This window comes from Microcaecilia unicolor, chromosome 3 (genome assembly GCF_901765095.1).
Source record: "Microcaecilia unicolor chromosome 3, aMicUni1.1, whole genome shotgun sequence".
In the NCBI taxonomy this organism is placed as follows: domain Eukaryota; kingdom Metazoa; phylum Chordata; class Amphibia; order Gymnophiona; family Siphonopidae; genus Microcaecilia; species Microcaecilia unicolor.
Window position 1 is genome coordinate 448,676,129 of NC_044033.1, and position 137,725 is coordinate 448,813,853.

At 43.9% G+C, this 137,725-nt stretch overlaps 1 protein-coding gene across 3 annotated transcripts; it reads left to right on the forward strand.

The window, feature by feature from the left end:
- Nucleotides 1-14,611: 14,611 nt before the first annotated feature.
- On the forward strand, nt 14,612-121,597 carry FBXO25 (F-box protein 25). Of its 3 annotated transcripts, none has more exons than XM_030198933.1 (11): nt 14,612-14,823; nt 27,929-28,075; nt 40,718-40,812; nt 41,489-41,538; nt 50,888-50,980; nt 59,986-60,079; nt 64,410-64,594; nt 73,442-73,624; nt 89,400-89,543; nt 106,989-107,015; nt 119,951-121,597. In XM_030198933.1, exons 2-11 carry the CDS (start codon nt 27,939-27,941, stop codon nt 120,038-120,040), a joined length of 1,098 nt encoding a protein of 365 aa, XP_030054793.1. In that variant the 5' UTR covers nt 14,612-14,823; nt 27,929-27,938; the 3' UTR covers nt 120,041-121,597. The 3 variants fall into 3 exon arrangements, with proteins under 3 accessions (XP_030054793.1, XP_030054794.1, XP_030054795.1); XM_030198934.1 differs by having other exon boundaries at nt 27,932-28,075; XM_030198935.1 differs by lacking the exon at nt 106,989-107,015.
- The last annotated feature ends 16,128 nt before the right edge of the window (nt 121,598-137,725 follow it).

The window sequence follows — 137,725 nt, forward strand, 5'->3', positions numbered from 1 at the left end:
ATCAGGATGACTTTTATTCTCTGCAATAATTGTGCTGTTTTAGTTTCAAGGCAAATCATCTGGAAACTTAAAGCTTGTCCTATCTGTCTTCAGCTATCTACTTTAAAACAAGAGCTCTATAAAGTAATGCAAGAATTAGATACAATTAAACCAACTTATAGGACTGTGCAGAATCATAACTTCTCACCACTGCCTCAGAGAATAAAACCACAAAGGAACAGATGGCTCACAGTAGGCTCAGGCAGAATTCGTCATGTGACACAGAAGCATCCACCCGCACAAGTGTTGCCACTACAAAATTCTTTTGCTCCACTACAGCACTGTGATGTTCCTGAAACTAAAATTGAAGCAGAAAAAAAAGAAAAAGCAAGGAAGAGGCAACAAAAAGAGGAGAAGGTACCCAAAGAGAAAAGACACTCACAAATCACTAAACCCAAAACATATACTAGGAAATGTAGTTGGAAAGCAATGACCACTAATGCTCACAGTCTAAGCAATAAAATTCATGACCTTCAAGCCCTGATGTTGGAGACTGACTTGGACATAGTTGCAGTCACAGAGACATGGCTCCATGGTTCCCATGAATGGGATGTAAACATACCAGGCTATAACCTTTTTAGGAAGGATAGGGAGGGACGTAAAGGTGGAGGAGTAGCTCTGTATGTGAGAGATGATATCGCAGCGACTGAAATGACAGGGAAATGGGGAAAGGAAGAAGCGATATGGATCACCTTAAAAAGAGAGGATAGAACCTTGGTCCACGTGGGTGTTGTCTATAGACCCCCGACACAATTGGAAGAACTAGATAAAGATCTGATCGCTGATATTCAAAAGTTGGGGAAGAAAAGAGAGGTGCTGTTGTTGGGAGATTTTAATCTGCCGGATGTAGATTGGAAGGTTCCGTCTGCAAAATCGGAAAGAAGTAGAGAGATTGTGGATGCTTTCCAAAGTGCTCTGCTCAGACAAATGGTGAACGAACCCACGAGGGAGGGAGCCACGTTGGATCTGGTGCTCACAAATGGGGATAGTGTGTCAAATGTCCGAGTGGCTGCGCACCTGGGAAACAGTGACCATCAAACGGTTTGTTTTGATGTAACGGCTCATGTGGATGGCGGCCACTCTAAACTCAAAGTCCTGGATTTCAAGCGAGCTGACTAACAAAATGGAAGAATACCTAAGGAAGGAGCTGATGGGCTGGGAGGACATACGAGAAGTGGAAGGACAGTGGTCCAGGCTAAAAAAAGTAATAAACAGGGCCACAGACCTTTATGTAAGGAGGGTAAATAAAAGCAAGAGAAAAAGGAAACCGATATGGTTTTCAAAGCAAGTGGCTGAGAAAATAAAGGCTAAAGAGTTAGCGTTCCAGAAATACAAAAAATCTCAAGTAGAGGAACACGGGGAGGAATACCGGATGAAACTGAAAGAAGCCAAGAGAGAGGTACGTCTGGCGAAGGCGCAAGCGGAAGAACAAATGGCTAGAAATGTACGGAGGGGAGACAAAAACTTCTTCAGGTATATTAGTGAAAGGAGAAAGACTAAAAAGGGGATTGTGAGACTAAAAGATACAGCAAAACGCTATGTAGAAAATGATGAAGAAAAAGCCGATTTGCTAAATAGATACTTTTGTTCTGTTTTTACTGAAGAAAATCCTGGGGAAGGACCGAGAGGGACTGGCAAAAGTACACCTGAAAACGAACTGGATAGAGCACCGTTCACGGAAGAGAGTGTCTATGAACAACTTGGAAAGCTAAAGGTGGATAAAGCCATGGGGCCGGACGGGATCCACCCCAGAATACTGAGGGAACTCAGAGAGGTTCTGGCGGGTCCTCTTAAAGGTTTGTTTAATAAATCCTTGGAGACGGGAGAGGTTCCGAGGGATTGGAGAACGGCGGAGGTGGTCCCTCTTCACAAAAGTGGTGATAGGGAAGAAGCTGGAAACTACAGGCCGGTAAGCCTCACTTCGGTTATTGGAAAAGTAATGGAAGCCATGCTGAAGGAAAGGATAGTGAATTTCCTGGAAGCCAATAAGTTGCAAGATCCGAGACAACATGGTTTCACCAAAGGGAAGTCGTGCCAAACGAATCTCATTGAATTCTTTGACTGGGTGACGGGAGAATTAAATCAATGGACGTCATCTACTTAGATTTCAGCAAGGCTTTTGACACGGTTCCCCACAGGAGGCTCTTGAATAAACTAGAAGGGCTGAAGATAGGACCCGAAGTGGTGAACTGGATTAGGAACTGGTTGACGGGCAGACGCCAGAGGGTGGTAGTGAATGGAGTTCACTCGGAGGAGGGAAAGGTGAGTAGTGGAGTGCCTCAGGGATCGGTGCTGGGGCCCATTCTGTTCAATATATTTGTGAGTGACATTGCAGAAGAGTTACAAGGTAAAGTTTGCCTTTTTGCGGATGACACCAAGATTTGCAACAGAGTGGACACCCCGGAGGGAGTGGAAAGCATGAAAAAAGATCTGAAGAAGCTGGAAGAATGGTCTAACGTTTGGCAATTAAAATTCAATGCGAAGAAATGCAAAGTGATGCACTTAGGGAGTAGAAATCCAAGGGAGGCGTATGTGTTAGGTGGGGAGAGCCTGATAGGCACGAACGGGGAGAGGGATCTTGGGGTGATAGTATCTGAGGACCTGAAGGCGATGAAACAGTGCGACAAGGCGGTGGCCGTAGCGAGAAGGTTGCTAGGCTGTATAGAGAGAGGTGTGACCAGCAGAAAAAGGAGGTTTTAATGCCCCTGTATAAGACGTTGGTGAGGCCCCACCTGGAGTATTGTGTTCAGTTTTGGAGGCCGTACCTTGCGAAGGATGTTAAAAAAATGGAAGCGGTACAAAGAAAAGCTACAAGGATGGTATGGGAGTTGCGTTCCAAGACATATGAAGAGAGACTTGCTGACCTGAACATGTATACTCTGGAGGAAAGGAGGAACAGGGGTGATATGATACAGACGTTCAAATATTTGAAAGGTATTAATCCGCAAACGAATCTTTTCCGGAGATGGGAAGGCGGTAGAACGAGAGGACATGAAATGAGATTGAAGGGGGGCAGACTCAGGAAAGATGTCAGGAAGTATTTCTTCACGGAGGGGGTGGTGAACGCTTGGAATGCCCTCCCGCGGGAGGTGGTGGAGATGAAAACGGTAACGGAATTCAAGCATGCGTGGGACAGGCATAAAGGAATCCTGTGCAGAAGGAATGGATCCACAGAAGCTTAGCTGAAATTGGGTGGCAGGGGGAAGAGGGGTTGGTGGTTGAGAGGCTAGGATAGGGGAGGGCAGATTTTTATACGGGGTCTGTGCCGGAGCCGGTGATGGGAGGCGGGACTGGTGGTTGGGAGGCGGGAAATACTGCTGCACAGATTTATACGGTCTGTGCCTGAAAAAGACAGGTACAAATCAAGGTAAGGTATACACATATGAGTTTATCGTGGGCAGACTAGATGGACCGTGCAGGTCTTTTTCTGCCGTCATCTACTATGTTACTATGTTACTATGTAACTCATTTCCTATCTCTCTACATTGTAGTACCTAGCAAGTCCCTTCTCCTGGTGTCCTTGACAGGTCTCTTTTCTGTGTACGTTAGGAGAACATCCCCTGGTCCACTTTTATGGAATCAATTGCTTGTACACCTTAGGATGACCAGAGACACAGCTGGGTTTAGAAAATTGTTGAAGGATATATTATTTTCTAAAGAATTTGTGAATATAGCATCATGGATCACATACTGTTAAATCCTACTTTTAATTTTCACAGTACCAGCAGGAGTATTGTCATTTTTTTGTTTTTATCTATTATGGGCCTCTTTTATCAAACCGCGCTAGTGATTCCTACGCGGCAATGCCGACAAAGTCCATTCAACATATATTATCACTTTTTATTTAAATTTTGTATGTATATGATATGATCCGCCTAGGTCTAAGTGGAACACAAATTAATAAACATTAAATCTTTCATGGATGCCCCAGACTGTTCAATTTTCCTCTTTTACAACAAGTAGATTATTAGGAGTAGTTTGAAGGTATTCATTTTGGTTTCTATTCACTGTGGGCTACTAATAAGACCATGTTCTGATGACTGGATGCGTGATAACACTTTGTTCTTTGGAGTGGGGTCTGATGTTCTGGTCTTGTGTGTTATTTAATCTTTAAAATCGAGCATGGTACCGGAAGATTGGAGGGTGGCCAATGTAAAGCTGATTTTTAAAAAAGGTTCCAGAGATCCGGGTGCCTCCAGGATCATGATTGGGAACTACTAGTGGCACTCTCCTTCAAGTCCCCAGTTCGACCCTCTCCCCAGGTCATACCTTAAGAGGCAGGAGCAATATCCTCTTGCTCCTGCCTCTGGCACCGTCATCTTGAAAATGGTGGTCCCTGAGGCAGGAGCAAGTGGACTATAATAGTTTAGATGTTTTTCTTGAATGTAAGCCACATTGAACCGGAGCTTGTTCAGGATAATGTGGGATACATAAGTCACAAATAAATAAATATATCTTTCTCATGAATATTCATTTTGGATATCCCAAAAACCTGACTTGCTGGAATGCCTCCAGGAACAGGTTTGGGAACCACTGCACTAGATACTAGGATTTTTTTTTTTTTTAGTTGGGGGAGGGAAGGAGGTCATATCAGGCGGTGGTGGAGTGTTGCTAGACACCAGGGAATGGTTATTTTTTTTTCTGAGTCAGGGAGTGGGAAGGGAGGTCATATATGGTGATGGATTGTTTTATTAAGAGGGGGGTGTCAAGTTTGATGCAGATGCTGATTGCTTGACTGTTGTTTTCTCTTTAAATGTCACCCATCTTTTCAGTGCATGAACCAATCACCAGTCATGCACTGACAGGAAGTGTGACATTTGATTTCACATAGAGCTACTGATTACTGCAGAGCTCAACAGTGGTGCCCCTGGGCCCTTCTATTGTTTAACTTAAAAGATATTAAGACTCAATATGTGTCGAGAAATATTATTGAGGCAGCCATGGCATAATTATATATATAAGAAATGATATTAAAAGCTTGAAGTTAGAATTCTAACTTTTTACTTTGCAACTAAAGTGAAGGTATGCCAGATGGTTCAGATTATATTGAACTCTAGCGTTTGCCGGGCTGGGTTAGAAAGGTCAGAGAAAGGAATTTCTTTCACCCTTGTGAATAATGAATGCTAGCAAACACATATGTATGAGCCGGCATATTGCAGACAGTTTGTTTAGGATTAAATAGAAAAATGATTAGATAGAAATACTGTTTAGAGAGAGGCAATAGATTAGTATTTACAAGTTTTTGATATTTAGAATATGTCTTATAAGAAATACTGATTCTGTGTAGTTAAATGTAGAATACCTTTTTAAATCTAATGTTACTCTCTGCTGTATTTTCTAAGCAAAGACTGCAGTGAAGAGGTCAAACATGTGGTTTGACTTAGCCATAGTTCTGGCTGGTTCAATGTATAAGCTGATAGGTGAAGAGGTCAGGACTAGTCAGCTCTCTTCTCCTTGATTAATTATAGGTAAAATGTAGAAATGGTCTTGAAAGTGATAACCTGATATGTATGCTATTAAGTAAGATTGGCCTTTGACCTCTTTAATGAATGCCAGAGTTTAGTTAGTAGTTAGTACTAGGAATATGAGAAATCAATCATAATGAGAAAATATAAGAGTTCTGGAGACCAAATGTCTGGCTTAAGGGGCCCCAGGTTAGAGGTCAGTTTGAGGAATACCAAACCTATGTAACTGATATTTTTAAAGTAATGATTGGTTGAGGCAAAGTGACCAATCTATTCCTTAACCAATTGGAGAGTAAGGGGGCTGGGCTAGGCTAGGCTGGATAGAACAGTATTTAAGTAGGAGCAGAAGCAGTTTACGTCAGAAGGGGCTCAGAAGAAAGAGAAGGACAGAAGGAACAGACAGAAGAAGGAGAAGACAGCATAAGAAGAGAAGCAGCTGAGACAAAGACACAGAGAGCTGAGAGAAAGACACAAAGAGAAGAAGAGACTTAATGCTGATGTCCTGCTTTGTTTGCTGGCAAATAAAGAAGATTACTTTCTTATTCTGGTGTGTGTTGTCTGACTCCTGAAGTATCACAAATTCATGCATCCATTCCTGCAACAATTCTTGGTGGCAGCGGTGGGATGAATCCTGCATTAATCCCAGCACCCAACTGACTGGAGAACATTCGCCGGGTATGTATTCTGTATTGTAATTCTAGCTAGAAAATTGTAAATCAGCCCCTCAAACAAATTGAGGAAGGAGAGCCTGATCAACTCTCAGCGAAGGCCCTAGTACCTTCTAATCTAGAGGAGATTAAAAGCGAAAACGCTTGAGCTTATCTGTATCTGAGAAATCTGAAATTGTTGGGTGGGATTTTCTGTATGGAATGTGTGATGCGTGAATGATTATTGAGTGCGGACTTCTTATAGCTGCATTTCCAATTAACGCGAGTTCAATTGGTCAGCAACGGAAGGAAGCGATTGTTGTTTGTTCTACCCTTTTGTTTCCGGATCTGCGGACCCCTTACCGCAAATCCAAAAATTCCCTCCCTTTTTGTGTGTTGTAACTGTAAGCATTATGGGTGGGACATCATCTAGACAAATTGATACCCCCCTAGATTGTATGCTTAAGAACTTTAAAAAAGGATTTTTAATTAATGACTATGGACAGACTTTAAGCTCAAGTACTCTAAGAACCTTGTGTGAAGTTGAGTGGCCATCTATGGGAGTGGGGTGGCCCCCTAGTGGCAGCTTAGATATTGAAGTAATCCGGAAGGTCTACAGCATAGTTGTAGGAGAACCAGAATATTCTGAACAACTCCCTTATATAGATTCCTGGGACAGCCTTGTGACTGACCCTCCCTCGTGGTTGAAAACTTATATGGGATCCCCAGTAAAATTCATGTTAGGCCGTGTTCAAAGAAAGATTAGAAAATCTAAACTAGAAGAGGGAAAGAGCCCTAGGAAGCCTACCACCCAATCGGTGGCTTCCGCCCCTACCCTGTCTGAGAAACCCATACTCTCTGATGACCCCTCAGACCTTGAGCCACCACCTTATGGCCCATTGTTGGGGTTCCGTGCTACCCCCAGAGATCCACGCCGCCCAGCCCAAGCCTCTCCAGCACAGGCTTCTCCAGATAGTTCTTCCCCTCCTGTGCCAAACCTGCCACACCCTAGGTTGGACTTTTCACCTGGCCTCTACCCTTCTGTGCCACATCCTCTCCTGTTAACCTCTGAAGACCCGTTTTGGGTTCCACTCCCTGACTCCTCAACTCCTGACAGCCCAGCCTCTCCCTCTAATACCCCTACCCACTCATCAGGGGCCCGGCATCCCTTTCAATGGACTGAATCACCTGTGACCACCTCTCAGTCTATGAGTACCCCTTCCCAACCCTCAGGGGTTCAACATACCTCCACTGAATGGGTTAGACCTGCTGCAATCACCTTTGAGCATGATAGGAGGGTAGCTCCTAGCTCTACCTCAGATTCTATTCCCACCTCCTCGAGAGTTCTGCCCCTCCGCCAGGTAACTACCACTCGACCGGATCCTAATAATCAGGGTCAGGTTATACAGGCACAGGCCTACCAGTATGTACCCTTCACAACCACCGATCTCCTGAATTGGAAGACGCATTACCCCTCTTATACTGAAAAGCCTCAGGCAGTGGTGGACCTAGTGGCTAGCATTATGGCCACCCATAACCCAACCTGGACTGATTGTCAACAACTTCTCCTGACCCTCTTCACAACTGAGGAGAGGCGGAAGATTTTGCAAAATGCTGAGGCCATCACGCGAGAACGTGTCCCCGGGGGGACACAGGATCCAGAGGGATGGGTTAGAGCTCGGTTTCCTCGCGCAGCTCCAGATTGGGATCCAAATGATGGGCAGCACTATGAACTGTTGTCTGGCTATTGCCGGGACTTGCTGGAAGGTATGAGGAAAGGCATAAAGAGGCCCATTAATCTAGCAAAGGTCTCTGAAATTCTCCAAGGGGCAACTGAATCCCCTGGGGCCTTTCTAGAGCGACTAATTGAAGCCTATAGAACATACACCCCATTTGACCCTGAAGCCCAAGAAAACCAGAGAATGGTGAATAGCGCATTGGTGGCCCAGAGTATGCCAGATATCCGGAAGAAGTTGCAGCGTCAGGAGGGATTCGCAGGGATGAATACCACCCAGCTAATTGAGATCGCAACCAAGGTTTTCATTAATAGAGATCAGGAGGTGCGCCGAGAGGCTGACCGGAAGATGCAGAAGAAGGCCGACCTTTTAGCGGCAGCCATTACTAATTCCACCCTTAACCGAGGTCGACCTCTAGCTAATGGGAAGCCAAAGTGGGACCCCGGACCACCAGCCAGGCCCCGAGATTCCTTCAATCAATCCCGGCCAAGGGGGGAGAATCCCAGACCAAGATTGGAGAGGGATCAGTGTGCCTATTGTAAGGAAAGAGGGCACTGGAAAGATGAATGCCCCCAGAGGCGCCAGGGACTGAGAAGGGGACCAGGAGATCGAGGAAGCCGAGGCCGAGTTCGAGAGGGAAGATATGAGCCTCCTGAATCTGACATCATCGGGATAGCCGAGATGGCAGAATGGGACGAATAGGACAGACCGGGTTCCTACAAACTGGGCTCCCAGGAACCTATGGTCAAGCTAACTATAGGGAGCCGCTCAATTCCATTCATGATCGATACAGGAGCTGAACATTCTGTTGTAACGGAGCGATTAGCGCCTGTGTCTGGAAAAACTGTCCGAGTGGTGGGTGCCACGGGGGTGCAGAACCGGAGGCCCTTCCTGACAACCCGTAGATGCCAATTAGGCTCACACATAGTCACTCATGAATTCCTGTATATGCCAGACTGTCCAATCCCTTTGTTAGGTCGAGACCTGCTGTCCAAGCTTAGGGCCCAAATTTCTTTTGACTCTGATGGCCAGACTTCAGTCTCCTTTCGGCCCCCGACATCCAGCCCTAAGGGTATATTGAGTTTCTGCTGCCCTCTTGAAGAAGAATGGCGGCTGCATCAGTCGCAGGGCCAAGTTGACCTACCCCTGGCAGACAGCTTTCAGGTCAGTGGGGTATGGGCAGAAGATAATCCCCCAGGGTTGGCCCGAAATATTCCTCCTGTACATGTAGACTTACTTCCAAATGCCCGGCCAATCCATCTTCGCCAATACCCAATTCCCAGAAAGGCTCTGGAAGGGATTCAAGCACATTTGAATCGTCTGTTATCCCATGGAATTATTCGTCCTTGCCAGTCTCCATGGAATACGCCACTATTGCCAGTTCAGAAGCCAGGGACTGAGGACTACCGGCCAGTCCAAGACTTACGAGTGGTTAACAAATCCACTATCTCATTACACCCTGTAGTGCCTAATCCATATGTCCTGCTAGGATTGATACCTTCTGGAGCTACCCATTTCACAACACTAGACCTAAAAGATGCCTTCTTTTGTATTCGGGTGGCCCCAGCCAGTCAATTGCTTTTTGCCTTTCAATGGGAAAACCCAGTAACAGGAAGGAAGCTTCAGTATACATGGACCCGTCTGCCACAGGGGTTCAAGAATTCCCCCACCATTTTTGGGACTGCCCTAGGACAAGACCTTAAGACTTTTAAATCTGAGCCTTCCAGGCGAGTTTTACTCCAGTATGTAGATGACCTCCTGATTGCAGCAGTGACCCAGGAAGAGTGTTTTGAGGCTACCAGAGAATTGCTGGAGCTACTCTTGGATGCAGGCTATAAGGTCTCACGCTCAAAGGCCCAACTTTGTCAGTCAGAAGTGAAGTATCTGGGCTTTTGTATTTCCCAGGGAAGTCGGAGACTGGATGCTAGTAGGAAGCAAGCGGTAGCTGCAATTCCCCAACCCAAGTCCAGAAGAGAAGTTAGGGAATTCCTGGGAGCAGCTGGATTCTGCAGAATTTGGATTCCAAATTTTGCACTGATGGCGAAACCCCTTTACCAAGCCACAAAGGGGGGTGAAAAGGAACCATTTGAATGGGGACCTACTGCTCAACAATCCTTCATTGCCATAAAGAAAGCCCTACTCCAAGCCCCTGCGTTAGGCCTTCCTGATGTGGAGAAACCTTTCTCACTGTATGTCCATGAGCGACAGGGGGTTGCTCTGGGTGTGCTGACCCAGATGATGGGATCCTGGCAGAGGCCTGTTGCATACCTGTCTAAACAGCTGGATGGAGTGGCTAAAGGATGGCCAGCCTGCATGAGGGCCATTGCAGCAACAGCCTTACTGGTCCAGGAAGCTGATAAGTTGACCTTGGGGCAAGAACTGGTTGTTAAAGTCCCCCACGCAGTTCTCACCCTCATGGAGTATAAGGGCAACCACTGGTTTACAAATAACCGTATGGTTAAGTACCAAGCTAGCTTGTGTGAGAATCCACGGATACACCTGGAAACAGTGGCTACATTTAATCCTGCCACTCTTTTGCCAGCATCTGAGGGACCACCGGATCATGACTGTATCCAAACCATGGATGAAGTATACTCCAGTCGACCAGATCTTAAAGATGTTCCTTGGAGGGACCCAGATGTAATTTATTTCACAGATGGAAGCAGTTATGTGGAGAACTCCAAGCGATTGGCAGGCTATGCTGTGGTGACAGAGGACAAGGTGATAGAAGCAAGAGCCCTGCCCCAAGGAACTTCAGCCCAGAAAGCAGAACTTGTGGCCCTCATACGAGCTCTGGAGCTAGCAGCAGGACTGGTGACTAACATTTATACTGATTCTAAGTATGCTTTTACAATTCTACATGCTCATGGAGCTTTGTATAAGGAAAAGGGACTCATAAATGCTGCAGGCCAACCTGTTAAGTATGGACCTGAAATACTTCAGCTGCTAGAGGCTGTGTGGGCCCCTAAGAAGGTAGCTGTCATTCACTGCAGGGGACACCAAAGGATAGATACTCCAGTGGCCCGAGGGAATCGCCATGCTGATCGGGTGGCCAAGGAAGCTGCTCGAGGACCTCCAGCAAGTACTGTGACCCCCCTGTTCCAAATCCGATTGCAAGAATGGACACCTATGTATACCCAAATGGAAGAGAAATGGGCTCAAGAAGAAGGTGCAGTAAGGAGACCTGATGGCTGGTTACATCTCCCTGATACCAGAGTTCTGGTGCCACGCCACCTAGCTTGGCCTGTAGTGTCTCAAGCTCATGACCTATCACACTTAGGGAAAACAGCACTAGCCCGTCTACTCAATCGAGTAGTGGTGCTGGAAGGATTGGATAGTCTGGTTGCCACTGCCTCTGCCCGATGTACTCTCTGTGCCCAGAATAATGCTCGTCAGGGACCCCGTATTCCACCAGGAGTTCAGTCTAGAGGACTAACACCCTTTGAGTCCCTAGTTATAGACTTCACAGAAATGCCCAGGAGCGGTAGGCTCCGATATCTCTTAGTTATGGTCTGTACCTTCTCTGGGTGGGTGGAAGCATATCCTACAGTCACTGAGAAAGCCACAGAAGTAGCTCGAGCCCTCCTTAGGGATGTCATCCCCAGGTATGGACTGCCCCTTGCCATAGGTTCAGATAATGGTCCCGCCTTTGTTGAAGCTACACTTCAGGCCCTGTCCCGCGCATTGCGCATTACCTGGAAATTGCATTGTGCCTACCGTCCCCAGAGTTCAGGGCAGGTTGAGCGAGCAAACAGAACCTTGAAAAATAGCCTAGCAAAGATTTGTCAGGAAACCCAATTGAAATGGCCACAGGCATTGCCACTAGCCCTCTTCCGCCTCCGATGCACCCCAACTAAAGGAACAGCCCTCTCTCCCTTTGAAATTGTGTATGGGAAGCCCCCAGCCATTTTACAGGGAATTAAGGGAGACATAGGGATTTTAGGGTCTGCCCAGGTGCAGGAGCAGGTAGCCCTCTTGGGTAAGATAATTTCTGAGCTTCAGTCTTATGTGAGAGAAATAAACCCTGTCCCCTTCCAGGCTCAGGTACATTCCTTCCTGCCAGGGGATAGAGTTTGGGTGAAAGATTGGAAGCTCCAGCCTTTGGGGCCCCGGTGGAAAGGACCTTTTACTGTTTTGCTTTCTACCCCTGCAGCTGTGAAGGTCGCAGGGATTACTCCATGGGTCCATTGGTCTCGAATTAAGTCTGCTGACCAGACTGAGCCCAGCACGGATCAGACGGAGCCTAGACAGTGGAGAGCAGAAAGAGATCCAGCGGAGCCATTGAAGTTGCGCCTGACCCGAACCAAAGAATCTACTAGCTGAAAAGAAGGGTCAACTGCATACTGCAGGAGCGGCTGAACTTCGGCTTCACACTGAGACTCTTTCTTGCCCTGATTCTGGCTTTCTTGGAATTTGAGAGCTTGATCCTTATCAGTTGAGGGTCTATCCCAACTGGTATAAGAACTCAAAGACTGAGAATACTATATGAGAATAATCTGTGATTAGCACAGACTGTTGAAATATTATTGCTTAATTAGTTTGCTGTATTTGTTTTAGATTAGGAAGAAAGAAAATGTTAGTAGTTTGGATGCTTTTGTTGTTTTCTACTCCTTGCCTCCTTGTTCCTAATACCCCAACTCGCTCCAACCTTTGGTTACACTCAGTCCAGGACCGTCGGACCTTAACAAGTAGGGTAATGGTGATTCACAAGTCTATTCCTAGTTAGGACCACTATAATCTCCAGAGTCTGAGTTGTGAGACTTATCTCTGCATAAGCTGATTTTAGTCTCAAAGGGGGGAATGAGGCAGCCATGGCATAATTATATATATAAGAAATGATATTAAAAGCTTGAAGTTAGAATTCTAACTTTTTACTTTGCAACTAAAGTGAAGGTATGCCAGATGGTTCAGATTATATTGAACTCTAGCGTTTGCCGGGCTGGGTTAGAAAGGTCAGAGAAAGGAATTTCTTTCACCCTTGTGAATAATGAATGCTAGCAAACACATATGTATGAGCCGGCATATTGCAGACAGTTTGTTTAGGATTAAATAGAAAAATGATTAGATAGAAATACTGTTTAGAGAGAGGCAATAGATTAGTATTTACAAGTTTTTGATATTTAGAATATGTCTTATAAGAAATACTGATTCTGTGTAGTTAAATGTAGAATACCTTTTTAAATCTAATGTTACTCTCTGCTGTATTTTCTAAGCAAAGACTGCAGTGAAGAGGTCAAACATGTGGTTTGACTTAGCCATAGTTCTGGCTGGTTCAATGTATAAGCTGATAGGTGAAGAGGTCAGGACTAGTCAGCTCTCTTCTCCTTGATTAATTATAGGTAAAATGTAGAAATGGTCTTGAAAGTGATAACCTGATATGTATGCTATTAAGTAAGATTGGCCTTTGACCTCTTTAATGAATGCCAGAGTTTAGTTAGTAGTTAGTACTAGGAATATGAGAAATCAATCATAATGAGAAAATATAAGAGTTCTGGAGACCAAATGTCTGGCTTAAGGGGCCCCAGGTTAGAGGTCAGTTTGAGGAATACCAAACCTATGTAACTGATATTTTTAAAGTAATGATTGGTTGAGGCAAAGTGACCAATCTATTCCTTAACCAATTGGAGAGTAAGGGGGCTGGGCTAGGCTAGGCTGGATAGAACAGTATTTAAGTAGGAGCAGAAGCAGTTTACATCAGAAGGGGCTCAGAAGAAAGAGAAGGACAGAAGGAACAGACAGAAGAAGGAGAAGACAGCATAAGAAGAGAAGCAGCTGAGACAAAGACACAGAGAGCTGAGAGAAAGACACAAAGAGAAGAAGAGACTTAATGCTGATGTCCTGCTTTGTTTGCTGGCAAATAAAGAAGATTACTTTCTTATTCTGGTGTGTGTTGTCTGACTCCTGAAGTATCACAAATTCATGCATCCATTCCTGCAACATTATTATTGTATAAAACAAAACATCATATATATTTATAATGATTATAAAAACACCGAGGCCACGACACTCAAAACTCTGGTGCCGTTCCAAAGTGCCGTAAAAATACAGCTGGAACAGCACAGAACACCTAATGCTCAGTGCTGAGATCCAAATATAAGCGAACAGAGCAGATGTGCGTGACACATTTAGGAGTGTGAGCTGGAGAAGGGGTCTAAATGTGTTGGACTGGGATGTCTGCTAGTACAGCACTAGTGCCCGCATTTATTTTTGAGCATGGGGCCTTAAATTCATGTTGAATAATGGATGTGGCATTCAGCAATGAAAGATAGATAAGGGAAAGAACTCTGGTGCTCCCCTTCCCTTGGTGCCCTAAGCATGTGCTTATTTTTCTTAATGGTTAATGTAAGCTGGTGCAAGGCAAGCAAAATCTAAAATATATATATAAAAAAAAAAAAACTAGGTGAAAGCACAACATAATAGTAAAGTATATTGAATGTACAACTCAGTACTGCTTGCATTTTAAAAGTTATAATCTCACAATTTTCCGTGAAAAAAAATATTCTGCCTTATCCTTCACATCAAGTTTTAAAGATCATCATCACATCAGATGATCTCCTGCTTTTTTGCTCAAATAAATCCCAACGTATTTGTTGAGAGCTGTAACTAACCCCTCCCCCTCCCGAGCGGAGCCTACAAACGTCTTGCATGCATCTCGCCACCTAGCTTTACACTTTCCTACGTGGCGTGCCGCCGTTCTCTTTAGTCTTTTGCAGTACCCAAAACATTGGCACGTGTGACCGCTCTTCTGCACGTGACCTCTTTCCTTTCCCCTCCTGCGTAACCGGTTTCTGCCTGCATTAATCAGGCCAACCTTTACACTCCTGTCCTGTGTTGATGTACAAATTAAAGCTGTCTTCGCTTTTTGCTCTTTCTCCATCTTGTAGCACTCGGAACGTAGAAGGAAGGTTGATCTCTGTCGGTGCGAAGCGTTCTCAGGTGAGCTCCAGGGTTTGTCTCAGATAGGCTTTAGGTTTCTTTTAATAAAGGGAAACCCTGAAGCCGGCGCTTCTCCAGCAGCGACAGTGCTTTCTGTTTTTGCCTGCAGTAGAGATACGTGCCCCCCTGTTTAATTTATTTTTGTTAATTAAAAATTTTTTTTTTGAAAAGAGTACAGTAGAATAGTAATTGCTTTCTTTTTGTTGGTTGCGGCTTCCGTAATATCTGGGTATAAATAAACTGTTGTTGGGGGGGGGGGGGGGGGGGGGGGGGCTGGAGCACAAGGAAGTTCGATTGAGAACAGGAGGAGACGGCATGCCGTCAAAAAGTTGAAGCCGGCTCAGCCCTGCTTCCCCCGCTCAATCGTCATCCCCATACACCCAAAACAAAGCAAACCTATCAGCTGTTGGATGTTCAACAGACTTTCTATTTATAATTAAAGTGATATGGTAGCCGTGTTAGTCCATTTTTAAAAGTAATAAATAGAAATAAAACAAAGACAGAGAAAATAAAATAACTTTTATTGGACTAAATACATTTTTTGATTTGCTTTCTAAGGTAACCCTTCAGATCTGAAATAAGCAAATGTTGATAAATATCTGTATATTAAGTAATACACAAAAGCATTCCAATGACAGTCTCACAAGAAGAGGGTGGGATGAGTTAGGTGTGAAAAGGGGGGGAGTTCTGGGTGGATGAGAGACAGGGAGAGATGGATTGTAGATAAGAGGGTGACAAGGCATTAGAATGTTATGGTTTATAATGGGCTAGAAAACCCAGATCTTAGTTAAAGTTCTGCCTGGTAGATATCAAAGTATTTAATCATTTTCACTTATGTTCCTGGATTGTCTTGTTTCCTTTTAGTATCCTTACCGTTTATAAGCACAAAAGTTTTAAACCTGGCTTAATTAGGTTGAAACCTGGGTGCATTTAACATATTTTTTTGTCCTGTGCCTACATCAAAAGAAAAAATGGTATGTAGGAACTTGCTCCTTTTGTTTTGTGGATTGCAGTGGTATATAATAAAAATGTACTTAATTTTTTATTAGTACTGTTTCAAAGACGGGTATTGAATAATGCGGGAACAGCTTCCTTCATGCAGAACTTCTGTCCAGAGTCTATCTAAATGTGCACATTGTCCAGTTCTGTTGTATATATTTATTTCTTCTTCAAGTCTGTGTGGTTGTAAAAGGCATTTGTTTTGAATCTTTGTCTCCTGGCTGTGTGTCTTGTATATGGATGAGTGTGATTTTATTATGAAGGCAAACATAAGAACATAAGCATTGCCATACTGGGACAGACCAAAGGTCCATCAAGCCCTGTTTCTAACAGTGGTCAAGCCAGGTTACAAGTACCGGGCAAGATCCCAAAACAGTACAATACATGTTATGCTGCTTATCCTAGAAATAAACAGTGGATTTTCCCCAAGCCCATCTTAATAATAGCTTATGGACTTTTATTTTAGGAAGTTATCCAAACCTTTTTTTTAAACCCTGCTAAGCTAACTGCTTTTGCTACATTCTCTGGCAATGAATTCCAGAATTTAATTACAATACACCATCAAAATACAGTAGCCAGCAGCACACTATTAGCATCCAAGTTTATACAAAGTTAATTATGTTCAGTGGAAAATAAATCTGCCTGCTATGTGAATATTCCATCACTGTTTTATTGTTTCTACCAAGTATTACATATTTTGCTTATAACTTTGATTGTTTTAATATTTATCCAGACCTTGCATGCATATGGTATTACTTGTTAAACCAAAAGGCAAAACTTAAGTGTGGTTAAACAATTTGAAATAAACTGTGTTGTTTACTTTTGCAGTGCGTGTACGGATGCCTGTTCTGGTGTGTGCAAGTGATAATGTTTGAAATCTATACTTATGGCTATGATTTCTGAACATGCAGCATCATTAAAGCACAGACTTTTAAATGCCCAGTTGGGTATATATGGTAATCTCATTTTTGTTAAATGTTTCAGACATATCCATTGACTTGCTCCCGTGATGTTACTGAATTCTATTTTTCTGTCTCACTGTATTTTCAAATGTAAGCCACATTGAACCCGCGGTTGTTTGTGATAATGTGGGATATAAATGTCAATTTTAAAAAGAGCCTTTATCCTTCACCTTTTAAGGTACTGCCTATCCAACTGGATGGTGATGGCACAAGGAAAGCAAGTTTGGTCCAGTGAAGACTAGCCTGTTCCTTAGCTGGGCTCTGGTATTATCATATTGAAACTGCAACCGTACTATGCCTTTGTGGTTATGTTCCACTAATAAGTTAAACGATTAACTGGCTTTCTTGAAAGGATTATATAACATTTGGATTCATAACTAGGAACAAAAGCACACACGTATATATGCAATATCACAATTCCTCATGTACAGCCACAAAACAACCTTTTAGGGTACATAGTGTTCACAATGAGCTCCTTTTATTATCAACAAGATAGTTATCAGCAAGATAGAAGAGATAAGAGTTTTCAGTTTTGGCACAGTATAAGTCATCACAAGAACAAAATATAAGAAAACCATGGACCGTATTAGGGGCTTATAGCCCATTTAGTTATGTTTCAACAACTGAGAGATCTGCTTGAAGAAAAATATTTATTTTTATTACTTTGACTTATAAATCCAATTGTCCCTGAAACATGCTCAAAACAAAGTAATCCATCTGTTTATCTAAAATTTAAACTTCTACCAAAGAGATAAGGTGAAGATGTGATTCCATGTGCCCCAATGAAAGGAGAGTTTAATTTTACTTCTATTTAATTTCAATATATTCCATCTTTATAACACCAGGCTTCCCAAGGCAGAGTACAACAGTAGTTAACATGAACCCATCAGGAAACGGAATATTCTTACTGATGTTTGGCCATGTATTAGTATAAGAACTGTTAGAAAAATGAGCATAAAATACAGCATTTATTTCTGCTGTTTCTTTATAATAGTTTCCACTATTTTGCCCGGCACCGACTTCAGGCTTACCGGTCTATAATTTCCCAGATCACCCCTGGCACCCTTTAAAAAAATCGGTGTCACATTGGCTACCCTACAATCTTCAGGTACTATGGACGATTTTAACGACAGGTTCCGTATTAGTAACAGCAGATCAGCAATTTCATGCTCGAGTTCCCTTGGATGTATGCCATCTGGTCCAGGTGATTTACTACTCTTTTTAATTTGTCAGTTTGGCTTAGTACATCTTCCAGGTTCACCGAGATTTCTTTCAGTTCCTCTGCATCATCACCCTTGAAAACCATTTCCGGTACAGGCAGATCTCTTATATATTCTTCTGTAAAGACAGAAGCAAAGAATTCATTTAGTTTCTCCGCTGTGGCCTTGTCCTCCTTGAGTGCCCCTTTTGCTCCTTCGTGATCTAACGGTCCCATGGATTCCCTCGCAGGCTTTCTGCTTCTGCTGTACCTGAAAAAGTTGTTACTGTGAATTTTAGCCTCTGCTGCAAGTCTAACCAAATTGTACTCATTCAAACAGATAATGAGGTTGCAATGTATTACACCAACAAGTGGCGAGGGGTGTGGGGGGGTACCGGATCATGCCCTCTGTGTCAGAAGGCCAATCAGATGTGGCATTGGGATGTCTAGCATGGTATGCTCCTTCACGCCACCTATCTGGCGGGCAAAAACAACAGCCTGGCCAACAGACTAAGCAGGGTCATTCTACCACATGAGTGGTCTCTCAACATGGGCATTGCCCAAGAGACCTTCTGAGTGTGCTGCACCCCCTCGGTGGATCTCTTTGCCACTCACATCAACCATAAGATCCTTGAGTTCTGTTCCCGGCTTCAGACCCATGACAGACTGGCATCTGATGCCAATCCACCTGAATTGGGGGGGCAGGTCATGGGGAAGACTTTTGCTGAAACTCAAGCAAGACTACAGGACCATGATTCTGATTGCTCCTTCTCTCGTTCCCTCTTCTGGAGTTATCCTCCGAAGAACTGTGGAGATTGAAGTGTTGTCCAGCCCTCATCACGCAGAGACTTTGCTTCCTCATCTATTCCAAAGGGTGTTTCCCAGGTCTTGATGGCTTCCAGGAAAGATTCCACTAAGAGGTGTTACTCTTTTAAATGAAGGATGTTTGCTGTCTGGTGTGAGGGCAAGGCCCTAGATCCCATTTCCTGCCCTACACAGACCCTGCTTAAATACTTTCTGCACCTTTCTGAGTTTGGCCTTAAGACCAACACTGTAAGGGTTCACCTCATTGAGATTAGTGCTTATCAGCATGTACAGGGTAAGCCTATCTCTGGAGAAGCTCTAGTTGTTTGCTTTATGAGAGGTTTACTTTTGTCAAAATCCCCTGTCAAACCTCCACCTGTGTTATGGAACCTCAACATCTTTCTCACCCAGCTGATAAAAGCTCCTTTTTAGCTTAATTTCTGTCATAAGTACTTGACTTAGAAGGTTATATTTTTGGTGGCTGTTACTTCGTTTTGGAAGGTCTGTGAGCTTCAGGTCTTAGTAGCGGATGCACCTGATATGAAGTTTCATCATAACAGGGTAGTCCTTCGTACGCACCCTAAGTTCCTGCCTAAAGTTGTCAGAATTCAATCTAAACCAGTCGATTGTCTTGGAACATTCTTTTCCCAACCTCATGCACATCCTGGTGAGAGCGCCTTGCACATCGTGGACTGCAAGCTAGCATTGGCCAGGTACTTGGAGCTGTCTAAACCCAAACTTTTGTTTCTTTTGCTCTTAACTGGATGGGGGGGGGGGGGGTTGCACAATCTCTTAACTGGCTGGCGGATTGCATTTTTTTTTTCACATGCCCAGGTTGGGCTGACCTTGGAGGGTCATGTGAAGGCTTACAATGTCAGTTCCATGTCTGTGTCAGCCTGCTTGCAGTCAGCCTCTATTGAAGAAATTTGCAAGTTTGCAACATAGTCTTTAGTCCACACATTCACATCTCACTACTGCCTTGAGCAAGATAACCTGATGCGACAGTCGGTTTGGACAGACAATAATGCGGAATTTGTTTGGTGTCTAGAATCCAACTCTACCCTCCTAGGCCCATTTTGCTCTGTTCCAGGCTGCACTCTCACTCAGTTTGTATATCGTTTTAGGTTGATCTGTGTTCTGTCCTCGCCATTGCTAGGTCTAATTGACCAATGGTTATTGTTTTTGGTGAGCCTGGCTGTTAGGGATTCCCCACATATGAGAATAATAGGCCTGCTTGTCCTCTCAGAAAACGAGGATACTTACCTGCAGCAGTTATTTTCTGAGGACAGCAGACTTTATATTCTCAAAACCCTCCCACGTCCCCTTGAAGTTGTTTCTTATTTTTGTTTTCATATGTGGGAAGGCACTTGCGCGTGTGCAGTGGAGTGTGACTAGCACTCCACAAACTCTTGCAAGCTGATTAGAAATTCCGGACTGGGCAAAACGGCTCGCATTACCCACATGTGAGAATATAAGGCCTGCTGTCCTCGGCGAATACCTGCTACAGGTAAGTATCTTTGCTTTCCATGCATATCCACCTTCTCATGGTCCACTAAAATATTGAAAATATATTTTTGAAAATTGGTTGAGATCTTGTAAATTCTCGATTTATAAGAATTATAGTGATGTTCGCTTCATTGTATCACTCCATTGTATCGCGTGCATATTTGTTGTGGATTGTCTGAAAACCAGACTGGCTTGGTGTGTCCTGAGGACTGGGTTGAGAATCCCTGCTCTAAGGTATACATATTCAGGTTTTTTTGACGCAATCCCAATGACATTTTTGTTGCCTTTTTCTGAACCACTTTGTCTTTTTATGTCCTTAGCAAATACGGCCTCTAAAACTGAATACAATACTACAAGTGGGGCCTCACCTCCTTTCTTCTGTTGCTTATGCTTCTCTGTGTACAGCTGTTCTCCTTATCCTTGACTGGATCTGGCCATTGACACTGCAATCTTGATAATATCAAAGATCAATTATTTCCAGTTTTCTCATGAAAAAATGGAAGTACTTGCCAGTGGCCAGAGCTGGCCAAGGATAGCAGAGCAGCAGCAGTGGAAAGACATGCTCCTGTTGTCTTGCAGGAGATTTAAGGGTGCTGGTGCTAGGACTGGGAAAGGGGAGCTTACAAGAAGGCAGGTCGAAGAAGGAGGATGGTGGAGATGAGCCTGATATAGGGCTGAGGCTGGGCAAAGGTGGCAGAAGGATAGATATTGGGGTGTGGGAGTGATGGGAGAAGCAAGAGCATATGTAGGGAAAGGTGAAGATAAGAGGAGCAGAGCTAGGATCCCTCCAAGCAAAAAAACAAAACATTTTCCAGTGCCCTGATTCATTGTTGATGTCCTGAAAAGTAGACAGGCCCGTGTCTCAAAGACTAGTGAGGAAGCATGATTTCTCCAAGGACGAGCAGGCCTTTGTATTCTCACAGCTGGGTGACGCCATCCAGTGGAGAGCGGTGCAAATGATTAGCGAGACGGAAAACTTTGTAGAAGCATCCCACCTTGTATGCTTTGGTATTTTTCCACCTGCTGCATGAGTGTGGGTTCCTCAGTCTTTGTTTTTCTGCGGAGCAGGAAAGACACATCATAGTGTTCTCCTCAAAGTGTGTGTTTTTTAATTTGCAGAGTCTTCCCGTGCGGGTATTTTTTCTTCTGTTTTTCAAGATTTTTCATTTTCTCCTTTATTGTACTTTATTTCCTTTTAATTTTCATAGGGTTTTTATTTTATTTATTTTTTTGCTACTTAGTTTCCTTTCATTTTTACAAGTGACTAGGCCACTTTAAGCCAGAGCACCAACCTCAGTTTGAACGTTACCCCTTTATCAGCTCACAGTTGAGGAGTTTAATTTGGCCGCAATTCTTTTATCAATGTCCCAGTGGCTTCAAGAGGACTGCTCAATGTAATCAGGTAATTGGTGCATCATGCCCCTTGGTCCTAACCATAGGCCACACTCTTGTTCTCTCTGTTTAAAATTGCAGTTGAGTACACAGAGGGTACGGCAGGTCCAACAAGAGGTACCTTTTGGCTCTTCGAAGGCAAGTACATTGTCATCGGCATGGGAAGCATCAACCTTGATGGCTGCCAAGGCTTCAACATCCACTGGGAGTGCACCATTATTAAGAAGGTCTCCAGCTCTCGTGACATTGGGCATTGAGAGTAAGCCTCGGGACCGGTCAGCAATGGACCCGACACTGAGGGCACATACGGGTTCAGTGTCAGACTTGTCTGCACCAAATGACATCGTTGGAGGCACAAGAAGCCCAAGCATCAATCTTCATCGACGTATGGTATTGGGAGCACCGCGGCATCGACTTCGCCAGAGCCTGAGTAGTGCTGGCATCAGGAGGAGTGCTCCCCATCCTTGGAAGAGTTACCGGTGTGTCTCCAATGCTTTGTCAGACTGCCTCTTTCCCAGCTCCCCTGCTTTGTCAGTGCCTTCCTTTGATGAGGGTTCTGAGCCATGCTTAGGGAGGAGCAGGAGCTGCAGCTGCAAACTGCTTTGGCATCGAGGGCACTTGTGCCAACTGTGGATCAGCCTCAGATTTTTCCTGAGGTTTAACCCATGTCTGTGCAGAGATCCTCTTCACTGACATCTCAAAAGGTGTGGACGTTGACACAGTACTGCTCTCGACGTTGAGGGAGGAAGCTTCCCTGAAGTCGGAGAGTAGGGCCGAATCTTGGTGCTCTTTGGGGTGTGGATATGGTTCCACTGAGCTGAGGTAGGCACAGACTCATTCAGCCCATTCTGAATATAGTGAAGAGTCTGAGTGGGACCGATCATGGGACTCGGAGGAGGAGTCTTATGAGATACTTTCTGATCCCTCCCCACTTCAAGAGAGACTTAAATCTTCCTCCACCTGAGGGATTCTCTTTCACTGGTTTTGTTAGAGAGATGAATTCTGCCATCCCCTTTAAGTTAGAGATGGAGGAAGAGCCTAGGGCAGAAATGTTAACTGTCCTAGACTGAGTTTCTTCTTAAGGAAGGGGTCACAGTATCATTGCACCTTATCCTTAAAGATGCACTGTCAAAGAACTTGGAATCTCCCCTCTCAGTGTAGGTAGCGTCTAAGAGGTGGATACGCAGTATCATATCCAGAAGGGATTTGAGAGGGCCCAGCTATCTCACCACTCTCTGGCGGTCTGATCCACCCTTAAACAAGCTAGGAGCTGCAGGACTCGTACATTGGCGACCCCTGATAGAGATGTCTGGACACTGGACTCATTTGGAAGGAAAGCTTTTCAGGCCTCGGTACTCATTGCCCATATCCAGTCCTACCATCTCTTATACAAGCCTTTACTTGCAGTCTTTGGCCTGCAGTATATTAAATCTTGCGAATTCTGTCCCACAGGAGAAGGCCGCAGAGCTTTGCCAGTTGACTAGTACCGTGTTTCCCCAAAAATAAGACAGTGTCTTATATTAATTTTTGCTCCCAAAGATGCACTAGGTCTTATTTTCAGGGGATGTCTTAGTTTCGGCGAAACACGGTACAAGCCATACCCAAATGCACCACACTAGAGAACCAAACGATTACACATACAAAAAAAAAAAAAAAATCCCAACAATGGCCCCTGATAGAGGAAGAACGAGGAAAAGAATGTGTTGCTTTGTGTTATAGACGTCCGGCTGTCACAAGGACACAAAAAAACAAACAACCTCCCCTAATAAAGCACAACACAGTACTATATCGCCATCACTACCTCCACACTAATGGGAACTGGGCTGGGTGGCTAGTTGCCAAATAGTGAGCTTCTGGTGGGAGAGAGTGGGCACCCATCGGGGCCAAACAAAAACTTTGCTAGGTCTTACTTTTGGGGGAGGCCTTATATTTAGCAATTCAGCAAAACCTCTAATAGGTCTTATTTTCAGGGGATGTCTTATTTTCGGGGAAACAGGGTAGCAGCTGGCGTGTAGAAAATATCTGGACAGGGGCATGTAGGACTCTTTATATATGGCATCCAGACTCTCTCTGCCAGGGGTGTGGTATGCACAGACTGTCATGACTGTGTGTCTCTAACCTAGATCCAGTAGTTCAGGAGAGGTTGACAGAATTTCTTTGCCAAGCGACAACCTGTTTGGAGATAAGGTAGAAGAGGTCACAGACCTCGTCAAGAAGCATACAGATACCATCCAACTTGGCAACCTTCAGCTTCAGCCTCCTCTTCTAGGAGGTTTTTGAGTGGGCCTAGTCAGCGACCCTACTACTCATAGAGGTGTAGGCCTCCACCACTGTCTTCCTCTGTTCAGAACCCCCAGGCCCAACATTCTCAGCCTCGCCATTCCCCCCCTCCTCAAAAGCCCCAGCGCTCTCCCCAGTCAAAGCAAGGGACGAGCTTTTGACTGCCTCCAGGAGAGCGTAGCTGCACTCAAATTAACCGTTCTGGGCACTTTCTGGTAGGGGGTAGTACTGAATTTTATCATCACAGGTGGCCCCTTGTAACCTGCAACCAGTAGGTTCTTCAAATAGTCTATCTCAGTTACACCCTGCATTGGCATCAAAGACCATCAAATTGCTCACCAAGCTGCTCACTCAGCTCTCTGCACAAAAGCAGATACTTGTAGAGGAAATCTCCACCCTTCTACAGGCCAATATGGTAGAACCTGTGCCACTAGGGCAAGAAGGGAAGGGATTCTATTCCAGGTACTTCTTTGTACCTGAAAAGATGGGGAAATCTCATTCCATCCTAGACCTAAGGGCCCTGAACAAATTTCTGGTCAAAGAGTTCAGGAGGGAGAGTGAAGGCACTGCACATGCACATGGGTCACTACTAGAAAGTTCTCAGTTTCGCTAGTCAGCATCCACACCAGGCTCCATCGGATGACATCACCCAGCTGTGAGAATACTTGGACTGCAAGGAGAACACCTGCTGCAGGTGAGTAACTTTGCTTTAAAAGTAAGCCAGAATGAAAACAACTCCCACTCCCTCCCCCTCCCCCCCAGCTTTGTCCAGCATCTATTTCTGTGTCCTGTAAAAATCTCCTCACAATTTGGAGCAGCATCTTGCTCTCCTTGGTGTCCCCCTCCTGTCCCAGACATTCATTCATTCTCCCTTCCCTAGCAACATTCCTTGTTCATCCAGCTCCCTCTTAAACGGAATATTTTCACCTTTTCTCCGAGCTCGTGAACTGTTCTCTTTTCTCAACTCCCTCCCAGCCTGCCCCTCCTAAAAAAAGATAATTTCTCTCAGCTTTCTCAAGCCCCCCCCACCCCCCCTCAAAAATATCCTTCCTTCCTGGGCTAGCAGTGTTAAAGTTTCTCCTTTCACCTGGGGTTTGGGCAGGAATTCTCGCTAACATCAGTGCAGTGGCGTACCTAGGGTATTTGACACCCGGGGCCGGTCATTTTTTAACCCCCCCCCCCCCCCCCCCCCAAATCCAGTACTAGGCATACCGAGAATACAAAACATCAGGACCTATAGAGCGATTCTACCATACCATAAGCAGTAATTTCTACGAGTCACACAAGGAAAAGGAAAGCATCTTAAACACTACAGTGAGCACTAGAACATCAATTCACCTATTGTAAAACGAAACCAGACAGAATAATACAGATCGTCGATCCTGCACAGTCAATGCCAACTGAAAGCCATGTCTTTTTCACAAACACAGATACACCCTAATCCACTATAGAATAAGTAGTAATATTTAAACTTTCTATTTAGACAAAAATTAAACTGAACCCCCAAGATGCCAGACTCTGCATACAATGCAACACCACAGAAACAGAAACTGTCCCCTAGTACTGTGCAAAATATAAAGACAGCAGATGTAATTTGAAAAAACTAACAAATACCAATCACCACTTTACAAATTAACAAATAGAAATAAAACAAATACAGAAAATAAAATAATACCATTTTATTGGACTAATACATTTGGCTTCCAGAGGCCAAAATCTCCTTCCTCAGGTCAATACAGTATAGTGCTGTTACATTATACTATCCTGACCTGAGGAAGGGGGTTTTGTTCTCTGAAAGTTAAGTCAAAATGTATTAAAATTAGTCCAATAAAAAGATGACCTTATTTACATGTTCTACTTATAAACATTTATTAACACAGCTACAATACTATATTCTAAAGCAAAATAATTAAAATATATATTTACAGTTTGTCGTCTCTGGTTTCTGCTTTCCTCATCTTCTTTTCACTGTCTTTCTTCCATCCAGCATGTCTTCGCTCACTCTCTGCCATCCAGTGTCTGCCCTCTCTAATGTCCCTTCCATCCACATCTGCCCTCCATTTCTGCCCCTTCCATCCACTGTCTGCCCCAGTCTGCCATCTGTCTGTCTTCCTTCCATCCACATCTGCCCTCTATTTCTGCCCCTTCCATCCACCGTCTGCCCCAGTCTGCCATCTCTCTCTCTCCCTTCCATCCACATCTGCCCTTTCTCTCTGCCCCTTCAATCCGTCTGCCCTCCCTCTCCCATCCATCCAGGGTCTGTCCCCTCTCTCTCTGCCCCCTCTTTTCAGCCCCCTTATTCCACCTGCCCCCCTTTTCAGCCCCACTATCCCACCAGTCCCCAGCCCTTTTCTCCCATCAGTCCCGAGCTTCAGCCCCAGCCAGTTCTCCCTGTCCCCTTTAAAGCCCCCAGTTTCAGCCCCTGCCCCATTTCAGCCCCCAGTTCCAGCCCCCTTCATCCACCACATGCCTTGCATGGACCCAATTTCCCTTCTGCCCCCTTGTCAGACCCCTTCTCCCATCTGAGCACTCCCCTCCCCAATCCCCTTCTTCCCTCTGAGCACCCCCACCCTCTCCAATCCCCTTCTCCCCTATGAGCCACCCCCAGCCTCTCCAATCCACTTCTCCCCTATGAGCACCCTCCCCAATCCCCTTCTCCCCTACGGTATGAGCACCCCCACCCTCTCCAATCCCCTTCTCCCCTATGACCACCCTCCCCAATCCCCTTCTCCCCTATGACCATCCTCCCCAATCCCCTTCTTCCCTCTGAGCACCCTCACCAATCCCCTTCTCCCCTCTGAGCCCCCCTCTGTCGAGAGGCCTGAGCCCTCTTCCCCCTAAAGCTACCACCCTGCTTTTTTTTTTTTTAATCCGTGCAGCGATGCAGGCAGCGCCTGGCGTCTGCCCTGCATGAACTGAAAAGAGTAAATCGCTTTGCTGACGTCGGGCCTTCCCTCGCTTGTTGTCCCGCCCTCTTTTGAGGTAACTTCCTATTTCCTCGAGGGCGGGACAACAAGCGAGGGAAGGCCCGACGTCAGCAAAGCGATTTCCTCTTTTCAGTTCATGCAGGCAGACGCCAGGCGCTGCCTGCATCGGCGATCGCTGCATGGATTAAAAAAAAACTGTCGGCTTTCGCGGAGCACCCCCCCACCCGCTGACACCCGGGGCGGACCGCCCCCACCGCCCCCCCCTTGGTACGCCACTGCATCAGTGTCCTGGTGCAGCAGTACTACAACAAGAAGAATGTGCCCAGATGCTGAAACACTTTAAATGCTTCTGCACTGGTCCTCCCTGCAAGGCATTCTGGGATAGAGAGACAACTTGCATTGGAGAGGGAGGAGGGGTAGTCTCAAAGCAGTTTGTATGTCCCAGCTCAGCACTACCTGTCTGTGCCAGCCAGATTTGCAGAATATAAATAAAAAAGGGTAAGCCAGGCTGGTGATATCAGGGGGCGAGAATTTTGACGCCCCTTATCGCTGTTGCCATGAGTCAGTTCCTTACCTGTCTTATGGGTTAAGCCGAACCTGTGGCTTGTTGATTTGCTATGATTATGGATGTTTTTTGTAAACTGCTGAGGTGAACAGTAGTAACTTTTTATTATTATTTTTTATGAATAAATTGTAACAGGAATAACTTCACTGCTATTCCACGGTATGTTGCAGATGATTTTAATCACTTACAGTTACTGTCTGTACCCTTTTGAAAGCTTGCATTGTGTTTGTGTAGGTAGCAGGTGTGTTTGGGACTATGGGTGCATGTGTATATGGTATAAGTTAAGCGTGTTTGGATGGAATTATGGATGGGGGTTCTATGAAGAGTAGTGTATGGCAAGATTACTTATGTGGTGTATGTGTGTTTTTGGAAGGGGTGTTTTTTTTGCTGTTTATATGTGGGGAAAGGGTTGGGTCTGGTGTATTTTGGGGGTGTGAATCTGGCTTAGACTGTTTTATGTAATTGTTTTCAGCAGATAAATCATGCCATTTTTGGGCCAGGATTGGCGATCTCCAGGATGGAGCTGGATGAAAACAGAAGATGGATGGAAAAGATGTGAATTTTATAATCTCGAACTGGAGAGAGAGTGCAACCAGCTCAACATCGTCAGTTATCCAATGTAAGGCTTAAGGAAAATGTAGACTAAATAGAATTGTTCTCTGTATATTAGTTTGCATGTCTAAGCCAGGAATAGTTCTTTTATTGTATGATAAATTGTGTGGTCTGAAAATGTTATTCTCCAAGGACAAGCATGTGGGCTATGTTTATCTACGTTACCCAGTGCGGAGCGCTTTTAAAGCATATATGACTGTAAGGGCCCTTTTACAAAGGCGCGGTATGTGCGTGCATCGTGTGCCAAAATGGAGAATATCCGCCAGGCTAGCACGCCTCCCTGGCAGTATTTTGTATTTGGCATGTGCCTGTATCGCCTAGATGGATTATTTATTTCCTACCGTGCGCAGCATTTCCAGCGTGAGCTCACCAGCGCCCCCTTTCAGAGCTCTCCAGCACCCTCCATCAGAGCTAACCAGTGCCCCCTGCCTTACTTGCATTCCTACTGGGATCAACAGTTGTTGCAGAACTTACAGAAGTAGCTTCTTCCATGGTAGCCAATACAGGAGAAACTCCTTGTTCACCACTCCAAAACTGTTCTCCTTTAACTTCAGTACTTTCTGCCTTTGACTGTGTGTGGATCCAGTAAAACAACACAGTCCGCTCCGCTTTCACCCACTTAGGCTGATAGGGTGTTAGTGCCTTCTGTAGCCATAAGTTCAGCATGAAAATTTTGTTTTTAACACTTCTGTGAATTTTAACTAGAAATTATAAATGATTTGTTGTTGCAGTTTTTAAGCATCTTATTTATTGATGACAGCATTTTTAAGTGCAATAATAAAACTGTAAAACTTTTACATCACAGAATTTGTAATGTTCCTTCCATAGCATCAGTACTATCTTAAAGAAATTTGCACTTTATTAAACACCTCTAATACTATTGTTTATTACTCTAGAACCAGCATTCTGAAGTGAATTTATAGACACAATGTCATTTGGTCACTGTGATGACAATAACATCATCCTTAACATCCAAGCCAGAACAGTCTAGAACCTGTTGGTTATACCTGTCAATCAGCAAATGGAAACGGAGAACTGTTAACTATGTGCTCTGCCCTATAAGGGCACCATGTATTGTGAGCTCTACAGTATTTTTCTGTTTCTAGTTGATAGTGATGTTTGACCATGCAGCTTCTGATCTGATGTGTGCTCCTGAACCTGTTGGCAATTTTTTTTTATGCCCTCCACCCCCAAATTTAGTTGGGGGTATTTCTCTTTAAGAGTTGTAGCTCTTCATTGGAATTCCCTCAAAGGAGTCTGAAGTGTTTCCTCCCCCTCCTCCCTCCCTCCCTTTCACTTCAGTTGGCTATTTTCATTATCTGGAAATGTCCGTGAAAGAATTCATCAGCCATTTAGATTGGAGAGAGCCATTGCTGATACTTAGAAAGAGCTATGAGAAATTTTACATTCAGGGATCTTAAGGGTACTTGTATTTCAAACTGATTTACTGTCAGGTTGCGGGGCTCGATGGACATGCCTAGATCTGGCATCTACATTAAAGATGTTGCCTAAAGCTATTGAGCTATAAATATGTAATCTGCTAGCTATTTTTGGAACACCAAAGTTTGATACAGCATCATCAAAGGTATCTGCTTTAATGAACCCAGGAGTCGCACAACCTATTGGCAGTTATTTGATGCCATGGGATCAAATGGCTTCCTTAGAGATTTTCAAACAGAAATGCAGGAGCAGAGAGCCATCCCATTCTGTCCAGCTGAAGGAGATTTCTGTGTATCAAGCTTTTGTTTTGAAGAGACATGCTGTTGAGTGTTGTGTGAAGGCCATAGAGCAAAAGTGCATGTTCCTTTCCGGAGCCTAAGGTTTGATGTTTGTAGATATGGGATTACATCACTATCTACAGCAAAGCAGATTCAACAGGTTGTCACCTCAAGGGTTTTTACATCATGACTGGGTTTCCTCTTTGAGTATCCAAGAGTATGGTTTCATTTCTATTTAATCCCCAATGTTGGCATGGCAACCTTTGAGCAGGATCCTCAGAGCTTTCTTGGCATCTCGATCGAACTGAGACTTGACCTGTGCCCTAGTACTAGAGGCGTTTGGCTTTAACACTGAAGCCAGCTATTGGTGTGGAGGCTGTCTGTGCCAGATGATAGCTCTTCAGCTCCTTAGAGGGAAGCCTTCCCTGTGGCTCACTGGTTCTCAACCCCAAGGCCAAAACAGTTTCTTCATTATCCATGGCAGCCCAGATGAATAGTTTACGTCCCCCTGTCAGCAGATGGAGCCAGAGAAAAACAGCTCAGAGTTGACTTCTCTTCCCTTAAGCTCATTGGCTTCAGCAGATGGTGCAGACCTGATGTGGTGCAGAAATTATGAGTAAGCTGCTTCCGGAAAAGCTGTAGGTCCAAATTCCCAGTGGAACATAGACCAAGGTCAGATAAAGCTGCAGGCAACAGTTCTTTTGGAAAGGATTTCCTGACCAGAGACCAGATTTGGTGGAGGCCAGTCCTCAGTGCCCAGGATTGCTAAATGCACTGGTACAGTGTGCCTCCATTTGCCCCTCCCCCATCCTTGTGGCTGCAGTGCCTACTGTTCTCTTGGGAGGGGGGTCAGAGATAGTGATGTGAAAGTTTGTCCCCTCTTGCTTTCCCTTGTTATTGCATACGTCACACTGAATAGTTTCTGATATTTAAAATAAGTGTAGTATTAGACAAAGGGAACCTGAATAAACACAATAGTTCTTAAATTATTACTTCATTTAGTTAAGGAACAAATTTATCTAACATCCAATATCACCCATGTGAAAAAGTAACTGCCCCTTAAACTTAATTGGTTGTACTACCTTTAGCAGCAATAATTGCAACCAAATAATTTGATAATCAGTCTTTCACATGGCAGTTGAGAACTCTTAGCCCTCTCTTCTTTACAAAACTGCTTTAATTCAAGCACATTAGTAGGGTTTTTGTGTATGAGCTGCTTGTTACTGCTGTAGTATAATTATACAAGTTCCTGCCACAGAGTCTGAATTGGGTTCAAGTCAGGACTTCACTAAGCTAATCCAAAATTTACATAGTAACATAGTAGATGATGGCAGATAAAAACCTGAATGGTCCAACCAGTCTGCCCAACAGTCACACTCATTATCAATTCATGATTAAACCAACAAGGAATGAGGTATAAAAATACTTGATCCTAGTCTGTCTTTGCCGTTTTTGGGACACAGACTGTAGACGTCTGCCCAGCACTGCCCTTATGTTCCAACTACTGGAGTTGCTGTCAAAGCTCTCTCCAGCTCATCTCGATCTGTCTTGTCATATGTCAGACACGGGGGAGGAGCAAGATGGCTGCCGGGACAAACATGGTGAAAGCTCCATTTGGGTTACCTGCAGAAATCCTTTTGCAGGGTCAGCGATATGGTAAAGCCCAAAGGAAAACTGTGTGTTTACTTATCTTCGGGCACTTCTTTCGAGGACTTGGTGTGGCAGAACATAACATGCTTTGTAACCCCTACTGTTAGCAGTGGAGCCTGGACTCTGGATTTGGCTATGGGAGAGCCTGTAATTCTGGCGGTGTTTGACACCTGAGTCATGTGACTAGTGAGACTCTCCCTTCCCCCCTCCCCACAAACCCTGAGGTTTGGGTGGTTTGGAGTTGCTGCAAGATGTTTCGTATACCGAAGTTGTTGTTACATCAGCTTGCTCTGGTGGAGTGCCCCAAACTAGTGTGATGGCTCCCTTAGAAGGGATTTCATTGAATAACGAACTAAATGTGCAGGAGGATAAGGCTGGGTCATAGTTATTGACATCAGAGATTGTCTGTATAAGTTGAGTCAATATCTTGCACTGGAGTGAATATACCATCTGAAGCTGATTTCTGTAACTCTGAAGGAAATGTGGATGGCTATATGTACTTTGCTAAATGTATTGATAAGGTTTTGGAGGGGCCTGACTCTGTATCAGCCAAAATAGTGTTCCAGGGTGAGACATTGGAAAAACAAGGTAGGAAATTGAAAGATCTGGAGTCAGCAATAGAAACGATGAAATCTATTCAGAATGTGATTATTAACGATAATATGCTAAGACAGAAGAAAATTGATCTCTTGAGAATTTTGAGCGCCATTTAAACTGGCATTTCTATAATTTCCCTAAATCGCCAGGCTTGTCAGCACTGGACATGCTTAAGAAATATTTTAGTGAAGTATTTCAAGTTCCAATGGAATCTCTGCTTCCTAACATGAGAGGATATTATATTGATTGTAAAAAGACAAGGGCCAATAGAGTTTAATAAGGGCCCAATGTTAGCAGACAGCTTTAATCTTTCTGGGTTTCTAAAACATTCTAAGGATGTAGTGACTAAGGCTGCCTTTATTGCAACTTTTGCCTTGGAACATGATAGATCATGGATCTTTATAATGTATTTTCATTTTAAGGATACATTTTTTTTCTGGGCTAGTTTGTTTTTCCTGACTTCTGCAGAGCAACGCAGTTGAGACAGAAGGCCCTTTTGGCCTATAAGTCTTGAGAGAGAGATGTCGAACAGACAGTGAAAAAAATCAGTCAAAAGAAATACCATCTGAAGTGGCAGCTCCAGGAGGGCCAGCAGTAAGGATGCCAACAAACACCAGTATGGCAGCCAGGATAAAATATCTCGCTGTAAGGAGGCGAGAACTTGTGTGGGCTTACCATCAAAGGAGACTGTGAGTAACAATTCTGGAGTAGGAGTGTCAGGAGCTGTGCATCTGACATAAGCACAAGATGTTAGTTTATTTCCTCCTTTAAATCAGGCTGCCACTATGGAAGGGCAGAGAAGAAAACTTTGTGTAGGCTTACTGTGAAAGGAGATTTTGAGTAACACCATTGTTCCTTCCTGGAGTGGGCAAGTCGGGAGCTGGACACCACTTATCTCATCTCCTCTTTAAAATCGAGCCACCACTGTCGTGCATGGCCGCAGGGAGTGGCCAAAGTGGTGTGCCCTAAGGGGCATGCTAGGCCCCTTGGGGAGCCCCTTGGAGTACCAAGGAGTATAAGGAGCTATTGTAGATGATCAAGAAATTGCTCTGGCCTTGCAGAATTGGTAAATACTGTCTTTTGTCAATTTTGTGTACTATAAGGAAGAAAAGGAAGAACAAGATAGAATGTGTGGGGTCTTCCACACCTAAAGTAGTAGGCCCCCATGGATAAACATTTAGCTCCTGGCGCTAAGACTGGGGAATCTTCATTGTCTCCTTCATTAGAGGGTACATCTTTGAGCCCTCTAGCTAGAACTCCACCTCCCCAGCCGCTCTCTCTGGCTTATTTTGTGGCTCAAAAGGGGTCAATTCAGGAACAGTTGAGTCTCTCTTTTTAGACTATATGTTTTTACTTAAAGAAGTAATTTTCCGTCTGAACTGGTTGCCAAGGCCTCTGTACCCAAGTCTGAGGTTAAGCTTAAGGATATTTGGACCGTGGTTACTTGAACAGAGACTACTGAAACCTGTGGTACCTCAACTTTGTTCATTTACCTCTTACGCTATCCTTAAATTTAAAGAAATTGATTCTAAAGTTGTATAATTATACAAAATGTTGAAAATAAGACTTTTATTATCAAAAGCACTAGTATATGTGCAATTAAAGAGAGCCCCTATTTGCATCACAAATTGGAAGCTATGGAATGCTCATTAGAAGTTTTATTTATTTATTATTTGCTGCATTTGTACCCACATTATCCCACCTATTTGCAGGCTCAATGTGGCTTACATTGTATTGCAAAAGATATAATTATGAACAGAGTAAGAGGTTTGTTCTAATTTAACATAGTATTATACAAGAATTGAGGAAGATATGTCTGTAGAATGATTTACAAACTCATACTAGGAAGCAGTAAAATATAATGATCAAAAATGATAATAACCATAGGTTCTTTAATTTTCCTATAACTCATTATTTACCGTCAGATATACTAGGAAATATTTTAACGCAGTCCTTGGCCTATCTAACTCTGGGGAAATTCCTCTGATGAAGTGTTATTATTTGCCTAAGAAGAAAGTGTAACAAGGTGCCCAATAGGAAGACCTGACTGAATACAGTCCTTCAGAGGTGTAATTTTGAAAGCTTTTTTTGGAAGATTTCACTGATAGTTTCAGCCAGGGCTACCCTGTTGGTCACTTTTTTGAATGAAGCGGATAAATCAATGATATTAAGAGCATATTTTTAAGAAAAATCCCATTCTGTCTTGTGGGAAGACCATTCAGCTTTTTCGAGATGTGCCATAGAACACTCAGATACAAAGGAAGGCCTCTTTGGCTTTCTTCGCTTCCCTTGCAAACGCTTAGTTTCTGGGGGGAAGCAATATATATTTTCTTTAGTTTTAAACAATTTTATTGATGACCTATCACAAACAATACAATATTCATACGCTATGTTCAAGATACATCAGGAAACAAATGAACAACTTGTAATCATAACATAGAGGTAGCCATCACTTTTCTCTTTAGCTTCCTCCCTCCCTACTCCCAGCTATTTCTCTTTTATCCGTACCTCTATGCAATATATATTTTCTTTAGGGTTGCATTTTGATTACAAATTTTAACTGTGGGGCATAGCCAGCAGCCCATTGGAGGGGGGATGGGGTCATAGGGGGAGGGACTGGGGTGCCATGCATTTCCTCTCCCCCCCCCCCCCCCCCCCCCCCACACACACACACATTAGGTATCATACTTTTGCTGGTGGTGATGCCAAAGCTGCCCTTTCCTCGTACTGCCTCATGAGCGAGGATGTCAGCAAGGTGCCTCCAGCTGGCAATGCCAACATTCCCTGAGCGTGCTTAGTTCATGGACGAATTGAGTATGCTTGGGGAGTACAAGCATTGGTGTCTGGAGACGTGCCGCTGACTTCGCTCCTGAGGCAGTAAGAGGAGGAAGGGGTTGACTCAGGCAGCAGATTTATTTGACTGGTGGGGCTTCAGCTACCCCAACAGCCATTGAATAGGTACTGTAGCTTTTGAGGGGGCCTGAGCCCAAAGTGGGGGACTCAGGTCTCCAAGGCACTGCCCCCAGCTGTGCCGCTGATTAAAGGCCCAATATGTTCCTTTTGCCCTCCTCCAGGTCCAACTCTCTCTCCATCCATTCCATCTCTCCTACCTCCCCCCCCCCCCAAGTCCAGCACCTCTCTTCTTCCTTTCCTCCACCCCAGGTCCACTATCTCTCTCTCCCCACCCTCCCTCTTCCTCCACTTCCATCCTTCTGTCACTCAGGTCCAGATGCACTAAACTTTAATGAGCCTTTAACGAAGGATTTTTTAACCGTTGCATGCACTAAAGCCCATTTTCCGACGACGTTAGCAGCTAACGAAAACGGAATGCAGATGAGCAATTCATGTAGAAACCCTATTGTAACGAGATGCACAAACCTTTTCCGAACGAAACGCTGTGAAATCTAACGAGAGGTCTGGACCTCTCGTGGCTGTGCGGGCTTGGAAAAACAAAAAACAAACAAACCATAGGATGGCAAGCTTGGGGGGGGGGGGGGGGGGCAAAGGCGCTCGTCAGGAGCATCCTTCATGGACGGCCTTGCCCCCCCCCCCGCCTGAGTTTGCTGCTGCTCCCCGCTTCCCCCCGCATCAAAACAAAAATCAAAACTTAAGGCTGCTCCGGCCCCCCTCTCTTCCTCTCTTTCCCAGCTCCGCCGCCCCCCCCCCCCCCCCCCGAGGTCGTCGCCGCTGCCCCCCCTCCTTCTTACCGGGCCCGCGCAGCGACTCTCACCTCTGTGTGAAGGCGCTGCACGGGCAGAAAGAACAGCTGATGCCTCTTCGCCCAGTCTTCGCGTCTCTCCTTTCTTCTTGGGCCCGCCCTTGTCTGACGTAAGTAACCTACGGGCCCGCTAAGAAGGAGGGGGGCCCGGTGGAAGAGGGGAGCGGTGGCGACGACCTCAGGGGGGGGCGGCAGGGGCGGGGCACGGGGCGGAGGATGGCGGGAGACAGAGCTGGGAAAGAGAGGAAGGGAGGGGGGCCGGGGCAGCCTTAAGTTTTCATTTTTGTTTTGATGCGGGAGCAGCGGCAAACTCAGGCGGGGCGGGGGGCAAGGCCGTCCATGAAGGATGCTCCTGACGAGCGCCTTTGCCCCCTCCCGATCCATGCAACGTGTTTGTGTTTTGGTTTTCTTTTTTTGGTTGTTTTGACATTTGTGGCATGCGCAGAGCAGCCAGCATAACGCTTGGATGCTCTGCACATGCTTTAGGGGCCAATTACCGACGAGGATTACACCAGTTTGATGCATTCTACTTTACAGTTTTTTTGGTGCATTCTTCGTTTTTAAAAATTTTTATAGCTCCTTTCAGCCTGGACCATTGTTCTTCCACTTCTCGTATGATCTCCCATCCCATCAGCTCTTTCATGAGGTACTCCTCCAGGACTTTGAGTTGTGTGTGGCTGCCCTCCGTTTTAGCTGTTATATCAAACCAGACTGCTGATCACGGTTTTGCCACCCATTTGTCTAAGCAGAGTACTTTGAAAGACATCCACAGGCTCTCTATTTCTTTCTGAATCTGCATCTGGCAGGTTAAAATCACCCAGCAACAGCGCCCTTCCTTTCATTCCCAACTTTTGGATATCTACGATCAGATTTTTTTCAAGCTGCTCTTTGTTTGTGTCAGAGGTTTGTAGATAACACCCGTATAGACCGAGGTTCCATCTTCTCTTTTCAAGGCAACTGATATCGCTTCTTTCTTTCCCCAGGCCCCCTGCATTTGTCATGTTAATATTGTTTCTCGCATACAGAGCTACTGCTCCTCCACCTTTTCGACCATTTCTATCCTTTCTAAATAGATAATTTTGCTTATCCTCAGTCAATCATATGTAGACTTGATTTTCATTTTGGATCATTGTTTTTCTGCATAACCAATTTACACTTCAGCTTATGGAGAGATGAGTGGACATTCTCCAGGCACAGGGCAGAATTCCTGGTTCCTTCATTAATGGCAAGTTTTCCAGGTCCTGAGCCAGCAAAGTATCCCCACACCATCACTCTACCATCATATCAGACATAATGGGAGCTGTGTTGTCTAAAGATTTCCACATTTGACTCATCTGTGCATAGAACATTATCCCAAAAGGCTTAGGGGATCGTCCAAGTGGGTTTTTTTTACAAATGTGAGATGAGAATTGATGTTACTTTTGGATAGTAGCAGTTTCCACCCTGCTACTCTCCTATAAATCCCATTTTTACCCAGTCACATTCTTATTGCTGACAAAACTACCACTTGCTAGATTCGTGGCAATAGGGATCGCCCTTCCACATTGCTAGTACTACTTGATAAACCAATTTTTCTAGTAGATACTTTCAAATATTTTAGACTCTTTGTTGACTTTCACTTGCGATTTGAGGATCAAATTTCTAGTGTGGGGTTAAGAAGGGATTCCATATTTTGTGAAAACTGTGGGCTGTTAGGCACATTTTGAATACATCCAGTTTTCACACTTTGGTTCATGCTCTGTTTTTGTTCTTGAGGCCATCCCATATGGAGAAAAAGAAACAGGGTATCTTATTTTTGTTTACTTGAGTATATCTTTGCTCCTAAGAATCTAGTGGCAGTACGTGATAACCAGCTTCTCCAGAATATGGGAGACCCCCATTCACTATTCTTCTAGTATCAAAGATATACATTCAGGCTCTGGGATTCAACAAAATCAATTGCTGTACTGATCTTTGGTTATTGAATCTATACTGAAAAAAGACCAAGAAGTCAAGGAATCATTCCTCAGTTCTCCTGGGATCCAAATTGGACGTTGGTCCTTTTGGTGGAAAGAACGCTAAGCTATGCTTGGTTCTTGCATAGCTTGTCATCAGATTTTCATGACCAAATATATGCATTTCACTCTGCAGAAGGTACTATCTGAAGGCTCCTTTTACAAAGCTGCAACACTAACTCTCATTCGGCAAATGTGATGAAGCCCATAGGAATTGAATGGGCTTCATCGCATTTACTGCACCAGAAATCAGTACCCCGGCTTTGTAAAAGGAGCTCTGAGTTTCTTGATTCAGAGAAACAGGAGGATTTTAGGTTCATTTAAAAAAAAAATCCCATCCAATTGTTCTCCGAAAAGAGGGTTTCTTAACAGGTCATGCTACAGAAGATGCTATTCATGTAGGAGATTTGCAAGGCTGTTGTGTGGACTTAGGGTTTTAATTTTCATATCAAAGCAGTGACTTGGGTCTACCCAGTCAAATGTGTTAGTGTTTGTATATTGATTCCCATTGTGACACAGGGGCCATTATAAGGGGGTAGGATCTCATCTTCCCAGAGCAGTGGTTCTCATCCAGTGTGTCGGGAACAACTGGGAAGTGTGACACCAAAAAAATATTGACAGACAGCACGCTTTTGCTTTATTTAACAACTGTGTGTGCTGAGAATCAGGAAGCCAGGTACTTGAACTCTCCATAATTGGTCCCTATTTTCTGTCATCAGCCCCAGATGAAAATGTTGCAGCCCACCTCCTTTCCATCCTGACAGATAGCCCCTTTGCATCTGTATTTCCCTTACATCATTGTTAGCAACAATTAAATGATATATAGGGTTTTTTTTCCTTTGTTCAGCTGCAAATTGTTATTGTTTAGTGTAATACACATACAGTGGGGGAAATAAGTATTTGATCCCTTGCTGATTTTGTAAGTTTGCCCACTGACAAAGACATGAGCAGCCCATAATTGAAGGGTAGGTTATTGGTAACAGTGAGAGATAGCACATCACAAATTAAATCCGGAAAATCACATTGTGGAAAGTATATGAATTTATTTGCATTCTGCAGAGGGAAATAAGTATTTGATCCCCCACCAACCAGTAAGAGATCTGGCCCCTACAGACCAGGTAGATGCTCCAAATCAACTCGTTACCTGCATGACAGACAGCTGTCGGCAATGGTCACCTGTATGAAAGACACCTGTCCACAGACTCAGTGAATCAGTCAGACTCTAACCTCTACAAAATGGCCAAGAGCAAGGAGCTGTCTAAGGATGTCAGGGACAAGATCATACACCTGCACAAGGCTGGAATGGGCTACAAAACCATCAGTAAGACGCTGGGCGAGAAGGAGACAACTGTTGGTGCCATAGTAAGAAAATGGAAGAAGTACAAAATGACTGTCAATCGACAAAGATCTGGGGCTCCACGCAAAATCTCACCTCGTGGGGTATCCTTGATCATGAGGAAGGTTAGAAATCAGCCTACAACTACAAGGGGGGAACTTGTCAATGATCTCAAGGCAGCTGGGACCACTGTCACCACGAAAACCATTGGTAACACATTACGACATAACGGATTGCAATCCTGCAGTGCCCGCAAGGTCCCCCTGCTCCGGAAGGCACATGTGACGGCCCGTCTGAAGTTTGCCAGTGAACACCTGGATGATGCCGAGAGTGATTGGGAGAAGGTGCTGTGGTCAGATGAGACAAAAATTGAGCTCTTTGGCATGAACTCAACTCGCCGTGTTTGGAGGAAGAGAAATGCTGCCTATGACCCAAAGAACACCGTCCCCACTGTCAAGCATGGAGGTGGAAATGTTATGTTTTGGGGGTGTTTCTCTGCTAAGGGCACAGGACTACTTCACCGCATCAATGGGAGAATGGATGGGGCCATGTACCGTACAATTCTGAGTGACAACCTCCTTCCCTCCGCCAGGGCCTTAAAAATGGGTCGTGGCTGGGTCTTCCAGCACGACAATGACCCAAAACATACAGCCAAGGCAACAAAGGAGTGGCTCAGGAAGAAGCACATTAGGGTCATGGAGTGGCCTAGCCAGTCACCAGACCTTAATCCCATTGAAAACTTATGGAGGGAGCTGAAGATGCGAGTTGCCAAGCGACAGCCCAGAACTCTTAATGATTTAGAGATGATCTGCAAAGAGGAGTGGACCAAAATTCCTCCTGACATGTGTGCAAACCTCATCATCAACTACAGAAGACGTCTGACCGCTGTGCTTGCCAACAAGGGTTTTGCCACCAAGTATTAGGTCTTGTTTGCCAGAGGGATTAAATACTTATTTCCCTCTGCAGAATGCAAATAAATTCATACACTTTCCACAATGTGATTTTCCGGATTTAATTTGTGATGTGCTATCTCTCACTGTTACCAATAACCTACCCTTCAATTATGGGCTGCTCATGTCTTTGTCAGTGGGCAAACTTACAAAATCAGCAAGGGATCAAATACTTATTTCCCCCACTGTAAATATTGTCTGTCGTCATTAAAAAAAAAAAAAAAGGTTGAGAACCACTGCCCTAGAGCCAAATTTTTATTTTTTACAGGAAGCCTTATAAAAAGTGGGTTTGCTCAACAAAATGTTCCTCCTCCATCTGCTAGTGGTATAATTTATTTCTGCTCCAGTGATGCTAGATTCTCACTTAATGTGGTTGATAATTTGATTATAAAGAGAGAAAACTAGATAATAGGATAATCCATTACATAAATTGTTTCATTTCCCTGTTTGTAGTTGGGTTATTTAAGCCTGTGGAGCTTGCCTGGCAGCAGCTGTATGGGTACTCCTACACGTGTTCAGAAAAGCCCTTTAGGTTGAACTGGATACCTTTGGATAATATCAACTGCTTGTGTGGCTGGCATTTATTATAGTTAATCTACTTTTTAGGGTACATTGCCATAGTTCTGTATACCAAAGAAGGTGTTTGTATCCATGTAATTTAAGTATACATTTTCTTCTTCTTTCAGCAATTTAAAGGGTGAAGACCAGGAAGAATATAATGAAAATTATGAAATTACAGTCAAGAAAAGAAGAAAAGACAATTTTAATAATAAATCAAAGTGTAAGATTAGTTTTTGGAAATAGTTACTCTTCCTAGATACATGTATAATTCAGTGAGGGGCCCTTTTACTAAGCCGCGTAAGTGTCTATGCGCACCCAACGTGAGACAAAATGGATTACCACATGGCTCTTGCGGTAATTTCATTTTTGGCGCACGTCCAATATTCGCGGCTGAAAAATAATTTTTATTTTTGGACGTGCGTATCGGATGCGCGCCAAGTGGCATTTGACACGCATAAGTCATTACTGCTCGGTTACCACGTGAGACTTTACCACTAGGTCAGTGGCTTGCGGTAAGGTTGCAGACTCAAAATGAACGCGCAGCAATTTTGATTTTGACACACGTCCATTTTTGGCAAAAAGTTTTAAAAAGGCCATTTTTACAGGCGCGCTGAAAAATGGATCGGCACATGCCCAAACCCCACGCCTACACTACCACAAGCCATTTTTCAGCACACCTTAGTAAAAGGGACCCCTTAGATATTACTAGTTTTCTGGTCCCTTGTTTGGTTTCCACATATCTCGGTGACACATTCATTTTAGTTGCCTTGATTTTTAATTTTCATTTACATATGAATTATTTTCTCAAACTGAAGTTACTTTCTTATGAGTGTGTGATAATTTGAGAAGATTACCTTTTCTTATGTTTATATAATTGTTATTTTTTCCCCCAATAGATTTTTATCAGGAAAACTGGATCTGTGTTCATAAAGAAAGCACAAAAGAAGTAAGTGTCTGATCTGTAACTTTTTTTTTAATTTTTTTTATTTGCTGATTACTTCCAATGCCAAACCTAATTATACACAATGCTGACCTAATCTTTGTGTGGGTAAGATTTAGACTTTTATGTATTTAGCTACAGCTATATAGATTTACTGTTACTATCTATTTATTTGTCTATGCATGTGTCTATTTCTAGATGTATAAAAATTTGAATCCTACCCTCACAAAGCTGGGAATGGTGTCTATGTCAACATATATACATTGGATCAATATTCAGCCAGCGGTGGTGGGCATTTTTTAAGAATAATTTTTCATTCAAAGAATAGTTAAGCTCTGGAACTCTTTGCCGTATCCTTGCATATCTGGGTTTAAAAAAGGTTTGGATAAATTCCTGGAGGAAAAGTTCATAGTCTGCTATTGAGGCAGACATGAGGAAGCAACTGCTTGCCCTGGGATTGGTAGCATGGAATGTTGCCATGATCTGGGTTTCTGCCAGGTAAATGTGACCTGGCTTAGCCACTGTTGGAAACAGGACACTGGGCTAGATGGACCATTGGTCTGACCCAGTATGGCTACTCTTATGTTCTTATGAAAATTACACAGGGAAAATGAATAGAATATGATCAAAAATAAAGTAACAGTTTAAGGACCTCTTTTATCAAACCACACTAGCGGTCTCTGGTGTGGTAATGCCGACAAAGCCCATTCAGATTTTATTTATTTGGATTTTGCTCACACCTTTTTCAGTAGTAGCTATTGGTGAGTTACATTCAGGTACACTGGATATTTCTGTGTCCCAGGAGGGCTCACAATCTAAGTTTGTACCTGAGGCAATGGAGGGTTGTGTGACTTGCCCAAGATCACAAGGAGCAGCAGTGGGATTTGAACTGGCCACCTCTGGATGTCAAGACTGGTTCTCTAGCCACTAGGCCACTCCTCCACTCTTCTGTTTGAAGGGTGTTCGTTGGCATTGCCATGCGGGAACCACTAGCGCTGCGTGATAAGAGGCCCCAGATTATATATATGTGGACATACCACATCATGTCTATCTTTGATAACTTTTTGTACAGGCAAAGGGGAATAATTACAAGATTTGAAAAATATTGATTGTCTATAGCGTGGCTTAGTAAACGGGGCCCTAAAAAGCAAGCAGCTGCCCATCTTCCAAAACGCAGCACATCAATGAAAATGATGCCAAATGCAAGAGGGTTTTAAAAGAGGGACCATGATGCAAACATAAGAATATGAAACATATATCACTAAAGGAACAGGGAATATAAAAATTAATAAAAGAAAATCTAAAAAGATCTTTGAGAAATACACTTTATCCTCTTACCATCATATGTGGGGAAACTATAAAGAAAGAAGGAAGGAAAAGAAAATGAAGGAAAAAAGAAAAGAAGTAAGGGGGGGGAGGAGGGGGAAGTGGAAATGGGGAGAGTGACAAATGGGGAAGGGTTGACAGGGAACAGGAGGAGGGAAGGAAAGAGATGGGGGGGGGTAAAAGGAAGATAGGGAAAGGGGGAAAGAAGGGGAGGGAGGGAAAAGGGAAGGGGTATGAAAAAACTTAGGGGGCAAGGAAGGGCGAAGGGTATGGAAGAACCGAGGAATGGCAGGAAGGCAGGGAAGAAGAAAAGGGAAAAAGAAAATAAAGAGGGGAAAGCAAAAGGCAGGGTAGGAAGGCAGGGTAGGGTGTATGCAAAAAAGGTGGGAAAAAAGAGGGAACAAAAGGAACGGAAAGATGACAAGAATATAAAAGAGGGAGGGAAGGAAAAAAAGGAAGAGGGGCAAGAGAGAAGGGGGAACATAGGAAAGGAAAAGGTTCTGGGTAGAAAAAAAAAAGGAACCAATAGGAACAGAACGTTAAAATGTATTTTGACTAATAAAAGTACCGGATAACAGTCTTAAGTCCATCTCAGCATTCAGTCCATGTGGTATGATGGAATTCATTTGAAAGATGGATCTATGTTCTTCGTGTAATAATTGAGTCAATATCACCACTGGAAGACTCTGAAAACCAAACATTTTAAGTCAATAATCGTATGACCAGTTTCATTCCAGTGATGTACCAGAGGTGCAGTGGAAATGTTACATTTAAGGTAGCGATGGTGTTCAATAATGTGCATTTTTATCATCTCTTAGTTTTACTTATATATACTAGTGGGCATAGGCTTGTATTCCTTTTTGGTTTTCAGATGTATAAATACTGACGTGTCAAAAGTGTGCATACACTTCCCGCACTTTTTTCAGTTTTGAAAATGGCTGTTTTCTATTGAATTTTTGGATGTTTTCCGCAAAACGTTTAAAGTCTGATTTAGACGTCATATCGAAAATGCCAATCCACATGAGTTTTTTTTTTTTTCTTGGCTTAATACAAGGGACAGCAATTTGACTTTTAAGATGCAATTTTGATCATATAGAACACTTATAGTTTTTCTGCTACAATTTACAAGCAACCCATAGATAGAAATGCTTATCTTCATTTTTCCAGTTTACACTACCATAAACTCAAGAGGAATTTACCATTCTGTCAGTTTTTGAGACAAATGTTTGTGCTCAGATTTCAATGATTTTGAAACACAAACAATAGCGCTGAGTAATCGTTTTAAACATGGAGGATGCCCAATCGCCTGCATACACATTGGTTATTTAAAGACAAAAACTGCAGATAGGGATCAGTTATTATATGCACAAGGGCCAAAAATTACATCAGAATTAGGGCCCTTGTTTTATTAAGGTGCACTAGCATTTTTATCGCTCGCTAATGCTAGACAGCCATATATTCCTATGGGTGTCTCTAATGTTGTCGGCTGCTAAAAATGTTAGCTCGCCTACAGCGCGGCTTAGTAAACAGGGCCCCTAGTTTCTGTGTTACGGTATTCACATTTAGCAAGCAATGTACAAAATATTATTTGCAAGCATTGGCATATTTTTGAAGATTTTGAATGTTTTAAAAATAAGTGTTTGGTAGTTGCATACTTTAGAGGTAGAAACCTTAGAGAAATGTTAATAGCTTCAGCCCTTCCAGTCTTGTGCCCACCTACTAATGATAGTTTTTTTGGACTTCAGCAATGCGTGAAGTGCATTGTCTGTGTGCACTCTCTTGACACTTTGATATTTATACATCCAAAAACCAAAATAGAATACAAATGAAAACACAATTCTGATTGTAATACAGCCCAAGTGGTGTATATCATTCAGTGCTAGTGCCCTCCGGTATATATAAGTAAAACTAAGACAATGATAAAAACGTGCATTATTGAACACGGTAGCTGCTGTAAATGTAACATTTCCATCACAACTCTGGTAGATCACTGGAATGAAACTGGCCATACGATTGGTGACTTAAATTTTTGGTTTTCATAGAGGGGCATAATCGAAAGGGACAGTCAAGTTTTGCTGAGGACATCCTCGCAAAATGTCCCGATGGAGAGGCGGGGAAACCCGTATTATCGAAACAAGATGGACGTCCATCTTTCAATTGATAATACGGTTGGGGACGCCCAAATCCTGAAATTTAGGTCGTCCTTAGAGATGGTCGTCCCTAGATTTGGTTGTTTCTGATTTTCGGCGATAATAGAAACCAAGGACGCCCATCTCAGAAACGACCAAATGCAAACCCTTTGGTCGTGGAAGGAGCCAGCATTCATAGTGCACTGGTCCCCCTGACATGCCAGGACACCAACTGGGCACCCTAGGGGGCACTGCAGTGGACTTCATAAATTGCTCCTAGGTACATAGCTCCCTTACCTTGTGTGTTGAGCCCCCCCAAACCCCTCCCCCCCCCCCCCCCCCCCCGCAAAACTCACTGTCTACAGCTGTACACCACTACCATAGCCCTTAGGGGTGAATGGGGGCACCTAGATGTGGGTACAGTGGGTTTGTGGTGGGTTTTGGAGGACTCACATTTACCACCACAAGTGTAACCGGTGGTGGGGGGGGGGAAGGATGGGGCTGGGTCTGCCTGCCTGAAGTGCACTGCACCCACTAAAACTGTTCCAGGGACCTGCATACTGCTGTGATGAACCTGAGTATGACATTTGAGGTTGGCATAGAGGCTGGCACAAAATATTTTGAAAGATATTTTTTGAGGGTGGGATGGGTTAGTGACCACTGGGGGAGTAACGGGAGGTCATCCTTGATTCTCTCCGGTGGTCATCTGGTCAGTTCGGGCACCTTTTTGTGCCTTGGTCGTAAGAAAAACAGGACCGGGTAAAGTCATCCAAGTGCTCGTCAGGGACATCCTTTTTTTTTTTTTTTTTTTTCAATTATGGGTCGAGGACGTCCAAGTGTTAGGCACGCCCAAGTCCCGCCTTCGCTACGTCTCCGACACGCCCCCATGAACTTTTGCCATCCCTGCGACGGAAAGCAGTTGGGACGCCCAAAATAGGCTTTCGATTATACTGATTTGGGTGACTCTGTGAGAAGGACGCCCATCTTCCGATTTGTGTCACGGGAGGAGCCAGCATTCGTAGGACACTGGTCCCCCTGACATGCCAGGACACCAATTGGGCACCCTAGGGGGCACTGCAGTGGACTTCATAAATTGCTCCTAGGTACATAGCTCCCTTACCTTGTGTGTTGAGCCCCCCCAAACCCCTCCCCCCCCCCCCCCCCCCCCCCCGCAAAACTCACTGTCTACAGCTGTACACCACTACCATAGCCCTTAGGGGTGAATGGGGGCACCTAGATGTGGGTACAGTGGGTTTGTGGTGGGTTTTGGAGGACTCACATTAGAACGTCACAGGTGCAAAATTATAGGAACACCTTCCATTCAATAGAGATGTTTAATCCTTTGGGAATAACTGTCTGTAAAGTGAAAATCCCATCTTTGCTCCCTTTGCAGAAGTAAATGCCTTATATCTCCTCTTTGCTCTGTGATCTTCAATTGTTCTAACAACGTACATCGTGCTTCCGAAAATTGGTGTGTCTTCGAGTTACACTGAGGTCTTTTTCTCCACAAATTTTTTAATGAACAATATTCAATTCTCCAGATACAGAATAAATTGATGTAGAATTACTTACTACTTATTATTGGGTGATATCGAGTTCTACAGATTCCTTATTTTCTGAGTGCATTAGCATGGATATTGTAATATTGTACAGAGTGCCTTCAGCCTCAGGATCTCAAAAAAGAATCACTTTTCCAAAAGGTGAATAAACCCCCCCCCCCCCCCCCCCAAAAAAAAAAAAAAAAATCCAATCCGGGTTTGAATTTTCTTTTCTGCAGCCAAGCCGCCCCTCAAAACATGACACAATCTCAAAATAAAAAGATTCCCAAAATTAGGATAGGCAGCAAATCAAACATAAGTGGCCTTTCTTCTTAAAATATTGGTCCTCAATCAAGAAATTCAATCTACACAGTAAAGTCTTTTACTCCTCCCCCATGCTCTGGAGATGTTTTCTATTTAAGGGGCCAATGCTCAAAGTTGTAGACTCTTCCACAAAATTAGCACCAAAAATTGCCATGGTATGCTTAAACTAATCATGCAAATTACTGCTGCATTAAAATCTGTGGCAGTATAGTTCTAAATATCAGCTTTCCTCTCTGTGCCTGTGCGGTGATTTGTCTCAAGCACTGACAGAAGGGTTGACATTTAAAACAAAACAAAACACACAAGCATGCCGTGGCATGCATTAGCCTCCAATCCCCAAATCATATACCTAGTGTCTAGCGGCACCCAGCCTGCCCCCACATGACCGTACCTTGGTGATCTACTGACCCCAATAATCAGAGATCAGTGCTAGAAGTTCAGTTTTTAGAGACTGATGAATAAGAAGTGGAATAAGAGAAAGGACAGACATAAATTTGAATCTGTCTTTAAAGGTTTCTGAGGTCTTTTTCTTCCAATATTTATGAGATTGAAGTGAGATATGCACGATTCTTACTATTTAAGACAGAACTTCTAGCACAGTCTAGTGCCCCCCCCCCCTGTGGTCTAGTAACCCCCCCCCCCCCCAACCTCATACATCTACATTCATGTGAGAAATGTTTTTTTTAGCATGGCTGTGGGGTGTGTAATGACTGCATTAACATACATTTAAATGCAGTCTATGGTAATAGTTTCAGCACAAGTTAATACATGCTGGAAGCCATTTCAGCATTGCTTGGCTAGTAAAACCCACAGTAAAACCGGATTACTGCTTCGCTAATGCTTTGTGCATTGGCCCCATAGTCCTTTTGTAATCCTCAATAGGCACATGAACTCTGAGTACTTCTATATATATATGTATATAATTTTTATTAAAGGTTTTAAATACAAGCAACAATCAAACATGTAGCAAATAGGACAATAACTGAATATGACCATTGGAACCCAATCCCCACCCTCCAACCCTGCTCATCTCCCATATAATAAAAAGCACCTCCAACGTTCTGAAGCTGACTCCGTGGCACTTAAACCTTGAGGTATTCGTGCTTTCCATCTCATAAATTGATGTCAGTACTTCCTGGTATGTCACCAGCGACACTGACCAACCACATGAAAGCAGCACGAGGCACATCAACGGACTGATAAAACTACTACTACTACTGCTAGTATTTATCGTTTCTATAACGCTACAACAGCCCAAACAGCGTACCTGAACGTGATCGACACACAATCGCCGTGAATGCTGCCGGTAAACCCACCTCACAGACACACTCGACAACACCCCCCCCCCCCCCCCCCCCCCCCCCGATGCTCTCACTTGCCCCTCCGGAGATGCCACTGGACCCCCGGCCACAGCCCCCCTCATTCACTCTCTTCCCCAATGCACACTGCCAAAGACCTCCCTCTCCTGTCCGACTTTGGACCCCCGCCCTTTCCTCTCCGACTTCGGACCTCCTCCCCGACCGACTCCCTCCCGAATCGCCATGCCGCTACAAAAAAAGAAAATCAAAGCTGGCACTTACCAGCTGATCCCCCCTGCAGCGCAGCACTGACAACTGGAGCCAAGGGAAACGCTCTGGCGCTGAGAACAGCAGCAGTCAGTCACACAGGAAATAACTTTCTAACTGTCCGCAAATTCTTTGTTTAAAATAAATTTTATGGTTCATAGATTTTTTTTTTAAAGTGAGGAGAGAATGAGAGAGCCAAGCAGAGAGCACAGAATCCTGTCAGATGAGAGTACTGGGTGAGGCAGGGACCTTGCAGTAAGGTATGCCCCCAAAGGTGACTGAGGGAGGGAGTGGGGGAGGGCGACCCTGGAACTGGGAGGTAGGGAGGCCCTGAAACTGGGAGGGAGGGGGGAGGGGGACCCTAGAACTGGGAGGGAGTGGTGGGGGAGCAAAACCCTGGAACAGGGAGGGAGGGGGAGGGACAACCCTGGAACTGGGAGGGAGGTGGGGCCCTGGCACACTCTCTCTCTCTCACAGACACACTCGCACCCAGTCTCACTCTCACACTCTCTCTCTCACAGACACACTCGCACCCAGTCTCACTCTCACACTCTCTCTCTCACAGACACACTCGCACCCAGTCTCACTCTCACACTCTCTCTCTCACAGACACACTCGCACCCAGTCTCACTCTCACACTCTCTCTCTCACACACACACACACAGTCACTCTCACACACTCTCTCTCAAACATACACACTCCGAGGAAAACTTTGCTAGCGCCCCTTTTCATTTGTGTCAGAAATGGGCCTTTTTTCCTAGTTAAATTTATAATCCGATTGATGGCCAGTGTCCAACATTCCAGAAGCATGCCATCTCACTAGTGAATCACACCGGTGGTACTATCAGCCTAGGGGCATCAACGAACTTGGCGTACTTCTTAAATCCTCAAAGTCAATTCATGTAAAGTTCCTAAAGTCCTGTGCTCAGTTCACCACAAATACCACTTTAAACCTCTCCATATTGCTTGTCAGCAGCAGTGCAGCAGGTGTTTAAAATCTTCTTTCAACTGACTAGCCAGTTTTTCCACTGACACAAAGAAAGATTTATTTAGTTTTTCCAGTGTATCCAGGACACAGCTCACAGGCCTATGCCTGCAGCCCACTTCTTTCTTATCAGGTTCTTTTTCCTTACCTGATAATTTCTCACTGGGCTGGTTCTTTTAACTAGTAGTCTGCTTAAATCCCAGAGCCATTGTTTAATCTATGGCTCAGTCTGCATTTTTTCCTCAGGGCGCAATTCTTCCAAGAACTCTATGCTCTCCTCTAGCTGCTCAGAGGCTATATTCTTGGGCTGCCCCTCTTCTTTCCTTCCTCCTAATGGTGTTTTCCCAGGGAGCAGTGGGGTGCCCCTTGTCTTTGTTCTCTCTTTGGGGTGCATCTGCAGCCTCTCTTTGTGGTTCCAGGCTCCAGCACATATTGTTTTGTAAGCAGTGGGAACTGGGCTTCATCTGAACTCTGCCCCCTGCTTGATGACTAATGTTTTCCCTCCCAGGGTGGCTCTGTGTGCTGCAAACTATTCCCTTCCAAAAGACATGCCAGGTCTTCACTATTTCCCAGGGTTCTATACCTGTCCTGAGGCACACGGGGGTATTCTTGCACATGGAAATGCTTTGTATCCTGGGAATTCCCTCTCTCTGGTTATTACAGTATGCATGTCTGAAGTTTGGACACCTTGTGTATTGGAGTTCTGAGAGCTATCATGGCTGCCTCCTGCCCAGCATGGATAGATCCTGGATACGTACCACCTTTCTGGACTGGTCTGGCATAGGTGATAATAGAAAGTTTGGATATTTCCTTTCCTTGATTTCTGCCAGACTAATCTATAGTCCACCCATGGAAACATGGCAGTCTAAGGTTCTTGGTCTGACTAATTCAGAAGGCTAATAAACAGTATGTGTAGTCCACTCTAAAGGTGGTAGTTTCCCTGGTGTGTGGAATTCTCATTCCAGGGTTAGTAACCATGAACTGATGATTTTGACTGCACCACGTTTAGCTTTGGAAGTGATTTGGAAACTCAAAACATAAGAATTGCCTTCAGTAGTGTTAGGTATGATGTAGGATACCAAGGAGATGAAGGCAACACCAGCCCTCTTAAGTGGAGTGAAATCAGCTCTGAGCTGTTTTTCTCTGGCTCCGCTGGCGGGGGGATATAAACCACTTAAGTTCACATTACTCCTTTTAAAATTTCTCCAGGTCTTACTTGCCATGTACTCTCTTGCCCTCAAATGTTCTGTTTCTTTTTTCTTGGGGGGGGGAGGGGAAAGGTGGTATGAGTAAAATGTATGCATTTTGTTCCCCCTATCTGATTCTGCTGCAGTCCTTTCTTCTCTTTCATGAGTGAATGACATTTCCATATGTAAAATTTTCTCTCCTAAGTGTAAACACAGTCAGCAGTGAATCTAATAAACTGTTTAGTCAGATCCATGTTTGGTATAGATGATGTTTGACTTAATAAATATATTTATTTTGTAGAGGCATGGATATTGCACATTGGGAGAAGCTTTTAATCGCTTGGATTTTTCAAGTGCAATTCAAGATATTAGAAGATTCAGTTATGTGGTCAAAGTAAGTTATCTAATATGATGAAAGCATTTTGAACATTTTCATGATATTTCTCAAACCAGTTCTGTGCAGTCTGCAACAAATATTGCGATGGGAGAAGCACCGAATCAGGTACTACATGCTGGTATAATGTACTGATACATTGGTCTTGGCAAGAGGAAAGACAAATTAGTTGCATCCCTGCAATACCCGTCCTATTGGCCATCAAACAAATTGTGCTCCTCCTTCTAGCAGGTTGACAGTATGAGAGCACAGCAAGTACTTGTTTCTCCTTCATTTGTTTCAAAAGGGTGTGTATTTGTGGGGAGGACAAGCAACTCTGCCTGCCAGCTGCTGTAGTAACCTGTGTAGCCTAGGAGCTGGGGAGAAAAATATTTCTGAAAGTTGAGAGGAGAGAGGAATCTGAAAGAGAAGATGTGGATCGATGCACTAGGAGGAGGATACTTGGTGAAAGAAGGGTGAACGGTAATGAGAGGTGAGAGTTTAGACAATTGAAGATAATGAGGATAATTGTATTACTTTAAAGAAAAGTATAGAAAAACAATTATGCTGTTGCTCCTACTAATCTTGGGCAAGTCACTTAACCTTCCACTGCTTCATGTACAAACTTAGGGCCCTGTTTACTAAGCTTCACTAGAGGCGCACTAGCGTTTTTAGTCCATGCTAAAAATTAGCATGCGCTAAATGCTAGAGACACCTATAGGAATATATGGGCATCTCTAGTGTTTAGAACATGCTAAAAACGCTAGCGCACCTTAGTAAACAGGGCCCTTAGATTGTAAGCCCTGTAAGGATCGGGCAATAACCTAGTGTAACTGAATGTAACTCACTTTGAGTTATTGCTGTAAAAGATGTGAACCAAATTCAAATAAATAAAAGGTGACCTAGATGTCATATGGGCCTTTTTAAAATAGGCTGTCGAAACTATCCCCGATAACGCTTTCTCACAAATTTACACCTGCTGTGAGGCAGTTGTATTCTGTATGTATGCATACATTTTATACAGTACATATGTATATTGAAACACTACTTAAACTATGCACCGAGAGCACCTAGACGTAGATTGCATGCAAGTAGGCTCAGTCTTTCAGTGCACCTACTTTTTACACTGGTATATGTTTGTACAAATTTGCTGTACCACATTTCTTTGCAAAAATGTCAAAGTGGTTTATAAGTAAACTAATTGTTAAAAAATTTAAGTGAAAGTAAAAAAAAGTTCCTGCATAATGTAATACTTTTTGAGTAAAAAGTAAAAGTACAATAACTACAATGAATGCAACTATTAACATTTTTTTATCCCAACAACTGTATTGCTCTACAGTTCAATGCCCTTTTCTTTTAGTAAAACTAAACTTTTGAAAAGACTGTCAAATCATGTGAGTGTGTTTATGAGTCAGTAATCCAGCACAGCTAGAAAGGTTCACTAGCAAAAAGTGGATTTTTCAGTTTGATCAAAAGTTCCTTTGAATCGGGCCAAGTTGCGATATTACTAATGTCTTCTGACTAGGTCTGCAGATTTTGATCAAGGGAATCTCTGAAACACTTGACTTCCGAATAGCAAAGAGTACTTTATCATCATTATTGTGTTGTTATCATCTGCATTAAACGTAGTGCTGTCTAATTCATAATTTGCATCTTCCATTATCATTGTCATGCTGTCCAATTACAAAGAAGGCTTTCACAAAGTTGGAATCATTGTCTGTTGTTGTCTTGATAATTTTCTCCTATTAGTTCTACCAGAGTAGTCAAGAATCCCACCCTAGAATTTTCATCTCCCAGTATTGTGCCAGTAAGTGATTTTTGCATAGTTTTTCCTGTTCTTCTCAACTTCAGAGTTCCCTCCAGGTTGGCAATTTAGAATGTTCTCAATTTTAATCTTAGATTGTGTTTTTTGTTATTATTATTTGGAACAACATGAAGATGATAATACAGCATCTCCAGTTCACCATTGCTTGGTGTTTCAAAACTAGTGACCATTCAGATGCTGCCTGGTACCCTAATAGGGCAAATCACCCAGAACTATTTTTCTCTGTCTCCACCTGCTGGTCAGTGGACATAAACCAGAGGTCCTAGACTGGTCTGGTAGGACTAAAGGAAATAAAATTATCAGGTATGACACAATTTCTCCTTCCTTCCCATTGAAAAACATATACTTCTTGGATGTTAATTCCTTTAAAATATTGTATGTGTCTAAAATCCTTCATATTTGGGTCCCAGAGTCTCGTCTCATATGACCTCACAGCATTTTGGTTGCCTTTCTTTGTATCCTTTAATGTACACCCTTCAGAACTGAACAGAGGCCTCTGCAATTGGTTATGCAGATTATCTGACCATTCCTTTTTTTTTATTATGGTTATGTCTCTTCACATGTGCATCACACATTTGCATCACGCCTTGTCTCATTGTTTTGCTTCCTTGAGATCACTGGTCCTTATCTCTCTGATGTCTCTCTCTTGGATAGTGCACCTGAATTCCTCACCCCCTTTACGAACCACCTATGCAGAACTCCAAAATTTTTTTGCATTGAATTTGTTTCAAAGCTTTTGCCTACTCCACGCAGTAGTCACAATAAGATGACAGACTGACTTGGAGAAGAACTGATATCCTACAAGCAGTCAAACTTGACAGCTGAGAAATATTGGTGTAGATCAGTGAAACTGGCAGACTGAATAAGCAAATGTATTATTTATTGGTCATCATCTGCTATGGTACTATATATACATGTAATGTTCTACAGTGGAATTGAGTATGAAACCGTGCTGAGTTGTAAGTACATTTCTCCGAGGACAAGCAGGGCTGCTTGTTCTCACGACTGGGTTGACGTCCACGGCAGCACCCTCCAACCGGAAGAAAACTTCGCGGGAGGTCCCGCACGCAGAGCACGGCCACCGCGCATGCGCCGCCGTCTTCCCGCCCGTGCACGACCGTTCCCGCTCAGTTTTTTTCCTTTCCGCGCTGGAGAGAGACGTGTTCACGTCCCTCTCTTAGTCAGCCCCGGAAACCGGATTGCGGCCTAGCCGCGGGTTTTTTCTTTGTTTGTAGTATGCGTTCGTGTTATTTTTTTTTCTTTAAAAAAAAAAAAAAAGAAGAGTGTTTTTCCTCGTCGCTCCTAGTCACGAGGGCGCATCGTCGCAGCCTTGTGGCCACGCGGTCATTTCTTCCTTTTTCAGGTGTACTTTTCACCGCCACCATCGACTATTTTGACTTCGCCGATGCGATTTTTCCGTCAATGTTCTCGAAGGTCCCGAGCGGATTCAAGAAGTGTGGTCGGTGCGGCCGGCAGATCTCGCAGACCGATACTCACGCTTGGTGACTCCAGTGCCTCGGCCCGGAGCATAATTCCAAGACATGCACCTTGTGTCTTGGCTTAAGGAAGCGGACGCAGGTGGCCAGGCAAGTTCTGCGGGACCGTCTTTTTGGAACTTGCGCCGACCCTTCGACATCGACGGCATCGGTGTCGACGGCCGGGTCTTCGGTGCCGGTACCGATGTCGACGGCGTTGGCGCCGACTATGGCATCGACCCCTGGAGCACAGGTAAATTTGGCCCGCCGGCCTGCCGGCGACGGCGGTGGTGAGTGGACACGCGGGCAGTCGGCCCCGGCCACTCCTGCTGCTCAGGGCCATCGGGACCGAACCCTGTTGGATCCGATACCTCGAGGCTGGGGGGCTCCACGTCCTCCTCGTCTCTTCCGCGGAGCGCCGATGACGGACATTGTAAGAAAGCCAAGAAGCACCATCATCGGTCGCCCATGACGCACGGGATTGGCAGCTCCGGGACATTGAAGGACGACTCGACACCCAGGAAGCGGCAGTGCCGGGAGGAGCGTTCCCCCTCGGTCGAAGAGGTGTCACTGCACGGGTCCGCGGGTATCTCGGTACCGTCTTGTGGACCCGAGCAGCTTCCAGCACCGGCACCCACACTGGCCCCCCTGCCTTTCCCGACAGTGGGCCCTGACGAGTGCCTCCGAGCCATCCTTTCCGGGATCCTGGAAGGGCTGATGCGCCAGGCTTTACCGGCACACCCCCGGTGCCGTTGATGGAGGCGCCGGTGGGCTCTGGCCCGATGCTGAGGCCTCCGACGCCGACGCCGCTTGTGGCACTGGTGTCCACCGCCACTCAGGTGGAGTATCCGTCGATGTCGATGGAGCTTCGTCCCCGCCGGCGCGAGAGTCCACCGCTTGATGCCATCATTGAGGTCGTGGTTTCTCGCAGTCGAGACGGGCCCGGTTGAGGTCTGAGCTGAGAGAGCTCATGTCCGACACCGAGGAGGAGGCCTCGTGGGGGGAGGAGGAGGACCCCAGATATTTCTCCTCAGAGGAGTCTGTGGGCCTTCCCTCCGACCCCACTCCTTCACCGGAGAGGAAGCTGTCGCCTCCTGAGAGTCTCTCCTTTGCCTCTTTTGTCAGGGATATGTCTATCAGCATTCCCTTCTCCGTGGTTATTGTGGATGAGCCGAGGGCGGAGATGCTCGAAGTCCTCGACTATCCATCACCACCTAGAGAGTCTTCCATGGTGCCGTTGCACAATGCCCTTAAGAAGACACTGCTTCGGAACTGGTTGAAGCCGCTATCTAATCCCACCATCCCCAAGAAAGCGGAGTCCCAATACAGAATCCACTCAGACCCAGAGTTGATGCGGCCTCAAATGCTTCATGACTCGGTGGTCGTGGACTCTGCTCTCAAAAGAGCACGGAGTTCGAGGGATACCGCCTCGGCGCCCCCTGAGCGGGAGTCTCGTACTCTGGACTTGTTTGGGAGGAAGGCCTACCAATCTTCCATGCTCGTGACCCGCATCCAATCATACCAGCTCTACACGAGCATCCACATGTGGAATAATGTGCGGCAACTGGCGGACCTGGTCGACAAGCTCCCTCCGGAGCAGTCCAGGCCATTTCAGGAGGTGGTCAGGCAGCTGAAGGCGTGCAGAAAGTTCCTGTCCAGGGGTATCTATGACACCTGTGATGTGGCATCTCGAGCTGCGGCCCAAGGTATAGTGATGCGCAGACTCTCCTGGCTGCGTGCCTCTGACCTGGACAACTGTACCCAGCAGCGGCTGGCAGATGTCCCTTGCCGGGGGGATAACATTTTCGGCGAGAAGGTCGAGCAGTTGGTGGACCAACTACACCAGCAGGAAACCGCTCTCGACAAGCTCTCCCACCGGGCGCCTTCAGCATCCAACTCAGCAGGTGGACGTTTTTCCCGGGCCCGGCAGGCTGCACCTTACACCTACACCAAGCATAGGTACACCCAGTCGGCCCGAAGGCCTCCTCAGGCACAGGGACAGTCCCAGCGCGCTCGTTCCCGTCAACAGCATGCGCCTAAGCAGCCCCCTGCGCCTCCACAGCAAAAGCAGGGGACGGGCTTTTGACTGGATCCGTGGGAACATAGCCGCCATCAAAGTATCCGTGCCGGACGGCCTGCCGGTCGGGGGGAGGTTGAAAGTTTTTCACCAAAGGTGGCCTCTTATAACTACTACTACTACTACTACTACTACTACTACTACTATTTAGCATTTTTATAGCGCTACAAGGCATACGCAGCGCTGCACAAACATAGAAGAAAGACAGTCCCTGCTCAAAGAGCTTACAATCTAATAGCCAAACCGACCAGTGGGTTCTCCAAGTAGTGCGGTGCGGATACACCCTGAATTTGGTCTCCACTCCACCAAATTGCCCACCGGGAGCCCAATCCTTCAGCTCCCATCACAAGCAGGTACTTGCAGAGGAACTCTCCGCCCTTCTCAGCGCCAATGCGGTCGAGCCCATGCCACCCGGGCAGGAAGGGCATGGATTCTATTCAGGTACTTCCTTGTGGAAAAGAAAACAGGGGGGATGCGCCCCATCCTAGACCTGAGAGGCCTTAACAAGTTTCTGGTGAGAGAAAAGTTCAGGATGCTTTCCTTGGGCACCCTTCTCCCCATGATTCAGAAAGACGATTGGCTTTGTTCCCTGGATTTAAAGGATGCTTATACTCGCATCCCGATACTGCAAGCTCACAGACAGTATCTCCGATTCCGTCTGGGGACACGTCACTTTCAGTATTGTGTGCTACCCTTTGGGCTCGCCTCTGCACCACGGGTGTTCACGAAGTGTCTCGTGGTGGTTGTGGCGTACCTACGCAAGCTGGGGGTGCACGTGTTTCCCATATCTCGATGATTGGCTGGTGAAGAGCACCTCAGAGGCAGGAGCTCTTCGGTCCATGCAGTGCACTATTCAACTTCTGGAGCTGCTAGGGTTTGTGATAAATTACCCGAAGTCCCATCTCCAGCCAGTTCAATCTCTGGATTTCATAGGAGCTCTGCTGAATTCTCAGATGGCTCAGGCCTATCTTCCCGAGGCGAGAGCTCAGAATCTTCTCTCTCACTTACCAGACCAGAGCGTCTCAGCAGATCACAGCTCGGCAGATGTTGAGACTCCTGGGCCATATGGCCTCTACGGTCCATGTGACTCCCATGGTTCGTCTTCACATGAGATCTGCTCAATGGACCCTATCTTCCCAGTGGTGCCAAGCCACCGGGAATCTAGAAGGTGTCATCCGCCTGTCCATCAGTTGCCGCACTTCGCTGCACTGGTGGACAAATCTGACCAATTTGACCCTGGGACGTCCATTCCAAATTCTGCAGCCCAAGAAGGTGCTCACGACGGATGCATCTCTCCTGGGGTGGGGTGCTCATGTTGATGGGCTCCACACCCAGGGGGTGTGGTCCCTCCAGGAACAGGATCTTCAGATCAACCTCCTAGAGCTCCGAGCGATCTGGAATGCGCTGAAGGCCTTCAGGGATCAGCTGTCCTACCAAATCATCCAAATTCGGACAGACAATCAGGTTGCAATGTATTACATCAACAAGCAGGGGGGCACCGGATCTCGCCCTCTGTGTCAGGAAGCCGTCAGGATGTGGCGTTGGGCCTACCAGTTTGGCATGCTTCTCCAAGCCACATACCTGGCAGGAGTAAACAGTCTGGCCGACAGGCTGATCAGAGTTATGCAACCGCACGAGTGGTCGCTCCATTCCAGAGTGGTACGCAAGATCTTCCGAGAGTGGGGCACCCCCTTGGTGGACCTTTTCGCCTCTCAGACCAATCACAAGCTGCCTCTGTTCTGTTCCAGACTACAGGCACAAGGCAGACTGGCGTCGGATGCCTTTCTCCTCCATTGGGGGAACAGCCTCCTGTATGCTTATCCTCCCATACCTTTGGTGGGGAAGACCTTACTGAAGCTCAAGCAAGACCACGGCACCATGATTCTGATCGCGCCTTTTTGGCCCCGTCAGATCTGGTTTCCTCCTCTTCTGGAGTTGTCCTCCGAAGAACCGTGGAGATTGGAATGTTTTCCGACTCTCATTTCGCAGAACGATGGAGCGCTTCTGCACCCCAACCTTCAGTCTCTGGCTCTCACGGCCTGGATGTTGAGGGCGTAGATTTTGCTTCGTTGGGTCTGTCTGAGGGAGTCTCCCGTGTCTTGCTGGCCTCTAGAAAAGGATTCCACTAAAAAGAGTTACTTTTTCAAGTGGAGGAGGTTTGTCGTTTGGTGTGAGAGCAAGGCCCTAGAACCTCGTTCCTGTCCTGCACAGAACCTGCTTGAATACCTTCTGCACTTATCAGAGTCTGGTCTCAAGACCAACTCAGTAAGGAATCACCTTAGTGCTATTAGTGCTTACCATTATCGTGTAGAGGGGAAAGCCATCTCTGGAGAGCCTTTAGTCGTTCGATTCATGAGAGGCTTGCTTTTGTCAAAGCCCCCTGTCAAGCCTCCTGCAGTGTCATGGGATCTCAACGTCGTCCTCACCCAGCTGATGAAACCTCCTTTTGAGCCACTGAGTTCATGCCATCTGAAGTACTTGACCTGGAAGGTCATTTTCTTGGTGGCAGTTACTTCAGCTCGTAGAGTCAGTGAGCTTCAAGCCCTGGTAGCCCATGCTCTGTATACTAAATTTCATCATAACAGAGTAGTCCTCCGCACTCACCCTAGGTTCCTGCCAAAGGTGGTGTCTGAGTTCCATCTTAACCAGTCAATTGTCTTGCCAACATTCTTTCCCAGACCGCATACCCGCCCTGCTGAACGTCAGTTGCACACATTGGACTGCAAGCGAGCGTTGGCCTTCTATCTGGAGCGGACACAGCCCCACAGACAGTCCGCCCAATTGTTTATTTCTTTCGACCCCAATAGGAAGGGGGTCGCTGTCAGGAAACGCACCATCTCCAATTGGCTAGCAGATTGCATTTCCTTCACTTACGCCCAGGCTGGGCTGACTCTTGAGGGTCATGTCACGGCTCATAGTGTTCGAGCCATGGCAGCGTCAGTGGCCCACTTGAAGTCAGCCACTATTGAAGAGATTTACAAGGCTGCGACGTGGTCATCGGTCCACACATTCACATCACATTACTGCCTCCAGCAGGATACCCGACGCGACAGTCGGTTCGGGCAGTCGGTGCTGCAGAATCTGTTTGGGGTTTGAATCCAACTCCACCCTCCAGGACCCGATTTATTCTGTTCAGGCTGCACTCTCAGTTAGTTGTTCTTCGTAGGTCAATTTCTGTTATGCCCTCGCCATTGCGAGGTTCAATTGACCTGGGTTCTTGTTTTGAGTGAGCCTGAGAGCTAGGGATACCCCAGTCGTAAGAACAAACAGCCTGCTTGTCCTCGGAGAAAGCGAATGATACATACCTGTAGCAGGTGTTCTCTGAGGACAGCAGGCTGATTGTTTTCACCTACCCTCCCGCCTCCCCTTTGGAGTTGCGTTTTTTCTCATTACTTTGCTTGTCATTCAACTGAGCAGGAATGGTCGCGCACGGGCGGGAAGACGGCCGCGCATGCGCGGTGGGCGTGCCCTGCGTGCGGGACCTCCTGCGAAGTTTTCATCCGGTTGGAGGGGGCTGCCGTGGACGTCAACCCAGTCGTGAGAACAATCAGCCTGCTGTCCTCGGAGAACACCTGCTACAGGTATGTATCATTCGCTTATTTGTCATGTGAAATGTATTTGTCTCAGAAAAACTTCTTTTTGTTTATAGCTGCTGCAGTTGATTGCAAAATCAGAGTTAACTAAACTAAGTGGAGCAGCACAGAAGAACTACTTCAGTATTTTGGAAAAAATTGTCAGAAAGGGTAAGGTAATATAATTTCATAATTTACATGTTGTCCTACATCTTTCCAATACCTGATTCATGTTACTGGCAAGGTGTCCATCTCCTGTATATAGAAAACATAGATGTCAGGAAAATTTGAATCAGTGTACTGTAATTGGTAACATTGAGACACCTGTGTTAACTGGAATGTCTTTTTTTTTTTTTTCAATGATTTTCTATTAACAAGGAACGGCTGTGAGCCATGTATTTATTTAAAGTTGTTTTAAGCATTCCACCCCATCCCCCCCCCCTTTTTTTTTAAAGACTGTAATAAAAAGGAGCACAGATGTAGCTGTATCAACAATAACAAAAAAGCTTTAATGTTATCAAAACAACTTTTCTTTTGCCCTTGCAAAAGTCTCCAGTGATCTGTTCACAACTAAAGCCTTTTCTCTATCCTTACCTTCCTCAACCTATTTGCTTTTTTTGACACTGCTAATTACCATCTACTCCTCAATACTCTATTTCTGGGGTTTTCAGCCTCTATACTTGTTTTTTCTCCTTTTCCCTCCCATTGCATTTTTAGTGTCCTTTTGACAGATCCTCGTCTGCTGTTATCCCATTATCAATTATTGTGCCACAAGCGCCTGCCCTGGGTCCTCTATCTATACTCATTCACTTGCAGGCCGATGCTCAGATCTCCCACAGTAAGCCAACAGCGCAGAAACCTAGCTTGCCAATGCTCAAAGGAAATGATACGCAAATTATATGTGAGCTGTAAAAAAGCGAAAGCAAGAGGGGAGAATGCACTTGGCACATGCACAGAAGAGTTCCATGGAAAGCTCAGCTCCTGTGCACGTGTGCCTTGCAAACCTAAAAGTGAAGAACACATTGCATTTCAATTTAAAAAAACAAACAAACTTGGGACGCTTATATTTAAATGCAGGAAACAGGCACCAGTGTGTGCTTTTACTTTTGGGTTTGCTCTGACTTGCACACATTTGTTTCTCACTACCAGCGCTTAGGGACTTGCACAGGCTTCCTTCTGCTTTCAAATTATGGGCTTCTTTACTAAGGCACGCTAGCGTTTTTAGCGTATGCTAAACATTAGCAACGTCAATATTAAGGTGTGCTAAAAATGCTAGTGCGCCTTAGTAAAAGACCTCACTATATAAAAACCAGCAGATTTTAAAGAGAGAATCATGAGAAATCCTCTCTTCAAACACCCTAATGCCTGCTCTGAGCTGGAGTTATTTTTTCTGCGGTAAGGTGGCTTTGTTTTGTGTGCTGTTCTCTGAGTATTGGGAGGGAATAGGAAATGATCTAATTAACATCCATTTGACTGCACTTGCATTCTATTTGCGCTAACTTGTGGTGTGCTTGCCTGCTGCGCTAGAACCTCTGAGCATTCTGTGGTTACTAATGCTGGTGCTAGTTTGGCACTAATTGCCTCTTGCACCTGTGTTTGGTTCTGAGCATCAACCTTCTCCTCTACTGCTAATTCTAGATTCCGTTCCTTTTGTCTTGCTGCACCTCACACTTGGAATAGACTTCCCAAGCCTGTGTGTCTAGCCCCGTCTTTGGCCGTTTTCAAGTCCAAACTTAAAGCCTACCTCTTTACCAATGCTTTTGTCTCCTAAACAATAGCCCTGTCCTTTATCCTCACCTATTTTTTCCCTTACCCTTAATTGTTCTGTCTGTTTGCCTGTCTTACCTAGATTGTAAGCTTTTTGAGCAGGGACTGTCTTTTTGTGTCTGGTGTACAGCACTGCGTATGCCTTGTAGTGCTATAGAAATGATAAATAGTAGTAGTAGTAGTATTGATCTCTTTCCTTGGTTATCAGTACCATCTTTAAATGGAAGACTCCAGATCTACCTGTCTATACCAGCAGAGATAGTGGCAATGAAAATTGTGACTAAATGTAAACATGCTTGGGACAGACCCAACACAGCAATAAAGTGATAGTTAACAGATGTGAGGCTGAAGGCCCAAATGTGTGTAAGTCATACAAAACTATAGAGGTCCAAAATGGGGTATATAAGCCAGTAGATGGTGAGTGGTGGTATAGCTGCATCAGGTTTCCTAGAAGGCTGGAATAATATAACCATGGCAGACTTGTGTACAACCTGAGCCTCATTGAGCATGGGTTGTTCAATGTTTTGGACAACAGTTATGATTTTGAAGGCAACTTGGGTTAATTTAAAGCTTAGAGGTAAGAGATGAGAGGGAGTTGGTGTATTCAATTAAGTAGAGATTTTCAAAAGGTACTTGACAAAGTACTTCATGAAAGACTTCTAGGTAAATTAGAAAGTCATGGGATAGGAGGTAGTGTCCTATTGTGGATTAAAAACTGGTTAAAAGATAGAATACAGAGTAGGGTTAAAAGGTCAGTATTCTCAATGGAGATGAGTAAATAGTGGAGTTCCCCAAGGGTCTGTGCTGGGACTGCTATTTTTTAACATGTTTATAAATGATCTAGAGATGGGAATAGCTAGTGAGGTAATTAAATTTGCCGATGACACAACAGATGACATAAAGTTATTCAAAGTTGTTATGTTGCAAGAGTATTGTGAAAAATTACAAGAGGACCTTACGAGACTGAGACACTGGGCGTCCAAATGACAGATGACGTTTAATGTGAGCAAGTTCAAAATGATACATATGGGAAAGAGGAACCCATGATGCAAGGTTTCGCATTAGGAATCACCGCCCAGAAAAAGGATCTAGGTGTCATTGTTGAAGATACTTTGAAACCCTCTGCTCAGTGTGCAACGGCAGCTAAGAAATCAAATAGGAGGGGGAGGAAGTGACGTCACTGACTGGGATGTCAGCTTAATAGTGTGGCTCCGCTGGGGCTAATAGAAATTAAAGCAGTTCCCGAGATTTTGCCAAGATCGCCAAGATCCGAGTAGTGGGGGAGAGGTCCCAGAGTCATGCTGCTGAAAAAGAGTTTGGAAAGATTCCGATACACGGCGGAGCAGAGTGAGAAATTGAAACTGGATCCTGCGGGGCCAGGGCTGAAAGGAAAAAAGATGGCGTTGATCCCCTCTGACTGTGAAGAAGAACATTGTAATGAAGGTAAAGATGGAACTGGTGAGATAACTAAGTCAGATGTGGTGGGCCGGTTCCAGGACCTGAAAGCTGATCTGGTGAGGGTACGGAAGGATGTGCAAAACACACAAAGATATTAAAGCCGAAATTGGAGAACTGGGGACCTGCATAAGTGAGGTGGAAGACGGAATCGGGACTCTTAAAACCGATAGAGGAAAACTTCACAAAAGTGTGACCACGGATACTGCAGAAATACAGCAGCTTAAAGAGCAGGTGGAAGACCTGGAAAATAGGTCTTGTTGGTGCAATCTGAGATTTAAAGGGATTCCAGAAATGGACATCTTTTGCAATTGTGAGAGACTAATTCGTGAGTTGTGCTTGCATATATTGAACCCAGAGGGCGAGATCCAGCAGCCGGAATTAGGCATTCAAAGAGCATGTCGAGCTGCAGGCCCCCAACGAGACTCTAACTCGAGAGACATTGTGGTGTGTTCCGCAGATTACCCCACCAAAGAGCGGATTCTAACTAAAGCAAGGCAGCAGAAGGAGATCCTCTGGAAAAATTGTAAGATTGGAGTGTACCAAGACTTGGCATGGATTACATTACAAAAACGCAGATTTTTTCAAGAAGTCACGGAGTTTATGAGATCAAAGGGGATCCGTTACAGGTGGCTCTTTCATTCGCGGTGTGGCTAACTGTGGAAGGGAAATCACGTAAAATGAAGACCCCGGGTGAAGCATGGTCAGCATTGAGCACATACAATGTGTTGACAGCCGTCGTCCCTTTTTTTTTTAGGCACATACAATGTGTTGACAGCAGTCATCCCTTTTTTTGTAGGCACATACAATGTGTTGACAGCCGTCATCCCTTTTTTGTAGGCACATTTAATGTGTTGACAGCTGCTATCCCCCCCCCTTTTTTTACATTATTTGGATCCATTTGTGTTGACAGCTATCATCCCTTTTTTGTAGGCACATACACTGTGTTGACAGCCGTCATCCCTTTTTTGTAGGCACATTTAATGTGTTGACAGCTGCTATCCCCCCCCCTTTTTTTACATTATTTGGATCCATTTGTGTTGACAGCTATCATCCCTTTTTTGTAGGCACATACACTGTGTTGACAGCTATCATCCCTTTTTTTGTAGGCATACAATGTTCTCTAAAAGTCAGCATTCTCTCCCTCCACCCGCTGGCTGGGGGGCTCAACCTTCTTGTCTGGACTGGTCTATCAAGGCTAAAGGAAAGAAAACTATCAGATGATAAGATTTCACCATTAGCCAATATTTTATATTTCGTTTATTTAATCTTTCCTTAGTACTGGAAGATCAACAGTATCCTCGCCTCATCAAAGAGCTTCTTCAGGATTTGAATTCAACAATCTGTATGCTCTTAAAAGAAGTTGGAAAGTTCGTGTTTGTTGGGAATATTAACGTTTGGATTTGTCGTTTGGAAACGATTCTTGTTTGGCAGCAGCAGCTCAAAAATCTTCAGATTGACCAAGTAAGTTGAATTGTTGTATATGTCTGCATTATAGCAAAATGCAGAAATTAGATTTCAGATGTTGAAATTCCACTGTTAGGAATGAACGTAGCATGAAAAACAACACAAAGGTCTTCAAGAAAATAATACTAGTAATTCAAAGACCCAACACAGGCTGTGTTTTGGCATCACAATGCCTGCATCAGAGGACACATGAAGAAAAACAGAATATCAGTGATGCCGTTAGCACACATTCCAAATTAAACTGGTTTGAGTCAACACAAAGTGCTTCAAGGCTGCAGTTGCCAAAATGTGCGCCATTTTGGCAACTGCAGCCTTGAAGCACCATCTAACCGGTATTCAAAGCTAGGCTAAAAGCCTACTTTTTTGAGGCTGCTTTTAACTCCTAACTCCTGTTTACCTGTTCAGTACCTAATATCTGTAAGTAATTCCCTTATTCCTTTTTTGTCCTGCTTGTATATCTTGATTAGATTGTAAGTTCTGTCAAGCAGGTACTGTCTCTTATATATTTAGTGTACAGCGCTGCGTCTTACATATTTAATGTACAGTGCTGAGTATGCATAGTAGCATTGGACCCAACACCAAGGAGGCATGTTGATTTGATTTCCTCATTAGCAGTGAGGGACGTCTATGCTTGGCATCGAGCGAAGGCCAAGAAGCACAAGCATCGCTCCCCTTCAACACATGGTGCCGGAAACTTGGGGGCATCGAAGAATTCGGCACCTGAGGAGCGTCGGCGCCAGGAGGAGCAATCCCCTTCTGTTGAAGAACTGCCTTCTCGCCAGTCTCCTGGTAGCTGGGTCCAAGTTTCTGCTATGGCACCAACAACTCTGCAAGCTGATGTCAGCCCTCGAACGGATATGGGCCATGCTCCAAGAAAACTTGGCGGAGCTTCTTCAGATGCAGAGTCCATCAGCACCAGGAGTGCTTGCACCAGCTGTGACTCTACCTTCCTGTTTCAGGCCTCTCAGCCTGTGTTGCAGTCACCACATGTCTATCTTGTGCTCAAATAAGACATATGGTGTCCATTCCTTTGTCCTTTCCCTCTGTTTTCTTTTCCTTTCTTCCTTCTTCCTGAGGTATTTCACGTTGCAAAGCTAAATGTTCGTTCTTTGCACGCTAACTTTACATTTGGTTTATGACTATCTGAGCTGTGCGTGTCCTGACATACTCTTGTCTCGAAGAAACTTTGTTGACGCCAGGGGAGGAGGCCTATCTTCATCAATGCTGTCCTATTGGTTATAGTTTTCTTTCCTCTCATTACTTTTATAGAGTAGATTTTATAAATATACAATTTCCAAATGTACAAGGTTATCAATAGAAATCAAACAAAATAAAACATGGAAAAGAAAATAAAATACCTTTTTTATTGGACTTAACTTAATACATTTCTTGATTAGCTTCTATTGATAACCTTAAGAGTGGACTAACACGGCTACCACACTCCTCTACTTCAAATGTACAAGAAAATAGAATCACTGGAAAAATATAATATACAAATACCTATTATCTCATAGGAAGTCCAACAAACCCACATCAAGGGAAGGTGATTTTACCATTACAAATTGAAGAAAAAAAAAAAAAAGGAAAAAATTTGTTTATACTAAACTAACAAATCAGGCGTAAATTAGGTTATTATACTCAATTGAAACCCTAAAATATCTATTTCTCATTAATTTTCAAAAATTTCTCTAACTGCAAAGAATCTCAAAAAACAAACTCTTTACCTTGATAAGACAAAATACATTTGCATGAAAATTTCAGGAAAAAGGTAGCTCCTAGTGCAAGCTTTTCGCCTGAGTTGAGTTGCACGTGAAACATCTTAATCTTCACTTGGATACCCAATGGCTTCCTATCCTTTCTCGGTGCTATTAATCTTTCTCCGCTGGTTTCCTTTCCTAATCACACTGCAGGCCACATTCTTGATGTGATTATTACGCACCAGCCTTCTGTATTTCCTGCTTGTCTATTCTCCCTGTTCCCTGGTCAGACCATGCCTTAATCTCTCTTCATCTTGCTGTACCTGCATCTTCCCCTGTCTCTGCTCTCTCATGTCCTCTCCTGGCTTGGAAACTTCCTTTGCTAACTCCCAAGTCGTTTTTTTTGGTAATTGTGATTCGCTTTTTTTTTTTTTTTTGCCACAGATTTTATTTTTTTGGTACCTATACAGGTCTCTTTATGGGACACAACTCTACACACTGCCCTAGATTGATCGGCTCCTCTTTGTCCCTTCTTTCCTAAGCTGCCTTCTTCCCAGCCCTGGTATCACCCTGGACTTTTGCTCCTTTTTTGTCAACTGCGTAGAGCAGAACACTCCTGCCGTAGTTTTCCTTCTGCCATGGCTCTTGCTGCATTTCAGAATATTTTTCATTCTTATTCACTTGGTTTACGCCAGGCAAAGAGATCTTATGTATCTAGACTTCTCTCTCAGGATCAGACTATCTCTCAACTCTTTCGTTTGCTTAACCAGCAGATTTAGCAGCCATGTCAACCACAGGTTTAAATTTCTTACGTTTTCCCGTATATGTCAAACGAAGTTCCTGCTCCTGTGGACTCCGAAGGAGCTCCAAATGGGTGTGCCTCTTTGTGCACGCACCCGCAGCTGCGTTCTGTGGCAGCGAGAGGAACAAATTACCAAGCAGGACCCCGTTGGGAGCTGGAACACTCTCTCAAGCTGTATACAGGCTGCCTGCTCAAGCTACTTCCCAGTTCTTCCGTGGTAGCGAGGGGAAGAAATAACCAAGCAGGGCCCTGCTGGGAGCTGGAACACTCCTTCAGGCTGTCTGCGGGCTACCTCTTGAAGGCTCCGATGTCACTCTGGTAGCTACTTCCCCGGTACTTTTACTTTTTACTCAAAAAGTATAATATTAGGCAATAACTTTTTTTTTTACTTTCACTTAAGTAAAATTTAATGTGTTTTTCACTCTACTTTTACTTAAGTATTTAAATATACATTTATTTTTATTTAAGTGCTTTGACCAAGTACTTTTAGAAACTAATTTTGTTCAATCTTAAAATAAACACACATTTTGATTCAAATGTCCAATCAAGCCAATAAAATGTCCATCTTAGCACTGTGAGAAGACCAGACAACAAATTTTAACAGAACTAGCAGGAAAACTGCACAAAATAAAACAAGGCTGTCCAGTTCACAAATATCTGAGGAAAGAAACCCGAAGATCCTTGTATTTACTGAACCAAGAGTAATGAGCAAAGAACTGATGAGTACAGTATAAGGTAAAATAATAGAGGAAGTGTCTGTGAAAATAACTCAGGCTACGACATCTGTCCAGCAACTTGAGGATCCGCTGGACCATGTGGCGGTGATGGTGAATAGAATTAAAGCACTTAATGAGCATCAGGTGGAACACAGTGCCCGATACACAAAGCTTACCATGCTTTTAATATTTGCTTTAGACTGGTTCTAGCCAGCCAAAAGCAAACGTTATTTAGCGAGCGGTGCACAAATGGGGTTTCCAAGGCTTTAATGTGTGCCATTAGCAGCCACTGAGAACTCCATTCAAATAAGCAATCCGGTCAATTCACAGCTCCAGAGCGCCTAGCTTTAGCGAGCTAATTTTACGGCAGCTCTGGAGCTGTTGGAAGAGAAAGGAAACACAAGCAGGCAGTTGCAAAGGCTGCCTGCATGTGCTCCCTACATCTCCCCCCCCCCCCCCCCCCCCGGTGACCCACCCTGCAGTAATTCCCTGGTGGTCTAGAGGACCACAGATCCCCCATGCACCTGACATCATCACCCCCACACCCAACGCTCCCCCCCCCCCCCCCCCCCGACAAAATTCTCTGGCGGCATAATGTATAGCAAAAAAAAAGTTGCCAGAGCCTATGCATGGAGTGTCTTTGTGAACATACTCCTCAATTCGTTTTTTTCCGTGTGAGGAGCAGCGGTTCCTTCTACAGCTCCTTGTTCCGCCCGGGGAAGAGCCTTTGTCAAATGCTTTACAGCTTTTTTTTTCACCCTTTTTTTTTTTTCTGTTAAAAAAAAAAAAAAAAAAAACTCTTCTTTAGTTTGTTTTGCCCATGTTTAAGTTTTCTTATTTTTTCTGCTCTGGCTGCATTTAGGCTTGCTCGGCCGTGGTTTCCCCCTGTTTTTGTGCCTTTACGTTTTTTTTCTTACGCAAAATCGAGACTTTTGATGTTGCCAAAGCTGTCTTCCCTTCCATGTCATCGAAGACTCCCAGTGGCTTCAAGCATTGTACTCGGTGCAACTGGATACACACTCTTGGTGTATTTGGTGCCTCGGGCCTGATCATAGCCCAGTAAATTGTATCCTTTGTCTTCATATGAAGAAAAGGACGCAAATTTTCAAAGAAGCTCAAAGAGAAAAACTTTTCGAAGCTTGGTCCGATCCTTCGGCGTTGGCGTCGAGGGAGGCATTGACATCGGGAGTCACGATAGGGATGGCTGCTGCTGCGAGACCCAGGGACACTGGGAGTAGTGAGGCATCAAGTGGGTCTCCACCTGTCTTGAGGCCTCCTGCTGTGCAAGCCCCCCGGGTCTGACCGTTGTCGGACCAGACCCCAAGGCGACGTGAGGATTCCACATTGCCCTCATCGGCACTGAGGAGTTGCGATGAGGTGCATCGGTCAAAGGCCAAGAAGCACCAACACCGCTCTCCTTCGACACACAGTGCTGGGAGTTCTGGGACGTCAAGGGATCCAGCACCCAAGAAGTGTCGGCGCCGGGAGGTGTGCTCCCCCTCCATTCAAGAGGTGCTGACTTGTCTGTCTCCCAGCAGCCGAGACCCATCTCCCGCACCCCAGGCGGGTAGGCAACCTGAGCCCACACTAGCCCCACAGTCTTTACCGATGGCGGCCATCGACAAGCGACTCCGGGCCTTGCTTCCAGAGCTTTTGGAGGCTTTTGTGCAGCGGCATAGGGTGTGCCTGTGCTTACTATGCCTCCTGTTGCAGCCCCGTATGGCCCAAAGCCCGTGGTGCGGCCTCCAACACTGGCGCCGCTTTCGGTTCCGGTGTCAACTGCCACCCAGGCCGGTTCTCCGATGTCGGCAGAGGGAGCTTCACCGGAGTTGAAGCAGGAACCGACTCCTCAATGCCGATGTCGAGGCGGCCCCGGTCTCGGACTTCCCTCAGGGAGGTGCTGTCTGATACTGAGGAAGAGCACTTGTGGGAATCAGATGAAGATCCCAGGTACTTTTTCCTTCGATGAGTCCTTTGGGATCTTGTCTGAACCTTCCCCTCCACCTGAAAGACTGCTTTCTCCTCCTGAGAGCCTCTCTTTCACCTCTTTTGTGTGGGAAATGGCTGAGGCCATACCCTTCCCAGTAGAACTGGAGGATGAGCCCAGGGCTAAGATGCTTGAGGTCCTGGACTACACCTCTCCATCTAAGGAGGCAGTGATTGCTCCTCTGCATGAGGTACTTAAGGCAGTCCTCGTGTGGAACTGTGGTCTCCAAGAAAATTGACACCCAGTTTCGGATCCACGGGGAACCTGGGTTGGTGAGGTCTCAGTTACCCCACAACTTCATGGTGGTGAATGCTGCTCTCAAGAGAGCCAGGAGTACTAGGGACTGTGCTTCGGCTCCCCTAGGCAGAGAAGCTAGGACCTTGAACTTTTTTGGGAGAAAAATGTATCTGGCTGCGATACTCATCACCCATATTCAATCATACCAGCTCTTCACGAGTGTCTACTTCTGGAACTCAGTGAGGCAGCTGTTTGACTTGGTTGATGCACTGCCTCCGGAGCATGCCAAGCCTTTTCGCCAGCTGGTCAAACAGCAGAAGGTGTATTGCAAGTTCTTGGCGAGGGGCACTTATGATGTAGCATCCAGAATCTCTGCCCAGGGTTTAGCGATGCGCAGAATCTCATGGCTGCATGTCTCTGACCAGGACCATTCAGTCCAGCAGAGAATGGCGGATGCTCCATGCTGGGGGGGGGGGGGGGGGATAACCTTTTCAGAAAGAAGGTTGAGGTACTGGTTGACCAGATCAAGAAGCATACCAATTCTATGTCTTTTGTCTCCTGCCGGGCGCTTTCTGTGACTACCTCCTCATCTAGGAGGTATTTTGATGGGTCCCGGAGTACTTCTTGCATAGACAATCAGGTTGCGATGTATTACACCAGCAAGGGGGGGGGGGGGCACCGATCTCGACCTCTGTGTCAGGAAGCCGTCCAGATGTGGCTCTGGGCATGCTATTACGGCATGTTTCTCCAAGTTACATATCTGGCAGGTGTAAACAGCCTGGCCGACAGGCTGAGCAGGGTAATGCAACCTAATGAGTGGTCTCTGAACATGGGCGTAGCCCGCAAGATCTTCCGAGCATGGGGCACCCCCTCGGTGGTTCATTTTTCCACTCAACTCAATCACAAGGTCCCACAGTTCTGTTCCAGGCTTCAGGCCCATGACAGACTAGCGTCAGACTCCTTTCTTCTTCTTTGGGGGACAGGCCTTCTGTATGTGTATTCTCTGATACCTCTAGTGGGAAAACCTTTGAAACTCGAGCAAAACCGCAGAACCATGATCCTGATTGCACCTTACTGGCCGCGTCAGATTTGATTCCTCCTTCTTCTGGAATTGTCCTCCAAAGAACCATGGAGATTTGAGTGTTTTCTGACCCTCATCACGCAGAACAAGGGGTCGCTTCTACATCCCAACCTCTGGCTCTCACGGCCTGGTTGAGAGCCTAGGATTTGCTTCCTTAGGTCTTTCGGAGGGTGTCTCCTGGGTCTTGCTGGCTTCCAGGAAAGATTCCACTAAGAGGTGGAGGAGGTTTGCTGTCTGGTGTGACAGCAGGGCCATAGATCCCCTTTCTTGTCCTACTCAGACCCTGCTTGAGTACCTTTTACACTTATCAGAGTCTGGTCTCAAGACCAACTCTGTAAGGGTTCACCTTAGTGCAATTAGTGCTTATCATCAGCGTGTAGAAGGTAAACCCATCTCTGACAGCCTTTAGTTGGTCTCTTCATGAGAGGTTTGCTGTTGTCAAAGCCCCCTGTCAAACCTCCACTAATGTCATGGGATCTCAACGTCATTCTCACCCAGCTGATGAAAGCTCCTTTTGAGCCACTGAATTCTTTCCATGTGAAGTACTTGACTGGAAGGTCGTTTTCTTGGTGGCTGTGACTTCAGCTCATAGGGTCAGTGAGTTTCAGGCCTTAGTAGTGGATGCACCTTATACTAAGTTTCATCACAACAGTGTAGTACTAAGTTGAGGCCGAAGGTGGTGTCCGAGTTCCATCTGAACCAGTCAATTGTCTTGCCAACATTTTTTCCCTTTCCTCATGCCCACCCTGGCAAAAGCAGCTTGCACACCTTGGACTGCAAGAGAGCGTTGGCCTTTTACATGGAGCAGACAAAGCCCTTAAGACAGTACGCCCAATTGTTTGTCTCTTTTGATCCCAACAGGAGGGGAGTTGCCATCGGTAAACGCACCATTTCCAATTGGTTAGCAGATTACATTTCCTTCGCTTATGCCCAAGTTGAGCTGACTCTGGAGGGTCATGTCACAGTTCATAATGTCAGAGCCATGGCTGTGTCGGTGGCTCACTTAAAGTCAGCCTCCATTGAAGAGACTTGCAAAGCTGCAATGTGGTCTTCAGTCCACACATTCACATATCATTACTGCCTTGAGCAGGATACCTGACGCAACAGTCGGTTTGGGCAGTCAGTGTTGCAGAATCTGTTTGGGTTTAGAATCCAACTTCACCCTTCTAGGCCCATTTTGTTCTGTTCCAGGCTTCACTCTCAGCTAGTTTGTATATAGTTTGAGGTTAATCTATGTTATGTCTTCGCCGTTGCGAGGCGCAATTGACCAATATTTGTTGTTTTGGGTGAGCCTGGATTCTAGGGATTCCCCACTTGTGAGAATAATACAGCCTGCTTGTCCTCTGGGAAAGCAAAGATACTTACCTTTAGCAGGTATTCTCTGAGGACAGCAGGCTTATTATTTTCACAATCCCGCCCACCTCCCCTTGGAGTTGTTTGTTTCTAATTTTTTCTTATGACGGGCGGGAATGCAGTCCGCGCATTGGGCATGGCACGCGCGGCAGAAGGCTCTGACAACTTTTTTTTTGCTATACATTATGCCGGTTCCCAGGCAGATGCGGATCATTGACCCACTTGTGAGAATAATAAGCCTGCCGTCCTCGGAGAATACCTACCACAGGTAAGTATCTTTTCTTCATTGACATTCAGTTTGACCGCTTTCATCCAGGTGTAAATATTGCATCACTAATCTCAACTTATCAAATGTAAATTGTAATCGAACCATCAACAGGTATCAAAAAACTAACTGTCAGCATAGTAGTGTAAAATGTAGATCAAAATAGTTCAATAGTCGACATAATAGTAACAAAAAATATTAAAAAGAACAAGAGCCCTGAGGGACTCCAGTTGAAGTACTTCTCAAATCAGATACCTTGACAAATCAGAAACCGTCTATCCTGCAAAAAAGAAGTAAACCAACTCAACACCTTATTTGAAATACCAATCAATTGCAACCTATTCAATAAAATTCCATGGTTAACAGTGTCAAATGCTGTAGAAACATCTAAAATTACAGCAAAAAGCATGTGCCCCCAGTAAAATCTGATTGTATCACATCAAATAAAGATAACAATGCTTTGTTAGCATTGTAGTCTTAAAGTTCTGTACCTGATGGTGTAATTTTATTTCTGAGGTGCTGATTAATTGTTGAAATTTTTGTAATTAAATGTTAAAGCTATACTTTTCAAGAAACACTTATCTACAGGAACTATCACATAAAAAATTTTCTGTAATAAGTGTAAACTTTACCCAGTCACTAAGTAAATTGTTTTTCATATTACTATTTGATATCAAAATGGAGATTTTAAAATCTTTATTTTTAGCAAATCAGCAATAGTTTTGGCTTCTGTGACCTTCCTCTGCATATGCAAAGCAACATATTGTACAGACTCTCTGATGCCTGGGACATTATTAACTTGGGTCAAGTGACCCCAGCCCTTCATGTGCTTAGTGAAGATCGACAGCTATGGAAAAAACTTTGCCAGTACCACTTTGCTGAAAAAGAGGTAAGATATTACTTTCTCGTAAGTATGGGAACAGTTTATAGTATTTGTGCAGTTGCCATATTAGTCTGCTTAAATCCACGAGCCAAATATTCAAAATCATTTGTCCATATAGTGGCAGCTGCTATTGACTAGATTCTATATATATTGCACCAAGATTTCCATGTGGAAATAGAAGTGTATTCTATAAAGTATTTAATTTAATTTAATTTAGGCGAACTTTATAGAATACACTGAGTGCTGGTCCACGCGACTAAATTTAGTCACGGTCAATTACGCAACTAAAACCTGGTGTTAATCCCAATGCCTAAATTAGGTGTGGAGTGGGTGTATTTTATAACACATAGATTTTAAAAACGCCCATGACTTCCCCATTCCACACCCTTAACCACGCCCACTTTTCCAGCTAGACGACTTAGAATTTACGTACGCTGCATTACAGAATACACTTAGAAAGTAGTGTGCATAAATTCTAATTAATGCCAGTTCTGATAATTTCTTGTTAACATCCAGTTATCACCACTGATTAGCTTATCATCTGATTTAAGTTATACTCATTATTATGGAATACGTTTGGATTTCCGTGTGGAAATCTTGGCGCAATATATAGAATCCTGGGTATATGGATAAGTGCTCTATCTGCCAGTATTCAGTAGCACTTTTTGGATAGTGTTGCTGAATATTCTTAGATCATCTTGGCATTATCTGGAAAGCACTAGAGCAGATCAAGAGTGGAGGTTGGGCGTGCTGCCTAACCATATCTGCATAACTATTTAGATAAATTTAGGCTTGCACATGGTCTGACCTAACTTAAATCACAAAGCTAAATGAGTAGCGGCTACATATCACCACAACCTATAGAATCAGCAGTTTTCACCACGCTCTATTTATACTCAGCATTGCTTGCTATCCGTGTACCAGCACCGGATATACAAAATAGATTTAAACATTGATACAATTCATTGTTAAAGTTAGGAAAAAAGAAAAAAATTACAGGTGATTTTTATCAATGTCAGTTTTTTTTATTTTCAGAAGCAATTGCAAAATATTCACCGTAAATGAGAGTAGACCTAGGGACTCCTTTTCAAAGTACTTAGACTTACAAAGCTCCATAGTAACCTATGTAAGACTAAGTGCTTTGAAATTATGCCTCTTTCTTGTACAATTGAAACGTCAAACACAGCATTAGAATAATTTGGTTTGATTTTGGAATTTAGATATCGTTATTCACCTTTCTGAACCTGAACTCAGGCTGCATTCATGTTCAGTGGATGTAATCTCTGCCATTGAGGGCTTACAACCTAACAGTAGTTAACAGTACACAAGAAGATATCAAATTGATAGAAATTCCCAAGTGTCTATTCTGTATTTCCTTTAGAACGGGGCTTGAAAAAGTTTCTTAGGATCTAGCAGCCAGATTTTGAAAAACTGGAATTTGTATTCATTTATGCACATTTATAAATTGCAGATTCATATAAGTACATAAGTGTTGCCATACTGGGACAGACCGAAGATCCATCAAGCCCAGCATCCTGTTTCCAGCAGTGGCCAATCCAGGTCACAAGTACCTGGCAAGATCCCAAAACAGTACAATACATTTTATGCTGCTCATCCTAGAAATAAGCAGTGGATTTTTCACAAGTCCATCTTAATAATGGCGCTTAGACTTTTCGTTTAGGAAGCTATCCAAACCTTTCTTTAAACCCCACTAAGCTAACTGCTTTTACCACATTCTCTGGCAAGGAATTCCAGAGTTTAATTACACATTGAGTGAAGCAATATTTTCTCTGATTTGTTTTAAATTTACTACTTTGTAGTTTCATTGCATGTCCCTTAGTTCTAGTTTTTAGAAAGAGTAAACAAATGATTCAAGTCTACCCATTCACTCTACCCATATTTTATAGACCTTTATCATATCTCCCCTCAGCCGTCTTTTCTCCAAGCTGAAGAGCCCTAGCCGCTTTAGCTTTTCCTCATAGGCAAGTTGTCCCATCCCCTTTATCATTTTCGTCGCCCTTCTCTGTACCTTTTTGAGATGTGGTGACCAGAATTACACACATTATTCGAGGTGCGGTCACACCATGGAGTGATACAAAGGCATTGTAATGTCACCCTCCAATCTTTTGTTACTACGGATGATTTTAATGACAGATTAGAGATCACTAACAGCAGATCAGCAATTTCATGTTTCAGTTCTTTCACTGGTCCAGGTGATTTATCACTGTTTAACTTGTCAATTTGGCTGAGTATGTCTTTTAGGTTCACCAAGATTGCTTTCAGTTCCTCTGCATTGTCAGTTTTGAAAATCATTTCCGGTACAGGTAGATCTCTTATTCCGTAAAGACTGAAGCAAAGAATTCAGTCTCTCCGCTATGGCCATGGCGGTGTCCTCTCTGAGTTCTCTTTTTGCTCTTTTATGATCTAATGGTCCCACGGATTCCCTAACAGGCTTTCTGCTTCTTATGTACCTGAAAAAGGTGTTACTATATGTTTTTGTCTCTACGGCAAGTTTTTCTTCATATTCTCTTTTAGCCTTCTTTATCAATGCTTTGCATCTAGCTTGACATTGTTTATGTTGTTTCTTATTTTCTTCATTCGTATCATTTTTCCATTCTTTGAAGGATGCTCTTTTGTCTCTAATAAGCTTTTCACTTCACCTTTTAACCGTGCTAGCTGTCGTTTGCTCTTCTTTCCACCTTTGTTAATATGTGGAATACATCTGGTCTGTTAATACTGGGGTATTTCAAATTGCCCATTGTTATAACGTTGCCCAGTTTGCCAGCTTTCCTGATTTCTGTAAACATTTGTTCATCTGTCTGTTACTTCTGTCCTGGTAGATGGTAGTACAGCCCTACCAGTATACTCTTTCCCTTCACACATTGAATTTCTAACCACTAGGATTCCTTTCTGTTATCTTTCATGTAGAATATTGATTTTGTTTGACTCAATTCCCTCTTTAACATATAGCGCAATCCCCCCTCCAATTTGATCCACTCTGTCACTGCAATATAATTTGTACCCTAATAACACAGTGTCTCTAACACAGTTTCCTATTTATTGTCCTCCTTGCACCATGTCTCTGAAATACCTATTCTATCTGCCTCTTCATTTAGTGCTATTGGAGTGAAGCCAAAGCTGCAGCTACTAAGAATGGGTAGGGCGGTACACTCGCACATCTACCCCCAAAAGTTGTAGCCTTAGCCTCTCTTTTGCAGCTGCAGTTTTAACCCCTTCCCACTGCTAGTCCCGTCCACTCCCAGCAAAGACAACCACTTTTCATCGCCTACCCAGTCACCCAGACAGCATCCTCTGCTCCCATGTCAGTAGCCTCTGAATCTCTCCTCTACCCCTGAAAACAGTAGGATCTCTCAAAACCCATTCACCCCTCCCTCCAAGAAAAGAACCCAGCTTCTTAAAAAAATTTAAATTTATCCTACCAACAGAGCTGCTGGAGTATCACCTACTCAGCAGCAATGCTCCTTAAGGGCTGCTTCTGCAGTTGCTAGCACTGCAAGTATCCTCCTGATCAAGTTGGCTCTACAGGGTGGATACCTCCAAATTTCTCTCTTTCTCTCTCACTCTCTCTGCCCAGGACACACACTCATAGCTCTCGCTCTGCTTCTTCCCAGGACACCTGCACACCGCACACACCCATTGCTTTTCCTCTGCCTCGACCCCAGCACACACACACACTCTCATAGCTCTCACTCTGCTTCTGCCCAGGACACCCACACACACCCATTGCTCTTCCTCTGCCTCCACCCCAATCTACCAGCTCTGGCCCAGTGAGGATTAGAAGCAGAAGTAAAGAAGAGTAGCTGTGCATCGGGCCACATCCTTCTCCATTGCCTCTTTGGCATTAATAGCCAGATTTTGTATATGGTGCTTAAAAAAATCCACGCAAAAAACATTTCTGTCTAAGCATATTCTATAAGCAGCGTGGTATATAGAATACACTTAGTCAATATCCTAGCGCCTAAAACTACATGCATCCATTTACACCAATGAAAGTGTGGCATAAATCTCGGTGTGTAGATTTACTCACATTGGGCCATATTCTTTAACTATGCACATTAATTTTGGAACACCCACGGAATGCCCATTTCCCTGCTCATAACCATACCCCTTTTTTCCTGCATGCATTAAAATTTAGGCACAGTGCATTACAGAATACACTTGGGGAGTTGTGCACTTAGAAGACCCAAACTCAATCAACGCACGAGAATGTAAGGAATTCCTCCAATTATGGGATCTCAAATGGCCACAAATGCAAGCAACCCACATCAAAGGGCACACACTTGATCTCATCTCACACAAACTTTCAACAGACCAGAACTTAATAATAACAGATATTAAATGGACAGAAACACCCTGGACCGATCACTACAAACTAAACTTATCTCTACACTGGTGGAAGAAGGGAGTACACTAAATACACGAACACACATCTTATAGAACAAAAGGTCAAATAGACACGAAAACATTCTGGCAACAGATATATAACAATGAATGGACAGCACAAACAGACTCCATACACTACCTCATGGAATGGGATAAAAGATGCAAATGCATACTAGATGAAATAGCACCCTTAAGAACAAGATCTTCACGTAAGCATAACTCAACACCATGGTTCAGCGATGAACTGAAAAAGCTAAAAACACAATCCAGAAAACTGGAAAGAGCATGGAAAAAAACCAAAAGATGAACACACACTCAACACATGGAAACAATCATAAAGAAAGTACAAATACACTATAAGACAGACCAAAAGATCATACTATAAAACTAAAATAGGGACAGATTACATCATACTATAAAACTAAAATAGGGATAGATTACAAAGACATGAAGAAATTATACCAACTCGTGAACAAACTCCTAGACACCATCCTGGTCACTACATCCAAATACAGACATCCCATCTGCAGATGAACTTGCTAAGTATTTCAATGAAAAAATTGTAAACCTACGCAACACGCTACCTCAGGACAACACTGACATTGAAAACTTCCTTAACGAGTTGGACCCAAACACTGAAGAATACCCAGCTGACCGAACCTGCTTTCCTTCTGTTTCTGTTCAGCAGCTCACCAGGGATTGGGTGGGTCGGTTTGCCAACATTTTGACCAAGAAAAACCGAACACCTGCCCTGATTTATGCCCTTCCCCAAGTCCTTTGTCACACCTACGATCTATTGAGAAAACGGGACTGCTACAAATCTCTACGTAGAAACTACTTTATAGCAGAATACCGCACTTTGCTCACACGTGCAAAACACAGACAGACCCTCAACTAATATGGAACAAGGAACTACAGACCAGTAATAAAGATATGAAGGCAAAAGCTGAATTGGAAACCTCAAGGAGTCACTCTGTATATACAGGAATACTAAAGAAATAGAAATGCACACTTCCTGAAGCTGACATGGTCCAATTAATAAATTTGAAATAAACTATTTTTTTTCTACCTTTGTAGTCTGAGCATTTTATTTTTCCATTCAATTTGGTCTGTGTCTCTTCTGCTTCTCTGTTTTTCGTGCCTTCCAGGGTCCCCATCTCTTCTCTCCATGTCTGTCATCCATCTTCTCTCTGTCCTGTCTAGCTTATCTCCTTTGTGTCCCTGTGCCTGTCTTACCCCCATATTTAGCAACTGCCTTCTTCGTGTCCGTTTCCTCCCCTTTTATTCAGCATCACCTCTCTGCATCCCTGTCCTTCCCTCTGTGGTCAGCGATGTCCCTCTGTGTTCCTGTCTTACCCGTTTTCCAGCATTGACCTGTGTCTATTCTTACTCCATGCCCAGCATCTCTTTTCTGTGCCCTGTCCTTTCCTTTCTCTTCCCTTCCTCCCACACTCTGAGTTCAGCATCTCTTCCTGTTTCTCCTCTGTTCCCCGTCATGGTCTGTGGGTCCAGTTCTCTCCTCTGTTCCATCCCCCTAACCTGATATGTCTCTTTCCTCTTGTGCTCCCCTCCCTGGCAGGCCTAGCATATACCCATATCCCTCCAGTGCCTCACCCAGGATAACACACATCTTTGTCCCTTTAGCCCCTCCCCCCAGGGTCCAGCACATCTTCATGTCCCTCCAGCTCCCCTGCCCTCCTCAGGTCAGCACATCTCTATGTTCCTGCAGCACCCCCCCCCCCCCCATGTCCAGCATATTTCTATGTCCTTCCAGCGCCCCTCCCCCCGGGTCAGCACATTTCCATCTCCCTCCTGCCAGGTTTAGCCAGCGCCTCTCTCCCTTATCTTCCCCCCCCCCCCCCCCAACTCAGCACCAGACACTGGACTCGAGAAGGGGGAGAGGGCAGAGAGTCGCTGGCTGGACCCAGGCCAGGGAGCTAGAACAGTACTGCATGTAGAGACAGTATCTTTAGGGTGCAAAACCCAGGCACCAGGTCTGATTTTTAGGCACCATGGCAACCTGGCACCTGGGGTTTGCCAAGCTCTGCTTTAGAATAATATATTCTATAACAATCATTTGTTTTATTTGGACTCTCTTTAAAGTTCTTTACCAGTTCATAAGGGGTCAGCATATTTCCCTGCTATGAATATCAGCAAGTATAGAAAAACTCTTGTGGCAGTTCGCCTTCAAAGATATTGGGAAGATTTCAGTGACTGGATATTTGTCAGCTTATTGATTTAATAAACAGCCAACTTGTAAATAAATTTGACGTGTATAGTCTTGCAGGAGTAGCAGATGGTATACCAGTGGTTCTCAACCTTTTCATTTGTGATACACCTAATGGATGGTGCTCGCCTTTGTGACAGAGTGGACACATGACCCTCATGGACCTTTTTGTCTGACACAGTTTAGCAGTTCTTATGCACTGAACATGCTCTGCTTCTTCAAAAATCCTAGCCCCCCCCTCCCCCCCCACCCCACACCACCCATCCAAAAACAATAGGTACAAATCAGAACCAAGGACACTTGTCCTTGGAAGCCAGCATACAAAAAAATTCTGAGAGCAACAGAAATCTCTCCGCTACCATTGTGAACCCCCCCCCCCCCCCAAATCCTAACACAACATACATGTAGTAAATCTGCCATACAACAGAAGCACTAATTGTACGATTCAAACAGCAGGAACCTGTGGTTTATGGTTTATTGGTATTGATATTTTGATATACTATTCTCAATAAACAAATTTTAAAAGAACTCCAATTTTGATTATTTAAAAGTACGTAAACATCCACCTCCTATACCAGAGCACAATAAATCATATTGTGAATAAATTATCAAATATATCATACAAACATGCTAAAGCCAACTATAGGCACTCTCAGTCAGCCATATTTTAATTCACATAAAACTTACGTACTATATCTGTGTCTTTGTGTGGCAACCCTTCTTTGAATTTGTTATTGATAGGCCAAAAGCCAGTGTATAAAGATGTTTTTAAGGATGTCTTGAATCTTTTATGTACAGGCTTAGGGCCAAAAAGTTGGAACTATGAAGAAAAAGGTGCTAGATCGAGTTCTGGCATATCTAGCTAGTAATGGTGATGAAAAAATAAGACCATATTCAGAGATCAGAGCAGCCTTGGTTTATATAAGATGATCGACGAAGATGAAGGGGGTCTTGGTATATAGTACTCCAACTCAGATGCACAAAGCCTAACAAGTCAGCAGTGTGGTTTTTATACCAGTTCTAGCCGGTTTAGCGAGCAAGGAGTAAAATGAGACATGCACAAAAGGATTCTCCAAGCTCTTTTCCTATCAGCTAACGAAAACAGAATGCAAAGCGATTATTATGAGCTAATTACTATACAAAATGTGCATGTAAGACGATGCACAGCCGTTTCCAACCCAATGCACAGAAATGGTCCCTAGCTTTACTGAGAAATACCTAATGGGTGGTCAAGAACTGTTGGTACTATGACAGCCGAAATAGTAGAGGGAAGGGGTGGGGGTTTTTTGTATATGCACAGTTAGCATGTGTTATATTCGTGCAGATTTTTTTTCTCCTGGTAAGGGCCACTAAAATAGACATCACAGTGCACACAGTACATTTTAATCATCACTTTTTAAATCGATTGCCTACCTTCTTTTTCTTTTGAAATCATCTGTTGTAGTACGAGCGAGAACCTGGGGGTGGGAAGCAGGCCAACCTTTTCAGACTTGGTTTGATTGGTAACTGAGGTTACCTGTGTCCTGCTCTTAATATCTTCCTGATAAACTATTGACTCCTTTATTCTATTTCACCCCCTTTTTATTCTATCCTATTTACAAAAAAACAAACAAACAAAACCCTGTCCTTTCACTTACAGAGGGTCTGACCTCTATAAGTTCCTTATCTGTCTCTATCCTATTGCCTATATTGCACTGTGATTTTATATTTTTATGCTGGTATTGTCTTAAAGGGATTTTAGAGAATTGTGTTTTGAATATCTGTGCTAGTGATTTAATCTTTTTATGCTGGAATTGTCTTAAAAGGTGTTTTCATTGGCATTGTGTTTTAACCTGTGACTTAATCTGGTGACATTGATCTGGTGTCTGTTTTCATTAGAATTGTGTATTGAATCTACACTGCCAGAGACTTAATTCAATCAATTTTGGTTACATAGCATCTGGTGACTCATAGCTCTGGAGGAGGGGCAATTTTGTTTTGAGCTGGGTAGTAGAACCTAAGTTTACCTTGTGAGCGGCGCTGGGCATTTTCAGACTTGGTTTGATTGGTAACGGAGGTTACCTGTGTCCTAGTTCCACAACCCCTTGGTAAACTCCCTTTAAATAGGGCAATCAAGGGACAAGTATCTTCATTACACTTAATTGGTCAATCCTAATTCTTGTTATTCCCTCTCATAGTTCACCTTTTCACACTTGTGAATCACATCATTATGATGTTCATTCAGTGCAATATATGTTCTGCTTTAATCCTAAGGCAAGCTATCGGGGAACCTTAGAGCTTTCCTATCTGTCTCCAAATATCATCCTTGAAAGAGAGAGCAACAAACTCGAGAAGGAATTAACTACAATTAAAGAAGTGTCCAGGATTACTCATTTCCCAGCTAATTTACCACCACCATTGCCTCACAGAATGAAACATCAGAGGAACAGATGGGTCACAGTAGGGTCTGGTAGACTAATATCTGTGACACAAAAACACTCGCCCTTCCAAGCTTTGCCCCTGTCAAATTCTTTTGCAGCGTTGCATCATTATGATGGCGAAAAAAGAAGTACTGTGGTAGAACCAGAGGCAATGAAAAAAGCACAACCCCAGAAACATCCCCCAACTAATGATAGAATTGTGAAAAGCAGAAAATTATTACTGCTCGGAGACTCCATTATCAGAGGCATTAACTTAGGAGCACAGTTCAGGGGTTCCAATGTAGTGAAATGTCTTCCAGGATCTTCAGCTACAAGATGTACAGACCAAATACTGAAAGTGATCCAAGAAGAGAGCGAGGCTTCTAACACTGATGTTGTTGTAATTCACCTGGGGACAAATGACCTGGCCAACAATAGCAAGTTTACAGCACAGAGAGCGTTCCAGAAGTTTGGGGAGGGACTGAAATCTTTGGTTTGGACTGTGGCTTTTTCTGAAGTAATTCCTATGATGGGGAGGGGATAGGAAAGACTATGCAAAACAGAGGAATTCAATAAGTGGCTTGAGTCTTGGTGTAAAGAAGAAGGTTTTAGATACATAGGAGAATGGAGTAATACGTGGAAAAATAACAGGCTGTACTGTAATGATGGGCTACATGTTTCTGTGATGGGAAAAAGGATCCTTGGGGAGAAATTACAGTATTTTTCTAGACATTTAAATTAGAGGGTGGGGGTGACAAAAGGAAACAGGGGATTTCGGAAAGTCACCCCCAGAATAAAAATGATGGCAGAGGGAAAGGTCATGTAAATATTAAAAAAACACCCAGACTCACTATGGAAAGCTATGTGCACAAATGCTTGTGGTCTAAGTAAAAAGGTTCAAGACTTGCAAGCCCTGATGTTTGAAGAAAACCTGGATATTGTTGCTATTACGGAGACGTGGTTCAATGATTATCATGAATGGGATGTGACCGTACCGGGCTATAATCTTTTTAGGAAGGATAGAGAGGGCCGAGGTGGAGGAGTGGCTCTGTATGTGAGAGAAAATATCAGAGCGGCTGAAATGCGGGGAGCCTGGGGAAAAGAAGAAGCTTTATGGATCGTCCTGGAAAGAGAAAACTGAACTTTTATCCACACGGGAGTTATCTACAGACCTCCTGCGCAAACGGAGAAGTTAGACAAGGATCTGATAGAAGATATTCAAAAGATTCTTATGAAAGGGGAGGTGCTACTGTTGGGAGATTTCAGTTTGTCTGATGTGGATTAGAACGTCCCGTCTGTGGAATCGGAAAGAAGTAGGGAGATTGTGGATGCCTGTCAAAGTGCCTTGCTCAGACAAATGGTGACAGAACCCACGAGGGAAGGGTCGATGCTGGATCTAGTGCTCACTAATGGAGGTAGTGTTTCCGATATCCGGGTGGGTGCCCACCTATGCGATACTGATCTTCACACCATATGGTTCGATATAAGGGTAAAGTGTGGACGCACAAAACTCAAAAGTACTGGATTTCAGACGTACTGATTTTGATAAAATGGGGGAATACCTGAAGAAGGAGCTATTGGCGTGGGAAGGCGTAGGAGAAGTGGAAAAACAGTGGTCCAGGCTAAAGGCTGCTATAAATATGGTGACTGATCTTTTTGTGAAGAAAGTAAACAAAAACAAGAGAAGCAGGAAGCCTATACTCTAGTTAAAATTTAATGCCAAGAAGTGTAATCAAATTTCTGGGTAACCTATAAAGGTCAGTTTCTAATATCACAATTGATAGACTGTTACAGAAACCACAGTACAAATACATTGGTATCACAAAAACAATTTTTTTTTAAATTCAAAAAATGAAAAATGTGTAAGATATAAAATATATTTGTATGTCATATTGGTTTGTGCTCAGTTTTTTTGGTGTATTACTGTGACTTGGCGGTTCAAGATGTATACATACACACCATTTTCTTACATCATTGCACACCCTGCTTCCATCCTAACCATAATGCTAAATAAAAGGATAATATTGTTTATCCAAAAAACTGATATTCTGTTGATGAAAAATATATATCAACTACTTAGCTTAGGTCGAGTCTGTGCAATGCCAAACTTTTTCTTGCTGTAAATTCTTGATCACTGCAATACTTTTTAAATATCAATGTGTGTGAAGCTCTTGGTGAAAGATCAATATTCAGAGTTCCTAGTTCCCTACATGGGCCATGTTTAGCCAAACTAATGGTATCCTCAGGGGAACTGATCTGTGAAAAAAATAATATATGCAGCGTATAAAAAACAAACACCACACAATATATAAAAAATAAAAAATGTGCGAAGTTAAAATACTCAAAAATATGACAATATTCATAAATTCAGCAAAATTGATTAAACTTTGTTACTCACTGTTCAGCATAACCAGGGAGGAATAACACCCAGCCCGGTCCCAAACCTGGTAAAGAACGCCCACACATACTCAGATTATATATAGGTTGTCAGCTGTTTCTTCAACCGCGGGAAAAATTCAATTAAATGAGTGCTTGCCACTCGATTTCCCTGTTAAGGCCACTAGGGGCCACTGTTCACCATCGGTAAATGAACTCCTGTTCTTTACTGAGAAGAATTCGAGAAATGTCACCCCCCCCCCCCCCATAGGTAAATGGATTTGTGAAAGTACAACAAATTTTAAAGCTCAAATTAAAGTCTCTCTGTTAATGCTGTGGTACAAAGTTTTTAAAACTAAGGGGAAAAGACTATGGAGATTAGTTGGTAAAATTGGCTTTTTTTATATTTTTATTTTGCCTATCACTAACCTACAATTCCTCCTTTAAACCCCAATCTTTAAGTTCCCAAAGCACAAAGCAAAATAGTGTTCACTTACCAGAGAAATGTCTTCTCTCAGAACTTCTCAGAAAGAAAGTTCAGTGGGACCTTTCCTCTTTATATAGGTATGAATCTAAGGGGCCTTTTTTAAACAGGCTCTTTGAAGCTAACTCAGCAACCTATGCAAATATTCTACTTCCCCACACCTTAGTTAGTACCTAATTGAGGTCGTTGGACTTGCTACTTCTCCAGCAGCCAAAGAACAGAAAATAGCTGCCAGAGAAATGTCCTCTTCTCTCAGAACATCTCAGAAACCTCCGTGGCTTCTCCTACATCGGCATTCACTGGGAGTGCACCTGCATCAAGTGGGTCTCCACCTGCCTCGACACTGGGTGCTGTTAGCAGGCCCTGGGACCAGTCAACATTGGACCCGACACTGAGGAGATGCTCGGATTTGGCATTGTTCTCGTCTGCACAGGAGACCGAAGCTCTGTGCATTGGAGGAAGCCCAAGAAGCATAAGCATCGGTTTTCCTGTGCTGGGACACAGGTGCATTGGATTCTCTTAATACCTGAGAAGCCCTGGCATGGGGAGGACTGCTCCCTCTCCATGGATTTGGTGCTGGTGTGCCAGTCAACAAGTAGTCAAGTCCTCAACACCAGTTCGGCACAGATGCCTTTTCAGATTGCCTCTGCTCCAGCTCTCATGCATTTGTTGATTCCCATCTTCGATGGGCAGTTCCAGAGCATGCTCCAAGAGGAGCTAGTGCAGTTGCTATAGGGAGCTCCAGCTTTGGCATGGAGGGCATTTGTGATCCCTGCAGAGCAGCCTCAGACCTTCTTCAAAGCTCCGTTGGTGTCAGCATCTAGATCTTTGATGCCAGCGCATTGTAAGGTGATGGCATCGAGGTTGGGGCATGCAGTATCCCCTTCTGCATCAGGGCAGGAAGCTTCCCCAGTGTCTGAGGGCACGACTGCACGTCAGGGCTCTTCAGAGCATTGACATCATTCCACAAGGTCCAGGCCAGTGCAGACTCAATCTCCTGATCCTCAGTATGAGGAAGAATTTGATTGGGACTGCTCTTGAGAGTCATATGAGAATCCACATTACTTCTCGGAGGAGGAGTCATATGGAATCCCTTCTGAACTCTCACCTCCTCAAGACAGATGAAAATCTCCTCCGAGGTGCACCCTTTCACCAGTTTTGTCAGGGAGATGGTTACGGCTGTCCCATTTAAGTTGGAGATGGAGGAGAGGCCCAGGGCGGAGATGTTATCCATTCTCAGACCTGTTTTATTAATGAATGAGCCACAAAAAAGTGCCCTAAATGACCAGATGACCACTGGGGGGTATCGGGGATCACCTCTCTTTACTCCCCTGGGGGTTGGGATTTTGTAGTGGTGTACAGTTGTGGGTAGTGGGTTTTGGGTGATTTTAGGGGGGGCTCAGCAGACAAGGGAGCAACGGTGAGATGCGTACTTGGGAGCATTTATTTGAAATCCATTTCAGTGCCTCCTAGGGTGCCCCATTGCTCTCCTGGGATATCTGTGTGGCTAGTCTACTAAGAATACTGGCTCCATTTTATGCGTTTTTCACCTGGACTTTTTTTTTCTTTTTGAAAATAGACCAAAAAGATAAATGCATAGATCACAACAACATCTAGCAAATAGACATTTTTATGTTTGAAAATGGCTATATTTCCCACTTGAATTTTAGATGTTTTTAGCAAAACATCCAAAGTTGGACTTGGATGTCATATTGAAAATGCTCCTCTAACAGCCTTTAGAAGGCACAGCAGAGCCTAGTTTAGTTTTCTTCCCGCCCACCCTCCTCAACTCCCACTCTGGGCACATTTCTTTGTTTATAGTCTTAATTATTCTAATTAGGATTACATAGGGGGATGTGTCTTTACAAAGTATTTGCATCTGTAAGTAAGTTGCTTTAATAATTTTATACTTGCTAAAAAGCAAACACTAAATCACACAGTATAACATATAATCATGTCTCTAATATCCCTGGTACCTTAACAAGTTTTAATTAAACAAATCAATAATACTAAGATGCAGACAGCAGTCCTGAAAAGCCTGACTGGCTGGGGTGCCTCCAGGACCAAGTTTGGGAACCACTGGAATGCAGGGCTTCGTATGAGAGGATCCGCTGCAAAAATGATCATAACAGGATTAAATTTGAGCTAATATTTGTAGTGAAGTCTCTAAAGAAATCAGCTGTAGCAGCATTTAATTTTTGAAAGGGCAGCTACCATAAAATGAGAAAAATGGTTAAAAAGAAGCTAAAAGGATCTGCTGCAAAGGTTAGGACTAAGTCAGTCATGAACATTGTTTAAAAATACCATCTTGGAAGCCCAGATCAGATGTCATCCATGAATTAATAAAGGTGAATATCAAGTAGCAAGCATGATTACAAGGAGAAGTGAAAGAGGCTGTTAGAGCCAAAGTAACACCTTTGAAACAGTGGAAGATAGGATCAAAATAGAGAAAAGAAGCAACTTAAGCACTGGTAAGTTAGATGCAAAAGACTAAAAGAGAAAAAGAAGAGAAATTTACCACAGAAGCAAAAAGTCATAATATTAACTTTCTCAGGTATATCAGAAGCAGAAAGCCTTTGAAGGGAATCTGTGTGACCATTGTTAGATCATGAAGGAGCAAAAGGGACACTCAGGGAGGACAAGGCCTTAGGGTATAAACTTAGCTGTGGTGGATGAATATATTCCGAGTTGCATTGCATTTTGTTAATTGAATGCTATTTTAATTTGATATAACTTCAGTATGTGGAAAATAGAATTGAGTTCTAATGGGCCCAATATTTAGAGCAAGTTCCTGATGAAGTGCGAATGAATTACTCCCTTATCCAGACATTTTCAAAAATTATATATATAATATCTGACCATTTGACTCGTGCAGGGAAATTCTATATGCGTATACATTTACATGCTGTTTATGCAAATACGTCAAGACATGCAAGAATAATGACGTGTGCACATACACTCAAAGAAATTAAGATTTACGCCAAAATTCTGCCTAAGCAGTATTCTGTAAATACCTGCATATCTTACTTAGCATGTATTTTACAGCTAGGTGTACACATGGACAATGTGCGGATGGGACTCACACATAACTTATAGAATAAATGTTTATCTCCGGAACGTAGGTGCACACTCTTATACCAGCAGTATGACTGGCGTAAGTGCTGGATCCAAATTACAGGCTATTACGCTAAATATGCTGTAAAGAAAAGTAGCCTCCGTCATTCCATTATATAATTTATGCCAACCAGGTACTCTCTAGGTGCCTATATGTAGGCACACAATTATAGAATTACCCCCCCCCCCCCCCCCCCCCCAATACACACACACTGGCCAGATATTTTCTATAAAGGAGTGATGGTATACAAGATCTTAAATATATTTAAAAAAAAAAAAAAAAAGGCCTGAGTCAGGAGGTCCACTGGAAACCATTTGATTAGCGGCAGCATTCAACCACTAAGGGCCTTATTCTATAAAGGTTATGCTCCTAAATTTACATTCCTGAAATTTATGCTCCTAAATTTATAAACATAATTTATGCTGCAAAATAGATTATGCTCGTAATTTAGGAATGTAAATTACGCTCATAAATTAGGAGCATAACCTTTATAGACTAAGGCCCTAAATGGATAGCTGCTAGTGGAAGTCACTGCTTAGCCATATATTCAATGGCACAACTTAAATGGATACTGCTACTGAATATACCTTTTAAAATGAGTGTTGATGGTTACTATATTACTTCTACAGCTGAAAATGTGGCCCAGTGATTCTAAAGGTGATTAGAACCAAAATGTGAGTGATGTAGAACATTAATAGACATACCTTAACTAACATCTTATTGATTTGGGCTCCTGATTTTGATTTTTTTTTTGTTAAATATTAATTTATCTTTAGGTCTGTAGGCATTTGATTCTCTCAGAAAAAGGTCACACAGATTGGAAATTGATGTTTTTTGCACTACAGAAATACTACCCGAAGAAAGAGCAATATGGAGATACTTTACATTTTTGTCGGCATTGTAGTATCCTCTTTTGGAAGGTAAGAATATGTAGTTATATTGCTTGATATCCACTTGACATCAATTCGCTTTATTACCAGATTAGGAGAGAGCTTAGTTACTTAGGGGGTCTTTTACTAAATATTAGCTTGAGTTATCTGCAGCAGGGCCCATTTTAGTTTTGTGGGCCCTGCTGCAGATAACTCATTCTAATCTTTAGTAAAAGACCCCCTCAGTCATTAATGAATCAGGCTTGTAGTTATTAACAAATGAATTTGGTGTTTTGTGAAACATTCTATGACGGCAATATTACAGGGCATAAAGCAGAATATATGCCAGCTGATAACTGTGCTTGATTGAGTGAAATGTAATGATTCTGTGAATTTGTTGAAATGTATGAGACTCCAGTGTGATGTTGGTCAGTCATTGTAGGGTAATAATATCCTATCTGTTGTCTGCTTTCCCACTTCATAAAGTCTCTATATATTACATGGTGGTTAGTTTCTACTCAGGAAATTTTATAGGAATAGCAAGGTTAAATTTCCGTGAAGCAGAATTGACATGCTTAAAAAAAAAAAAAAAAAGCTTTTTCCAGTTGACGTATTATGTTTCATGATCAATATGACTGCATCTGCTTTCCTGGCTTGAAAGAAATGAATATAAGGAATAAAAATGTCTGGAATTCAGAGGTGAAAAACTGTAAAACATTCACATGCAGTGCATCAGAGAGGGCCGGATGGATGCAGCAAAGAGGAGCAGAGCTGCCTGTGTGAATTGCAGTGCTGCTGGCGATGGGCCAAAAAAGAATGCTGCAGGGACCGAGGCAGCGGCAGGGAGGAGCAGAATTGAGGCAGGCAACGCTCCCAGACAGCCGGACCCGGAGCCACAGGAGAAAAGGCAGTGAGGGTGTTGGATTGGGGTAGGATGAATTGAAGGAAGGCAGAAGTGCTGGACTTGGGGGGGGGGGGGGTAGTGCTGCCGGACTTGTGGGAGGAAGGGGATTGGAGGGAATGGAGAGAGCTGCTGGATATGGGAGGAAGAGGAAGAGAGGATCTGGATGGAAGCTTCTGGCCAGGGGAGGGAGAGGAGGAAGGGGCTGGAGAGAAGGGAGAGAGCTGCTGGACAAGGGAGGAAGAAGGGACTGGAGGGAAGGGAGAGAGCTGCTTGACATGAGAGGAAGAGGAGGAGGGGACTGGATGGAAGGGAGAGATCTGGTGGACTTCAGAGGAAGAGGGGGCTGGAGGGAAAGAAGACAGCTGTTGGACTGGGAGAAATAGGAGGAGGAGACTGGATGGAAAGGAGAGAACTGCTAGAGGAAGAGGAGGAGGGGATCTGCATGGAAGGGAGAGAGCTGCTGGACGTCAGAAGAAGAGGGGGCTGGAAAGGAAGGCAGCTGCTGGACTGGGAGAGAAAGAGAAGGAGGATATTGGAAGGAAGGGAGAGAGCTGCTGGAGGAAGAGGAGGAGGGGATCTGGAGGGAAGAAATAGAGATACTAGACCAAGAAGATGAGGGAAAAGGGAACAAATACTAAACCTACAGTGTGAGGGAGGAAGGGAGGGCGGGGTGTGTGGGCAGGCAGGGAATCAAGCAAACAAACCAGATGCTGGAAATGGGAGGGAGTGAGAGGGGGAGAAGCTGGATGGGGTAGGGTCAGAGAGGGTAGAGATATATTGGCACTGGGGACGAAGAGAGGGGAGAAGCTGGACAGAGAAATATAGGGACACAGAGAAAGGGAGATACTAAACATGAAGGAAGATAGAGGTACAGAGATGGAAGAAGATGGATAGTGGACATGGAGAGAGAGAGAGTAGAAGTATCAAATGGACATGAGACCTTGGTGAGTGAGTTAAGAGAAGGATGTAGAAACCAGAGCCTGGGACCAACATGACTTGAAAAATAAAATGAGCAGACAACAAAAGGTAGAAAAAAGAATTTTATTTTTCTATTTTGTGACTAGAATATGTCAGATTTGAAATGTACATCCTGCTAGATATGGCTAGGGCCCAAGGCAGAAATTTGGGAGGGGACACAAAACTTACTAACAGGCTGCACCTTCTTCAGCTTCCAGCTGGCCTGGGGTTCTCTCTGGCTAGGGGGCCAAACGCAGTTGCCCTAGTTGTACCTCCCCTAACACTGTCTCTTGCATGTGATTTTGCACAGTATAGGAGAAAATGCATCTCTTTGTATTTCTCTGTGCTGTGCTAAATGCAAGGTCTGGCATCCTGTGATTTTGATTTAATTTGTTTTTGGTTTGTGGTCACTTATTCTGTATTTGTGTTCTGTGTGTGTGACCAAAGTATTCTGTGAGCATCAATTTTCTATGTAGTATTCTATAGTACTTTGGCTTTTTCAGTTTTCTTGATAAGATGTATTGATATTTTAGGGCCCCACTGTAATATTTAGGGCATATTTAAGGGAAGCATATGTGTGTTGGTGGACCGTGGCTCAGTGGAGGATGAAGAGTGCACCCTCTTATATTTCCCCTAGCTCTCAATGTGGCCTGCAGCCACTGAGACCAGCACTGCTACTCCCATTGAAGTTATTGGGAGTGGGTAGGTGTGCGGTAGGAGTAGGGACGTGGACAGGGCATATCAGGTGGCAGGTGTTTATCTAGTGCCCATCCACCCAACCTGTTGGCCCACCCAAAAATTGCCTTCTGGCTACACCACTGCCACGTAGATGACTAATAAACAAATAGTGCTTAAAGTGATTGGCCCTAAAGTGATTGTCTGGGTTAAGAACTGGTTGAGTGGAAGAGAGCAGATGGTATTTATTTATTTATTACATTTGTATCCCACATTTTAGATTGTAAGCTCTTTAAGCAGGGACTGTCTTTCTTCTATGTTTGTGCAGCGCTGCGTATGCCTTGCAGCGCTATAGAAATGCTAAATAGTAGTAAATAGTAGTAGTAGTACTTTTTGCAGGCTCAATGTGGCTTACATATATCCATTAACGGCGATTCCGGTCTGAACAAATATAGTGTTAAATGGAGCTCATTCTCAGGAGAAGGATGTTAGCAGTGGTGTGCTGCAAGGTTCTGTTCTAGGGCTGGTTCTTTGTAACATTTTAGTCAGCGATATTGCTGAAGGGCTGTCTGGTAAGGTTTGCCTCTTTGCGGATGATACCAAAATTTGCAGTGGGGTAGATACCCTGATGGTGTGGATAATCAGAAGAAGGATGTAGCGAAGATAGAGGAATGGTCTGGAATTTGGCAGCTAAGATTTAATGCTAAAAAATGCATATTGACCTGCAAAAACCTGAGGGAACGGTAAAATTTAGGGGTGAAGAACTTGTGCATCAAAGAGGAGCAGGACTTGGGTGTTTTCGTATGTAATGATTTTATGGTGGCCAAATAGGTACAAAAGAGAGGTGAAAGCTAGAAAGATGCTTGGTTGCATAGGGAGAGGAATGGCCAGTAGGAAAAAGGAGGCAATGATGCTCTTGTATAAGACTCTGGTGAGATCTCATTTTAAATATTGTTTACAATTCTGGAGACCGCACCTTCAAAAAGATATAAATAGGATGGAGTCGGTCCAAAGGACCACTACTAAAATGGTCAGTGGCCTTTGTCATAAAGTGTATGAGGACAGACTTAAAGATCTCAATATGCATACTTTGGAAGAAAGGCAGGAGAGGAGAGAATGATGGAGACATTTAAATACTTATATGGCATAAATGCACTGGGGGCAAGTCTCTTTCAATTGAAAGGAAGCTCTGGAACCAAGGGGGCATAGGATGAAGGTGAAAGGGGATAGACTCAGAAATAACCTGAGGAAATACTTCTTCACGGAAAGGGTGGTGAATTTGTGGAATGGCCTGCTGGTGGAAGTGGTGGAGATGAAAGCAGTATCTGAATTCAAGAGAGCTTAGGTAAAGTACATAGGATCTCTAAGGTAGTGCTAGGGAGAGTAGATGGACAGACTGGATAGGCCATATGGTTTTTACCTTGCCTACATTTTTCTCTGTTTCTATGAAATATGTTCTCTGCCTTAGGACTTTTCCTTACTATTCTTTTTTCCAAGGCCTATTCATTTTAGTTTTGATGTGGCAGAATATCGTTAATACCTTTTTCTTCTAGAATGTTGTTAATATCATAACACTTAATCCTCCATTGCCTCAGGAATAAACCTAGATTATGAGCCCTCCAGGAATAGAAAAATACCTACTATATCTATATCTATACTACTTTGATAGCTTTTGGGATATAATAGCGATCAGCATGGAAGGAATGCAGAGGCTGTGTTCACATCGGGCTCCTACAATTCAGTCTAAATAATATACTGATTGCCTATTTACTACTCAAATTTTACATACTTCTGCTTAGTCCAGTCTTGAGCTTTATTTTGAGTTTCCTTCCTTCACTTAGAGCCAGATGCACTAAAGTCATCGTTAGAGCTGTTCCCTTCCAAATTCCATAGCGAATCGGTAGGGACCGGCTATGCATCAAGGAAAGGGAATGCAAATGAGCTACTCGTTGTAGCTCACTTGCATTCTCTATTCCATCGTAAAACAGAGCAGCAAAGCGTTAGGCTGGCTGCTCTGCGCATGCCAAATACGCGAAAGACGCCGCGCCGCTCACCCCTCCCCCCGGCCGCAATAATAAAAACAAAAGTGCAGTTGAGGCTGGCCATTGAAAAAAGCTGTCCATTTTCGCCATCATTCTGCCCCCCGCCGCAAGTGCAGTTGAGGCCGGCCATCAAAAAAAGCCGTCTGTTTTCGCCGTCATTCTGCCCCCCGCCGCAATAATAAAAAAAAAAAGTGCAGTTGAGGCCGGCCATCGAAAAAAGCTGTCCGTTTTCACCGTCATTCACCTCCGCAGTAATAAAAAAACGTCTTTTTTGGCCGTGCTTCACTCAGCTGAGAGACCTGGAAGCCTCTGAGCCAATCACAGTGCGTTTAGCCATGCTATAATAACATCATGACTTGACTACTGTAATGCCCTGTACACTGACCAAACCAAAAAGAGTTTGTATCAGCCCCAACTAATTCAAATGCTGCAGCGTGACTGATAGAAGGCTGCAAATGGCGTCACCACATCATGCCCTTTCTGCAAAATCTACACTGGCTACCTGTACCTTACAGTGCTAATTTTAAAACTCTTTGTTTAATTTTCAAGGCCCTCAGACAAAATGGGCCAGAGTACTTAATGGATAAGTTAACCTTTTACATTCCTTTAAAAGCTCTAAGGTCCTCTCAAGGATCATCACTATCTGTACCCTCATCAAAATAAATTGTACGACGTGATACCCGCCAGCGAGCTTTCTCAAGAGTAGCCTCCATTTTCTGGAATTTACTCCCAGAGGGATAAGTATAACTCAAGACTACCTCTACTTCAGGAAGCAGGTGAAAGCCTGGCTGTTCTCCCAAGTCTTTAATTCTTAGTCACCCTAAGGGTGACTGACTGTAAACCCATTCTACACCTGGACTAGCTTGCTACATATACTATAACTTAGATCAGTTCCTTATTTCTTGCTTAACTATACAATGAACTTACCTTGAGTTTAACAAACCATCAAATCATCCCAACTGACTCTGTACCACGCATCTTGTTCCTACCATACATCTGTTCTTGGTCCCTCACCTATATGTTAAGCCGTATCATAGAAACTATTTAGCATCATATCTATGTTAGTTGAATGCTCTAATGCATGCTTATTAGATGTATCATTAGTATTATGTTAACATTGTATTATATCTCTGGTATTTAAATTCCACTGCTGTTAAATATGTATATTTTGATACTGTTTCATGGTAGTTCTGTTATTAGGTTTCAATTTACTGTTTTCAAGTTTAACTCATTGTGCCGGACTGTGGGAGAGGGCGCTGGAAGAAGGGGGAGAGGTCCCCGTGGGGGGTGGGGGGGGGTGCAGGTTAGAGCTAAAGGGGAGAGAGATGCTAGTCCTGCCAGAGGGCAGGGAGAGAAGTGCTACATTTGGGGTGGAGCTAGAGGGAAGGGATAGAGGCTCTGGACCCATGGGGGGGGGGGGCTGCTGGAGGAGAGGGAGGCTAGAGCAGGAGAGGAGGGACTGGGGCTGGAGGGAAGGGAGAGAGGTGCTGGAGGGAATAGGAACAGGGAAGGGCTGGAGTAGGAGGGGAGGGGAGGGAGAGAGGTGGTGGAGCCATGGGGGGAGCTCATTCTGGAAGGAATGGAGGGAAGGAAGAGGGAGGGGGCTGGAATGGGAGGGAGAGATGCTGGACTGGGGGGGGGGAGCTGCTGGAGGGAAGGGGAAGGGGCTGGAGCAGGAGGAAGGGAGGTGCTGGACTATGGAGGAAAGGGAGAAACTACTGGAGGGAAGAGGGAAGGGAATGAAGCGGGAAGGGAGGGAGAGAGGTACTGGACTGTGGCGGGGGAGGGGGGGTACTGCCGAAAGGAAGGGACAGAGGTGTTGGAGGGAACCATGGGGGGAGCTGGAACAGGAGAGGGATAGTAGTAGTAGGGAAGTTCTGAACTGGGGGGAGCTAGAGGGAAGGAATAGAAGCAGTGAACCCTTGGGGAGAGGGCTGGAACTGGAGGGAGAGAGGTGCTGCACCCATGGGTGGGGGCTGCTGGAGGGAAAGGAAAGAGGTACTGGACCTGGATGGAGAGAGGTACTGGACCCATGGTGGAGACTGCTGGAGTGAAGGGAGAGAGGTGCTGGACAAGGAAAGGCTGTATGATTGGATAGTAGGGCAGGGAGAGGGGAAAAAGCTGTATATGAATAGAATGGAAGAGAGAGGGGGTGAAATGCATGAGAATGGAATAGAAGGGAGAGGGGTGAAATGCTGCACTTGGATAGGAGGACAGGAAAGGGAGAGGGTAAAATGCACATGAAGGGAGAGGATGAAAGGGCTGCATTTGAAGGGAAGAGGGGAAACATGCTGCACATGAAGGGAAGAGGAAAAGCTAAATAGATTTGAGAAGGAGGCAGAAAAATTGAAGAAAGCTGAATGTGAAAGATCATTGCCAAACAGACATAGGGCGGAGGTAAGAAAATAACAAATGGAAAGGAGGCCCTGGAAACAGAGTTAAGAGCACAGACGGAGGAAAGTAGAACCAGAGATTAGAAACAAGATGATTAGAATAATGAAATCACCAGACAACAAAGGCAGGAAAATGATTTTATTTTCAATTTAGTGATTGAATTATGTTGGTTTTGAGAGTATACATCTGTTGGCTTTATTTTGCACTGTACTGGAGGACATGCGTTTCTCTGGTGTTGCACAACATGCAGAGTCTTTCACTGCTTTCAGTTTTTGTCTGCATGTTTTTTGCGGTTCCTTATTTTGTATCAGGCAGGGGCATAGCTAGACCTTGAGGAGGGAGGGGCCAGAGCCCAAGGTGGGGGGCAAATTTTGGTCAGTGCCCCCCTCTGCTGCCTTGCCGCCCCCCTCCTTCGCCACCCACTGCCCCCCTCTGCTGCCTTGCCGCCCCCCCCCTCCTTCGCTACCCACTGCAGCCATTGTACATCTTGTCTGGTGGGGGTCCCCATGTTTGGCATGCTCCTTTTAGTGAAACTGTGCATGCTCAATTTCACTAAAAGAAGTGTGCCCGATGTGAGGGGAAGAGAGAGCAGGACAGGCATTGCGGCAGTGCTACTGCAGACCAGTGCTGAACGAAGTCTTCAACTGGTGGGGGTTGGTGATCCCTCCAGCCAACCAGGGGCCCAGAGCGAATTTTGGGGGAACCAGGCCCCCATGACCCCATCTAGCTTTGCTACTGGTACAAGGTGAGAATCATGTTCTGCATCTGCAACTGAGGTGAAGGATTCTTCTGGCATGTGGTGTCTGTGTAGGAATCTGTAACAGTCCATCTTGAGCCAGTTTCCCAGTAGCAGGTTATTTTGGTGCTCTAGGGCCTGTCTTCATAGTTAGTGCTATTATGGTTTAGTTTCCTATATAGGTTTTTTTATTTTTTGCAAGGTTTTGTGTAGTTTTTCAAAGTATCTGGCCTGTTTGAAAAATAAAAATGCTTAGGATTAGTGGGGTCTCCACTTCTGGTAGAGCAGTGCTGGGCATACTCAGCCAGTCGGGTTTTCAGGATATCCACAGTGATGATGCATGAGAGAGATGATCATATAGTGCCTCCTTGGTATACAGACTTCAGTACATAAGTATTGCCACATTGGGATAGACCAAAGGTCCATCAAGCCCAGCATTCTGATTCCAACAGTGGCCAATCCAGGTCACAAATACCTGGCAAGATCCCAAAAAAGTTAAATACATTTTATGCTGCTTATCCCAGAAATAGCAGTGGGTTTTCCCCAAGTCAATTTAATAATGGTCTATGGACTTTTCCTTTAGGAAGCCATCTAGACCTTTTTTAATCCCCGCTAAGCTAATCGTCTTTACCACATTCTTAATTACACGTTGAGTGAAGAAAATTTTCTCTGATTCGTATCTCATGCATCTTTATTGTAGATATCCCGAAGACCCAACTGGCTGGGTGTGCCCCAAGGACTGGGTTGAAAAGCTGCAGTAGAGTCGCCACACAAACAAAAGCCCATGTACTTTAAACAAAGCATGTGACAGTGAAAGGAGCGTGTGCTATTCCTGAGTTGATTGTCACAATTTGAATATTATTTTTATATGTGGCTATTTGTAAGGGGTAGTTTCATTGTTGGGAAATACAGAGTTTGTGATACAGAACTGGAGCTTCAAGGTTTATATTGAAATTCTGACCAGTCTTGTAGAGACTGGTCCAAGCTTCATGTCCACAGAGACAACATGGTTTTACCAAAGGTAAATTGTGCCAAACAAATCTCATTGAATTCTTTGACTGGGTGACCGGAGAATTGAATCAGGAACGTGCTATAGATGTAATCTACTTAGATTTCAGCAAAGCGTTTGACACTGTTCCCCACAGGAGGCTCTTAAATAAACTTGACAGGCAGAAGATAGGACCCGACTTGGTGAACTGGATTAGGAACTGGTTGACGGATAGATGCCAGAGGGTGGTGGCTAATGGAATTCACTCGGATGAGGGAAAGGTGAGTAGTGGAGTGCCTCAGGGATCAGTGCTGGGGCTGATTGTGTTCAATATATTTGTGAGTGACATTGCCGAAGGGTTAGAAGGTAAAGTTTGCCTTTTGCGGATGACACTAAGATTAGTAACAGAGTGGACACCCCAGAGGGAGTGGACAACGTGAAAAAAGATCTGCAGAAGCTAGAAGAATGGTCTAATGTTTGGCAATTAAAATTCAATGCAAAGAAGTGCAAATTGATGAACTTAGGGAGTAGAAATCCACGGGAGACATGTATATGTTAGGCAGTGAGAGTCTGATATGTATAGATGGGGAGAGGGATCCTGGGGTGATAGTATCTGAGGATCTGAACTGAAGGCGACGAAACAGTGTGACAAGGCGGTGGCTGTAGCCAGAAAGTTGCTAGGCTGTATAGAGAGAAATGTGTGACCAGCAGAAGAAAGGAGGTGTTGATGCCCCTGTACAAGTAATTGGTGAGGCCCCACCTGGAGTATTGTGTTCAGTTTTGGAGGCCGTATCTTGCTAAGGATGTAAAAAAAAATTGAAGCGGTGCAAAGAAAAGCTACAAAACTGATATGGGATTTGCGTTACAAAATGTATGAGGAGAGACTTGCTGACCTGAACATGTATACCCTGGAGGAAAGGAGAAACGGGTGATATGATACAGACGTTCAAATATTTGAAAGGTATTAATCTGCAAATGAACCTGTTCCGGAGACAGGAAGGCGGTAGAACTAGAGGACATGAAATGAGGTAGAAGGGGGGGCAGACTCAAGAAAAATGTCAGGAAGTATTTTTTCACGAAGAGAGTGGTGGGTACTTGGAATGCCCTCCCGCGGGAGGTGGAGGAGATGAAAACTGTAATGGAATTCAAAAATGTGTGGGATAAACATAAAGGAATTCTGTTCAGAAGGAATGGATCCTCAGAAGCTTAGCAGAGATTAGGTGGCAGTACCGGTGGTTGGGAGGCGGGGCTAGTACTGGGCAGACTTCTATGGTGTGTGCCATGAAAATGGTAGATACAAATCAAGGTCAGGCATACATATAAAGTAGCGTATATAAGTTTATCTTGTTGGGCAGACTGGATGGACCGTACAGGTCTTTTTCTGCCGTCACCTACTATGTTACTATGTATGTTATTGAATGATGCTGATAAAATGCAATAAATAAATAAATATTATATAATGATGATTTTACCAGGCAGTTTAAACAGGCTAGAGAGGGGAGGGTTTGTTTTATGTATAGAAAATTACTAATTTAAAAGTGGAGGGGGATGGAAGGGGTTTTTATATGGAAATGCCACTTAAATATTTGGGGTGGCAACAGGGGGACAAGCTAGGTATGTGTGTGTGGGGGGGGGGGGGGGGGTAGAAATTTATGTCTAGAGATGCCACTGAGCATGACTCAGTGTGCAAACTGTGCATTTGCATTGGGGGGGGGGGGGCAGCTCTGCAGGAGTGGCATGTTTGCACAGTGGATCTGGTGATGGAGTTAAGCAGAAATATGTTCCCAGCTCTGACTTTCCCTGCTGCTGCTGCCGCCCTTCCCCCTCCCAAGCAGGAGCTGTCAACAATGTCTACTATTTCTCTTCTTGTGCCAGCAAGAGTTGTGGTTAGCACAAAACAGAACCGGCCCTAAACTTTTACATAGCCAGTTTCAAATCTCGGGATAAGAAATTGAAGATAGCAGGTAGTCGGTTATAGTTTGGAGGAGATGCAAGAAGTTTTAAGGAGGGGATGGAGAAGTGGGGAGAGCTTTGCTCGGGGTGGGATGGAGTAATTAAGAGGATACTGACAGAGTTTTCTCGAGTTACGTAGGCTATGAGGTGTAGGTTTGCTGGATTTTTTTTTTCAGGGGATGGGTAGGGTAGGCAGCCGGGGGGGGGTGGGGGGGGGGGGGGACTTCCAGGAGTGGCAATGATGCAATGAGAGCTTTTTAGGAGATGGGAGAGGAGAGAACTTTCTAGGAATGACAGAGGGAACTGAGAGAGCTTTCTGGACATTAAAGTGACAGAAAATCAAACCCAGGATGGAGGACATAGAGAGGAATGAAAAGGAAGGAAGGAAGGAAGGGAAAGACAACCCATGATGAAGGGGCAGGTTTGCAGAGCAAGGGGGGGAGTCAGTGCCTGAGGGGGAGATCCTAGACTGAGGGTGAGGAGGACTGAAGGAGTAGTAATTATGTAGATGGAAAAGAACAAAGGCCCCATGATTGGGGGGGGGGGGGGGGGGTAGAGGACTTTGGAAGCAGGCAAGAGGATCCTGGATTTCAGAGGTAAAGAATCCAAGAACATAATATAGGAACAAAAGGATGGGTAATGGAGGAGAGAGCATAGGAGAAAGAAGACAGGAAAGAGGAGGAATGGGGAAAGGCAAGCAGCAGGAAGTGAAAAAACAGAAGAAATGACAGAGAAAAAGAAGAAAGGAGAAAAAAGGAAGAGAGAGAACTAGTGTCTATTATGAGTGAAAGAGATAAAAATAAGAAAAAATGAGGACAATAGAAAACAAACCAGAAATATACAAGACTAGAGAATAAGTGGAGATGCATTGACCTAAAACTCAAGCCAACAACACAAAAGATTAGAAATGTATTTTTGGATTAGTGTAAAATATCCACTCACCCTCTGACCTGGACTTGTCTCCCATATAGAATTAACATGTCGATAATGATGGATTTTATTGATTTGAATTTTTCAGATGCTTCATTAAGTCACTTGTGTATAGGATATGCCTGCAGGGCCCAATGCTTTTGTACCAGATTAGAGAATGCACCTTTTAGGTGTATTTTGAGGAGAGCTGAGCATAATTTTCTTGGGAGCAGCCCACCAGTCAGCAACTGGTTCCTCTCCTCTCCCGAGTGAACTGCTTGTTCATAATTGGCAGTAGTAGGAGTAAGTATCCAATTTCACCCACCAGAAATCTGGTAGCCTTAATCTAGCTACTTCACGCCTTGAGATAGTGTTGTGATCAGTGGTGCTGGTAAATGTTTAACAGGCTCTCTGTGCAAAAAAACCCACCCGTAGATATGTACATAACTGTATTTTACATTCTATTGGTACAAATGATATACAAATGCATCCAGCTTTTCTTACATAAGCACACAACTGTGGAACGCATTACTAAAAGCCCTGAAAACGACATACGACCACCTAAACTTCCGGAAATCACTAAAGACCAACCTGTTCAAAAAGGTATATCCCACCGATCCTACTTAAATGCCTGATCCCTGCAACACAACAAAACCAAAGTACGTAATGGACAAAACTCAACCCTTACGATGCACGATTCCCTAATGTGGCTATGCCATATGATCTCTGTCTTACCACAACATCACTTTGTATGTGTTCTCACCAGAGTCTGCAAACGCCCTCCAGTACTATGTAAGCCACATTAAGCCTACAAATAGGTGGGAAAATGTGGGATACAAATGTAATAAATAATGCAGGCAGCAACCAATTTACAAATAATATTAAAACATACAATATTCTTTGTTGTAAATAGCAAATTGATTTTCGCTACACTCTTGTATCTGTAGCCAACCTATGTTTACTATTTATCCCAATTCTTTAAATTTATTGACATTAAATCTGACATGATTTACTTTCAGCTTATTTCTGACTCTTATTTACCATTCTACCCACTACTTGGAAACTAGAATAAGCTGTACTGTTACACATTCCTACACAGATACTACGTGACAGCAGAGTCCTTCACCTCAGTCACACATGCAGAACATGGACAGACTCTCAACTGATGCATTGAAATTGTAGTAGTGTTTTATAGTTGTGACTTGACAAAGTACTTTGTGGCCTATGTGGTAGCTTCTGGTTTCTGGGCTTGCATTTCTTGGGGATAATTCGATTGTGTCTTGCATGTATTTGGGTGCCATTCCAAATAGTATCTTGAAGATGAGGATGCTGGCTTTAAAGAGTAGTCTAGCTTTGATTGGTAGCCAGTGTAGTGTTTTGAGTAGTGGGGTAGCTCTTTCATATTTTGACTTTTTGATTATAAGTCTTGCTGCTGTGTTTTGGATGGTTTGTAGTGATTTTAGTGTGTTTTCCTTACATCCTACGTATGCCGCGTTGCAGTAGTCTAGTTGTAACAGTATTGTCACTTGTACCATTATCTGGAATGATTGATTGGGAAAGTAGTCTCTTATCCTTCTCAGTTTCCATAGTGTTCTGAAGCATTTTGATCTTACTGCTGATATTTGATTATCCATTGATAGGTGTTTATCTAGAATGATTCCTAGTATTTTCAATTGTGACTCGATTTGATATGTTTGACTGTTGATTGTGAAGTTTTGGTGATCTGTGGGCTGGATAGGACCAGGAATTTGGTTTTGTCTCTGTTTTAGTTTGAGTTTGAAAATTCTTCCCTATTCCATAAGGTCCAGGCCTTTTTTGACTTTGTCCAATATTTCTGTGATGCTGTTGTTAAAAGGTATGTATATGGTGATATCATCTGCGTATATAAATGGGTTATTTATTTAATTAAAAATTTATAGGCCACCTATGAACTAGGTGGTGTCCAAATATGAACATACATAATTAAAATACAGTCAGAATAACAAAGAAATTACAAATTTAACATACACACTGCAAAAAAATATTTTCTTTTAACTCTGCATTATATTACATGACTACTATAGTTGCTTCAAAAATATGCTGTCACAAATAAGTCTTTAGAGATTTCTTTAACTGTGTCAAGTTGCCACAAAGGCAAAGTTGGTCAGGAAGTGCATTCCATAGCGAGATTGCTGCCGACAGAAAGACTGTAGCCCATGTGTCAGTATTATGTAATTGATTCACAACATCCATTGAAAGTCTCATAGCTGTTTCTGATCTCAGTACTCATTGCGGCTGATATACAGACAAAGATTCCTTCAAAGTACATGGGGCTATGAGATACAAAGTCTGATAAACAAGTGTTAACATCTTAAATTGGATCCTTTCCATCATAGCTAACCAATGCAGTAGTTTCAATACTGAGGCTACACAAGAAAAATTTGAAACTCCAGTAAGAACACGAGCCACCACGATCTGAACTATCTGAAATGCCCTCACATTCGAAGAAGACATTCCAGCATATAGGGATGGATTGAAGCCCATTGCTTCCAGTTTTTTTTCCCCGAGTGGTGCCATCATTGCATTGAACGGTGATATTGGAGATCCTTGTACTACCTCACATTCTGGGGTCCAAGAGTCTGATAACTGGTTTGACATCTTTACAGCATAAGATCTGGACCTGAGGAATTCGTTGAACCATGCTGCCACTTCTCCTCTTATTCCCATGTTATCAAGTAGGGCCATTAGTGTTGGGTGGTCTACTAGGTCGAATGCGCTCGACATATCGAATTGTAGTATAGCCTGTCCTTGGCAGATTAGGCTTCTGAATTTTGTTATCGGGGTGGTTATGACTGTCCTTGTGGTGAGTTGTGGTCTGAAACCTGATTGGAAGATGTGAAGGATTGAGAATTGTGTCAGGTATTCCATTAGTCGCTGTGCTACCAGACCCTCCATTGTTTTGGTTAGTAGTGGTATTGAAGCCACCAGTCTGTAGTTCGTAATGTTGCTGATCTTGCTGGTTGTGTTTTTGGGGATTGGGGTGAGTATGATTTCGCCTTTGTCTGTTGGGAATTGTCTTTTTGAGAACATGTATTTGATGTGTTTGGTGAGGTATTCGCTAAACCATTCCGGTGGGCCTTTCATCATAGGGCATTTATCTAGCAGGCAGTGTGCGTATTTTGTCAGTAAGAATGTTACTGTGTTTACTTTGGGTATTTTGAGGGTGGCCCATATTCTGTCTGCCATGGTGTGGAAGTTGCTTGTTTCTCATTCTTGTAGAAAGTCTGTGATGAGTATTTCTGATATCTTTAGATTCAATCTTGTTTTCGTTATTTTGTGTTGAAAGTATTTTGCGAGTTCGTCTGCAGTGGGTGGTTTTCTGGTTGATGCTAGTACCTTTTGGGTTTTAAGTAGGGTGTTCATGATTTTGAATATTTGTTTCATGTTTGTCTGCTCTTGGTTGGTGTAAGTGCTGTAGTATTCTGCTTTGGCTTTGTTTATGTTGTGTATATGTTCTTATGGCGTTTCTCCATATTATTTTGTTTATGGCAGTCTTCTTTTTGACCCATGTTGTTTCACGTTTCCTGCAGTTTTTTCAAGTGTAGTAGCTCATCATTAAACCAGGGTTGTGGTTGCTTTTTGTTTCTTATTTTCATTTTGAGTGGCACTATTATGTTTAATGTGTTTTCGCTTGTTTCATCCCAGTTTCTCATGAAGTGGATGTCCTCGGGTTGTATGTTGTTTTGTTCATTCATCGCTGTAGTCCAGAAGGTATGATTGTCCACCTTCCGTCTTGTCATGACTGTGTGAGGTGTTTTTGGTTCTCTATTTTGGCCATTCTCCTTCCATAGTAGTGTGAATACTAGCTTGCTGTGGTCCGACAATGGTACCACTTCCCATTTGTGATTTTCTATTATGTGATGATTATTCTCTGTGAATCTGTGCGCTAGAATGTCTAATATCTGTCCTTTTGTGTGAGTAGTGTTGTTTTGAGGTTACATTGGTTTATGAAGTTCATTAGTGTTCTAGTATTGATGTTTTGTTTTTCTAGGTGCAGATTGATGTCTCCTAGTAGTATGACATTTGGTTGGTTTATGCAGATGTTTGATAAGAAATCAATGAAATCATCGTGAGCGTTTGACCAACTTCCTGGGGGGCAGTAAAACAGTATGATACTTATTTGATCAGCTAGTGTTGTGTCAGTAACTTTGCATGCCAAAATTTCAAATGTTGGGAATTTGGCGACTGGTTCTGCTTTAAAGGTGGATTAGTATATTATTGCAACTCCACGTCCCTTCTTTTTTGTTCCCTTGATGTGTATTGTTTTGTATGCTGGTGGACAGAGGTCATTTAGTGTTGGGTCATCTTCAAGGTGTAACCAAGTTTCTGTTATGAGCAGTAATCCTAATTGTTCCGTTTCTATCCAGTTTCTGAGTAGTGCTGTCTTGTTAACTGCCGATCCCACATGCCTGGGATAAACATAAAGGAATCCTGTTCAGAAGGAAGGGATCCTCAGAAGCTTAGCCAAGATTGGGTGGCAGTATAGCGCTGCGTGAGTCTGGTAGCGCCTTGGAAATGTTGAGTAGTAGTAGTAGAGCCGGTGGGGGGAGGCAGGGCTGGTGGTTGGGAGGCGGGGCTAGTGCTGGGCAGACTTATACAGTCTGTGCCCTGACAATGGCAGATACAAATCAAGGTAAGGTATACACAAAATGTAGCACATATGAGTTTATCTTGTTGGGCAGACTGGATGGACCGTGCAGTTCTTTTTCTGCTGTCATCTACTATGTTATGTATCCTATGGGCCATTTTTTAGCGTGTCTAGAAAAAAAGGCCCTTTTTTAAGGGGCTGGAAAATGAACGTGGGCCAAACTTGAAACCAGCACATGTCCATTTTTGGCCTGAGACCTTACTGCAAACCATTGACCTAGCGGTAAGGTCTCATTCACTACCCACAAGGTAAGCATACAGCGCACACCAACTGCTGTTTACTGCCAGGTAAGCAGCCCGCAATAGAAAATAAAAAGTTTTCTACCGTGGGATACGGCACACACCAAATTCAGAATTACCGCCCGGCTTACATGTTAGCGTTTTGGCGCGTGCTGTATGCGCTGTAGGCCCTCCCGCTCCTTTGTAAGAGGGCCCCTTATAGTGTAACACTCATCATAGTAATTGAGAGCATTAAATATATATTTGATGACAATAGAAGAGTGTAAGTAGTTCATATTTATTGTTGGCATTGAATTTAATGGGGATATCCTGAAAACCTCAATGGGTGTGTCCTGAGGATTAGGTTGAAAACCCCTGCTCTACAGTGTATTATATACGGTAACATATCAAGATGAGCTTGGAGGTTCTTTTTAATTAGCCTGATGGTGCCAAATACTATTGGGACTATTTCTATATCTTTAGTCTGTTTTCATGCTCACTGATAATCTCTTTTTTAGTTGATGATCTTCTGTCTGACTAGTTAAGAAGAATCTCTTGATACTGATGCTTCATTTGGTAATTCTGGTTTTATGGTTTTCTCATTTACCACTATGGTTGTCTTTGAAGTATCAAAAGTTTTATTGTTTGGTTTGGGTATGCCTGTGTGACTGAGTGATACTTAATGATTTGCCTGAAGAATGTACACAAGAAAAAAATAATGTAAAAATAAATTTAAAAAATCAGTGGTGATTTCAAGAGAGTTTTGGTTGGTTTGTTTGGCACCTCAGCTTCAGTTAAAATCAGTTTTGTTTTCTTAAGTGTGTATAAAAGTGTATAATTACAGGAAACATTTCAGCATGACTAATATTTTCAGTTGGCAAGGTTGAAGTACTCTTTCAGAACCCTATGTTGTACCTATTTTTCTAATTCAATATGGCACATGCATTTAATATTAAAGTTAAAAGCTCAAACTTGTCATTATATGCTAATTATCTCTCATCTTCCTGAGCCCTGTTTCCCTTCTATTTTAAAGGACTACAATCTTGTGTTCTTACTCAAGGTACTTCTTACATTTTTCTCCTTGTTTGTGTTTTTCTGTTGGAATGGTAAAAATAAGTTCAGTGTGTCGCATCTTGATTTATTTCAAGACTTGTCATTACCAAATAATCTAGAAGCTTTAAATTGGGGAGTGTCTTGATTATTTGGATAATTTTATCATCTCCAGCACCTTACTTTCATATTCAAATATCTAGTCACACTGTTTACATTTACATTTTTTTTTCATGTTTTGAAATGTACAGTAGTTTCTACCCATATTTGATTTATTGGTCTCTAGAGATTATAAATAAAACAGTTGATTCTTTGATTTTTACACCAGATTATTTGGTTTAAACATATGGGAGTTCATTTTTCTATATCCACAAGTATTTTGACTCATGGACTTCGCATGCATTTTCAAAGCGCATGTATGCATGTACTTTTTGTATGGATACTTTTTCTGATTAGAATAATGCATGGACTTTGAAATTACGGAAATATACATGTTGGCAACCCCAGCCTTAACCCACCAACAGTAACACTTCAACAAAATATAGTAAATATGAGTACATTTGAAAGAGCTCATTTTCATGAGGAAATGCTGATTTGAAAATTGTCTTTATTGTACAACAAATAGATATTGGTGTGTATGTTCCATATAGTTCTAGCGTATACCTAGTGTTCTTGCCTTCAGATTTTTTAAGCTGGTGTCACTCTTAAAATATAGTATCTCTGAAGTTCAGCATAACAGCATTTCAATTTACTGTTAACATGACCTGTTTGTTAAAAAAGCTCAAGATACAGCTATTTTCACATCTATTGTGGACACTGTTCTGACTTTGGAGATAATATTCTCAAGGGATATGTCATTTTAATTTGTTTCTTAATGTGGATTTCTGTTTTTCATTTGTTTGCCACCTAGAATTTTAGATGGGCGGTATGCAAATATGTTACACATTATTAAAATGATTTAACTTATAATAGTGAATATAGTTTGATAAAAGTCATTTCTAAAATTGTGTTATCCCAATATCTCACATGGAAATAAAACTTGGATTAAAATGAAATTATTATTCTCACTAGGCATATTCTCTTTCATTTTGAATGAGGAGAAAAATACTAACATCTTATCTTATTTATATTTTTGAACAGAAGAGAAAGTGTAATTTTTGCACTTACCATAGTGGTTGCAGATGTTCCTGGCTACAAATTTGCTTATTATAGTAAATCTCCTTCAAATGAATAGATCTGCAGATTTTTAGAGAGCTGCAACCCTGCCATAAATTGGAATATTTCTATAAAATTCCTTCTTCCCCATCTCATTCCCAACAATTTCTCTCAATCCTTCCAGTTTTAGCCATGTCTTTCAATCTGAACATTGCCTTCCTTTGTCTGTCTCTCTTCCTCCAGCTGTCTTTGGGGCATCCTATATAATAAAAAGCACCTCTCCTTGAGGCATTCGTGCTATCCATCTCATTAACTGATGTCAGTACTTCCTGGTACGTCACAAGCAGCTGTGACCAACCACAGGAAGCAGCATGAGACTCACCAAGTCACCAACGGAACGGACTAAAACGAACAGCCCAACCCGTGTGCGCAAAGTTCAACGACAGACAGCCGGCATAAAAACTGCTGGTAACACCGGGAAAGCCTCCTCAGTGACAACAACCCCCCTCCCCCTCCTCCCCGACTGACTCCCTCCCGAGTCGCCGTTAACCCCCCACCCCCCAATACTCTCCTCCCTCCCGTGATGACACGCCTCTGGACGAAGAGGAATCCACCCTCACACCCCCAGGTTCCAGGGTCGTCATCCCTCCATTACACCCTCCCACCCTTCCAGTACCAGGCACCCTCCCTCGGTGTTACGGCGGCCGGCAGCAGCTGAACAAAGCGTGCAGGCTCCGCCCTTCTCACTCTCTTACGGCTCTGAACCCGCCCTTGTGGAAACAGGACATGAGAGAGAAAAGGGCAGAGTCTGCACGCTTTGGTCCGCTACAGCCGGCCGCTGTAACACCGACGAACACGCTGACCCCCCCCTTCAAGCCCCCTGCCACATCATCACAGTTCTCCACAACCTTCAAAGCCACCCACCACTTCCTCAAACTTTGCCAGCAATGGACATCCCCTAACCCCCCCCCCCCCCAAAAAAAAAAAAAAAGAAAAAACAATTAAAAAAAAAACCAAACAAACATCAGCACACTAATATGAGCCAACAACAACAACAACACGGGCAAAACCCACTCCACACATCAACAAACGCTGACCCCCTCCAAGCCCCCAGCAACACCCTCTCACTTCACCACCCCCCGGCCCCCCCCCCCGTCACAAACCCACAGACATTCGTCCACAAACACCCAGTCCCCCCCTCACCCTCTCTCAATTATCCACACACACGTACTCTCTTCGTGACACAGACACACTCACACACACAAACTAGCTCTGTGACGCACATGATCTTTCAGTCTCAAACACAAGACACACAACCACCGTCCCCCTCCACCCCAAAACCCCGCAAAAAAACACTAATACACACATACACTGATGTGGAACATGCAGAGATATTCTCTCTCTCTCTCTGACCCCTGCAACAGTAACCAACCACAAAGCCAACCGCCACTTCCTCCCACTTTGCCAGCACGGGACATCCCCCAACACACCTCCCCTTGTAAAACCAAAACACTCTCAGTTCACCACCCCCCTCCCCCTTTAAATTAAGACACACAATATCAAAAAAACTCAGACACTCGCCCCCACCCTCCCACTGCTCCCCACCCTCTCTCACTTACACACACAAACACACACACACATGAACTCTCTCTGACACACAGACACAATCTCTCACACACACAAACTACCTATGTGACACATATGATCTTTCACTATCACACACAACCACCGCCCCCCTCCCCACCAACACCCCACTAAAAAACACTCACACACACATACACTGATGCGGCACATGGAGAGATGCACACTCACTCACTCTCTATATCTATATCACCCATGCAACCAAAACCACCCTCAAAGCCACTTGCAACATCATCCCACTTTGCAAGCACGAGACATCCCCCCAACCCCCACCCCCCCAAAAAACAAAACCCTCTTAGATCAACACACCCTGCCCCCCACCCCCCTTTCACTGTGAGTCTCACACACACAATACCACAAAAACACAGACACTCGTCACTAACCTCCCAATCCTCTCTCTCTCACACACACACAATGTAACTGTGTGACACATATGAAGTTTCACTAACACAGACAGACAACCATCGCCCCTCAGAACCTCACAAAAAAACACATACACTGATGCGGAACATGGATAGATACACACTCAATCTGTCTCTCTCTCTCTCTCTATCGTCCCTGCAACAGTAACCACCCACAAAGCCACACACCACTTCATCCCACTTTGACAGCACGGGACATCCCCCAACCCCCCCCCCCAAAAAAAAAGAAAACCCCCAACAGCACCACACTAATACGAGCCAGCAACAACACAGCCGAACCACCCACTCCACAACAAACGCTGACCCCCATCCAAGCACCCTGCCACACCTTCTCAGATCAACTTCCCCCCTCCTTTCACACACACACAAGCAGGGGAGAGAGGGGAATCACTGGGTGGCTGAAGGGGAAGCAGGGGACAGAGGAGACTCACTGGGTGGTGAGAGGGGGGGGCAGGGGAGAGAAGAGCATCGCTGGGTGCATATGGGGGGGGGAGCAAGGAAAAAGGATAATTGCTGGGTGGCTGGAGGGGGAGCAGGGGAGAGAGGAGAATTGTTGGGTGGCTGGAGGGGGGGGCAGGGGACAGAGCAGACACACTTGCACCCAGCAGTCTCACTCTCTCTCTGTCACACATACACACTCACACATTCACTCTCTCTGTCACACATACACACTCACACATTCACTCTCTCTCTCACACACACACAGTCACTCTCACACACACTCAAACATACACACTCCGACAAAAACCTTGCTAGCGCCTGTTTCATTTGTGTCAGAAACAGGCCTGATTTATTAGTATTTACTAAAGTTCAAAAAAGTTTTGCACTTACCACACTTTAACTGCAGAAGTAAAGCCTGAGTGATAGTGCATGCACCTTGCAATTACATCTTCCCTACTATTCTGATCTCTACCCAGCATTCATTTACCAAGTATGTTCAGAGAGTTAAACCTGGGGCTGCTTATTACCAAAGAAGAGACTCCAATCCTTAATTCAGTTCTTCATTTAATACAGTTGATGACAAGATGAACAAATCAGTCACTTACAGTTGCATTGAGTTGAATTAGGGATTCTGTGAGTCTGTGTCTGTGATTAGCCCCTCTCCCAAAGAGAAGGAACTGTCAGTGGCTAGAAATATGAAATACTCAAACACAGCATTAACAGCTACCACAGCAGCAACCTGTAAAAAATCACTATGGATTACTGACTCTGAGAGGGAAAAAACAAGCGTCAGTTTATGGCTTCAGCGTGGAGAGTTCAAGCTCTCTATACACTGGATCTATGACATAGGTACAGCTCTCTACCAGGTGCTATATCTTTTCTATTTACCTCAGGAGCACAATTGGAGGGAGGGGGAAATCTGCTCCTCCCAGCATGCTCGAGGCAGACAGTAACAAAAAAAAAAAGCTCCAAGAGTCACTGAGAGCAGAATGTAGATGTTCATAAAGCTAATCACAGAGGACTGTTTGCTTGTGGATCTCTCCTAGTCAAGCAACAACCTCCAATCCTTTTCTCCCTGCTGAGAGAGGTCAAGGGAAAAAAGAACTTGCAAAGATAAAAGGTTGTAGTTAATACTTACAGAAGCTTCTGGGAAAAAGTCTCGGGTCACACTTAATAACAGTGAGCTCACCTAAAATTGTCTCAAAGCCCTCAGGTCTTCTGCTTTTTTATTAAGAAAGCATTAAGTCATGTCTTAACCGGACAACAGGGTTACATCACAAATCTCAAAAAAAAAAAATCATTGGATGGGTTATGCTCTGCTTATATATATTCTGCTTACCATCAGCAAGTTAAAGGGGGTTCAGGACAAAGCTCAACAGCTGTGAGCCATTCCAGTAAAGAATCTAACATAACAAGAAAGAAGAACACTTTTTTGCAACTAGCACACACTATTTCATACTGCACCTGTGTGCTCAGACATGCAGGCTAAGGGCATACATCACTTTCAGTTCCTTGTTCTCTTTCAGACATGTCTGTGTCTAGTGACAATTTCTAGTATCTGCCAAAAACATTACCATGCAGGCTTGAAGCTGTCAGTTCAGCATTTCAACAGCTAGGGCAGATAAGCATTTATTCATTTTCATCTTAATTTCGATACTAACATTTACTTTCTAATATTCCCTTTTGAAGGGGGGGGGGGTACTATAATTTTCATTGTCAAGGGTGCCTTGTGACCAATGGGCCGCTCCACCTGGGCTTCTCTTTCCTCGGGGACCTTGGATGTCTGAATTTTGGCCTCCTCATGCAAATCCTTTAATCTCTCATCAAGGTCTCATTTTTGTCAGGGTTGTGCTGGCTCAGGTGTTTTATTTTCCTAGTTCCCTTGCCTGAGTATGAAGAAGTGACTCTCTCAGTGCTTAACACCACTTTATTACACTGTCCTGGTGCGATCACTCAACAGTAGTCATCCAGTAAACTCTAAGAGATTGTTCAGAGACAGCGCCCCTCTACAGCAGCTAGTACTCTTCATGCCCTTTATACTTAGGGTGACATTTAAACTCACACTTCTCCAGTCCAAATAATTCCAGGAAGGTTCATCATGGATCAGACGACAATTCTGGTACTTATCATACACCCTCTGTCTCCTTTCATATGAACAAACATACTAGGTTAGCAGGCTTCAGAGGATATGCATATTAAGTCACTTTCATGTTCAACCGTTATGCAGATTAGCTCCATCTAGCCTTCACCAGGCACTCTGTGGCGGGAATTCTTCTTCAAAACAGATAATCCATAAAGCAGTTTTTCAACTTAGCCTTCCTTCAGGAATTGAGGTCTCAGTTAAAACAGCCACCTCCCCTTGGACAGGACTTTAACTTTCACCATAACCTTACGGTCCTGTCCTCCACCCCCGGCTGTTAGTCTAAGTCTCAGTTCAAAAGACACAGTTTTCCCTCCACACTATGATCCATCCCCTAGTTGCAACATTCATATTCAGCACAGCATTTAGGAAAGTACCTTGTCTCAGGTCTTGCTGCCTCACCTCCACCTTTGGGACTAGGCTCCAGAGTCCTCCATCTGGCATTCTCCAGTTCCTTGTCCAGCCTTCCTGGATCTTCCTTTGGGGTCTGTGCCCCGGGATTTCTAGTCCATTTTATCTGTTGCTGTACATTTGTTCTCCTCCAGGGCCTCCTTCCCTTCTGAATCCCTCCTCCTAGGAAGTGCCTTTTTATGGGGCTGCTAATATCTTCCCCCCACTTCTTCTGGGCCCCTCCTCTTGGTTCTAGAAGGGTCCTGAACTTTCTCAATCATGCTTACTTCTTAAAGGGGAACCATGTTCTTCCCTCTGCTATGGGGCCTCCCCAGCTTCCTGACTTTTTGCTGATAATGGAGTCAGAGCTCTCTCTAGTGGCCTCTCAAAGATAAGGCTGGCAGTGAGTTAGCGTGCCTTCTAATGGTCCTTCCTGGCTAAACTGGTCCCTTTATCGTCAGAGCTCCCTCTATTGGCCTTTCTAGGACAGGGCACCCTATAGTGCTGTAGAGAAGCCAGCTGCCTTGATACATGCTATAGGAGAATGTAGGAGGGAGGTTCTGGAAGCCAAATATAGGCTCTTAGGTAGAAAGCTGAAACCAGATCCTGCAGGATAGTGATTTTGGAAAATCTCCCCGTTCCACAGAGGACCCAAGAGGCAGCCAGAGCTCCAAAGTCTCAATGCGTGGTTGAGATGATTGTGCAGGGATGAGGGATTTAGATGTGTTAGGAACCAAGCATCATTCTGGGAAAGGGGGAGCCTGTTTGTTCATCAATATTTGTCTTCATATTGCTATATTGGAATTATATATCAAAAAACTAATGAATGCACTCTTGCTATACACTCTGTGAGAAATTGCACAATACTGATATATATCATATACTTTATAAACTAGCCTCAATAGCCCAGGGAACCATTAATTAGGACTCCACTGAATTGGCCTGTATCATGGGCTCCTCCTCCTTTCCGAAAAAACATCCACAAGTAACAAAAAACTCCCTACATAAGGAAGAAAAGGATCTTGTGAATAAAAAACGGATGGAGGGGTATTTTAATGATCTACTTCAAATATCAATATGACTATAAGTGCATTATATCACAGAGAGTATTGAATGGAAGTAAAGAAAAAGTATGTATGATCACTTCGCAGTCCTCTTAAGGCTATATACTGAAGCAATATTCAATATTTGAATATTGCTTCAGTATATAGCCTTAAGAGGACTGCGAAGTGATCATACATACTTTTTCTTTACTTCCATTCAATACTCTCTGTGATATAATGCACTTATAGTCATATTGATATTTGAAGTAGATCATTAAAATACCCCTCCATCCGTTTTTTATTCACAAGATCCTTTTCTTCCTTATGTAGGGAGTTTTTTGTTACTTGTGGATGTTTTTTCGGAAAGGAGGAGGAGCCCATGATACAGGCCAATTCAGTGGAGTCCTAATTAATGGTTCCCTGGGCTATTGAGGCTAGTTTATAAAGTATATGATATATATCAGTATTGTGCAATTTCTCACAGAGTGTATAGCAAGAGTGCATTCATTAGTTTTTTGATATATGTTTAGTGCACTCTAGACAATTGAAGATATTCCTATATTGGAATTATACAAATTTCTCTACCAATTTGTTATGTCAATGGAATGTAAGTCACATTGAACTAGAGCTTGCATGGGATAATGTGGTGTATAAATGTCAATAAATAAAGCAGCTTGTAGATGCAAGGAAAAATCACAATTTGAAGTGTCTAATATAAATGCTAGAAGCCTAAAAAATAAGATGGGAGAATTGGAGTATATAGCACTAAATGAAGAAGTAGATATAATAGGCATCTTAGAGACCCAGTGGAAGGAGGACAATCAATGAGACACTGTTACCATGGTACAAATTATATAGCAATGACAGAGTGGATCAAATTGGAAGGGGGATTGCGCTATATGTTAAAGAGGCAATTGAGTCAAACAAAATAAACGTTTTACATCAAACAGCATGAAATCCTTATGGATAGAAATTCCATGTGTGAAGGGAAGGAGTATAACTGGTAGGGCTGTACTACCATCTATCAGGACAGAATGAACAGACAGATGAAGAAATATTTACAGAAATGAGGAAAACTGGCAAAATGGGCAGGAGTATAATGGTGATTTCAATTACCACAAGAATAAAGAATCAGTAGAATTCAATCAGAAACCTATACATAATATTCTACTTAATTATCTATATCGTAGGACTTGCTGAAACCACTAAAAATGTGGTGAAAGAGACCTCAGTAGAAGAAAGGGGAGACATCTAATCTGTAAGGCCAAAACCTTCAATATATTGGTAGTTTACATTAATCATCGGTCATAAAGAAAGTCACATGTCTAATATAGTGAAAATCCACAATCATAATTGTCCAGCAATTCCCAAACCATACAGAACACAGTTATTATAGAAGAAAAGACATCAAGCATATAAATGTCCAATCTTTATGAGCAAAACAGTACTTATCTTTAAAGTGTAAACAAAATCCCGACAGGAGTTCCCTGTTTCGCTATACTTGCTGCTTCAGAGGAAGAAGTCGACAATCAAGAATATTCACACAACTGGAACATAAAATATAATCATCCTAGATTGGGATAGTTAATCTTCTTCAAATGGCTGGAACTCCAGCCTGTAAATAACAGGAGCCTCGTCCTCTCTAGTCTTAGTCCACTCACTGCTGCACGCACACCACCCTGCTACCTAAATCTTCACGCTGTATGAACACCACACCACACACAACCATCCAGTGGAGCTTCTGCGACACTTCTAGGTTCCTTACACCACAAACAACTTTTTTTTTTTTTTATTTATTTGCTGCATTTGTACCCCACATTTCCCCACCTATTTGCAGGCTCAATGTGGCTTACACTATGTTGCAAAAGATATAATCATAAACAGAGTAAGAGGTATGGTGTAATTTAACATATTACTGTGTAAGAAATTAGGTAGATAGGTCAGTAGAATTATTTACATAACACAAAATAAAACAGGTAAGATATAATGACCAATAATGATAATGTGATTAACATAATCAAATTACAAGGGATCAGTATTAGTTGGTTTAGATATAGAATGGAATCAAGTCATTTAGGAGGATTTTTATTGTAAGTCTCTTTGAACAGGCGTCTTCAATAACTTCCGGAAGGTTGTCAAGTCATGCGTTGTTTTTATAGCATTCGGTAGTTTATTCCATGATTTTATGCAGAGGTATGTGAAGGTAGATGCGTGTAGTGATTTGTATTTGAGTCCTCTACAATTGGGGTAGTGGAGGTTTAAGAAGGTACGTGATGAACTTTTGATGTTTCGTGCAGAAGAAGCTGATTGGCTTGAATAAATCCTTTATGTATAAACGTGGTTATAAAAACAAGTTAATCCACAGAGAGAACAAAGAAACAGCCAACCGATCAGCAAGCAACACCTTGTGACAAGGATTTGTTCAAGCCAATCAGCTTCTTCTCAGAGAAAGTTGTTTGTGACCCCTGAGGCAGGCACTTTGGCGCCGAAACACGGACCGTGTCGGGTCCTTGATATGAATATTCTGAATAAACTGTTTCTTGATATTATCTCCCTATTGGTTTACACATTTGTCAGCCTCTACTTTTGCTGTTTTGCTTTGATTCTCCGTGGAGGCTCCTCCTGTTTTCTTGTTTTTGAACAGTATCCACGCCTGATGTAAATTTTTGACTCTTGCAGCCGCTCCTCTGTTTTGTTTTCACCATTCTCATTTTATCGTAGTCTCCTTTTTTAAAGTTAAACGCTAATGTATTTGATTTCATATGTATACTTACTTCAAAGCTAATATCAAATCCGATCATATTATAATCACTGTTATCAAGCGGCCCCAAGCACCATTACCTCCCGCACCAGATCAGATGCTCCACTAAGGACTAGGTCTAGAATTTTTCCTTCTCTCGTCGGCTCCTGTACCAGCTGCTCCATAAAGCTGGCCTTGATTTCATCAATGAATTTTACCTCTCTAGCGTGCCCCGATGTTACATTTACCCAGTCAATATCTGGGTAATTGAAATCACTCATTATTATTGTGTTGCCCAGTTTGTTTGCGTCCCTAATTTCCTTTAACATTTCTGCATCCGTCTGTTCATCCTGGCCAGGCGGACGGTAGTACACTCCTATCATTATCCTTTTCCCCTTTACACATGAAATTTCAATTCACAGTGATTCCAAGAAGTGTTTTGTTTCCTGCAGAATTTTCAATCTATTTGATTCAAGGCTCTCGTTAATATACAATGCTACCCCTTCACCAATTCGATCCACCCTATCACTACAATATAATTTGTACTCCGGTATGACAGTGTCCCACTGGTTATCCTCCTTCCATCAGGTCTCAGAGATGCCTATTATATCTAATTTTTCATTTAGTGCAATATATTCTAAGTCTCCCATCTTATTTCTTAGGCTCCTGGCTGGCATTCGCATATAGACATTTCAAACTATGTTTGCTGTTCCTATTTACATCATGCTTAGTACTTGACAATATTAATTTGAAATCTTTTGTCTGATTTTTATTTAAGGACCCCTGATCTACTATGGTCTCTTTTAACCTCACTATCAGGATACCCTATCTTCTCTGTTTTGGTGATATCTTATCCGGTATCCTGTTTCCAACAGTGGCCAATCCAGGTCACAAGTACCTGGCAAGATCCCAAAACAGTACAATACATTTTATGCTGCTTATCCCAGAAATAAGAAGTGGATTTTCCAAAGGCCATTTTAATAATGACTTATGGACTTTTCTTTTAGGAAGCTATTCAAACCTTTTTTAAACCCCGCTAAACTAACTGCTTTTACCACATTCTCTGGCAACGAATTCCAGAGTTTAATTACAAGTTGAGTGAAGAAATATTTTCTCTGGTTTTTTTTTTAATTTACTACCTTGTAGCTTCATTGCATGCCTCCTAGTCCTAGTATTTTTGGAAAGAGTAAACAAGCAATTCACGTCTACTCATTCCACTCCACTCAGTATTTTATATACCTCTATCATATCTCCCCTCAGCCGTCTTTTCTCCAAGCTGAAGAGCCCAAGCCATTTCAGCTTTTCCTCATTAGGAAGTCGTCCCATCCTCTTTATCATTGTTGTCGCCCTTCTCTGTATGCATGTGTATAGTTTTGGTCTACTTAGACCATGTCCCCATAAAATATGTAAGGTGTGAATCTCCATGTGTAAATGATGGCTTTCTGAAAATCATTATTTACAGGTGTGTACAGTCTACACACGGAAATGCTCCAATTTACATAGAAACAGAGAAAAATGTGGGCAGGTCAAGACCCTATGGCCTATCCAGTCTGCCTATCCATGCCATCTACTCTCCTTGTCACTTCCTTAGTGATCCTATGTACTTGTCCCAAGATCTGTTGAATTCAGATACTGTTTTCGTTTCCACCTTAGGAAGCTGTTCCTTGAATTCACAGCCCTTTATGTGAAGAAATATTTCCTCAGGTTACTTCTTGCTAAGGATGTAAAAATACTAGAAGCTGTCCAGAGGAAGGTGATAAAAATGGTGTGGGGTTTGTGCCGAAAGACATATGAGGAAAAGCTTGAAGACCTGAATATGTATACCCTAGAGGAAAGAAGGGACAGGGGAGATACGATACTGTGGGGCTCATACAAATTATTTCGCCCTCACTAGAGGAGAGGCAATTAGGTAATGTAAATTCTCAGTATTATGTGGAAAGGTTTGGAAAAGTAGTACTCTGGTATTTAGATAAATGTAATGAAGCATCCCCTTTATCTATAGATCCAAACGCACAGCCCAAATATGCTGATTAGCAAAAGACACAAGGCTAACGTATTATAAAAAAAATGGAAATCTTATTTATTGGCAGTAAGTAAAATAATATGAAAGATAAGACACACAAGGGCTAGACTATCCAAGTTGATGGTAAGAGCAATGGGTGATTTTGTACTTATCAAAGTAAGTCAAAGAGAATGCACACTAGTACCTTGGATCCTGAAATGAATAAGACCACTAAATTTCCCCCAGCACTATAGTAAGATAGTTACAACCTGACCAACGAGGAAGGGTCCTCTCTCTCTCTCTCTCTCTCTCTCACTGACACCGGATCTGAAAAGACGACAAAGGCTGGCAGGGAGCTGCAGTGCTGTCTCTCATGAACTGGAAGAGATGCTGAAACTGAGAGGTGCAGGCCGGGCCATATTTTAATGAGCTTAAGATATCTCCTTGGTATGGCAGCTTGGATTTGGTTGTCATCTGTTCCTCTATCAGCAGATATTCAGACAACTGCTCCAGATGACATCCAGATAACTTCTCATCTTTTCAGAAGCTTCTTATACTAGCCCATTATAAACCATGAAATTTCACTGCTTTGTCACCCTCTGATCACCATGCATAATCTCCCTGTCCCTCATCCTCTCAGCCCTCTCTGTTTCTCACCTAGCCCATCCCTCCATCATCCTTTCAGACTGTCACTGAAATACTTTGATGTTTCGCTTATATATGCTGTTACTTATCAAAATTTCCTTATTTCTGATCTGACAAAGAAGGGCTACCTTCAAAAGCTAATCAAAAAATGTATTTAGTCAGTCCAATAAGGTATCATCCTTTCTATGTTTTATTTTATTCTATTTCTATTGATTACCTTTAAAAGTGGACTAACGCGGCTACCACATCTCTCTACTCATGATTTAAAAAAAAAAAATGTAGTGACCTTGCTGTTTACTAACTTGATTTTTCTTGCATTTTGCTAGGATTTAGGTCATCCCTGCACGGCCAGTGATCCGGACAACTGCTTTATGCCAGTTTCTCCTCAACACTTCATTGATCTCTTCAAATTTTAGCTGCATTTTGTGTCAATAATTTAAGCATTTCATACAGTATGTTTTTGTGCAATATTTGCATAATTACATCTTGGATTAATCTAAAGTGTCAAGTATATGTTTTTAGATTGAAGGTAAATTTTTATGCATGCCTTCCAGGTACGCTTAGAGCCATTTTGGGAGATATGTATACATTTATACTGGCTTTATGTTTCAAGAAATTTGTAAAGGGCTTTCTGTTGTATATGGTAGACTAGTGAAAACCAAAAATAAGACTTTCTTGAATGCAATCTTTTCCGTAGCCCATGAATATAGTTATGATATATGTATGATTTGTTTAAACCAGTTATTTTTTTGATTGTCTTCATATTTATGTTGACACTACATGTTGTAAACATCCATACTTAAAATAAATGTGTTGTATGTGTGGATCACTTTATAAAGTAATGACACCGATGTAAAATATTTATACATTTAAATAGTATTAACCACATTAAATCAGATCACTTTCATTGTCCTGGTTTGAAATAATTATTTCTCCTTTTCAAAATTATTTCTTTTAGATATTGTCCTATAGTTAATTCATATTGTTATAACAATGTCTTGAACTTTAGGCAGGGTCATTTTTTTATTTTGGGAGGCGGCAGGGTGTATATTTCATGGAAATATATGAGCAAAGGTGTGATAGTGTAAAGAAACACTTCAATACCATCCTCCTAGACCATTTCTGATGAGAGGACTATGCTCCCAACCAGCAGATGGAGGCAGAGAATACTGATTTTCAGTGACATCATCACAAGGAATGGTCCAGCCCTGATATTTCTCTGCCTCCCAACAGATGGTGATGATTGGACTGGTGCAGCAGGATTCTTTTTGAGGCTTGTATTTATGTACAGGCTGCTTAGCAGTTGACAGAGATAATTTGCAGTCTTTGATCTGCTCTCCCTTTGAAGGCTCCTGATTTACTTTTGCCTTTGTTGCAAGCTTATCTTATCTTGGGGGACTTATTACCTGCCTAATCCCTTAATAAGGTTCAAAGTGGGGTAACAAAAAAAAGTAGCCAGAAATTACAATCTAATATAATCTGTTTGGACCCCGAGGAGCACACCTTACTTGTCTGGACTGGTCTAGCTGGAATCAAGGAAAGAAAATTATCAGGTAAGACCAAGTTTCACCGTTGTACATAGGATTAGAATATAAGCACTGCTGTGTATGGCTACAGCTGACACGGCAGTACAGCAATTCTGAAATTAAGACTTCAAAATGGTCTCTTTTGAAGTCATAATTTTGAATGGTCTTTTTTGAATGCTTGAATTTACCAAGCATAGTTTTCAGTAAGAATGCAGGCTAGCCCATGTTTTGTATGAGGTTCAGAGTGAGCTATTACTAAAAGCATTCTAGATGGAAATGATGCATAAATTAAAGGGACAGAGGTGAAATATTTAATGAATCTACTTTCTTCTTGAGATTAATGCCTTCTACCAACAAAATATTTAAAAGGAATGTACAATGTAATCTTTGTAAACTACACTGTTCTTGGAATTTTTAGTTTTGTAATAAATTACATTTGATCTATTATTGGACTTGTGTTATCCTTTGCAGGTAAAATTACAAATTTAAAACTTTAGAGAGTAATACTGGCTCACAGCAGTCAGTGTTTCAGCACCTGCCCCAGTTGATAAAAATAATCTGGATGTTCAATGGCACTATCCAGCCATAGGCTATCAGTGAATATCTGTTAGCGTTGTGGCTGTCCAGATAGTGGCAGTATTCAGCTGCATATACATAGACAGGCTTTGTTATGTCCTAAGTTATGCGGGTCCCAAAAAACAAGAAGGTAGTCAGTCTCCAAGATCCAATATGGTGCAAACAAAGAGCAGATCAATGAAGATAGTCCGTAAAATTGTTTTTCACCACAACCTTTAGTTAAAATAACTAAAAGACCGATATGGCCATGTTTCCCCACCAAACTAAACTAATATGACACAACTAATAAAAACATAATGGAAATTATAAAAACTTAATTGAATAATAAAAATTGATAAAAGATGTATCTGAATATAACTAAAAGACTAAAATTAAGAGTGTAAATAATGTGGGAAGTTGAAACAGAGACAGACATACCAATTGGTGCATTCAGGTGGCTCTACCTACATGATAAAGACTGAAAAGTAATGAATGAAAGAGCATAAGAAAACAAAGCAGCAATATAAGCATGAAAAGCTGTGTGAACAGGATAAGTATCAATTACCAGCTCTCGCTGAAATAGCACGAAATGGCATCTTATAGTGAAACTGCTGGCACTGATTCAATTCTGCTTATGTCTCTAGCCAAAGAGGTCAGGGGCCAAATCTTAAAATACTTTGAAAAAACTCTTAAATCTATTAAAAGACTTTCTAAATCTCATAAAACCAAATGGACAAGCGTCAAAAGGACAATAAAAATTTGGGGGGCCTTTTTGCTAATCTGCATAGGTGCCTACAAGCGCCAAATTGGAGAAACCATACGGCCCTCGTGGTAATTTCAATTTTGGTGCGCATTTGCTACACGCGTCTGAAAAATATTTTTTAATTTCAATTTCTGTCGCGCATCAAGTGGCATTGCCATACTGGGACAGACCAAAGGTCCATCAAGCTCAGCATCCTGTTACCAACAGTGGAAAATCCAGGTTACAAATACCTGGCAAGATCCCCCAAAAGTACTAAACATTTTATACTGCTTATCCCAGAAATATTGGATTTTCCCCAAGTCCAATTTAATAATGGGCTATGGACTTTTCCTTTAGGAATCCATCCAAACCTTTTTAAAACTCTGCTAAGCTAACCGCCTTTACCACATTCTCCAGCAACGAATTCCAGAGTTTAATTACACGTTGAGTGAAGAAATATTTTCTCTGATTCGTTTTAAATTTACCACTTTGTAGCTTCATCGCATGCCCTCTAGTCTTAGTATTTTTGGAAAGCATAAACAGATGCTTCACATCTACCCTTTCAACTCCACTCTTTATTGTATAAATCTCTATCATATCTCCCCTCGGCCGCCTTTTCTCCAAGCTGAAGAGCCCTATCTGCTTTAGCCTTTCCTCATAGGGAAGTCGTCCCATCCCCTTTGTCATTTTCGTTACCTTTCTCTGCACCTTTTCTAATTCCACTATATATCATTTTTGAGATGCGGCGACCAGAATTGAACACAATATTCAAGGTGTGGTCGCACCATGGAACGATACAAAGGTATTATAACGTCCTCATTTTTGTTTTCCATTCCTTTCCTAACATTCTATTTGCTTTCTTAGCCGCAGCAGCACACTGAGCAGAAGGTTTCAACGCATCATCGACGACACCTAGATCCTTTTCTTGGTCTGTGACTCCTAACGTGGAACCTTGCATGACGTAGCTATAATTCGGGTTCTTCCTTCCCACATGTATCACTTTGCACTTGCTCACATTAAACGTCATCTGCCATTTAGACGCCCAGTCTCGTAAGGTCCTCTTGTAATTTTTCACAATCCTCCCGCGATTTAACCACTTTGAATAACTTTGTGTCATCAGCAAATTTAATTACCACACTAGTGACTCCCATCTCTAGGTCATTTATAAATATGTTAAAAAAACAGCGGTCCCAGCGCAGACCCCTGGGGAACCCCAGTAACTACCCTTCTCCATTGAGAATACTGACCATTTAACCCTACTCTCTGTTTTCTATCTTTTAACCAGTTTTTAATCCACAATAGAACACTACCTCCTATCCCATGACTCTCCCATTTCCTCTGGAGTCTTTCATGAGGTACTTTGTCAAACGCCCAGCTGGCCCCCAGGACCTAGCAGGCCAATATCTGGACCTCCCTTTCAGGCTACACTGCAATCATCAGCTCAGCTAGTTTCCTTCTGGGGATCATGGCACTGTTTTAAAGGTAGAAGCAGTAAAATGAGATGATCCCCTAATGTGGCTACATTGACCTGCCCATAAAAAAACAAAGCAGGTCACAATATGGGACACACTGGCCACCTCCCTCATCATTGAACTCTGTAGCCATCTGTCTCTGGGGGGAGGGGTGAATATGTGCACCATAATACCAGTGCTGCCACCAGATATGTGGTGTGAGGGACCACTGGGGTAGATGGGGCTGCATGATCCATGACAGAAGCATTAACAGACAGCTGGCATGTTGGTTCTCAAGTCCAGCTTCTTGCTGGAGACTTGAACCAGAGTAGCATCACAGGTATCCTGTGCCAAAGATCCAAGGTACATAGATGGCCTGCTGGGCCCAGGTTGCGGGCCACATGTACTGATGGAGTCCTTAGCCTACTTGAAGCATTTTCCTATCTCTTCCTTATAGCTTGCATCAAGAGAGCAGCCCTATAACCCCCCCCCCCCCTTCAGCCTCACAACCTGTTGATACATGGCATAGAGCTGGTCAAAGTAAAGGTATGTTGTCTCACATTAGAAACCTGCCTGGTACCAACCAGCAGATATGCATAGACAGTGCCTAGACTATAGTTTACTTTCTGTTCTGCATGCTTCCTTACCCACAAGCAACATGATTGAAGGCCTGGAAAGAAAGGCAAACAGCTGATTCTTCTTTACATATTTGTAGCTATGCATTGCTGAGGAGAAAAGGGAAATCAACTATGTACAATTATGGGGGATATATACATGCATGAGGAGTCAAAGGAACTATTAGACACATGTTCATTTTATCACAATTGCAACCAGTCAGGTACTACACAGCAGGGGAACTTGCCCATTGGAACAACTAGCCTCTATCTGGGATCAGCAGGCCACAGCCAGCAGAATAGGGTAGGTACCAGGCTGGAGCCATCTGTAGGGGATGAAGAGCAGGATCTGTAACTGGATGATCCCTCACCCTGGAATTTGCTGATGGGCCTGTAGAGGGTGAGGGGCCCCACCTCTGGTCCTACTGAATATGGGTTTCAGGACTAGAGAGAAGGTTCAAATTTTCACAAATATGTAGGAGTGATGACAAGCAATACATAAAGTGGTCCCTCCTGAACCCTGGGAATGGGTGAGCACAGGAAGAAAGGTGAACGAGGTTCAACATACAAATAGAGATGGTGCAAAGCTGGAGAAATGCCACCAGGTGTGGACCCCTGTGAAGCAGTTGAAGATACACGTGGGATATAAAGCTGAGGAAAATCCACAAGGTGAGTCCAGTGGAGAACATAATGCACAGATCCATTCACAGGGCCTCTTCTCCCCTCCCCCCTTTGCAGGCAGCCACAACTGGGTGTGTCCATTTGAAAATGAGACACGTGCATAGACTGGGAACAGTTTATCAGTATCACAGTTCACTCTTGTGTTCCTGCTGACCAGTGCATGTGATGTATCCTGTCTTGCATCCAAGTCCTGCAAAAAGCAAGGAGGCCTTGGTTAGCAGATTCAGAGGACAGAGCACGTCTCAGGTCTGCTTCCTAGAAAGAGAAGGGTTGGATGAAGAGGTCTCTGCTTACTTCCAGACTATGACAGTAGCTGAGTCTATCTGGCCCCAGGTCCCTAGGTGCAACTGGCTGATACTGGGGGAAGAGAATGGCGAGCAAAAGAGTCAGGTATGGAAAGCTCAGCACAGATGAACAGCCATCTCCCATCCTGGAACTGTTATTAAGGGGAAAATTACAAAAGGTTATACATCACAGAAATGTAATCTCCCCAAAACATCTACATGTGCAGGCCATAATCAAATTACAATTATCTTCCCAACAATTTGGGCAATTATGGTATGGGCCATAATTGAAAAAAAAAAAAAAAGTCCATCTCTCAAACATCTAGTTGACAATGCCCAGTACATTGGTGACAGCCTATATAAACCAGGGGCGTATCTGCGTGGGGCCTCAGGGGCCTGGGCCCCCGCAGATTTTGCCCTGGCCCCCCCTACCGCCATCAACCCTCCCCCGCTGCCGTTCTTACTTTTGCTGGCGGGGGACCCCAACCCCCGCCAGCCGAGGTCTGCTTCCACCTGCCGCTGCCTTCAAAACTTCTTCTTCAGCCGGCGGGGGACCCCAAACCCCCGCCAGCCGCCCCGCGCTGTTTAAAATTCATCTTCGGCCTCCGTGCTGCTGGGATAGGCGGCGCTGTTGAAATCCACTTCGGAGTCTGACGTCGCAGCACGTACAACATACAACGACGTCAGACTCCGAAGTGGATTTCAACAGCGCCGCCTATCCCAGCAGCACGGCCACGGAGGCCGAAGATGAATTTTAAACAGCGCGGGGCGGCTGGCGGGGGTTTGGGGTCCCCCGCCGGCTGAAGAAGAAGTTTTGAAGGCAGCGGCAGGTGGAAGCAGACCTCGGCTGGCGGGGGTTGGGGTCCCCCGCCAGCAAAAGTAAGAACGGCAGCGGGGGAGGGTTGGCGGCGGGAGGGGGGTGGAGAGACTAAGTTATTGGTGGCGGTGGGGGCTCGGCGGCGGCGGCGGCGGGGGGGGGGCGGGGGGGGCGCTAAAATGTGCCCCCTCCCTCTGGCTCTGGCCCCCCCTACCGCCGGAGTCCAGATACGCCCCTGATATAAACTACTCCTGCCAGAATTCTGTGCAGTACAGAATTTGCCAGTTGCACAGAATTTACTTTTTTCGTGCAGAATCTGTCCCAGTTCCCACAGTGCGGTACAGTACCGTGGCAATGGGGACCGTGCTAAAGACCGGCTCGTTGCTCCATCCCCTGAGCCTCGGTGGGCCCTCCCTGTGCCTACCTTAACACGCTTTGGTGGTCTAGTGGCCTATTCGGGGGCAGGAAAGAACCCTACTGTTTTCTGCCCACTGCCACCACTCTTGCCAGTACCAACGTTTCTTCAAAATGGCCACAGAGACTTAAAGCAGCAGTCTCATGAGGCTGCTGCTGGTGGTAGACTCGAACATTATGAAGAAGTGGAGGTACTGGCAAGAGTGGCAGCAGCAGGCAGCAAAGAGTTGGATTCTTTCCTGCCCTAAGAGGTACTCCCATTGTGCGCCTTTGCAGCTCCACCTGCACAGGACTGGTGAGTGCAGGGGTGGGGGGAGGGGGCTGGAAAAACATGATTGGTATGTGTGTACAGGGACTGTAGTGTGGGTGGTGGGGGGCTAGAAAAAATAAGAATGGTATCTGTACAGGGGGGCTGTAAAATGGATGAAGTGTGGATGCAGGGGGGAGAGGGAGGGCTGGAAAAAATTAATATGGATGGTATCTGTACGGGGGGGGGGGGGGCTGTAAGACGGATGAAGTATGGCTGCGGGGAGCTGGGAACAAAGCTGTGCGTGCAGAGTACAGTTTAAAGAATTTTGCAGAATTTCAAATTGTTTTGCGTAGAATTTTGAATTTTTGAATTACAGCAGGAGTAATGTCCATCTTGTTATTTTCAAATCTCTCACTGCTTGTTTCACTATGACACCGAAAAAGCTGGCCCCAAGCCAAAAAAAAGTAATTTTACAGATGCTGAGATAGAGCTGCTGGTGAGGGAAATCTCAGGCATTCATACTAACCTGTTTACGACCAGGGGTTAGAGGTACTCTGCCTGCACTAAGGGGAGAGAGTGGGGGGGGGGGGGGCATATGTGTGAGGATAAATGCAATCCAGCACATCAAGAGGGAGATGGAGGACTGTAAGTGGAAATGGCACCAGCAGAAGCCACCCACAGAGCATTCACTCCCATCTCACAATATTCCCAGCACACCAGTTCCTCTACATTAACACGCGTTAATTGAGATATTTGTTTAATGCACCAATGTTAACGCCGCTATCAACATGCCAGTACTGTACTAATACCCCCGTGCGCTATTGCTGGTACAGGTTCTCAGCATTAACGCACATTAAACAACGCACTACCTACATACACTACTTTTTTTAGCACAGCTTAGTAAACATGGCCCTAAGGGAGGTAGTGCCTCAGAGTGCACTTTAAACACTTCCTTGAAATATTTCTTAGCCATCTTAACAGGAGAAATTAAAGGTGACCGTGGACAATTTAAAAATCGCAAAGTGTTTTTCTCAAATGATTTTCCATATAGTCCATTTTCCTTGATGTGAAAATCTTATCTATATATATAAAACTCACCCTTAACGTTCTATTGTCGGATGACGTCACTGAAGCCAAGGTTCGTAAGTTCGAAGCTCTGAAGCCAAGAAAATCACAGCCTCGGGGCCCCGCCCTCGCGTCAAACATTATGACGTTGAGGGTGGAGGCAGAGCAATTCACCCACATCGATGACGGGTGGGGTGGGGCCACAGGAATGCCTTGCTAGCGCCCGTTTCATTGGCTCCAGAAACGGGCCTTTTTTTTACTAGTCTTTAATAAGAGTCCTACAGACTTGTAGTTCAGAGACCTCAGACTCCAAAGTAGTTACCTTATAGTCTGTTGTTCCAATGCTTGAACCTGATCATTCACAGTTCCAGTCACTAACTTAAAATCTGAAGAAAATTTATTTACCACTTTGTTCAAAGAAGAGTTAACTGTATCTATGGTTTTCCAAATTGCCTCTAAAGTAACTGTCATCAGCCTACCCAACGAAGACAATAGGCCTGAATGTGCCCAATTCCCACAGCATTCACAGTACTCACAACAGATGAAAAATGCTGAAGCAGCTGGTCCTGAATGCAGGTAACTCCAGGGGAGGACGTTAACATGGGGAGATCCTCTAGGCACTGGAATTTTCCGAATGCCATTCTACCCCATGACGTTGACACTTCCGGGCTATGGTGGAGCCAACCTTGTGCCAAGGCTCAGGGAAACCTTGCTAGCGCTGCTGCTGGAGGAAGACACCTCTGACAAAGCTGAAGCAGCTGCTCTGATTGAATGCTCTAGAGCTTAAAACTCATCCAGCGTACCCTGCCTCAGGGGCTGGGAACCACCCAACGCTGAAGGAAACTGCCAGTATAGTAAGTTTTAATAAACAGAAACAAAAACTTTCTTTTCCTGATGCTAACTCTCCCTAGTCTTATTCCCTTCATAAAACTACTACAAACTTCAAGGTTAAATTACCCATTATATTTGTTACCACACCAATCATTTGGTCTTCTACCTTGTCCTTTACTTTTGAGCTTCAGAGTTTCTTTCATTTAGGCCATCTTCATTTTCCATGAGTGCATCTCATCATTACCACTGTTATCACATCCTCATTCTCTTCTATGTAGTCCCCTGCTCCTCCTCCTCCCAGCTAAGAATATCAATCCAAATTCTGGTCCTCTAAGGCAACTTTCATCTCATTTGGGCACATCAAAGCTATACATTCTCCAATCTTATTCCTATTACTCTTCTTTCTGTTTCTTGAGCTCCCTATGGAATGTCTGCGCTATTTCCAGAGCTTGCCAATATTTCTGATCTCTTTCTCGTACTCTACATCTTCTTGTTTTAAATGAGACTTTCTTTTCCTCCAAAGGCTGTGCTTCAGTTACTGTCTTCTGTCATGGAGGTTCTTTTCTCCCATGTATCTTGCCCAGTTGGCTGTGGTAGCAGTATTGGACTGCTACTATCCTTCCTTGTAGGTTTGAACTCCTCCTCCTACCTCAAGACCATTCCTTTTACTCCTTTGAGGTCCACTTCATCCACATATTCACCCTACTACCTCCCCAGATAGCTATCTTTTATCAACATCCTAAGTCCACCTATTCTTATCACACTACATCTCTGGGTTTACCTTCTCTCTTGAACCATAATCTTATTTCCCTCATTCTTTGGGACATTAACTTCCATGCTGATGATCCCTCTGAGTTTTCTGCCTCAAAGATTCTTACTTTAACTTCATTTGACCTTCAACTTTGATCTACTAGCCTGACTCACCAGCATGGCCACTGACTTGATCTTGTTGTTTTCTCCAATGCTCCTCTCTCAGCTTCTCCACCTCAGTTCTTCCCATCTATTTTATTTATTTATTTATTTATTACATTTGTACCCTGCGCTTTCCCACACATGGCAGGCTCAATGCAGCTTACATCATCTTATATAATAAAAAGCACCTCCAACGTTCTGAAGCTGACTGCGTGGCACTTAAACCTTGAGGCATTTGTGCTATCCATCTCATGAACTAAGTCTGACGTCAATACTTCCTGGTACGTCACAAGCAGCTGTGACCAACCAGAACAAAGCAGCACGATACACACCAACAGAATCGAAGAATACGTTACGCCTCGCCCACCAGCATCAGTCCGCACCCAACGTCGCCGCCCGGTATCAAGACTGAAACAGTAATGGCGCCACAAACACCCCCCCTGAAATCAACTCGCCGCCTCCCTCACAAACCCCCTCACAAATACACGACCCACTCTCCCAGCGTCACCGGTATCAATGCTGACGGTAATGGAGCCGTAACAACCCACCCTGAAATCCACTCGCCGCCTCCCTCACAAACCCCCTCCCAAACACAACGACCCACTCTCCCAACGTCGCAAACACACCCCCTGAAATCCATTTGCCACCTCCATTACAAACGCCCTCCCACACACAACTACCCACTCTCCCAACGTCGCTGGCACCACAAACAACCTCCTTCCCAGTTCCACCCCCCCCTGAAATCCACTCACCGCCTCACAAACGCCCTCACACACACAAACTATAAAAAAGGAAAAACATCTCTCTCACTCACTCACACACACACACACTCCCCCCCACCCCCCTTAATATACAAACTCTAACAAGGAAATTCAACATCTCTCTATCTCAATCACCCACACACACCCTCTGCCCCCCACCGCCCCAAAAAACACAAATAGATACACTGATGCGGAACAGTGCTACCCTCCCCCACCCCCAAAATGGCACCGCTGATTGGTCATGTACATAAGTACATAAGTACATAAGTACATAAGTAGTGCCATACTGGGAAAGACCAAAGGTCCATCTAGCCCAGCATCCTGTCACCGACAGTGGCCAAGCCAGGTCAAGGGCACCTGGCACGCTCCCCAAACGTAAAAACATTCCAGACAAGTTATACCTAAAAATGCGGAATTTTTCCAAGTCCATTTAATAGCGGTCTATGGACTTGTCCTTTAGGAATCTATCTAACCCCTTTTAAAACTCCGTCAAGCTAACCGCCCGTACCACGTTCTCCGGCAACGAATTCCAGAGTTTAATTACACGTTGGGTGAAGAAAAATTTTCTCCGATTCGTTTTAAATTTACCACACTGTAGCTTCAACTCATGCCCTCTAGTCCTAGTATTTTTGGATAGCGTGAACAGTCGCTTCACATCCACCCGATCCATTCCACTCATTATTTTATACCCTTTTATCATATCTCCCCTCAGCCGTCTCTTCTCCAAGCTCCCAACCAAAACAATAACCAAGGCCCCCCCACACCCTTCCTTCCGGTACAGGGCTAAGGAAAGGGAAGTACAGGGGAAGAACGGCAATTGTCTCCCATACAAACACTCTCACACACAGACGCCGCTACCCTCTCCCCCCCCCCCCAACCACCCCCACAACATCATACACAAACTCTGCCATGGTGTATCTATATCTCTGTCTCCCACTCCCCCTCCACACACTCCCCCCACCCTGAACTAAATACACAAGATCTACCATGGAGAATCAGCATCTCTCACTCACAACCATACACACAACCAAACTCCCCACCCCCCACACACCAACATACACACACTCTGCCATGGAGAGACAGCATCTCTCTCTCTCTCTCTCACACACACTCCCCCCCCCCCACCCCCTTAATACACAAACTGTAACAAGGAAAGTCAACATCTCACTATCTCAATCACCCACACACACCCTCTGCCCCCCAACCCCCCCCCCCCCAAAACCACATACACGGATGCGCAATAATGCTACCATCACCCCCACCCCCAAAATGGCACCGCTGATTGGTTATGCAACTCACACACTCCCAACCAAAACAATAACCAAGGCCCCCCCACACCCCTCCTTCTGGTACAGGGCTAAGGAAAGGGAAGTACAGGGGAAGAATGGCAATTGTCCCCCTATACAAACACTCACACAGATGCCGCTACCCTCTCCCCCCCACACACACACTCCCCCCCCCCCACACACACACTCCCCCCAACCAACCCCACATCATACACAAACTCTGCCATGGTGAATCTAGATCTCTGTCTCCCACTCACACACTCCCCCCCCCCCCCAACTAAATACACAAGATCTACCATGGAGAATCAGCATCTCTCACTCACACCCATACACACAACCAAACTCCCCACCCCCCACACCAACATACACACACTCTGCAATGGAGAGACGGCATCTCTCTCTCACTCACACACACACACACTCCCCCCCCCAACTCCCTTAATACACAAACTCTAACAAGGAAAATCAACATCTCTCTCTCTAACACACAGCCCCCCCCCCCCAAAAAAAAAAAAAAACCACAAACACATACACTGATGCGAACAATGCTACCTTCCTCCACCCACACCCTCAAAATGGCACCGCTGATTGGTCATGCAACTCACACACTCCCAACCACAACAATAACCAAGGCCACCCACACCCCTCCTTCCGGTACAGGGCTAAGAAAAAGGAAATACAGGGGAAGAACGGCAATTGTCCCCCATACACTCTCACACAGTCACTCTCACACACACTCTCTCTCAAACATACACACTCCGAGGAAAACCTTGCTAGTGCCCGTTTCATTGTGTTCAGAAACGGGCCTTTTTTACTAGTAACAATATAAAGAATAACAAAGTCGTAAGGAATTAAGCATTAGGAGGGTAGGCGTAAGGAAGATGGAAAGGAATAGATATGGTCTCATCATCTGATAATTCACACTTAACCACCTTCAGATAGTCTAATCCAGTCACCAACAACACATTTAGGAATCCCCCTTGCAGTGTCTCCACCATGGTCTCATCCCCAAAATACATATTTATTTGATGTATCGCCTTCCAGTTCATAAATGGGGGTGGTTTTCAAAAATAAAATACAAAATTCACATTCAAATTGAAAACAAACACAAAAATAAAATGTCTCAAGGACAGAAATAATTGGAGAGATAACCTTAGGTTACAGATTTACTAAAATGTAAAGGACCTCTGTTACCTTATGCTATAAAAACTGTGTTTTGTTCTGTCTCTGGTCAGAGAGAGAATCATGGGGCTTCTTGCTATGAGATGTGATTCATTCTCTTGGGAATTGATTTTCTAAATAAAGTAATCTTCTGCTTCAGAGCTACTAAACCCTTGCAATTATTTACATCTTACTTATACCAAAACAAGTGCTTTTAACATATTTATAAATCATCTGGAAATTGGAATGAGTGAGATAATCAGGTTTGCAAATACCACAAAATTATTAAAAGTTGTTTATTCAGAAGCAGATTGTGAGAAATTGCAGCACAGCCTTGCAAGACTAGGAAACTGTATAAACCAGATGGACTTTCACTAACTACACCCTCTCCAAAAGTCATTACACGATGTGATACCCGCAAGTGAGCCTTCTCCGGAGTAGCCCCCACACTCTGGAATGCATTGCCTGAAAGGCTCCGCTTAACACAAGACTACCTCTATTTTAGGAAGCAGGTGAAAGCTTGGCTCTTCAACAAAGCCTTTAACGGAAGAAGTAACTAACTTGTTAGTCTCACTCACACACACAAGGATTGACTCGGGCAGCACATACTGCTGGGACATGTTTATCCACTCCTACGCTAGCTAAGATAATATTTAACCATCTTTCTGACCTCATGTGCAACTTTCTTCAAATCACTCACCTTACTTTCTTACTCATCTATATAACTTTGCCTTATCCTTCACTACCAATTATAATGTTCTAGTACATATTGTGTTGTCATTGCAAGTAGTATATCATGCCATACTTTAGATTGTTCGAATATTTTTACTGCTTTAATTGCCTCCTGCTCATGTTTGATCTATTCTTACTGTACATCGTCTTGAGTGAATTCCTTCAAAAAGGCGGTAAATAAATCCTAATCTATATAAATAATTCTCACCTGGAACATTCTGAAGCTCAGTCTGTCAGAGGGAAACACTGAAGGGTAGGCTGTCAGACACTCACTCTCACTCACATGCACCACTCACTGTCACTCCTAGACCCGCCCTCAGCCACGCCCCTTCCGCACATAATTCGCTACCCCAACGTTCTAAATGAAGCCTCCAACCGGAAGTTGAGGCGTCGAGACCACTTTTCGCCCATTGCTGTGTGCCCCGCCCTCGCGTCAGAACGTGATGACGCTGAGGGCGGAGCACTCACACTCCACGAAACGCTATCGACGACGGCGCAACACTGACGCTCCAGGAAACGCGATCTCAACCGGCACACACCCAGCTGTCACTGCCCCCCCCCCCTCGGCACATAGAAATGGAACGCGAAAATGCTGCGAGTTCAACCGGCACACACCCAGCTGTCACTGCCCCCCCTCGGCGCATAGAAACGGAACGCGAAACTGCTGCGAGTACTCCCACAGCACAGCCAATGCAGGAAATACTGACATGGGGAAACGGAGCTCAAACATCAAACGACAACGGTGCTGGTACAGCAAGGCTGGACGGGGAAGGTCACCGAGGCAACAGGGTTTCACTGATCGAAAGACGCTTCACTGCTGATCTGCACAGTACACCGCACAAACAGGAAGCAACTCCACCCCCTCTAACAGCTGCATGACGAACATGAATGCAAAGGTACCCGGTGCACAGGCATCAACAGCTTCAGGGTCACCAGGTTCAAAACTTGCCTTCTACCATGCTGGGATTTACAGCCTCACCAACTTTCACTTTTCCTTTCACAGCTGCCCTTCCATCCCTATTTGCTCTTCACACCAGAGGAGGGGGTGCTCACACCACAGAGGGAGGAGAGGAAGGTATCTCTCTCTCTCTCACACACACACACACACTCGCCCCCAGACTCACTCACTCTCTGTCACACACACACACTTGCACATTCACTCTCTCTCTCTCACACTCACTATCACACACACTCTCTCTCAAACATACACACTCCCAGGAAAACCTTGCTAGCGCCCGTTTCATTTCGCTCAGAAACGGGCCTTATTTACTAGTAAATAATAATAATGTCGACAAGTGCAAATGATGCATGTAGAGAAAACAACCCAAACTGTAGCTTCATGATATTAGGTTCTACCTTGAATCATAGACAATATGTTGAAATCTTCTGTTGTGTGTTAGTGGTGGCAGCCAAATAAGCAAATAGAATGTTAGGAATTATTAGAAAAAAATGGAGAATAAAATAGAAAATATAAAGCCTCTGTATATCACCCCATGGTATGACTGCATCTTGAGTATTACATGCAGTTCTAGTCACTACATCTCAAAGAGATATAGTAAAATTAGAAAAAAGGTAAGAGAATGGCAGACACTTAATTTATGCTTTGATGGTTCCTTCTTGATCACTATCAAGTATTATACCTCAGGGCTCTGTCTTGGGACTTCATCTTTTATCTTTTCCTTTGTTGCTCAGATCTTCCACATGACTTTTTTTTACCATATTTCTGATGAGGCCTCCCTGAACTACCTCTCTACACCAGGAATCCAGTTCCAAATCTCAGCCTGCTTGCCTGACGTTGCTACTTGACATAGGCGGTCAGTGGCCCGTTTGGGGAGGCTAAAGGGGATAGGGGTAGGGCCAGGGATGGAGCTTACATCCATAATTGTCTGACAATACACAGAAAAAAATAAGTAAAAATAAAAGTCACAATTAATACCTTTTATTAAATTTAGATATTAGATATGTATCATATGTCAAAGAATAAAGTGGTTGCTCAAAGCATATACTAACCACAATCACAACTGCAAAACACTATGCACAAATTTGTGCAAAAACACACTCAGAACCTTACTGTACCATAAATATTATACTGGGCAGACCCTAATACACCAATATACCACCCATACGGAAAATACAGACCGTCAACAATATGAGACAAGGCATCATAATATCACAATTCTCATGTAGAGCCACAAAATACCCTTTTAGGGTGGATAGTGTTCACAATGAGCTCCTTTGTTAACGACCATATGTAGATCCTTCAAGGTGTAGTGTGTCATGATTTAGGCTGTACACCAATGATGGCGAACCTATGGCACGCGTGCCGTCGCTGGTCCACCCACCCTCTGAGCACCAGGCCGGCCTCCCTCCAACCAACCAACCAAGCACCAGGCCGCCATGCCCTCCCTCCCAGCACCAGGGCCCCCCTTCCTCTGAAATTTAAAAGGTGTACCTGGTCGGGGTTAAGGCAGCGTTGGCAGCGAAGTGTGTTCTTTGCTCGGCGTGCCTTCGGCCTTCCCTTCTGTCTCTCAAGCTCTGGTCCCGCCCTCATTTCCTGGCTTGAAGTAATCAGTTATAGTCCTCTGTATACTCTTGGGTCTGTGAGTTCCATAGACTATGTCTGCCAGACGGTAAAAACTGTCATAACACTGACATCCAGTGGCCTCCAGATAGGCCCCCGTACGGTGTTGAGACTCTCCAGCGCTCTTGCAAAAGTGACAGGAGGAGGTTGTTGAATTTCATCAGCATGTGCCTCGCTGCTCATTTCTTCATCTGTTCCATCATCAGCCGTTGTTGCCTGCGTGTAGGAGCATATCTCGACATCAGCTGTTTGTAGATCGTAATCAACAGCTACGTAGTGATGAAACTCCTCTTCAGTAAAACCGGCTGGGATGTCAATAACCTCTTCATCTGATGCGTTTGCAACAGCTGCACCTGTTTCATCCCTCTCCACATCCTTAACAAAGCTTGCCCGCTTGTAGCAGTTCACAATGGTTGCCTGTGTAACATGATGCCAGGCTTCTTTCTGCATATGTAGGGAATCCAACAGTGATAGATTATGAGCCATTTCAACAGCACGTTTATCCTTCCCACCCTGGTCATCCATAACGCTCATCAGACGACGTAGTACAAGAGCCCGATAATGTTGTTTGAAATTGGCTATTATGCCCTGTTCCAGAGGTTGGATCAGAGAGTTAGTGTTTGGTGGCAGGAAGACTACCTTGACGTTGGACAGCCTGACATAATCCCTGTGTGCAGCACAATTATCACAAAGCAGCAAAATCTGACGCTTTTGTGCCCGCATTTTAGTGTCTAACTTCTTTAGCCACTGCTTCCAAATTTCCCCAGTCATCCACGAATTTGCGTTAGCCTCATATGACACAGGAAGTCACTTAACTTTCTTGAAGCAACAGGGCTGCTTGCTCTTTCTGATGACGAGGGGTTCCAACTTCTCACTCCCATCCATATTGCAGCAAAGGAGGATAGTCAGTCTGTCCTTCGATGTTTTACCTCCAGTAGTTTCGGCATGTTTGAATGCAAGTGTTCCATCAGGAATCACTCGCCAGTAGAGACCGTTTTCGTCAGCAGTGAAAATGTCACGAGGTGCAAACTCGTTCAAGATGGTAGGAAGAACTGAAACAAGGTAAAATTATGTATAATCATACCTGATAATTTTCTTTCCATTAATCATAGCTGATCAATCCATAGACTGGTGGGTTGTGTCCATCTACCAGCAGGTGGAGATAGAGAGCAAACTTTTGCCTCCCTATATGTGGTCATGTGCTGCCGGAAACTCCTCAGTATGTCGATATCAAAGCTCCATCCACAGGACTCAGCACTTAGAGAATTACACCCACGAAGGGACACTCTGCCCAGCTCACCACCGCCGAAACGGGGGAGGGGAATTAACCCAGCTCATCCCCACACAAGTGGGGGAGGGGAATCCGTCCAGCTCATCCCCGCGGAGCGGGGGAGGGACACCACACCCGCCGATGCGGGGGGATCTGGCTTATCCTGCA

Excerpts from the sequence above, each read along its gene's own strand:
- FBXO25 (XM_030198933.1), top strand. The coding sequence starts at position 27,939 with ATGCCATTTTTGGGCCAGGATTGGCGATCTCCAGGATGGAGCTGGATG. Across the intron at positions 28,076-40,717 it reads AACATCGTCAGTTATCCAAT|CAATTTAAAGGGTGAAGACC; the intron begins GTAAGGCTTAAG and ends TTCTTCTTTCAG. Across the intron at positions 64,595-73,441 it reads AAAATCTTCAGATTGACCAA|CAAATCAGCAATAGTTTTGG; the intron begins GTAAGTTGAATT and ends CTTTATTTTTAG.